Below are 144,179 nucleotides of genomic sequence, written 5' to 3'. Positions count from 1 at the left end.
CGAGTAGGCACCAACCTGTCAGTTATGTGCTACAACCCTTACAATTAAACATATTTTGTTGGAATGACTTTTATAGGGTTGAGAACATGAAAGACTTGTTTTAGACAGACTTGATATAAAACAAATGATCTGAACAAATATTGATGTAGTTTCAATATCTGTCTATCCCATGGATATAGCCAGTATGTTGCTGATATGGCAGTAAACCCAAACAAACAAACATCCAACAGACACAATTGGCTGTGCCCGAGGGAGGGAGGTCGCCGGGGTTTCTCGTTGCTGTATCAAATACGGTCTGATGGATGATTCACAAACAGCAGTGCTTAACTCTCGGTACTGTGAGATACCGCTCGTGGCGACTGCACGTGTGTCGGAGGGGGCACGTGATAGTCTGCAGCTCTTGGGGTGACGTGCGGCGGAGGTAGTTACGATAGAATTGGGGTTGACTAGATTATAAGGTAAAGGGGGAAATGCAGAAACATGGTCATCGTCATAATCTGTCTTTGATTTGTCACGTTTCAGTATCTCCTGAGGGTACAGTAAGGTGTTCCAGGAGTACTCTCGGTCTATCGGCCAGCTGTACCCGGACATCCGAATCGAGGGAGAAAACTACCCCCCCAAACTCCTCAACAAGTAAGTTTACGACCACAGAATGGTATTATTCTAGATCTTCACTCCAGGACGTACCCTTCGATCCCAAACCAGCCAACACTGAACGTTTTGTGACCGGTTCTTGTTTGTGTGTGTTTTTGTCCCCTCTCTCTGAATCCGCAGATACATCGCAAATTTCATTTCCTACTTCAAACTGCTCACGATCGCCCTGATCGTCACCGGACAGAATCCATTTCAGATGCTCGGGATGAACACGCCACGAGTTTGGTCCTGGGGTCAAGAAAATAAGGTACGACTTTTATTTTCTTTTTTTCCCCCTGGAATGTACCTGCAGCCATTAAAACAGATGCACTCCAAGAAAAGATGCTGATTTTTCCCAGTTTCTGTGGTCTATGGTTTACTGGTAACAGACCGCTGATAGCGACCTTGTAAATATCAAACACATTCATGCGTTTTTAGTAAATACGGCTTCAGGCTTCGTTTGGTTGAGCTTACTTTAAATCTGAATAATTGGGTAAAAATAAGCTGTATTTAAATAATCTTGTTTGGGTCACATCTGCCCATTGTTGGCGCTTTCGGTCGACAGGGGTCAGCATGGGCACCCTGACAGGTCTGCGGCTATGCAGCCCTGTATGCAGCCCTATCAGAACCAGCATGAACTTCTTCAGCAGTTTGAGCTACAGTAGCTCGTCTGCTGGATCGGACCACACGGGCCAGCCTTCGCTCCCCACGTGCATCGATGAGCCCGCCGCTGGTTTAACACTGTATACTGACCACTGCAGACCGGGAATACCCCACAAGAGCTGCAGTTTTGGAGATGCTCTGACCCGGTCGTCTAGCCATCACAGTTTGGCCCTCGTCAAACTCGTTCAAATCCTCACGCTCACCCAATTTCCCCCCCCTCAGTGTTATTCACTTCACCTGTCAGTGCTCATAATGTTATGCCTGGTCATGACAGCATGGCGTAAAAAAACCAAAAAACATTGTGTTATAAAACACAGCTTACTGTAGCGTCTGTAAAATAAATCAGGTACACGAACATAAGTAGCTCAGAAAGAAAACAATATGTGAGTGATGGTGTGTGATAACTTATTATTTATTGTAGTTCTTTTTTCTTTGCAGATTTTCTCATGTCTCATGGCGTTCTTTCTTAGTAACATGTTGGAGACTCAGTTGCTGTCTACAGGAGCGTTTGAGATAACGTTAAATGGTGAGGCATTTAAACATTTGAAATCCAAAATCCGGTCATTAAGAGGGCTGTCCACATACTTTTGACCATTATAGTGTATAGATAGATAGATACTTAATTTATCCAGAGGGAAATATAAATATAGAAATAAAGGAATTAAAGATATTGTTATAGGTATGAATATGTACAATATATTGGTTATAGGTATAATTATATACAATAGGAGCAATAATATACATTGTTTTATATACAGTGTATCACAAAAGTGAGTACACCCCTCACATTTCTGCAGATATTTAAGTATATCTTTTCATGGGACAACACTGACAAAATGACACTGACACAATGAAAAGTAGTCTGTGTGCAGCTTATATAACAGTGTAAATTTATTCTTCCCTCAAAATAACTCAATATACAGCCATTAATGTCTAAACCACCGGCAACAAAAGTGAGTACACCCCTTAGTGAAAGTTCCTGAAGTGTCAATATTTTGTGTGGCCACCATTATTTCCCAGAACTGCCTTAACTCTCCTGGGCATGGAGTTTACCAGAGCTTCACAGGTTGCCACTGGAATGCTTTTCCACTCCTCCATGACGACATCACGGAGCTGGCGGATATTTGAGACTTTGCGCTCCTCCACCTTCCGCTTGAGGATGCCCCAAAGATGTTCTATTGGGTTTAGGTCTGGAGACATGCTTGGCCAGTCCATCACCTTTACCCTCAGCCTCTTCAATAAAGCAGTGGTCGTCTTAGAGGTGTGTTTGGGGTCATTATCATGCTGGAACACTGCCCTGCGACCCAGTTTCCGGAGGGAGGGGATCATGCTCTGCTTCAGTATTTCACAGTACATATTGGAGTTCATGTGTCCCTCAATGAAATGTAACTCCCCAACACCTGCTGCACTCATGCAGCCCCAGACCATGGCATTCCCACCACCATGCTTGACTGTAGGCATGACACACTTATCTTTGTACTCCTCACCTGATTGCCGCCACACATGCTTGAGACCATCTGAACCAAACAAATTAATCTTGGTCTCATCAGACCATAGGACATGGTTCCAGTAATCCATGTCCTTTGTTGACATGTCTTCAGCAAACTGTTTGCGGGCTTTCTTGTGTAGAGACTTCAGAAGAGGCTTCCTTCTGGGGTGACGGCCATGCAGACCAATCTGATGTAGTGTGCGGCGTATGGTCTGAGCACTGACAGGCTGACCCCCCACCTTTTCAATCTCTGCAGCAATGCTGACAGCACTCCTGCGCCTATCTTTCAAAGACAGCAGTTGGATGTGACGCTGAGCACGTGCACTCAGCTTCTTTGGACGACCAACGCGAGGTCTGTTCTGAGTGGACCCTGCTCTTTTAAAACGCTGGATGATCTTGGCCACTGTGCTGCAGCTCAGTTTCAGGGTGTTGGCAATCTTCTTGTAGCCTTGGCCATCTTCATGTAGCGCAACAATTCGTCTTTTAAGATCCTCAGAGAGTTCTTTGCCATGAGGTGCCATGTTGGAACTTTCAGTGACCAGTATGAGAGAGTGTGAGAGCTGTACTACTAAATTGAACACACCTGCTCCCTATGCACACCTGAGACCTAGTAACACTAACAAATCACATGACATTTTGGAGGGAAAATGACAAGCAGTGCTCAATTTGGACATTTAGGGGTGTAGTCTCTTAGGGGTGTACTCACTTTTGTTGCCAGTGGTTTAGACATTAATGGCTGTATATTGAGTTATTTTGAGGGAAGAATAAATTTACACTGTTATATAAGCTGCACACAGACTACTTTTCATTGTGTCAAAGTGTCATTTTGTCAGTGTTGTCCCATGAAAAGATATACTTCAATATCTGCAGAAATGTGAGGGGTGTACTCACTTTTGTGATACACTGTATATATATAGGTATATATAGGGATAAATATTAAATATAAACAATATAATATTATATATACAGTACAGGCCAAAAGTTTGGACACACCTTCTCTTCAATGTTTTTTCTTGATTATTTTTATTTTCTACATTATAGATTAATACTGAAGACATCCAAACTATGAAGAATTATGTAGTGAACCAAAAAGTGTTAAACAAACCAGAATATGTTTTATATTTTACCAACTCTACCTCTGCACAACCAAACTGATGGTCTCAAACACATTAAAAAAGCAACAAATTCCAAAAATTCACTCTAGACAAGGCACAAACATTCATTGAAAACCATTCCAGGTGGAAACCTAATAAAGCTGGTTGAGAAAATTTCAAAGAGTGTGCAAATCTGTCATTAAAGCAAAAGATGGCTACTTTAAAGAATCTAAAATATAAAACATATTCTGGTTTGTTTAACACTTTTTTGTTTACTACATAATTCCATATGTGTTCCTTCATAGTTTGGACGTCTTTAGTATTAATCTACAATGTAGAAAATTTAAAAAAAAATTAAGAAAAACCACAGGAATGAGAAGGTGTGTCCAAACTTTTGGCCTGTACTGTAGGTATGAATAATAATATTAATATATACGTAGATGATAATATAGATTATAACGATATATACATATAGGTATAAACACATGAATGAAGGCTTGGATATGGCGATGAATAGTGAACATATTCACTATTGCATGTAATTCTGATCTTTTTCTTCTCACAGACGTTCCCATTTGGTCAAAGCTGCAGTCAGGGTACGTACCGAACATCCAGGAGCTCTTCCATATTCTGGATAACCACCTCAAGATGAATCAGGTCGACAACCTCAGATTCTCCTCGGCTTAGTGCTGCTGTTCAGCCCGAGAAGGAAGTAAGTGGTACAGACATTATTCAATACTGAAGACCAAACTAAAATGAAAACAATCCTTCATTTCTGGAAAGAAATTGGTATAAGAGTGCATTTAAACAACAACATAAGAGCAGCACATATAAGCAAGGCGTAAAACAACTACATAAACAAATAGTAGCAATATTCCTCTTACAGTGCTGATACTGAACCTCAGCAGACGGCCACAGACTTAGGGCGCGTTCACATGAGAAGCGGTAAAACCACTTTTGCGCCGTTGTTTCCTATGGAGTGTGGCGGTGCTGCTTAGCCCAGTTTGTCGCTGACCTTTTCAAAGCTCCTACAATGAGACATGACGTGGTAAAAGCGACTCGGGCCGTACAAACGAGGCTTACCGTGACTTATCGTAGTAAAACAGCGAGTGAGGAATGTGATTAGTGGAGGAACTTATGAGCAGTAATAATGAAGAGAAGTTTAGTGCTCCTGTCTCCTTCTTTTACTACATTAAACCACGTTAAGCTTTATTCTCAACCAGAAGCGTTTTAGACTCTGGGAGAAGCTGATTCTGATTCTCAGCATTTGTCAGAAGCTGGAGCTGTAACACAAGTTTAAAAGTGAAACAGGGAGGAGAATCCAGATCCACACTGATGCAGATTCAGCTCATATTCGCACTTTGATGACGTTTTAATGCAAAATTATTCTCATGTGAATGCGCCCTTAAATAATGTAAATGACTCCTGTGGGCTGCTTTGGTTGCGGGGCGTCTTAGCAGATCATTCATCCTCACAATTAATTTGGCACAGTTTTTACGTCAGATGCCCTTGTTGATGCAACCATCTTATTTATCTAGGCTTGGGACCTGCGCTAAGGGTGATATGATGTGTGTCCCCTTCAATGGTTAGGTTAATGTAATGCCATGTGTCCCCTGCCTGATATTCAAAGCCCCGGAACCCAGTGCCCTCTTGCCACTTTACAACATACATATCCAAATCTGGAACAGATCATGCCGTACCCAGTGTGTTATTCTACACTTTCAATTGAACGACGGGGCGGCACGGTGGCTCGGAGGGTAGCACTGTCGCCTCGCAGCAAGAAGGTCCTGGGTTCGATCCACAGGTGGAGCGGTTGAGGTCCTTTCTGTGTGGAGTTTGCATGTTCTCCCCGTGTCTGTCTGGGTTTCCTCCCACAGTCCATGACTGGACAACTAGGATTTTGTTGGGGTGTGACGCACCGGTGTTTCCTTTTATGTGCAGGTCTCTGGAGCTGCTTCTAGGGTGAGTGGGACTGTGGACCGTGGCTTCATGAAGGTCTGCACTGCAAACAGCTCGCTGTGGGTGCAGACTGGATCTCCCCGCCACTACACACACTTCCTCTGACCAGCGACGCATCTCTTCAGCCGGGCTTTCGTTTCTACTGAGCAGTGTGCAATATTCATCCAGAGCCGAGCTGTTTTCAGATGGTGACGCCATGAGATATGGTGGACGTAGGGTAGTCGGAAAAGTGTCATAAATGTTCCCTTATAGGTGCGATTGACCGCAGGCGTGGTGGTCGGTTGGCACAGGTGTAGAAGTGTACTGTATTTGATCAGGGTGAGACGTTTTTGCTATAATTTGCAGATCACACTCCGTTTTCGTTCCTGCAAATCGTCAACGTGTTCATCCTCTCTCGTAACGGTTTGCATATTTAGAATAATGCCAACCTAAAGTCTTAATGAGTGAAAAATCAGCATGTCAGGTCAGATATGGTGTGAATGGTACTGTTTTTTCTCTAACTGTCTTTATCTGTGTACTGATGAGAAATCCGTCTCTTTCATTTTAATCTTCACCGTGAATTTATGCTGGGATGCAGCATACGAGGGCAGAGTGAAACGTTTCAGCCCTGTTTCAAAGTCATGTAAAAATAAAAATAGACAACAATTATGGCTTGTGTCCTTTTATATACGTTTTTTATTATTCTGTCTTTATTCTTGATATTTTTGATGTTTCCGTTTGTGGAAGCTTTACAGATACAGATATAAGAGAAATGGAGTATCATGCTAGCCCACCACTGCTGAAATCCAGGTTCGAATCTCAGCTGTGCTATCGGCTGGCCGGGTAGTCAATTATACAAGGGATCTTCCACACTTTTATATTTAATATATTTTATAATATTTTATAAGCGGTGAGGGTGGGAGGAGGCGTAATCGGTCGTGTCTGAGAGACACTTATAGTCCAGATTTAGCTCCATCTGATTTCCACCTTTTTGGAAGCTCAAAGAAGCTTTAAGGGGAAGAAGATTTTCATGTGATGATGTGAAAGCAGTGCTGCATCAGTGGCTGTGCCACACAACCAAAAACAGTTTTGCTTACAGCATTAAAAAGTTGGTATGGCGCTGGAAAAATGCATCGGAAGGCGACGATGTAGAAAAGTGATGGAGTTTGTTTTTGAAATTCTTAATAAATAGAGTTAAAAACAAAAGTGTGGAAACTTTTTGAAGAACCCTCATATTAAGCTTGGTAGTCATTCATCAATCTTCACTCACCACTTCATCCTAAGTCGGGTTGCAGTGGGTCTGAAGTATTCCTAAAAATACTGGGTGATACGTTCAGTATTAATCTACCTACTGGAGTGTTTTAAAAGGGTAAGAAATAATAAACTCATTAATATTTCAGAGGATTCTATATGCATATAGACAGTTATGGACCTACAATGGCAGTTGTAGCCAAGCGGTTAAGGTACTGGACTAGTAATCAAAAGGTCACTGGTTCAAGCCCCACCACTGCTAGGTTGTCACAGTTGGGCCCTTGAGCAAGGCCCTTAACCCTTAATTGATTAGACAGTATACTGTCACAGTACTGTAAGCATTTACTGCTAAATGCTGTAAATGTAAATGATATAGTCATACCAGTACAGCGCACTGTCACGTTATTACAGTGTTAGTTTCATTGCAGCAGTGTCGAAAGTTTCCAACATTTCAATGTTCGTGCCGGAAGGAGAATCCAACCAAAAACATAAAATGAACAGCACCCAGCGATCAGAAATTGTCCACTGATAAAAGACTAGGAGGATTTTAACACGTGTTAAAAGAAAATAGCACTAGTCTCCAACTATCAGAACCAACAGGATGTGTTCCTTAAGTGCCCAGTATGTTTCAGCAGTATTTAAAAATCCCAACAACACTGCTGCACCTTATGGTGGCAATATGAGTGTATTAGATCCAGCACTGTTCTGTACAGGTGTATCTTTGGATTACTAACAAGTTTATTTACCACTGGGACAGTGGTGGCCTAGTGGGTAGAGCTTTGGGCTACCTAACTGAAAGGTTGAGGGTTTGAATCTTAGATCTGCCATGCAGCCACTGTTGGGCCCTTGAGCAAGGCCCTTAACCCTCTCTGTTCCAGGGGCGCTGTACAATAGCTGACCCAGCGTTCAAACAAGCTGGGATATGCGAAGAAAGAACTTCGTTGTACTGTATGTCTGTATATGTATATATGACGAATAAAGGCATTCTATCTGTCGATCAAGTTTGGTATGTTCTCCTTGGTCCATCAAAGTTTCCTTACAATTTTCAAAATCATGCACAGGTTTGTTAGCTTCTCAAAGAACAGCACACACTATCACGGTAGTACCATTGCAGGACTGGAAAAGATCCACCTTCACAATATTATCAGGTCATTTTTAGAAACCGAAAATACAAGTAGACTCTCTACCAACCTATGCTCATGTAAGCATGACTTTTCTCTTTACTTACAGGGGTGCGTCTCAAATTGCTTCTTATTCAGCATATAGTGCACTAACAAGGGGGCGTCATTCACTCTCTTGCACACTATCTAGGACACTTGTATAGTGTGTAAGGTGTTATTTGTAATTCAGCCTATTATTTTGAACAGGCTGATTTGACTCGGCGGATGGTTTAGCTCTACAGTATGTACGCGTTGAACTTCATCTTTATTGTGTTAAACGGTTCGATTTAACGAGTTTTTATTTCATTTTTAGAAAAATGGCAGTTTCTTATTGTTGATAAAACAGTATTTGCGTATAAAATGACATGCTAACACGTTAGCTTAGTGTTTACTTGGGGAAAGTGTACATTTTCTTTGTTGGTATGTTTTTAAATATATAAATATAAACTCGACAGTTCGTATTATATCTGAATTTCGGTTAGATCAGATCTAAGTATATTATTTAATTTATAACTTGATATAATAAAGGATTTGCGGTGTGCATCTTGGTTAGCTAGTTGCTAGCGAGACAGGTAGCCTGTTATGCTATCGAATAACGCAGCTAGTGTGTTCGCTAACGGCAAATAAAACATAACATTTTAATGTGATCAGAATTCAAACACGGCTGTATATGTGATTTTTTGGTGATTTACAATTGAACAGCTTGTATTAGCGTATTAAAACCACCTCCTTGTTTCTACACACACTTCATTTTATCAGCTCCACTTACCATATAGGAGCACTTTGTAGTTCTACAATTACTGACTGTAGTCCATCTGTTTCTCTGCATGCTTTTTTTAACCTGCTTTCACCCTGTTCTTCAATGGTCAGGACCACCACAGAGCAGGTATTATTTAGGTGGTGGATCATTCTCAGCACTGCAGTGACACTGACACGGTGGTGGTGTGTTAGTGTGTGTTCAGACACAGCAGCGCTGCTGGAGTTTTTAAACACCTCGGTGTCACTGCTGGACTGAGAATAAAGCACCAACCAAATATATCCAGCCGACAGCGCCCCGTGGGCAGCGTCCTGTGACCACTGATGAAGGTCTAGAAGATGACCGACTCAAACAGCAGCAATTGATGAGCGATCGTCTCTGACTTCACATCTACGAGGTGGACCGGCTAGGTAGGAGTGTCTAATAGAGTGGACATGGTATTTAAAAACTCCAGCAGCAGCGCTGCTGTGTCTGATCCACTCATACCAGCACAACACACACTAACACACCACCACCATGTCAGTGTCACTGCAGTGCTGAGAATCATCCACCACCTAAATAATACCTGCTCTGTGGTGGTCCTGACCATTGAAGAACAGGGTGAAAGCAGGTTAAAAAAGCATGCAGAGAAACAGATGGACTACAGTCAGTAATTGTAGAACTACAAAGTGCTTCTATATGGTAAGTGGAGCTGATAAAATTGACTGAGTGTAGAAACAAGGAGGTGGTTTTAATGTTATGGCTGATCGGTGTAGGTATGAATGAGTATAATGTATATATCGGTTATAATTGATGCCTGGGATCATGGTCTGACGTTTTTCTTTCATTTGGATTGCTTATTTACTTATTGAGAAAGCCAAGGGATACCTTAATTAATCTTTAAAGCTTTAATTAATGTAGTGGTGTTCATTAGGTCCAGTAACAAGCCAGCATTTTACAGGACCAGGTGCACCTTATGGCGCAGGCTTCATTTGTTGATAATGTTCCCATATTCAAATATTCAAAATAGGTTATGGGTGTGTAACACATCCGGATAAAGTCGTCAAAGCACCTCTTCTAACTTCTACAATCACCATATTTAGTCATTTATGAATTCTTCATGGTGCTCATGTGGCGCAGCAGTATTACGCCAGCCCACCACGGTTGAGATCCAGGTTCGAATCTCTTCAACGCTGCCGGCCGGGCGTCCACACGGTCATAGTGATGGATTGGCATCCTGTCCGGGATGTGTTACTGCATTGCACTCAGTGATCCTGTGGAAACTGGACCCACCACGATCATGACCAGGATACTGCAGTGGTAGAAAATGAACAAATGAAAAAACATGAGATTTATTCATCATAATTGTTTTGCTATTTGCTGTCAATGTTCCAATCCTACAGAATAATCGTGAGTATGATTAGCTCGTATCTCATGCCTTGTCGTGTCTTCCTCCCCTCCTAGTCGGTGCTACAAAACAGAATCCCCTGAGCGGTTCTGGTGTCTGGTGGTGAATCAACCTGAGATCAACGTTATAAATGACAACTTTCTTTTAAGTTGAACATGAATGGTGCGGTAGGTATTTTTTAAATATAGTTTCACCCAGGTGGTTTGGTCACATGACCCTAATTAGCCCCGATTAGGTTCACCTGAGCTTCCCCTCTGCCTCCCTCGGGTGGGTGTGTCAGTCGGTTCAGGTCTGACCTCCAGCGCTTTCTTTGTCGCCTCAGGCTCAGAGGAGAAGACGGTCGAGTTCCAATCCATGTTCCAGACGTAGCAGTAAGAGAAGCAGGATACAGATGTCTCAGCAGCCGGTGGAAACCATCGATATGGTAGAAAGCGACAGATTAAGCAGTGAGTAAATGTTCACTTCATCTGGGCATGTTCGTACCTGTGTGTAGCTAATTCAGATCTCTTTTATGGATGTATGTATGTAAAATATATGTGGTGACAGGTTTGTGGGTTGAATAATTTCCATATATATATATATATATATATATACACACCGATCAGGCATAACATTAAAACCACCTCCTTGTTTCTACACTCACTGTCCATTTTATCAGCTCCACTTACCATATAGAAGCACTTTGTAGTTCTACAATTACTGACTGTAGTCCATCTGTTTGTCTACATACTTTTTTTAACCTGCTTTCACCCTGTCCTTTAATGGTCAGGACCACCACACTCCTACCTAGTTGGTCCACCTTGTAGATGTAAAGTCATCTTCTAGACCTTCATCAGTGGTCACAGGACGCTGCCCACGGGGCGCTGTTGGCTGGATATATTTTTGGCTGGTGGACTATTCTCAGTCCAGCAGTGACAGTGAGGTGTTTAAAAACTCCATCAGCGCTGCTGTGTCTGATCCACTCATACCAGCACAACACACACTAACACACCACCACCACCATGTCAGTGTCACTGCAGTGCTGAGAATCATCCACCACCTAAATAATACCTGCTCTGTGGGGGTCCTGACTATTAAAAAGCAGGGTGAAAGCAGGTTAAAAAGGTATGTAGACTACAGTCAGTAATTGTAGAACTACAAAGTGCTTCTTTATGGTAAGTGGAGCTGATAAAATGGACAGTGAGTGTAGAAACAAGAAAAAACATTGAGGTTCCTCTGTATATAAGGTTTGTTGTGGTTTTTTGGAGTGTGGTCATGTGACACAGGTAAAATATACTAACCCTTCACTGCTGAGATCTGAGGCCAGTGCCGTGTTTGAGGGAGGGAAGGTCGGACAGGGTTTATTCCTTCTGTACCTGGTTAAGTGAGGTGGCTCTCTGTATGCAGTATGACTGACCGGTAACAAGAAGCGGTTGCAGATAAGGCACATGTGGTGATTCGGCTCTCCCGGATCAGATCAGGGGATTGTTCAGACGGCCGTGGATTGACGATCGGGAACCGGATCCCTCCTTTCTTATGTTTATATTTGTGTATATATATATATTTACCATACAGCTGAAGATGTGGTGGACCTAACCTGTGAAGCAGCGGATTCGGCGGTGGTTGATCTTACCAACAATGATTCGGTTGTGGTATGTTCTCATCTCTCGTCTTCATGGTTTGATATTTATTACTTGACCATTATTAATAACGAGCAGTCCATTTTCCATCTCCTAATTTTGGCTCGTTTCTTTTTTTCCCCCCCTTATCATTTTAATCGGTCTGTGGAAACCAGCTTGTGGACGATGGTAATGACTCTTTATCTATTTATTTATTAATGTATGTAGGTTTTAATGGAGGATTTTGAACAGAATACTATTTTTTTCAGTGTTCTAGGGAGTTTTTATTAACGTTTTAAATTATATATCCTAAATTTGCGCTTAGATAAATGTGCAGGACACTTTCCTCAGTTACAAAATGCATTTTAAAGTTAATTTGCATTTACATTTAAACATGAAATGTCCCGGGCACGGAAATGGCACCGATTCGGCGGAATGGCCCTTAAATGTCGGGGTCAGTGGTCAGTGTGTTGGTGTGTGTTGTATTGGTGTGTGTGTGTGTGTGTGTGTGGTAGGTACACAGAGCAGACGCGTTCAGGGCACGGAGAGTTACGTGGTGAGCAGTGACGACGATGAGCCAAGTCAGAGTCTCGATCCGGTTCTGCCGTCGTCTCTACGCGCCAGTAGTACAAACGCCAGGTAAACGTCACCCACCGCATCGGGGTCAGATCTGTGATACGGCTTTATCGAGTGAGCACGTTCTCTCGGGTTTATTTGATTCGCACCCTGGTAGAGATGCCCGATCGGTCGATGCCGTCACTGGACTCGAACGATAAAAGGTACTGATGTGAATTACTGTAATACATAGACTGAAATGTGTTTAGGGAACTAGATTTCAACCTGTGTGTGTCCCTAAACCTTTGTCCATATAGTGTGCATGATTATCATAAAATATGGATTTCCCCCCCCAATTTAGTCATAGCCAATTATTATTTTGCTGCTGGGGACCCCGATGGCATCTTAGGAGGGTGTATTTGCCTGACGCACGCTCCCTCTGGTCCATTGCGTGTGAGGACGGTCTCGCCCATGGAGAGTCACACGCTGATCTCCACGTTCTTTCACTTGCTGCTAATCGGCGTCCTTAACACGGCGTCGGAGACCCCGCCCACTTTTTAGTCCGTTTTTTTCCCAGCCAGCAGATTGTGCCCGGTTCACACTACACGACCGGTCGGCGCTAGATTTGCCGGCTCGGGAGCGACTCGGCGTTCGCTCGGCGATCAAAACTCGGCTCTCGATCGCTAAGTGTGAACTATCCAACAACTCGATCCGACCGGCTCGCCGAGCGCTCGGCGACCGGATCGAGATTTCTAGCATGTCAGATATCCGAATGGGTGTTTCCCGACTGGCAATGAGTGCTGTGTCGAACAGCCAATGAGAACGCAAGATACAGCGTGAGAAGAAACGCAGGGGAGGAGTGTAACAGGTTCTACAGGGGCTTAATATAGTTTATATCATAAAACACAGGTGTTACACACTAGTTTTACAGTATTTCTGACCTGATCGTTCTCTACAAATCACCCACGCTGCATTGCAAAAAGTATTTATTAACCTCCAACTCGCTACAGAACAATCCAAGCCAAATCCACCAAGATTCATTTATTTTTTCTCTTAGTTTTTACGTGCACAAACTTCGATCGCTCGCTACTTGTGCATTTTAGACGTGGTGTCATTAAACCCCTCGTCACATCTCGCGTGTGTTTTCGTAACAAAACGATATTTGTGAGAGCGGAGAAGCTCGCCTGCGATTCCAGTTGGTGATGGATGGTGTAGTGTGAGACCCCCCATCGCCGATCAGTCGTGTAGTGTGAAAGACTCCCGAGTTCAGGAGATCCAGTCGTGTAGTGTGAACCGTACAGCGACCCGGCAAATCAGAAAGTCGTGTAGTGTGAAATACACACGGACTGAAAGACTCCCGAGTTCAGGAGATCCAGTCGTGTAGTGTGAACTTGGTATTAGTGGCCAACTGAGATTCGAACTCTTGAGAGATCAGAATCCTTGCACAGGTGTGCTAGTGGAATATCACGCTGTGCCACATGGGCGCCTCAGGACTGGAAACTGGTGCATCCCTTTCCTGCTTAAATTGTTGGTGGTTTTTTGCCTTGTCATCAGTTTTCTTAAGACGTTTGTGGTTAAGATGAGTTATTGTGTTATGGTTTTGAAAACGTCACGTCTTTAACCCTTCATTGCATGATTTTTTTTTCTTTGTGGAAAATATATGTTGGTTGTTATAGCCACTGAATACACAGAAAAATAGTAAAAAAATATATATATATTTTCCAAGTTCCCTTGGTGTGTTTCTGGCTTTTTTTCCCCCCAATCTAGTAGGGCTGGGTATCGCCACTAATTTCCTGGATCGATTCGATTCCGATTCAACACAGTTAGGCATATTTGAGTTACATTAACAGGTTTTGTTTAAATATGTGCAGATGTTCAGAGAACGAATGTGATAATTGTACAAAGAACACTCATCATTAAAAATATTTGTGTATTTTGTTTACATAAATAATTAATCCAAAACAGAAAACGGTAACATTTATTTTTTATTATTATTTTATATGTCTGACACGCTACAACAGTGTAAATGTAAACATACACCTGGCTGTTGAACAGCTTATGCCAAGTTTACACTACACGACACTCTGATTTGCCGGGGGTGATGGGGGGTTTTACATCTACACCATCTATCACCGGGGGAATCACAGGCGAGCTTCTCTGCTCTCCAAAACTACGTTTTGTCACGAAAACAAACGTGAGAAGTGATGAAAGGTTTAATGATACCACGTCCAAACATGCACATCAACAAGTAGCGAGAGATCAGAGTTTGTGCGCTGATGTAGAAAAGAGGAGAAAAATAAATGAATCCGAGTGGATTTGGCAACACGAGCAGCATGGCTTGTTCTATAGTGAGTTGGAGGTTAATAAATATTTAGTTTTGTAGAGAACGATCAGGTCAGAAATACTGTAAAACTCGCGTGTGCTGATGTATTCTGATAGAAACTATATTACGCCCCTGTACCACCTGTTTACAACCTCGCCCCTGTGTTTCCCCTCGCTGTTCCTCACACTGATCGAGAGCCGAGTTTAGATAGCCGAGCGAACGCCGAGTTCCTCCCGAACCTAGCGCTGACCCTCGTGTAGTGTGAACCAGGCATGACCTGAGCTTCTGCCGTGCTGAACTGATGTGCAGGTCAGATCTCGTTGCGCAAAAAAACACTGGCCGGTCACGCGAGATTAAAGGGGGTAACAGATTTCCGTGTGCACCGTAAAAAGGGGCGTATTTAAAAGATCGATCTCGCGTTTATATGAATCGATATCGGATCGTTCAAATGAAGATCGATTTTAAAACCCACCCCTACAATCTAGTAACTTCCAATTCCCTCTTTGCAGTAAAAAGAGGTTTTTCATGCATTTGCAAAATATTCATATGTTTTATGTACTATGTAATATGAAAATCAGATACCCATCATTGTGAACAAGAAATTTCATTTGCTCATCTGTTGATGTGGTGTCGCTTGGGAGGTCCAAAAAAGCAGCTGTCGCACCATCTCCCGGTCGGACGAGTTCCCCTTTTTCGGCATGAGGAGCCGACCTCACCGCACGTTGTTGCAAATATGCAATATGCAATAACGTAACCGTAAGGACGCAGCGTACGATTATTGTGTACGGTTATGCGACTGATAACAACTACATACCTGTAGCTTCGCCTGGGATTTTTTCGGGAAGCTTACCTGCTAAATTTTTCACTCTTTCACGGCCTAATTCACTGAACAGCGTGGACGCGGCCGTTAGCCGGAACAAAAGGACGTAATCTCGATTCGTACGCCATCTGTGGTACAGATACATGAGCGAGACGTAAAGTACAGTAGTGTTAAAAAAAATAGCAGTGATTTTAAAAAAGTGAATAAAGCACAAAATCATTATAATAACTTTTATTTCCATAAATGCAAACGCACTGAAAATACTCCACTTTCAATTCTAAATCAAAACATTAACAAAAAATAGCAGTGTCAGCATTTTTCTTTAAAAACTCAAAAAAATGTATCTATAACATCTGTGTTGCATGGAGTCGATCAACTTCTGGCACCTCTGAACAGGTATTTCCAGTCCAGGATGATTAAACTACATTCCACAGTTCTTCTGCAATTTTGGGTTTTGCCTCAAAAAAACGTGTTTCAGACGTCAGCCCACAAGTTCTCTCTGGGATTGAGGTCAGGGGATTGTGCTGGTCACTCTATTACCTCAATCTTGTTTGTCTGTAACCAAGATGTTTTGGGTCATTGTCATGTTGAAACACCCATTTTAAGGACATTTCTTCTTCGACATAGGGCAACATGATCTCCTCAAGTATTCTGATATATTTAAACTGATCCATGATCCCTCGTATGTGATAAATAGGCGTAACACCACGGTATGAAAAACATCCCCATATCATCATTTTGTACCACCATGCTTTACTGTCTTCACAGTGTACTGTGGCTTGAATTCAGTGCTCAAGGGGCGTCAGACATACTGTCTATGGCCACTTGACCCAAAAAGAACAATTTTGCTTTCACCAGTCCACAAATGTTGAGCCGTTTCTCTTTGGACCAGTTAATGTGTTCCATGGCAAATTTGAACCCATTCAGGACGTCTTTTTCTTAACAACGGGACTTTGCAGGAGTTCTTGCTGGTAAATTGGCTTCACTTCTGTACTCACTGGTAACTTCAGATGTTCCTTGATCTTTCTGGAGGTGATCATTGGCTGAGTATTTGCCATTTTGGCTATTCTCTGATCCAATCGAACAGTAGTTCCACGCTTCCTTCTGCGTCTTTCAGGTTTTGGTCGTCACTTCAAGGCATTTTAGATCATTTTAGCTGAGCAGCCCATAATTTGCTGCACTTCTCTGTATGTTTTTTCCCTCTAAAATCAACTTTTTAATTAAAGTACACTGTTCATCAGAACAATGTCTGGAACAACCCATTTTACCCAATATTTCAGAAGGAAATGAGCTATGACCAACCTGTGCAACATTTGCCCCCCTCCTACCTTAAATAAGGGCCAAAATTGACACCCGTTCTTCTGCAGAATGAATTGAACTCCTCACTGCTATTATTTTGAACAAGCCCCTTTCAATCAATGCTTCGATTACTCGGCATGAGCGGCATGCATGTCCTAATTGTTGGGTTTGTTTTGTTTTCATTACTCTACTACACTTTCAAGTCAATTATTTGCTATGTAGAAATATCACTTCTACTAAAAACAGTGATTTATCAAGTTAATGGTGTTGGACTGCTATTTTTTTTAACACCACTGTACATGAGCGAGACGTAAAGTAGGTCGGCCAGCGATGCTGCTACACTCGCAGCTTCACAATCTTTAATTTGTTGCAAATTCGCTACACGATGCAGTGAAGGGTTAAAAAGCTTCTGATGCATCATGCTGACCGAAGTCTTGATGCTTTGCTGTAGTTACAGGTCCACACCCGGTGCGGTGAGCTGCCCTGTCTGCATGGATGTTTACACAGAGGTAAATAAACGTCTATTTCATTAAAGCGGTTTCTAACGTAGCCGATGTAGAGTAGGTGGTGTTACGCATGCTCACTGCACGAGAAGGCTTGCGCATCAGGAAAGCGATCTTCTCCTTTCTTCCACAGATCATCGAGAGTGGACGGCTCATGGTGTCCACCAAGTGCGGCCACCTGTTCTGCAGCCAGTGCATCCGCGACTCCCTCGCCCTCACGCACAGCTGCCCCACGTGCAGAAAGAAACTCACCCATAAACAGTATCACCCCATTTACATCTGACCCGCCCAGAGAGGGGACACCTCGCCTGACCCGCACACATCCATCACCAGTACGTTCGTCTCTGCCAAACGACTTCCTACAGCGCCGGTAACGTCAGCCGGATGGCGGGTTCATGCGCCAGTGGATTAGATGATGTACCAAATCCATCCGGATCCTTAACGAAGGATTTTCCACCGTCTGTACTCGCTCATGAAAGTGTTTATATGAAGGTTTCGAGGAGGAAAGGTGCTGCAGTCCGGCTCCGCTTTGATCCCGTCGTGTCCCGAGACGGACACGCAGCTCAGCCTTCTGTTTTTCAGACGTGAAATTGCAATTCTTATTTACCGTGGAAGCAGTTTGGTTTGTTATTCCTGCATTTATTCATTGTAAATATGTGTATGTATTATTTTACAAAGATCTAGTAACTTAAAAAATGTTGAATGGTGCAAGTTTCAATAAAAAAACTGAATGAAAACAGGATTCGTGTGTTAAATAAAAAACGATACAGATTTAGGAATCAGTCTGTGTATTTTCTGGCGACATTAGTGTCGTTATTAGAAGATCATGAGCAAATTAGTACCTTTATGCTGTGATACTTTATAGCACTGCTCCAGATTCAAACCCTGGATTGAAGCGCTAGCGTCCCCGATCCTCAGGTTTACTTTCGCAGTGGAAAAATACACTAGCACAACAGAGCTGGGATTTCGAATACATCGTATCGAATCTCGGCTCTGCCATCCGGCTGGGCTGGGCGGCCACATGAACGACGTTTGGTTGTTGTTCATCCAGGTAAGGGAGCCGGATAGGGAGCTCATAACTGATGCAATTACGACCTCTGCTGGCTGATTGATGGCGTCTGCACAGAGTCGGGGTGTGAATCTCCGTGCACAAAGCTGAACCGCACATGAACTCGCCTCGTGCAGGTGAAAAGATGCAGTCGGGTACTGCACACGTGTCGGAGGGGGCGTGTGTCAGTTCGATCTCTTCAATTAGAGGCGGGGGTCAGTACCAGTGGAGAGGAAGCGTAACGCAATCAGGTAAAAATTGGGCGTGCTAAAAATGGTGAGAAAGGGAAAAAAAATGCCAGTAGGTGGATTGTTTTTACCTAATTGCTTCTGGGAGTGAGCGTCTCACCATGATGTGGACTCAGCCCTGTCCGTGGTATGTTTTCGCCTCATGCCTTTTCTGGCAGCGACCGACCCCCTGCGTCCCAGACCAGGACTGAGCATTTCATGGCAAAAAATAAACGAAGGACGTTACGGATCCGACTTTTCCATCAGGCCTGTTAATACAACAGCAAATCATATTACACCGATCAGCCATAACATTAAAACCACCTCCCTGTTTCTACACTCACTGTCCATTTTATCAGCTCCACTTACCATATAGAAGCACTTTGTAGTTCTACAATTACTGACTGTAGTCCATCTGTCTTTCACCCTGTTCTTCAATGTTCAGGACCACCACAGAGCAGGTATTATTTAGGTGGTGGATCATTCTCAGCACTGCAGTGATACTGACATGGTGGTGGTGTGTTCGTGTGTGTTGTGCTGGTATGAGTGGATCAGACACAGCAGCGCTGCTGGAGTTTTTAAACACCTCACTGTCACTGCTGGAATGAGAATAGTCCACCAAAAAAAAAATTCCAGCCAACAGCGCCCTGTGGGCAGCGTCTTGTGACCACTGATGAAGGTCTAGAAGATGACCGACTCAAACAGCAGCAATAGATGAGCGATCGTCTCTGACTTTACATCTACAAGGTGGACCGACTAGGTAGGAGTGTCTAACTGAGTGGACACGGTATTTAAAAACTCCAGCAGCGCTGCTGTGTGATCCACTCATACCAGCACAACACACACTAACACACCACCACCATGTCAGTGTCACTGCAGTGCTGAGAATGATCCACCACCTAAATAATACCTGCTCTGTGGGGGTCCTCTGGGGGTCCTGACCATTGAAGAACAGGGTGAACGCAGATTAAAAAGTTATGTAGAGAAACAGATGGACTACAGTCAGTAATTGTAGAACTAAATAAGAATAAAGAAACAGAAGCGCTGTAAAAGATTTATTGTAACTGGACTTTTTATACAGGTGAAACGCTGTTTTGGTTTATAAACACTTAAATAATTTTATAGATGTTTATGAATGTGATTGAAACGATGCTTAATGAGATTGGTGTACTTGCTTGTTTCTACCACATGGTGGCGGTGTGCACTTCACAATCACAAAAGAATCGCTGAAATAACTTTATTTATATTGGGATTTTTATACAGATTAAACGTTGTTTTGGTTTATAAACACTTTAATAATTTTATAGATGTTTAATAATGGGATTTAAAAGAAGTTAATCACGGTTGATTGTAGTCTGGAGCTTTAATGAGATTGGTGTACTTGCTTGTTTCTACCACATGGTGGCGGTGTGCACTTGAGAATCACAAGAGAATAGCTGTAATAACTTTATTTATATTGGGCTTTTTATACAGATTAAATGTTGTTTTGGTTTATAAACCCTTAAATAATTGTACATATGTTTATTATTGGGATTTAAAAGAAGCGAATCACGGTTGATCGTAGTCTGGTGCTTTAATGAGATTTGGTGTACTTGCTTGTTTCTACCACATGGTGGCGGTGTGCATCTCAAAAAATCCGAGGTACTTTAACGTTTGAAAAGCTTTATGGAATCACATGTGCAAGTTTAAAAAACCTGTATAAAGCCCATCGGTCTCTTGTTGTAGTTCTTCTAAATGCTTACATGCACATAAATTACATTACATTACATTACATTACATAAATAAATAAATTAATTAATTAATTAATTAATTAATTAATTAATTAATTAATTAATTAAATAAATAAATAGTAAAAGAAAAATTAAACTTCTGGTACCCCGCATGTCAGGCCCTGATCACAAGATTCAAAATCGCTGTAATAATTTTATATATGTTGGGATTTTTTACAGATTGAATGTTGTTTTGGTTTATTAACTCTTAAATAAATTTATAGACGTTTATTATTGGGATTTAAAAGAAGCTAATTACGGTTGATCGTGGTCTGGTGCTTTAATGAGATTTGGTGTACTTGCTTGTTTCTACCACATGGTGGCGGTGTACACTTCAAAAAATCCGAGGTACTTTAAAATTTGAAAAGCTTTATGGAATCACATGTGCAAGTTTCAAAAACCAGAGTAAAGCCCAGAAGTTCTGTTCCATCTGTTCTAGTTTTTCTAAACGTTTGAGTGCAGATTTTGGATGTTTGTGCTTTTTTAAGCATGTGTGCTTTGTGTAGCTGTTGTTTCTGCTGCTTTCATGTCATTCTGCAATTCTTTCTGAGTGTCAGCTGGTTCCTCTCTTACTGTCCTCGTCATTAGATAGATAGATAGATAGATAGATAGATAGATAGATAGATAGATAGATAGATAGATAGATAGATAGATAGATAGATAGATAGATAGATAGATAGATAGATAGATAGATAGATAGATAGATAGATAGATAGATAGATAGATCCTGCTGCTTTCATGTCATTCTGCAACTCTTTCTGAACTACCGCTGGTATCATTAGTCTGGAAGGATGTAGTAAAATCATGAGCAAACTTTTGTTCTGATGGGGATGTTTGAGGTGCTTTGACTCTCTGTTTTTATGGGCAAGTGGTTAGAAATACATTCATCAGGTCAATATACGGGGCAGCACACCAGCAAGAAGGGTCTGGGTTCGATTCCCCTGCCGGCCAGCCAGGGTTCTTTCTGTTTGGAGTTTGCATGTTCTCCCTGTGTCCCTGTGGGTTTACTCCGGGTGCTCCGGTTTCCTCCCACGGTGGCTCAGTGGGTAGCACTGTCGCCTCACAGCAAGAAGGTCCTGGGTTCGATCCCCTAGGCGGAGCGGTCTGGGTCCTTTCTGTGTGGTTTGCATGTTCTCTCCGTGTCTGTGTGGGTTTCCTCCAGGAGCTCCGGTTTCCTCCCACAGTCCAAAAACATGCAGTCAGGTTAATTGGAGACTGAATTGCTCTATAGCTGAATGTGTGTGTGTGTGTGTGTGTGTGTGTGTGTATGTGTGTGTCTGCCTTGCGATGGACTGGCGCCCCCTCCAGGGTGTTGCTGTGTGCCTTGCGCCCATTGAAAAGCTGGGATAGGCTCCAATACCCCCCAGCGACCCTGATTGGATAAGCGGTTAAGAAAGTGAGTGAGTAAGTGACCGATGCAATTACTATTATACAGCAGTATGACAGTTACAACCATATAGGAAAACATTATATACACTATATATAAATATATACGTATATACAGTATAAAGAAGACAAGTGATTGAATACAAATTAAATTAAATAATAAATGGAATAAAATAATAATTAAACAAATAACAATAAATAAGTACATTTAAAAAACAGCAAATAAATAACAATAAAATAGGCGTAGACACAGATATAATTGGCTGTGTCTGAGGGGGGGAGGGCCAAAGCTTTGTAATGGATTGACGCCCTGTGCCCTTGCGTCCAGTGTTTCCCAGTGAAACCTGACCCGCCAGGACCCTGACCTGGATTAAGCGGTTGCTGAAGAGGAAAAATAAGAACATGAATGAATCCTAATTTCTTTTGTACTGTATAGAACACACATGTTTAAGGACCTGGTTTTGGGTTTTGAAGTGGTGGGTCGAGCGCAGCAGCTTTTTATTCTGCTTTTGTCCGTATATTTGAGGCAGGGGTGCTCAAACGTTTTGGCTGAGGTTCCTCCACATCTGGTGCATTTCAAAACACGCCCGAACAAACAGCACCTTTCCTGAACAATACGGAATATAAGAACTCACAACCTTGTGTGTGTGTGTGTGTGTGTGTGTGTGTGTGTGTGTGTGTTCTTTGTTTGTAGACATAAAGCCCATTCACTTTGGTATGTTAAATAACACTGACATTATGATGTTTACATATTTTCTTTTATTCATTCATCTTCAGTAACCACTTCCCTGGTCAAATTTGTGGTGGGTTCAGAACCTATCTCAGAAACAATCAGTGTAAAGGTAGAAATACCACTTGAATAGGGTGGAAATTCATTACAGCACACACAATGTAGAATGTAGAACAATGTAGTGCACTATTTTATTTATGGTGTACGATGTATATGATTAAATTATTTATAGGGTACAATGTAGTGCACTATTTTATTTATGGTGTACGATGTATATCATTAAATTATTTATAGTGTTCAATGTAGTGCACTATTTTATTTATGGTGTACGATGTATATCATTACGTTATTTATAGGGTACAATGTAGTGCACTATTTTATTTATGGTGTACGATGCATATCATTAAATTATTTATAGGGTACAATGTAGTGCACTATTTTATTTATGGTGTACGATGTATATGATTAAATTATTTATAGGGTACAATGTAGTGCACTATTTTATTTATGGTGTACGATGTATATGATTAAATTATTTATAGGGTACAATGTAGTGCACTATTTTATTTATGGTGTACGATGTATATGATTAAATTATTTATAGGGTACAATGTAGTGCACTATTTTATTTATGGTGTACGATGTATATCATTAAATTATTTATAGTGTTCAATGTAGTGCACTATTTTATTTATGGTGTACAATGTATATCATTACGTTATTTATAGGGTACAATGTAGTGCACTATTTTATTTATGGTGTACAATGTATATCATTAAATTATTTATAGGGTACAATGTAGTGCACTATTTTATTTATGGTGTACAATGTATATCATTACGTTATTTATAGGGTACAATGTAGTGCACTATTTTATTTATGGTGTACGATGTATATCATTAAATTATTTATAGTGTTCAATGTAGTGCACTATTTTATTTATGGTGTACAATGTATATCATTACGTTATTTATAGGGTACAATTTAGTGCACTATTTTATTTATGGTGTACAATGTATATCATTAAATTATTTATAAGGTACAATGTAGTGCACTATTTTATTTATGGTGTACAATGTATATCATTACGTTATTTATAGGGTACAATGTAGTGCACTATTTTATTTATGGTGTACGATGTATATCATTAAGTTATTTATAGGGTACAATGTAGTGCACTATTTTATTTATGGTGTACAATGTATATCATTACGTTATTTATAGGGTACAATGTAGTGCACTATTTTATTTATGGTGTACGATGTATATCATTAAATTATTTATAGGGTACAATGTAGTGCACTATTTTATTTATGGTGTACAATGTATATCATTAAGTTATTTATAGGGTACAATGTAATGCACTATTTTATTTATGGTGTACGATGTATATCATTAAATTATTTATAGGGTACAATGTAGTGCACTATTTTATTTATGGTGTACGATGTATATCATTAAATTATTTATAGGGTACAATGTAGTGCACTATTTTATTTATGGTGTACGATGTATATCATTAAATTATTTATAGTGTTCAATGTAGTGCACTATTTTATTTATGGTGTACAATGTATATCATTACGTTATTTATAGGGTACAATGTAGTGCACTATTTTATTTATGGTGTACAATGTATATCATTAAATTATTTATAAGGTACAATGTAGTGCACTATTTTATTTATGGTGTACAATGTATATCATTACGTTATTTATAGGGTACAATGTAGTGCACTATTTTATTTATGGTGTACGATGTATATCATTAAGTTATTTATAGGGTACAATGTAGTGCACTATTTTATTTATGGTGTACAATGTATATCATTACGTTATTTATAGGGTACAATGTAGTGCACTATTTTATTTATGGTGTACGATGTATATCATTAAATTATTTATAGGGTACAATGTAGTGCACTATTTTATTTATGGTGTACAATGTATATCATTAAGTTATTTATAGGGTACAATGTAATGCACTATTTTATTTATGGTGTACGATGTATATCATTAAATTATTTATAGGGTACAATGTAGTGCACTATTTTATTTATGGTGTACGATGTATATCATTAAATTATTTATAGGGTACAATGTAGTGCACTATTTTATTTATGGTGTACGATGTATATCATTAAATTATTTATAGGGTACAATGTAGAGCACTATTTTATTTATGGTGTACAATGTATATCATTACGTTATTTATAGGGTACAATGTAGTGCACTATTTTATTTATGGTGTACGATGTATATCATTAAGTTATTTATAGGGTACAATGTAGAGCACTATTTTATTTATGGTGTACGATGTATGTCATTACGTTATTTATAGGGTACAATGTAGAGCACTATTTTATTTATGGTGTACGATGTATATCATTAAGTTATTTATAGGGTACAATGTAGAGCACTATTTTATTTATGGTGTACGATGTATGTCATTACGTTATTTATAGGGTACAATGTAGAGCACTATTTTATTTATGGTGTACGATGTATATCATTAAGTTATTTATAGGGTACAATGTAGAGCACTATTTTATTTATGGTGTACGATGTATATCATTACGTTATTTATAGGGTACAATGTAGTGCACTATTTTATTTATGGTGTACGATGTATATCATTAAGTTATTTATAGGGTACAATGTAGAGCACTATTTTATTTATGGTGTACGATGTATATCATTACGTTATTTATAGGGTACAATGTAGTGCACTATTTTATTTATGGTGTACAATGTATATCATTAAATTATTTATAGGGTACAATGTAGAGCACTATTTTATTTATGGTGTACGATGTATATCATTAAATTATTTATAGGGTACAATGTAGAGCACTATTTTATTTATGGTATACGATGTATGTCATTACGTTATTTATAGGGTACAATGTAGAGCACTATTTTATTTATGGTGTACGATGTATATCATTAAATTATTTATAGGGTACAATGTAGAGCACTATTTTATTTATGGTGTACGATGTATATCATTACGTTATTTATAGGGTACAATGTAGAGCACTATTTTATTTATGGTGTACGATGTATATCATTAAATTATTTATAGGGTACAATGTAGAGCACTATTTTATTTATGGTATACGATGTATGTCATTACGTTATTTATAGGGTACAATGTAGAGCACTATTTTATTTATGGTGTACGATGTACTGTATATCATTAAGTTATTTATAGGGTACAATGTAGAGCACTATTTTATTTATGGTGTACGATGTATATCATTAAGTTATTTATAGGGTACAATGTAGAGCACTATTTTATTTATGGTATACGATGTATGTCATTACGTTATTTATAGGGTACAATGTAGAGCACTATTTTATTTATGGTGTACGATGTATATCATTAAGTTATTTATAGGGTACAATGTAGTGCACTATTTTATTTATGGTATACGATGTATATCATTAAGTTATTTATAGGGTACAATGTAGAGCACTATTTTATTTATGGTATACGATGTATATCATTAAGTTATTTATAGGGTACAATGTAGAGCACTATTTTATTTATGGTGTACGATGTATATCATTAAGTCATTTATAGGGTACAATGTAGTGCACTATTTTATTTATGGTATACGATGTATATCATTAAGTTATTTATAGGGTACAATGTAGAGCACTATTTTATTTATGGTATACGATGTATATCATTAAGTTATTTATAGGGTACAATGTAGAGCACTATTTTATTTATGGTATACGAGGTATATCATTAAGTTATTTATAGGGTACAATGTAGAGCACTATTTTATTTATGGTGTACGATGTATATCATTACGTTATTTATAGGGTACAATGTAGAGCACTATTTTATTGATGGTGTACGATGTATATCATTACGTTATTGATAGGGTACAATGTAGAGCACTATTTTATTTATGGTATACGATGTATATCATTAAGTTATTTATAGGGTACAATGTAGAGCACTATTTTATTTATGGTATACGATGTATATCATTAAGTTATTTATAGGGTACAATGTAGAGCACTATTTTATTTATGGTGTACGATGTATATCATTAAGTTATTTGTAGGGTACAATGTAGAGCACTATTTTATTTATGGTGTACGATGTATATCATTAAGTTATTTATAGGGTACAATGTAGAGCACTATTTTATTTATGGTGTACGATGTATATCATTAAGTTATTTATAGGGTACAATGTAGTGCACTATTTTATTTATGGTATACGATGTATATCATTAAGTTATTTATAGGGTACAATGTAGAGCACTATTTTATTTATGGTATACAATGTATATCATTAAGTTATTTATAGGGTACAATGTAGAGCACTATTTTATTTATGGTATACGATGTATATCATTAAGTTATTTATAGGGTACAATGTAGAGCACTATTTTATGTATAGTATACATATGCTGGTAAATGCACACAGAAATATAGGTCCTGAGTATCTGGGTTTGATTCTTTCTTCCCATCACTGTCTGTAAAGAGTTTGGTATGTTCTCATGTCTCAGAGTACTTTCCTCCTATAGGGCACTCCAGTATATAGTGAAGGGTTTTTCAATCATGGCCTGATAGGATAGCTGTAGGTGTGGGTGCTGCACTGCAACATGGAAGCGGGGATTGATTTTCTCTGGGTACTATTTCTGAGAAGTTTGCTATGTTCTCCCTGTGTCCATTTGGTGGTACTATGGGTGCAGTTGCCACACAGTCACATTAGTTCTGAGGACTTGAGGTTGATCCTTACCATTGGTTATAGAAGCTTATAGAAGTTTGGCATGTTGACATGGAGGTACTCAAGATACGAACCTAAACATAGACCCACCGTCACCCTAAACAGGATAAGCGATTAGAGATACACTATATGGCCAAAAGTATGTGAACACCCCACTTTTTATTCAGTTGTAGTGTTTCAGCCACACCCATTGCTATCAGGTGTATAAAATGAATGACATAAAATAAATACTATGCCTCCAACCTGCACAGAGCTCTCGTCTCGTCCTCGTTGGTTTAAATTGGCACAAATCCCCATAGGTGCGTTTCAAAATGCTGTAGAAAGTGGAGGCTGTTGCTGTTCCTCATTTAATTTTTCATGGTTTTGGAATAGTCAATTACATTTACAGCATTACAGCATTTAGCATTGTGACCTGATACAATCTGAGCGTTTGCGGGTTAGGGGTCTTGCTTAAGGGCCCAACAGTGGCAACCTTCTGATTACTAGTCCAGTACCCTAAGTATGTATATATACACTGATCAGCCATAACATTAAAACCACCTCCTTGTTTCTACACTCACTGTCCATTTTATCAGCTCCACTTACCATATAGAAGCACTTTGTAGTTCTACAATTACTGACTGTAGTCCATCTGTTTCTCTACATACTTTTTTTCTTCAATGGTCAGGACCCCCACAGGACCACCACAGAGCAGGTATTATTTAGGTGGTGGATCATTCTCAGCACTGCAGTGACACTGACATGGTGGTGGTGTGTTAGTGTGCGTTGTGCTGGTATGAGTGGGTCAGACACAGCAGCGCTGCTGGAGTTTTTAAATACCGTGTCCACTCACTGTCCACTCTATTAGACACTCCTACCTAGTTGGTCCACCTTGTAGATGTAAAGTCAGAGACGATCGCTCATCTATCGCTGCTGTTTGAGTCGGTCATCTTCTAGACCTTCATCAGTGGTCACAGGACGCTGCCCACGGGGCGCTGTTGGCTGGATATTTTTGGTTGGTGGACTACTCTCAGTCCAGCAGTAACAGTGAGGTGTTTAAAAACTCCAGCAGCGCTGCTGTGTCTGATCCACTCATACCAGCACAACACACACTAACACACCACCACCATGTCAGTGTCACTGCAGTGCTGAGAATGATCCACCACCCAAATAATACCTGCTCTGTGGTGGTCCTGTGGTGGTCCTGACCATTGAAGAACAGGGTCAAAGGGGGCTAACAAAGCATGCAGAGAAACAGATGGACTACAGTCAGTAATTGTAGAACTACAAAGTGCTTCTATATGGTAAGTGGAGCTGATAAAATGGACTGTGAGTGTAGAAACAGGGAAGTGGTTTTAATGTTATGGCTGATCGGTATAGTGTATGTAGTGCTCTGCTTTCCACAAGGGGTGCGATTTGGGACAGGACCCTACTCTACTATGGACTATAAATAAATTGTGTCCCGAGTTCTGTGCTCTGATTGGTTGGAAGTTGGAGTAAGGCTGGACTGAACAATGTGGATTCGCAGGAGTGTGTGTGTGTGTGTGTGTGTGTGTGTGTGTGTGTTGCTTCAATAATCAGTTAACGGAGAGCTCAGTTACGGTGAGTCCGGCTGTGGTGCACCCGGAGCTTTTGATTCGCAGTTTAATAGACTTTCTGCACATTAAGAGGGATTTAATAGCGGATTCGTGGATTCAAGCCGAACTTTCCCGAATGGAACCGAACTGACCCGAAGTGAAGTGAAGGGGATTGGAGCGATTTATAGCGCAGCGGTTACGGTCCGAACTCTGTATTCTGTCAGGCGAATAAAATCTGCACTTTTTACACTTAGAAACCACTTTAAGACAGAATTAGTTACAGGACGGAGTGATTTTGGATGTGTATTCTTTACCGTGTGGATTTTGGATTCCGTTTTCAATCCCAACACTGGCTGAACTTTATTTCCATGGAAAGATGTGAGCCCTGAAGTTCTCAGCACTGAGAATCAGATCACAAATTCCCACAGTGTCGGTGAGTCTTAAATCTGAGCTTTCGTTTATATTATTATTATTATTATTTGTAATATTAAGCTGGATCAGACCTGCACATGCATGGCAGCACTAAGAGCTTTTCTACTTTCACCTTGTTTTACCTGCTGGAGTTTCTTCATTCGCTGCTTCATTAAATTTTTGCATATTTTTATTGATTTAAAATGTTCAGACAAATAAAAAAGTGTATTAAACAGTATTATTAAACATACAGACTGTAGGCTACATGCATGGCATCATGGACCTGTCCTGTGCTTAATTCTATTATATCTTATAAATTGAATAAAGTGACATAAATCTAATCAATAAAAGCATGTGATTCAGTATTTATTATAATGTTTTCGGTTTTAACATGATTAGTATGAATAAAAGATTTAATTTCATTACATTTCACGTACTGGGAACCCCAGTGACACAAACTTTACCTTCTAAAGTGTCTTGATTATGTGGGTTCATAACATTTATTCTTCTTATTATTATTCTTATTATTCTTATTATTCTTATTCTTATTATTATTAATTATTATATATTTGTTATTTGTTATATATATATATATATATATATATATATATATATATATATATGTATGTATATATATATGTATATATAAAAACCTTACATTTTACCTTTTCTATCTATCTATCTATCTATCTATCTATCTATCTATCTATATATATATATATATATATATATATATATATATATATGTATAATATAAAACGTTACAGTATAATATATATATATATATTATATACTTTGTATTTATGTGTTTAGATTTTTGTACTTAGACATTAGATTCTATATAACTGAGATTTACAATATGTATATGCATATATATTTATATATTATATGTGTACACATATAACAAAAATTAACATTTGTATATAGATTCTATATAACTCAGATTATATATATATATATATATATATATATATGTGTGTGTGTGTGTGTGTGTGTGTGTGTGTGTGTGTGTGTGTGTGTGTATATACAGTATATATTGTGATGTATTTAAACCTTTATTGGTTACACTGTGATTATGATATGATTTACTTACTTAATTCCATACCTGTTTACTTACTGGGCACCCAAATAATACAAACTTTATACTTATTTTGAATTAATTGAACAATTATTATGATTATTTAATTGTTAGGGGAAAAAGCAGCTTTTTTCATTTATACCTTCTCTTTTTTCTGTTGTTTATGGAGATAAGGACGTAATCACTCCACATACAGGCTCTGTAGCATGAGAAGGGCACGTGGAAATCTGGCTCCCAAACCTTTTTACTGGCTCCTTATATACACACACATACTTTTCTAAATTGGCCCCCATGGTTCATGAGTAGATCCAGTAATTCAACATCAGGCTTAAATGGATAAATTATGTTATCACGTATTATACGTTTAATACGCTGATGTTGACGTTGTAAGAGCTCCCTTACTGTTTTACTCTCATGCCTATGGGAGCCGGGTTATGGCACCATGTGAAATATTCTCAAATATTTGAAATATTCCCATTAATATACTTACATCTCTGTATCACTCTGTGTACGGAAAGATTGTAGATGATGATAAAATTATTTATTATCGCTGCATTTTACTGATTAAAATTTTTCCAAAACATAGAATTATCTTTCTTATAATTCATAAAACTCATAAAAAGATCTTCACCTCTTGAACATTCATATTTTTAATCTTTAATATCACTAATGGAACAAATAAAATCTCACTGTTGTGTAATATTCTGTGTAAATGTGTAATACTCTGAATCCCCAGCGGTGCTATCGGCCATTCTGGCGTGTACAAACAGACATGGTTGGCTATGTCTTAGGCCCCGTGATGGACTGGTGTCCTGTTCAGGGGGTGTTACTGCATTGTGCCTGGCGATTCTGGGTAACCGGACTCACCGCAACCCTGACCTGGTTAAAGCGGCGTTAAAACGTGATACAATAGCATGAAATGACGAACAGCCACCAAACAAAACAAGCCTGGAAGAAGTTAGAATAAACGTACACTGATGAGCCACAACATCAGACATCTAACTGTGAAAGGTTAAGGGCCTCGCTCAAGGGTTCAAGAGTTGCAAGCTGGCAGTGGTGCAGCTTGAACCATGGATCTTCTGATTATCTAAACCGCTGAGCTTCCACTGCCCACTCTTTAGAACCATCCTGGTACCTGGTACAGGCCATTATTATTACTGTCACATTATTAAAGCTTTTCTTTTCTTAATTCGTTCACAGACTGAAGAAACCAGACGCCGTTTTTGCCATCATGGAACTTCTGTGGATTGTTCTCGTGGTTTTTAATATTGTCTTTCTGACAGAAGCTGCTCGAGGTGAGTGAAGCGCTTGATAATCCTAATCTTAATCCATGTGTTATACATTTGTACAGTTGATTTGTTAACCTATAGATGTTTTTACTTGGTATTTAGTGACCCCATGTGTACAGTTTTGTTTGAATACTGTATAGTGTGAGCTGATGACCCAGCTTTAAAATACTTAAACAATTACTGACAGGCCAAAGACAAAATGTGGCCAAAACAAGAAATCACAGATACAAGATTTAGTTTTGCTGGTTGTTGTAAAAACAGTCCAACAGTTTGAAAAGGAAACAAATAAAATATGTCTAACAAATCTTAGAAGTCTAGTTTAATGTTGTTTACTTAAAAGAACCAGTAGAAATGTACTCCGAGCTCATTTTAGATGTGGACGATTTGCATTTCTTGCCTGTATTTTAGCACTTTAAGCTATTTTATGTGCTTTTTGACCACTAGAGGCACTGTAGAGGCACTCTGTAAAACCGATGCTTTGTACATAGTGGTGCTGTAAACACATTCTTTCTCAATATGAATGGTTAAGTAACAAAAGCATGACGTTCTGTGTAGGTTTTAATGAAACGTTGTGATATAGACGATGTATTTAATATTCCAAGTCTTAAAAAAACTACTTTAAGTAAAATATACAGATACACAGTTCTTGTAATGTTCAGATATTTTAAACCATGAAGCTGCCAACTAGCGATTCCGCTTAGGTTCCTTCCTTTATAGCAGCGTTTCCCAACCTTTTTTGCACCACGGACCGGTTTCATATAAGATATAATTTCACGGGCCGGCGGTGAAGGGAGGATTTAATAATACTGCTCACAAATGATGTAAAATGAGCTTTTTTCGCTGCAACAAGACGCTGCTCCTACCCGGGGGTGACAATAAGACAATAACACCCGAAATGGAAGCGGTGAAAACTGCTTTTTTAGCGTCTCTAATTATTCATTCTTTCTGTTCGGCCCGGCACCGCTCCGCTGCCCGGTGATTGGGGTCCACTGCTTTATAGTACCATTTCTGTTAGCTGCCATTTTATTTATTTATTTATTTATTTGGATTTTAATGTCATGTTTTACACACTTTGGTTACATTCATGACAGAAATCTTTAATTCACCTGACTGCATGTTTCCGGAGCTCAGGAAGGAAACTCACACAGACACTGGGAGAACATGCAAACTCCACACAGAAAGGACCCAGGGCCAAGAACCATTTTCATGTCCAGGAAGAACTATTCATTGTTTTTTACTGCACAATTTTACATTTACATTTTCGGCATTTATCAGACGCTTTTATCCAAAGCGACTTACAGTTATGACTGAACACGATTTTTGAGCAATAGAGGGTTAAGGGCCTTGCTCAGGGGCCCAATAGTGGCAGCTTGGCGGTAGTGGGCCTTGAACCGGCAACCTTCTGATTATTAGTCCAGTACCTTAACCACTAAGCTACAACTGCCCTCTCAACTGCCCTCCCATAAAGTGGTTCTTTATAATCGATCCCTAACTGGCTTCTTCCAAAGACTGGTGTGGTTCTTGAATAGATTTATCATGGGGGGATGGGGGGGGGGGGGGGGGGGGGGGGGGGGGGGGGGGTTACCTGGTCTGTGCCAGCTAGCCACAGAGCAAAATATACAGATACACAGTTCCTGTAATGTTCAGATATTTTAAATCTACGTCCGATCCTTAAACATAAAGCTGCCAACTAACAATTCCGCTTAGGTTCCTTCCTTTATAGTACTGTTTTTGTTAGCTGCCAAAAAGAACCATTTTATTTATTTATTAAGATTTTAACGTCATGTTTTACACACATTCATGACAGGAACGGTAGCTACTTGTTACACAAGATTCATCATTTCACAAGTTTTACGTCAAACACAGTCATTGATGATTTTTTTTTGTATCTTTAATTCACCTGACTGCATGTTTTTGGACTGTGGGAGGAAACCCACACAGACACGGGGAGAACGTGCAAACTCCACACAGAAAGGACCCAGGACCTTCTTGCTGTGAGGCGACAGTGCCACCCAAGAACCATTTTCATGTTCAGGAAGAACTATTCATTGTTTTTCACAGCATGATTTTAAAAGAGGTTCTTTATAATCGATCCTTTACTGGGTTCTCCAAGGGTGGTGTGGTTCTTGAATAGATTTAGAATGTGTGTGTGTGTGTGGGGGGGGGGGGGGGGGGGGGGGGGTCACCTGGTCTGTCCCAGCTAGCCACAGGTTTTGAGTAAAATATACAGATACACAGTTCCTGTCCAGTCCGATCCTTAAACATAAAGCTGCCAACTAGCAATTCTGCGTAGGTTTCTTCCTTTATAGTACCGTTTCTATTAGCTGCTGAAAAGAACCATTTTAATGTCCAGGAAGAACTATTCATGGTTTTCACAGCAGGATTTTAAAAGAGGTTCTTTATAATCGATCCCTAACTGGGTTCTCCAAGACTGGTGTGGTTCCTGAATGGTTTTAGAATGTAGGGAAGCATCACCTGGTCTGTGCCAGCTAGTCACATTATTAAAAAAGTTAATAAGTATCTTTATTTCTGCTCACTAACTCACATCTCTGTGCAATCGAGAGCAGCCAATTCACCTTTGGCATATATTTGGAAGGTAGGGGGTAATCAGACTACCTGTAGGAAACCCACACAGACGCAAGGAGAATGTATTAAATCCAGGTACACAGGACACACATTGATATGTGCCACCCACTAATCTGACTTTATTACCGCACTTAACCGCCAGCTAACTAGATCATCAAACATTTGGATAAAATGGTCCTGGCGTCCACTCCTGATCGATCACATAGACCAGAACGGTCATTTATTTCCAGCCCTCGTTTCTCTGAATCCGCTGCATTGAATTTCCAAACCCGGAACGTTTTGTTGAACCCGCCTCCGGCGTTCCAAACCAGGTCTGGAGCTGCGAGACGTTCAAAGGCCGTGACTGGCTTTGTTTTCCAGAACGCGATCCTCCGGCATTAGACGGCATCCGGACGTTCCTTGTGTGTTTTTTTTTCTTCTCCCGACTGGAGCGAGCCGGAGCGAGCCATGGTTTCCATTCAGACCCAAGTGAATTCAGGTCTGATGGGGGAGCGATAGCACAGCTCAGTGACTTCAGTCCATCGGGGCTGCAGGTGAAGCGTGAGCCTCTCTTTTATTCCTCAACAGCCCGTCGCCGGACGCCGGAGGAGGAAGGACGGTGGGACGGGGAGGAGGAGGAGGGTGAGGTCAGGGGAAAGGGGCGGAAAGAATCCCAGAATCCCAGAGAGCCAGAGGATCCGAGCAGATCCGATCTCCAGTCCCAGAACAATGTAGCATTCACGGTCGCCGAGGCACGGCCCGGGCAGAAATGCATGGTCTAAAGTAAACAAAACGCTCGGGAGAAATGCGATTAGATTGGACGATTATGTTGGCTTGGCGTGTGAAGCAGCAGACTGGCTGGCAGGATGGTATCTGTGCTTGTACCTGTGGGCTTGTTTGATATTTTACACTTGATATGGTGAAAGGAAACAGACCAAATTCTGCTTGTTTATCTCATGAAGGACTGAGATGCTGGCGCTGTGATCCTGGCATCAGATACCACACGCTGCAGGTTCTCTTGTTTACGTGATTTGTCTTTTCTTTATCGTTTTGATTGTTGTTGTCAATATCACAACTCATTCTAAAGGCACGTTCACATGAGAAGAGGCAAAACTGCTTTTGCACCGGCTGTGTCGTTGTTTCCGATGGAGTGTGACGGTGCTGCTTTATTCAAAGCTCCTCCAATGAGACAAACTGTTTGTTTTTTAATGTTTTTCCCCCCTTCTTTCTTTCTTTCTTTCTTTCTTTCTTTCTTTCTTTCTTTCTTTCTTTCTTTCTTTCTTTCTTTCTTTCTTGCTTGCTTGCTTGCTTGCTTGCTTGCTTGCTTGCTTGCTTGCTTTCCTTTTTCTTTCTTACTTCCTTTGCTTTCCTTAATGGTGCTTTCTTTCTTTCTTACTTTTTTCTGTTTTATTAATTGTTCTTTCTTTCTTTCTTTCTTTCTTTCTTTCTTTCTTTCTTTCTTTCTTTCTTTCTTTCTTTCTTACTTTTTTCTGTTTTATTAATTGTTCTTTCTTTCTTTCTTTCTTTCTTTCTTTCTTTCTTTCTTTCTTTCTTTCTTTCTTTCTTTCTTACTTTTTTCTGTTTTATTAATTGTTCTTTCTTTCTTTCTTTCTTTCTTTCTTTCTTTCTTTCTTTCTTTCTTTCTTCCTTTTTCTTTTCTTAATTGTTCTTTATTTCTTTCTTTCTTTCTTTTTTTCTTTTGCGCCGGCTGTGCCGTTGTTTCCGATGGAGTGTGGCGGTGCTGCTTTATTCAAATATTCTATACGGCGTTGGACATCCCATTTAAAAAACGAACGGTATTAGAACGGCAGCCGCTCTTCTGAGAAGTGCTTTTCACAAGATTTTGCAGTATGTCAGTGGGAATTTCTGCCTGTTAAGCCAATAGAAGGATGTTTGTATGGCTGGGCACTGATGTTGGTCATTTCAGAGCTGTTTAGTTCTGTCCACGCTACACGGGTCCTGCAACACATCACGCCAGATGACTAATTTTTTCCGTCCGCCTGCGGAAGTGCGGTTTGCTCCTGCCTACAGCTCACGCGCCGCTTCCTAACCTCCAGCGTGTTCCAGCAGACGGATGGACGGCTATTCCTGCTAACATTAGCTCGGATTGTGGATCCAAATCCCAACTGAGTCACTTCTTGGCGGCCGAGCCAAACATGCCAGAAGCGGCGTTTAAAAGTCCCACGTGGAATCGTAACAATTTGTTCGCACAACAATAAACTGAGCGTATTTTTATTTTTTTTGAGGCGGGATGTGATTAACCACGATATTTTCCATCTAACGTCAAGCCAAGCGTGGATTGATGAAGCTATTTTGGGCAGAAATGGAGTTTTGAACGCCGGTGTGTTTGGAGCCGCCTGCGGTTTTGTTTATCCAGATCTCGACCACCCTCTGAGAAGTTTCTCGCAGATCGCGGGGTTAGCAGAGCGCTCGGTCGAATAAATAAACCTTCAGAGTCACACAGAGCGCTCAGACGTCCAGGACAAAACAAACCAACGATGCAAACTAGTGATGGATCACGGAACTGTAAAGAAAAAAAAGTCTGACGGGGCTAAGTACACATTTGTTCCCCTTCCACCCCACCCCCAACCTCTCACTTTCCCCCCTCTTCCGCCGCCCTCTCGCCCCCGCCGGAGAAGCCAGGGGAAGTTCATTCAGACGTGTTAAGGGAACACGGGCTCACAGTTGGTAGCCCTCATTTATCCTCCCAGCTTTACTTTAAGGACTCAGGGTTTGTCAAAACAGTGTAAAATAAACGCTCGGCTATTAGAGCCTGACGTTCTTCACTGAGCAGGAACACCAGCGACGTTCTGCAGTCAGAACCTCAGCCGCCGTGATTCCACAGATCTGCTGCTATTAATAATAAAGCACATCAGATCCTGATTCTTTCACTTAAGGTAATACTGGATTAGTACTGGACTGGACAGATTGTCTCGGACTGGTCAGGATCGTTGTGCGGAAGGGCAACAAGCACTCATTTATTAACTCAAATATATGAAAACTAATGAAAATAGTCAGTCTTGCTTTTGCTTGTAGTTTCTGAGGTCTAAGAAAACCCATTCAAACTAAGTGAGAACATGCAAAACTCCCAGACTCTCCTATTTTTCTGTTTTTTTATTATTAGCCCTTTTTGTTATTATTTACTTTGTTATAATTTTTCTTTATTTTGTTTCTAATGTTTTTCTGTTTTTTTATATCTTGCATTATTTCTTTCCTTATAATCATTATTCTCCTTTTTTCTTTTTTCTTTATTTATTTCATTAACTGTTTTGTTTCTTTCTTTCTTTATTGTTTTATTTTGTTTGTTTAATTGTTTTTTTCTTTCTTCAATTATTTGTCTTGCTTTTCTTTCTTTCTTTCGTTCTTTCTTATTCTCTTTCTTTTTTCAATTATTTGTCTTTCTTTCTTTATTTCATAATTGTTTTATTTCTTTCTTTATTGCTTATTTTTTATTTAATTGTTTTTTCTTTCTTCAATTACTTTTCTTTCTTTCATTAATTATATTATTTGTTTCTTTATTGTTATTATTTTTTTGTTTGTTTTTTCTTTCTTTATTTTTCTTAATTTTTTCATTAAATTAAATTTCTTTCTTTCTTTCTTTCTTTCTTTCTTTCTTTCTTTCTTTCTTTCTTTCTTTCTTTCTTTCTTTCTTTCTTTCTTTCTTTCTTTCTTTCTTTCTTTCTTTCTTTCTTTCTTTCTTTATCCTTCCATTATTTTCATGTTGATTCTATTCATCGTGGTTTTTAGTCTCTAAAATATCTTTTTCTTTCTTTTCAATTAAAAATTTAATGATTTGATGTGAAAGATCTTTTTCGACTCCTTGTGATCATTATGTGCTTTGTTCAGAAAGTTTTGTTTTATTGATTTGAATGTGATGAAAGACGTGTTGATGTAATAAGATGTAATATTGCATCTCTGAGGAAGAGGTGAGCGTGGTGGGTGTGGAGAACCTGACGAGCGTGGAGAAGTGCTGAGCTTCCTCAGGATCTGAGCAAATTGTGAGAAAACTGTGAAGTTCAGTGAAGCCGAGGGAGCCAATAGGAAGAGCTCCAGTTAAATGGACCCAATAAAGTCGTAACTGCGAGGACAAATGCTGTTTATATAGCGCCGGTTCCTCCGTCACCTCCTCTCATTAGCCACAGACCGCAAGTGCCGTTCTCTTCTAATGAGGCGGTAACGAGGCGGCGGATATAAACGTGCTCCGCTACGACGACCTACAAACCAGGTTCCTGTGAGAGAACCAATCAGATAAGATCAGCTTGTTACGGCTTTAGCCGTGTGCTTTTATTAGCCTTTAAAGTTTGATAGATAGGAAGTGGTGGACGGGGGCAAATGGTGGCTCTTTTGATGACTGATGGAGGTCCATTAGTTCTTTGGAAGACATGCCTGGTTCCTCGACTGATCTTGGTGTCTGTTGGAGATACTGGTACTAGATCTGGTTGCTTTATGGAAGGATATGAAACGTTGACGCTCTGCATCATCTCTGCTCCCTCAGAAATATCTGGACGTCTTTGTTTTTCACCCTCCATGTTAGCAGACCAGCTAGCTACCAATAATTACAGGAGTCTAAGGATGATAGCTCATAGATCCTGAGGACCTGAGTGAGAAGCTTCACATATCTAAACGCTTGTGAAGCATCTCTTTAGTGTCCAGTCTTTCCTACGTGTGTGTTTGTAAAATTTCGGAAGTTCTCGACCCGAAGAGAATCATAAAGCAATCTTTCAGTCGACCCCCTGCCCACAGATACCCCCCCCCCCCCCCCCACCCCCGTCCTGCAGTATACAGCAGTTCCTGTCGAGCCACGTCCCATCAATGCCTCATTGTTGTGGGCTGGTGGTCTGTGTTTGGCCAGTCCTCAGGCGAATAGGTCAGAGGTCACAGGAGACAACCAGAGACCAGGCCAGGTTAGGTCACATGCCTGACCCCTCACCAGAGGTCTTACAATAACATGTCAGGTCTCCCCCAGCGTACGCCCGCTCGTCCAGTCACGGACCGTTTTGTTTTCGGAACGCGGAGCTTTCCTTTCCTTCCGGCGCTCTCTCTCGCTCTCTCTCTCTCTCGCTCTCTCTCTCTCTCTCCCCGGCTCCCGGGGCTCGTCCTCCCGCCCCCGTGTTCCCAGCTGTTCTTCTGGGCGCGATACAAATGAGATGTTGAAAAGCCGTGGCTCTGACTGGAGACAGCTTTTCTTGTTTTCTTTGGGATTTGGCGTGTCGGGTTTGTGTCGGGGCCTGCTCCCTTCCAGCAGCTGTGTGTGTGTCATGTGCCGCTGAAGCGCTCGGCGGAGGGAGAGAACGCCACGCCAGGTTTAAACAAAACAGAGAGAAGGTGATTGATGGCCCGCACCTCTCGTTCCTGCTTCACTTTAGCGCGGATCGCTCTCCTGTCTCTTCACCAAAAGGAATGAAATTTAAAAAGGTACAAAAGGACGGGCTGGGCGGCAAAGTTTGGAAGCCTGTTTACTGGAACGCGGACGTGTTTACCCCTTGATGCAGGTTCCTTTTAGTCCAGGTGTAAAGTGCACTATGTAAGCCATCAGCTAAGTAAGTGATCAGCACTGAGATGAACCAGCTGCAAGCAGTAGCTCGTTAGGTAAAGTACTGGACTGCCAAGTAGCAACTGTTGGGCCCCTGAGCAAGGCCCTTAACCCTCATTTGCTCAAATTGTACTGGTAGGGAGGCAATTGTCCAGCTAACTAACCATCATTACGTTGGTGAACAAGGTTATGGTTAACCAACAACACATCACTGAAGGCTTTGGACGTTGGGCTACTTAACAGAGTCACATCACGTCATTCTGCCATCATCATTTCTATATATACATATATACACTGCACTTAACACCGATCAGCCATAACATTAAAACCACCTCCTTGTTTCTACACTCACTGTCCATTTTATTAGCTCCACTTACCATATAGAAGCACTTTGCAGTTCTACAATTACTGACTGTAGTCCATCTGTTTCTCTGCATGCTTTGTTACCCCCCTTTCACCCTGTTCTTCAATGGTCAGGACCCCCACAGGACCACCACAGAGCAGGTATTATTTAGGTGGGGGATCATTCTCAGCACTTCAGTGACACTGACATGGTGGTGGTGTGTTAGTGTGTGTTGTGCTGGTATGAGCGGATCAGACACAGCAGCGCTGCTGGAGTTTTTAAATACCGTGTCCACTCACTGTCCACTCTATTAGACATTCCTACCTAGTTGGTCCACCTTGTAGATGTGAAGTCAGAGACGATCGCTCATCTATTGCTGCTGTTTGAGTCGGTCATCTTCTAGACCTTCATCAGTGGTCACAGGACGCTGCCCACTGGGTGCTGTTGGCTGGGTGTTGTTGGTTGGTGGACTATTCTCAGTCCAGCAGTGACAGTGATGTGTTTAAAAACTCCAGCAGCGCTGCTGTGTCTGATCCACTCATACCAGCACAACACACACTAACACACCACCACCATGTCAGTGTCACTGCAGTGCTGAGAATGATCCACCACCCAAATAATTCCTGCTCTGTGGGGCTCCTGTGGGGGTCCTGACCTTTGAAGAACAGCGTGAAAGCAGGCTAAAAAGGTATGTAGAGAAACAGATGGACTACAGTCGGTAATTGTAGAACTACAAAGTGCTTCTATATGGTAAGTGGAGCTGATAAAATGGACAGTGAGTGTAGAAACAAGGAGGTGGTTTTACAGGACAGTGTGGTCAGGATTCAACTTCATCGGCACAGGCGCAAAAGTGTATTTACAGCACCAGTGTTATGCCAAATTCTGCAACCCTGCACTCAAATGCATCGTCATGAGCATGTTTAAATGTTTAAGTTGAGACGCTGCATGTATAGTGGGGACCAAAAGTCTAAAGCCACTAGAGAAAAGTGTTATATACTCTTCCCGTTGGCTGTTTGCACTCGGAAGCTCCGTCTGACTCTGGTGGAGGGTAACCAGACGGCGTTTCACCTTCCAGGCAGTGTTTACTACGACCGCCTTACATTACGTTATCTGAGAATAACAAGAGGAAGGTCATTAGCAGGTCACCGAGCACTCCTAATTCAGGACTGTCATTAAGTCCACTACATCTGCTGTCGTTATTTAAGAATCCGGCCCGCAGTACTCGGATATCTTCTACCATATCTCCTTTAACTCTAGAGAGACCTTACTTTACTTAGCTGAAAGTAAGTGGACATGTCTTCTAATGATTGAGTTTGGGAGAATCTCATGGAGAAGGTGGACGATGATCACCACCGAGCGAGTGTACGAGACGGCCAGAACAAAAACTACATTAAATTAGGGCTGCCGCGATTGGTCGACCTAGTCGACGAGGTCGACGCAAAAAATGCGCCAGCGTCAGTATTTTAAGTCGATGCATCGATTTTAAAACTATGTTTATGAATGATCCTGTTTAATTTCTACAACGTTTTTATTCATATAAGCGTTCGTATGATTCCCTCAGCATTAATTGCTGTGTGCGTGACCTAAGTCGTGTTTAGTCCGGTCACTGGTTGGTGGCATTAAGCGCAGTCTTAAAAAACACCGTCTGCAGCAGTCAGAGGCCGATTGTAGAGAGTTTTCAAAGAAGAGCTCAAATTTTTCCAAGATCCAAATCATCAAAAGTTTGGGAATATCTAAAACTGGCACAAAACAAAAATGTGGTTTGTACACTGATGGTACCACAGCAGCACCAGCGCCATGTTGCACGTCTTGTTTCTTTAAACTTCTTAATCGCGGCGATCTTGGAATACCGTATTCCTTAGCGAGTGCAGTTAGGGCGCATTTTTACTTCTATAATGTTTCATTAAGCTTCTTAATCACGGAGATCTTGGAATACCGTAATTCTTAGCGAGTTCAGTTAGGGCACATTCACACGCGCCGCACACTTTGCTGTGTTGGGCTCACGATTTTTGCGGTTGGCGCAAAAAGCTTCTCATGTGAATGTGCCTTAACGCTTACCACTGTGTTTACATGGTTTAGAATGTGAAGTAAGTTTTGAATGAATGTGCAGGTTAGAATCTGGGCTCATTCTGTCGTTACTGTATGTTGGACTTAATGAGACGCGGCTACATCTAACTATTTTATTTCTGCTATAAGTTTAAGCACTTTGCTTTGTGTACGGAACACCGTAAACACGTGCTGCACTCTGTTTAATATGGAGAATGTGATAATATGGACATAAACCCTGTTTACATTTAGTTTTGTGTTATATTATTATGCCGTACAGTTTGTTGTTAAAATAAAAGAAGCGTAAATTAGATTCTGAAGTACATTTTTATAGGAAAATTAATCGTTAGATTAATCGACTAATCGATAAAATAGTCTATAGATTAATCGATAGAAAAATAGTCGTTAGTGGCAGCCCTACGTTAAATCCCTTGAGTTACGCTGGAATAAGCTGGATCACATTAGCGAGGGCCAACCGCCCAATCCGCCTCCTCTGCCACACCATGAAGATCTTTGAGCGAGTTATCGACGCACGGCTCCGGAGCATCGCCTCTGTGTCACCGAACCAGTGTGGTTTTGTGCAAGGCTGTGGCACCACGGATGCAATCCATGCCACCCACCCGTCTTCTCTTGGAGAAGCACCGTGAGAAGAACAAGCCGGTGCACATGGCGTTCCTTGACCTGGAGAAGGCCTTCGACAGGGTGCCCCACAACCTCATTTGGCATGCCCTCCGGTCACATGGTATACCTGAGGCCTACGTGGCTTGGATCAAGCTCCTCTATACCGATACCACCAGCTCTGTACGCTGTCCAGCTGGAACCTCACCGCCCTTCCCCACCACTGTCGGTGTTCACCAAGGCTCTGCCCTCTCGCCACTCCTGTTTATCCTTTGTATGGACACGGTCACCGCCGATCTGCAAGCGCCCCACCCATGGTCACTCCTCTATGCTGACGACGTCTTCCTTGCAAGTGAGACCCGTGAGGATGTGCAATGTCAAATCCAGCAATGGAAGACCCGTCTGGATGATTACGGCATGCGTCTCAACACCAAGAAGACAGAATACATGGAATGCGGCACCCAGACCAATGGTACCATCAGCATCGGCGACGAAGACTTGGAGAAGACTACAAAATTTAAATACCTTGGCTCCATCATCAGTAGCGATGGCAACACCCTTCCTGATGCCCGAGCCCGGGTCAACGCGGCATGGCTGAAGTGGCGCCAAGTCACAGGAGTGCTTTGCGACCGCCATATGCCTGACCATCTCAAAGCCAAAATATATAAGACCGTCGTCCGCCCAGTGGCCTTCTACGGCACCGAGTGCTGGCCGGCATCGGTAAAACACGAGCAAGCCCTCCATGTCATGGAGATGCGGCTGCTCAGGTGGAGTCTGGGGCTAACACGGCGGGATCACATCACCAACGAGGACGTCCGGAAACATCTGAGCATTGCCCCTATCCAAGAAAAGATGAGAGAGGCGAGGCTGCGTTGGTATGGACACGTCATGCGGAGCAATGCAGATTCAGTGGCCCGAACAGCCCTGCAACTGAACCCTCAAGGGCGCCGCCCAAGGGGGCGACCAAAGATGCGTTGGCTGGATCGTATCAATGTAGACATGAAGATTGTCAACGCAGCGCCAGAAGACATCTTAGATCGCGCCAAATGGAGAAGACTGTGCACAAGAGCGGACCCTGCACTGCGGGATTAACGCCAGGACAGAGACATTAGCGAGGGCCACGAGACAGAGGGCGTCTGTGCAGCCGACCATCACAAAGCAATGGTGTAGTGGCATGACATGGCATTTTCTGTGCAATACTTTGGGGAAGTTCCTTTCCCTGTCCAGCTTCACTTCACCTTTGTGAACAAATCAAGGTCCATAAAGACGTGCTTGAAGATTTTGGTGTGGTGGAACTTCATCCAATGGTCAAGGTACTGGACTAGTAATCGAAAGGTCATCGGTTCAAGCCCCACCACTGCCAGGTTGGCACTGTTGGGCTCTCAAGCAAGGCCCTTAAACCTCAATTGTTAGACAATAAACTGTCACAGTACTGTAAGTCGCTTTGGATAATGTAAACATAATCCTGCACATGTCCTACTAACCATCTTTGGGATGAATTGGAATGCCTATTACGAGCGTTTGTGTTACAAGCCTGTAACGAATGCATCGTTGTGTCCCGCGGCACCGTTCCTGACAGCGTTTGATGAATGCACACATCTCTTTCACAGCATTTTTGTTTACTCGTTATACATGTGTCATATTTTCCATCACAGTAAAATTCGGCTTGCTCCTCGGGGGTTCTCCGTACCTCTTTAAGAGGTGATTCAGCTCCGTTTAATAGCTAATCACGTTTTATAGGGGCCGCGGACGCTTGTTTACCCGCCCCTCGCTTTAAAAAACAGAAACTGACGTCATTATTCCAAAATACGAGGGGCGATACGGCAACGGTCATCAATGTACAATGAGCCAAAACATTAGGACCACACTATATGGCCAGAACTATTTGGTCACTCCTGACCTTGTTCCTCAGGGGTTCGGACGCTTGTTTACTCGCCCCTCGCTTTAAAAGACATGAACCAACCGTCTTTATTCCAAAGTTAATGACGGGTGATAAGGCAACGGTCATCAATGTATGATGAGCCAAAACATTAGGACCGCACGCCTAACACACTGCATGGCCAGAAGTATTTGGACGCCCATTCTAAAAACAAACCTCACCCCCCAACTTGCTTCCTGGGGGTTCGCTGCACCTTTTTAAGAGACAGAAACCAGCTTCATTATTCCAAAGTCAACGCCAGGCGATACGATCAATTGTGAGATGAAAGTATTTGGACACCCATTCCAGAAACAAGCCTCTATGTGACTTCTTACATTATTTTGAAGAATGTCTGTGGGAATTTGTGTCCATTTAGTAGTCTAGAAAGTCTCAAATAAGGTTCCGGTTCATTCCAAAGCTGTTCAGCGGCACTGTGGTCAGGACTTTTATGTCTTTATAGAGCTTGCTTTGTGCACAAGGACCTTCCCTAAAGTGTTTCCTTCATGTAATTGATTTAATACACCTGTTAGTGACTTCTGGCTGAAACACATTAGCTGAATTAAAAAATTAGAAGAGGCGTCCCAATACTTCTGTTCGTATGTGATGCTTGAATCATTTCTTGTGAGCTGTTTGGGACGGTTTAGCACAGCTGTCACGCTACCCAGCGCACGCAGAACACGCTATGCTAAGCATGCTAACGCGCGCCGCTCTCCCGGCTATTTGCGGCGTGTTTTCGGGTCTGTCGGGAATGTCACCTTCCGCCCCTGATAACGCAGCGCTGTGATGTTGTGGTGTGAACGTGCTGATGTATTTATTCTTCTCCTCAAGGTCGTACCATCGCCGTTCCAGCTCGTGTAGCGGCGCTAACTCTTATTAAACGCCTGCCGCGGGTTTCCACGCCACGTGTTCCATGTTTTGTGGTCTGCAGGTGTGTTTTTACATGCGTGTGTGTGTGTGTGTTTTCACCTGTTAGTGATTGTTTTAATGGGGTCTCAGATGTTCTAATGACGTTCACTCATCAGTTTGGAATCCGAGCTGGCATTCAGCACGAGATCGGGATTCTGTAGCACTCGTGGTGTTGCACAACTTCACAGTTCCTGAAATCTGGGTTTGATCCTTAACTCCAGTGACTGTTCCTTACCTGATACCCCTGGTTCCTCATACCCTACGAAAACATGCCAGTAGATGTAATAGCGGGTGAATTCATGCTAGTCGAGCCCTTATCAAGCTTCTAAAAGGGCGGCAGCACACACTCACCCATTAAGTCTGTTTTTTTGGAGGTGGAAGGAAACTGTAGTACTGGGAGGACTGGTACTGTTTGATCCTTAACTCCAGTATCTGTTTCTTACCCAATACCCCTGGTTCCTCATACCCTTCGAAAACATGCCGGTAGATGGAATTAGGGTTGGGCGATATTGGCGATTTTCATACCGTCATACCGTCTTCAGGAAATACCGCGGTATACGGTATTACCGTGGGGGGGGGGATGTCACGGACAAACTTTACAGTGTACACACGAGTGTAATTACAATATTTCAATGTTTTATTATAAAAAGATTTAACAATCTGAACGTCAAACATTGCTTATCTTGTCTGATCTATAATAAATACGCGTAAGTATAAATGCACGTGTATCAATTACACTTTAACACAAACATTAACACATAACATTTTGGCATTGTAATCTCTCTCTGCCCACACAAAACAGAATAATAGCAGCTACACACTTCAATATATTTCAAAAGTTAACTGCTTAGTTTATAGTTACAGATATTTCTTAAAAGTGTATGAACGTGTACGATTAGTTATGCCTGTAATCCAGAATTAAGTTCTATACCGTAACAAAAAATATGAATGTAAATGTTCATGTTGCGATGACGGTGATGTAAAGTAATGTTAAAATAATTCAAAGTCCAAACATTTGAGTGGTTAACGAGAACGCTACTTTACATGTCACACAAGCTCAGTGCAAAACTCGAGCACAGAAACGGTACAAATCCGATCTCTTCCCTACACACTCGCTCCCTACGCCCTATAGTGCGCTTAACATTCTTAAAGAGCCAGACAATATATTTTATAATTCACATTACACGACAAGTGAGACGTTCTTTTTTCTTAATATAGCGCTTTTATTTAGGAAAAAATAGTTCTTACATAGGCAGGAAAATCTATGGCAGACAAGAGTCAGAACAGCGGATTGGGCGTAACGTTATTATTACTGTTTGCTCCTTTTTCTCAACACTTGTGCTCGATTTACACTGAAGATATATTTAGTAAATAAGTACACGTCCGCGCATGCACGCGCTCGTGTTCATTTCCGGTTGAACTGATAAAAAATGTTGATTTTGAAGAATTAAAAGACGAGCCGTTTTTCAGTTTCTGCTTGTTAGCTCACAGCTAACGCTAGCCAGTGTGGCTCTTCACTCGTCTCTCTGTGTTATCACCAGTGAGCACCCCACAGCCAATCAGCGAGCTCCAACCGCCTACCCCTCCCACCCCTCCCTCACTGTGGATGCGCACATGTCCTAAAGTCTCAGTTTTCAAGGTAAACCTGAAGCAGAAATTTGGCGCTTCACATTTAAAAATTACCGTCACCATTTTTGAATACCGTCACCATTTTTGAATACCGTCACCATTTTTAAATACCGCGGTATACGGTAATATCGTCATACCGCCCAACCCTAGATGGAATAGCTGGTGAATTCATGCTAGTCGAGCCCTTATCAAGCTTCTAAAAGGGCGGCAGCACACACTCACCCATTAAGTCTGTTTTTTGGGAGGTGGGAGGAAACTGTAGTACTGGGAGGACTGGTACTGTTTGATCCTTAACTCCAGTATCTGTTTCTTACCCAATACCCCTGGTTCCTCATACCCTTCGAAAACATGCCGGTAGATGGAATAGCGGGTGAATTCATGCTAGTCGAGCCCTCAAACACACACTCACCCATTAAGTCATCCCATTGTTTTTTGGGAGGTGGGAGGAAACCGTAGTACTGGGAGGACTGGTACTGTAAAACAGACAGTGACTGTTTTATCTGGGTTTGATCCTTAACTCCAGTCTCTGTTCCTCATACTCTTCGAAAACATGCCAGTAGATGTAATAGCTGGTGAATTCATGCTAGTCGAGCCCTTATCAAGATTCTAAAAGGACGGCAACACACACTCACCCATTAATTCTGCTTTTTTGGGAGGTGGGAGGAAACCGTAGTACTGGGAGGACTGGTACTGTTTGATCCTTAACTCCAGTCTCTGTTTCTTACCTGATACCCCTGGTTCCTCATACCCTTCGAAAACATGCCAGTAGATGGAACAGTTGGTGAATTCATGCTAATTGAGCCCTTATCAGGCTTGTATAATAGGACGGCAGCACACACTCACTCATTAAGTCTGTTTTTTGGGAGGTGGGAGGAAACCGTAGTACTGGGTGGACTGGTACTGTAAAACAGAAAGTGACTGGAGACGAGGATTGAACCCGAGTTCCCAGGACCCATGTTGTGTGGCACCCACACTGTACCTTAGACCATCCCGAGTACGCCAATGTCTAAAAAGTTCAATAAATACTGCCCCCTGTTTTTACTTTTTAATTGTAGTGTATCATGGGAAGGTACAGTATAGCGCCAAAATTATTTGGACGCCTGATCGTGAGCTTTCTGGACGTCCAATTTCTCAGCCAGAACAACAGCCGCTCTTCTGAGAAGGCTTCTCACATTATTTTGAAGGATATCTGTGGGAATTTGTGCCTGTTCTGTAAACATATGACAACATTTGGCTGGGCCCTGATGCTGGGCCTTGATGTTGGTCAATAAAGCTTCGTCTGCGCTGTTTCTGTTCTGTATTCTTTAAACCAAGATTTTTTCATGTCTTTATAGAGCTTGTTTCACTCTGGAATAGGAATGGACCTTCCCTTAACTGTTGCTGCAAATTTAAAAGCAAGTATTCATAAGTACTGGTACTCTCGTGAGCCTAGGCTGTCGGTGCGGTCAGTTTTTTCGACTGTCGTCCCTGTGAGAAGCCCGGGCAGCTGTTGATTTAGGAGTCCAGCAGCTGGAATGTATGAAGTGTGTGAGAGTTGTGGGCGTGGCCGGAGCTGCCGGGACTCTGGTGACCGGGTACGAGTGTAACACTGGGTTTACAGTTCGGCCATGGGAAGCGCACGGCTCACAGATGGCGTCCGTGTAATCGCCCGGTGGGGTCCTGTTGTGTGCCAGTGCCCGGCGTGGTCGAGCTTGCACCTGTGGAAGTCCTCACCCCCCACTGGACGGTGATGAGATAATAAAAAGCTCATATCCCAGGGTCTGTCTTTATATGGCGCCTCTGGAGTCGAGAGTGTTAAGGTCCATTTTATCAGCTCCACTTACCATATAGAAGCACTTTGCAGTTCTACAATTACTGACTGTAGTCCATCTGTTTCTCTACATTCTTTTTTAATCTGCTTTCATCCTGTTCTTCAATGGTCAGGACCCCCACAGAGCAGGTATTATTTAGGTGGTGGTATGAGTGGATCAGACACAGCAGCGCTGCTGGAGTTTTTAAATACCGTGTCCACTCACTGTCCACTCTATTAGACACTCCTACCTAGTCGGTCCACCTTGTAGATGTAAAGTCAGAGACGATCGCTCATCTATTGCTGCTGTTTGAGTCGGTCATCTTCTAGACCTTCATCAGTGGTCACAGGACGCTGCCCACGGGGCGCTGTTGGCTGGATGTTTTTGGTTGGTGTACTATTCTCAGTCCAGCAGTGACAGTGAGGTGTTTAAAAACTCCAGCAGCGCTGCTGTGTCTGATCCACTCACACCAGCACAACACACACTAACACACCACCACCATGTCAGTTTCACTGCAGTGCTGAGAATGATCCACCACCTAAATAATACCTGCTCTGTGGTGGTCCTGTGGGGGTCCTGACCATTGAAGAACAGCATAAAAGGGGGCTAACAAAACATGTAGAGAAACAGATAGACTACAGTCAGTAATTGTAGAACTACAAAGTGCTTCTATATGGTAAGTGGAGCTGATAAAATGGACAGTGAGTGTAGAAACAACGAGGTGGTTTTAATGTTATGGCTGATCAGTGTATGTCAGAATATGGCTATGGGAATCTGATACGTTCTGCTTTTTAAAATGGAATTCTCTTCTATTGACACAGATCTAGCTTACTTCAATATAAACAATTCCCCCGCCTCCTTGGCTTGGCGCGCCGTTACCGAAAGAGTAATGGCATCTGTGGCACAGCGTTCCCGTCCCCGTATGAGTCGGCTTCTAAATATAAACCCCGGACGATTCCGGGCTCGCTCCCCTGCGCTCATGGGTTTTATTTGCAGAGGGAAGGGAGGTGGAGGTGATGAAGACGGCTCTGTGGATGTAGAAGTCGGTGAAAGAGTGACCCGTCAAGTGACGGCCTCGGACAGGAAAATAACCGCGAGGGCGGACGGCGGATCAGAGCGGCAAGCGTCGGGCGTGCACTGACAGGTACAAGTGCCCCGACGACGGATTCATTTGAGACGATCTCGCAGGATCGCCGGCCACGTGAGCGCCGCGACTTTGAATGGACACTTTGTAGGGGCCCGTTCGGGCGCTCCGGTCGGGGTATTCTTCTCCCGTGGCGCCAGGATGAATGCGAGGGGATGGGGAGTCGGGCGGGGCCGGGTTGGAAGTGCTACGTTTGTAATTTAATCCAGGTACTTCAAGTGGAGCTCTGAAAGGAAACTTGGCCGCGTTGCATCACTCGTGCATTTTCAGTTGCCGTGTTTGTTTTTTTTTAACCTGAAATAAAAACCGTGCGCTTTTTGAACCATCTTTGTGATGCGCGTTTAAAAAAAATTATATATAAATATAATATAATACTGGGAGCACAATGCCTGGCACAGCGCCCGAGGGTCAAACTCGACAAGCAGCTGCCAAATTTAATTTCAAGAGCTTACTGAGGAATGTTCTCGGGTTCTTTTTCTTCAATGGGCTTAATAACGTTCCTCGCAGCTCCGACCAAACGTCCAGGTCATCGTATCGCTCGTATTAAATATCGATTTGTTTTCCTTGGGCCTGGCTGTGGTGCTGGCTGGCAGCGGTCGCCCGTCGAGCCCCTGCGCACCAAATCTTTTCTGACGGAGACCTGTGCAGAGCAAATTGAGTTAGTCATGGCTGAGGCACGGCGTGGAATGCGGGAGGCTGGAGGAGCGATGCAGGAGTGGGACGAGGCCAAAAGAACGGAAGGAGAAAGACTCGGTTCGGTGCGGCTTTGAAAGCTGAGGCTCGTTGTATTGAATTAAGATGTCGAGATCTTATTGGGTATCTAGAGCAATTTGTAATATATAGAGATATACATAAACGGTACAATAAAACTGAGTGTGTGTGTGTGTTCAGGTCTATATTCCATGCCTGTTTGAGCTTATTGTGTGTGTAGTATAACTGTGTGTGTGTGTCTGTGTGTTTTGTTTGTGTGTGTAGTTTGACTGTGTGTGTGTTTTGTTTGTGTGTGTGTTTTGTGCGTGTGTTTAAGTGCTTTGTGTGTGTGTGTGTGTTCAGGTCTATATTCCATGCCAGTTTGAGCTTATTGTGTGTGTAGTATAACTGTGTGTGTTTGTGTGCCTGTGTGTTTTGTTTGTGTGTGTAGTTTGACTGTGTGTGTTTTGTTTGTGTGTGTATTTTGTGTGTGTGTTTTGTGCGTGTTTAAGTGCTTTGTTTGTGTGTGTGTGTGTGTGTTTTGTGTATGTGTGTATTTTGTGTGTGTGTGTGTGAGTGTGCAGCTCTATGTTCCATGCCTGTTTAAGCTTATTGTGTGTGTGTGTAGTATGACTGTGTGTGTGTTTTGTTTTTGAGTGTATTTTGTGTGTGTTTTGTTTGTGTGTGTGTGTGTGTGCAGGTCCATGTTCCATGCCTGTTTGAGCCTATTGTGTGTGTAGTTTGTGTGTGTGTGTTTTGTGCGTGTGTTTAAGTGCTTTGTTTGTGTGTGTGTGTTTTGTGTATGTGTGTATTTTGTGTGTGTGTGCGAGTGTGCAGCTCTATGTTCCATGCCTGTTTAAGCTTATTGTGTGTGTAGTGTGACTGTGTGTGTTTTGTTTGTGAGTGTATTTTGTGTGTGTGTGTGTGTGTGCAGGTCTATGTTCCATGCCTGTTTTAGGTTATTGTGTGTGTAGTATAATTGTGTGTGTGTGTTTTGTTTGTGTGTGTGTGTGTGTGTGTGTGTGTGTGCAGGTCTATGCTCCGTGTCTGTTTGAGCTATGTGTGTGTGTATTGTGTGTGTGTGTGTGTGTGTGTGTGTGTGTGTAGGTCTATGTTCTGTGCTTGTTTGAGCTTATTGTGTGTGTAGTATGTGTGTGTGTGTTTTGTTTGTGAGTGTGTTTTGTTTGTGAGTGTATTTTGTGTGTGTGTGTTTATGTGTTTTGTTTGTGTGTGTGTGTATTTTGTGTGTGTTTGTGTGTGTGTGTGTGTGTTTAGTTGTGTGTGCATGCAGGTCTACATTTAATGCCTGTTTATGCATATTGTGTGTGTAGTGTGACTGTGTGTGTTTTGTTAGTGAGTGTATTTTGTGTGTGTGTATGTGTGTGTGTGTGTTTAAGTGCGTTGTGTGTGTGCAGGTCTATGTTCTGTGTCTGTTTGAGGTGTGTGTGTGTATTTTGTCTGTGTATTGTGTGTGTATTTTGTGTGTGTGTGTCTGTGTGCAGGTCTATGTTCAGTGTCTGTTTGCGCTGTTTGTGTGTGAATTTTGTGCACTCAACCCAACTCAACACTTCAGGCCTTTTCTTAGTGTCCAACATCACTGAGTCTATTGAGTGAACGGGCACAAATCCCCACAGACAGACTCCAAAGTCTTTCTGAGAAAGGCTTTCTAGAGGAGTGGAATGAAAGAGGGAGCAACGCTCAGGTGTCCAAAAGTATGTAGACATATAGTGTATCTGTTTTTATACTGAGTGAGTTTAGGGCACTCAGGTGGCACAGCAATCTAGTCCAGCACCTCTGAGACCTGGGTTTAAATTTCAGCGGTGCTGTCGGCCGACAGGGCGCCTACGCAGGCGTAATTGGGTACGTCTAAGGGACCCAACACGACCCTGACTGGGATGAAGCGCTTGATGAAAATGGAACGAATGAAACCAAACCTTTCCGCCCCTGTTTAGGTTTGCAGATCACATCCCAGAACACTTCCGCTTTGACTTCGATTAGCACGAACTCCTCCAGATCTCCTCCAGAATTTGCTCCGAACACGCACCGTTGTTCAGCTCAAGGTCGGGACCGACGGATCGGCCTCCCCCGCCGCGGGTTCCGCTCGGCCTCCCGCCGAACGCACGCTCCGTCTGCTGCGCGGTTAATCCAATATTGACAGTTGATTAGAGAGGGGCTATTGCAGGTGCCGGGTGCCTATCAGGAGTAGACGGAGTTCCTGTGTGTTGGTGATAAGGGCACAGAGGAGCGCGAGAGGCCGAACTAACGCCGGGTTATCAGCTAACTGGAGGCAGCCGCGGTTAAACATTAGCTACAGAGATACGACCTGCAACAGGCACTGATCACGGTTCGTCTTGTTTAATTCTCTCTCTCTCTCTCTCTCTCTCTCTCTCTCTCTCTCTCTCTCTCTCTCTCTCTCTCTCTCTTTTCTCGTACGGACGTGACCCGGTCTGAAATGCGAGTGCGCTCGTGTACACATGGCATCCACTCTCCAAAGCTTTTTTCCATTAGCACAGCAGCACACGGCGTCCGCTCAGATTCTTCTTCTTCCTCCAAACCGCCTGTCATCGCTCCCGCCTTCCTACCATTTATCCTAATCCTTACCTTGACCTCTGTCCCGACCCCAAACCTCAATCCGAACCGAAGTCGCGCCTCTCGCAACCGCAGGACTCGCGAGAGAATCATAAACGCCTGTTTTAATCTCCCTGGCTGCGCCGGACAGTCCCCTGTAACGGGTCGTTTGTGATGCTAATGAGCTGAGCTAAAGTTTCAAGGGTGAAATGCACAATTTACTGTTATTGGTGAAGTTTGGTATGTTCTCCTGGCTGCTCTTGGACAGATATTAATGAAGGCGGAGTGACGCCAGTAGTTGCTGAAAAACAATTGCAGGACGACCTGAGTGTGTGTGTGTGCAGGTCTACATTCCGTGCCTATTTGAGCTGCACACAAATGTGTGTGTGTGTTTAAGTGTTTTGTTTGTGTGTGTATTTTGTGTGTTTTGTTTGTATTTTGTTTGAGTGTGTGTGTGTAGGTCTACTTTCCATGCCTGTTTGAGCCATGAGTGTGTGTGTGTGTGTGTGTGTGTGTGTGTGTATGATAGTGTGTGCAGGTCTATGTTCTGTGCCTGTTTGAGCCATGAGTGTGTGTGTGTGTGTGTGTGTGTGTGTGTGTGTGTGTGTGTATGATAGTGTGTGCAGGTCTATGTTCTGTGCCTGTTTGAGCCATGAGTGTGTGTGTGTGTGTGTGTGTATGATAGTGTGTGCAGGTCTATGTTCTGTGCCTGTTTGAGCCATGAGTGTGTGTGTGTGTGTGTGTGTGTGTGTGTATGATAGTGTGTGCAGGTCTATGTTCTGTGCCTGTTTGAGCCATGTGTGTGTGTGTGTGTGTGTGTGTGTGTGTATGATAGTGTGTGCAGGTCTATGTTCTGTGCCTGTTTGAGCCATGTGTGTGTGTGTGTGTGTGTGTGTGTGTGTGTGTATGATAGTGTGTGCAGGTCTATGTTCTGTGCCGGTTTGAGCCATGAGTGTGTGTGTGTGTGTGTGTATGATAGTGTGTGCAGGTCTATGTTCTGTGCCTGTTTGAGCCATGAGTGTGTGTGTGTGTGTGTGTGTGTGTGTATGATAGTGTGTGCAGGTCTATGTTCTGTGCCTGTTTGAGCCATGAGTGTGTGTGTGTGTGTGTGTGTGTGTGTGTGTGTGTGTGTATGATAGTGTGTGCAGGTCTATGTTCTGTGCCTGTTTGAGCTCTTTGTGTGTGTAGTATGTCTGTGTATGTGTGTGTTTAAGTGTTTTGTGTGTGTGTGTGTGTGTGTGTGTGTGTGTGTAGTATGTCTGCGTATGTATGTTTAAGAGTGTGTGTGCATGTGTGTGTGTGTGTGTGTGTGTGTGTGTGTAGGTCTACGTTCCATGCCTGTTTGAGCTGTTTGTGTGTGTGTAGTGTGTCTGTGTGCAGGACTTTCTGTGTCTGTTTGTGTGTGTAGTATATCTGTATAAGTGTGTGTTTAAGTGTTTCATTTGTGCATATTTTGTGTGTGTGTGTGTATAGGTCTACATTCTGTGCCTGTCTGAGCTGTTTGTGCGTGTAGTATGTCTGTGTATGTGTGTATTTTGTCTGTGTTTAAGTGTGTGTGTGCAGGTCCACTTTCTATTTCTGTTTAAGCTGTTTGTGTGTAGTGTTTGTGTGTGTGTGTGTGTGTTTTGTTTGTGTGTGTGTATTTTGTGTGTGTATGTGTATTTTGTGTGAGTGTGTATGTGAGTGTCTGTGAGCTGTGCGTATGTGTGTATTTTTCGTGCCTGTTTAAGCTGTGTGTTTATGTGTGTGTGTGTGTGTGTGTGTAGGTACATTATATGTCTGTGTCTACATTCCATGCGTTTAAGCTGTGTGTGTGTGTGTGTGTGTTTGTGTGTGTGCATGTGTGTGTGTCTACGTTCCATACCTGTTTGAGCTGTGTGTTTGCGAGCTGTGAGTGTGTGTGTGTGTTTTGTTTGTTTGTGCAGCGTGTGAGGGAGAGAGCTGGATGTGAATGTGTGTATTTGTGTGTGTGTGTGTGTGTGCATGTGTGTGTCTACAGTCCATGCCTGTTTGAGCTGTGTGTGTGTGTGTAGGATGACCGTGTATGTGTGTTTGAATATTTTGTTTGTGTATCTTGTGTGTGTGTGTGTGTGTGTGTGTGTGCAGGTCCACTTTCTGTGCCTGTTTGAGCTGTGTGTTTATATGTGTGTGTGTCTACATTCCATGCCTGTTTGAGCTGTGTGTGTGTGTGTGTGTGTGTGTGTATGTATAAGAGCTGTGTGTGTGTATGTGTGTGTATGTATAAGAGCTGTGTGTGTGTGTGTGTGTGTGTAGGATGACCGTGTATGTGTGTTTAAATATTTTGTTTGTGTATCTTGTGTGTGTGTGTGTGTGTGTCTACATTCCATGCCTGTTTGAGCTGTGTGTGTGTGTATATGTGTGTGTGTGTGTGTAAGAGCTGTGTGTGTGTATGTGTTTGTAGGATGACCATGTATGTGTGTTTGAATATTTTGTTTGTGTATCTTGTGTGTGTGTGTGTGTGTGTGTGCAGGTCCACTTTCTGTGCCTGTTTGAGCTGTGTGTGTATATGTGTGTGTGTGTCTACATTCCATGCCTGTTTGAGCTGTGTGTGTGTGTGTGTGTGTGTGTGTGTGTGTGTATGTATAAGAGCTGTGTGTGTGTGTATGTGTGTGTAGGATGACAGTGTATGTGTGTTTGAATATTTTGTTTGTGTATCTTGTGTGTGTGTGCAGGTCCTCTTTCTGTGCCTGTTTGAGCTGTGTGTGTGTGTGTGTGTGTGTGTGTGTGTGTGTGTATAAGAGCTGTGTGTGTGTGTGTGTGTGTGTGTGTGTGTGTGTGTGTGTGTGTGTATAAGAGCTGTGTGTGTGTGTGTGTGTGTGTGTGTGTGTGTGTATAAGAGCTGTGTGTGTGAGCCGTTGGGTGGAATTAAAGCTGCTCACACACTGGCCGGCCGCACACGTGCTTTACTGGATTTATTTCCATGTATCAGATAATCGTCTCTCCGCTGAACTTTCTGTCCCTTCGTCCACGGTTTGGTCCAGCGCTGGTGGTCGCTCTACTAAGAAGGTCTGTGGGAATTTGTGCCCATTCACAAAAGCACAAACCAGCATTTGTATAACTGGGCACTGATGTCGGTCAAGAAAGCTTCGGTTGACGTTCCGGTTCATTCCAGAGCTGTTGAGTGGGGCTGAGGTCAGACACACTGAGCTTTTCTTCATGTCTTTATAGAGCTGGCCTTCCCTAAACTGTTGCTGCAAAGTTGGAAGCATATCATTTCCAACTGTTCACAATTCAGTAATTAGAAGGGGTGTCCCAATACTTTTGTCCATACAGGATCAGCTAAGCTTTTCTAGGCCCTTTTTCATTTTCCTTTAAACACACGCATCCTCTCTCTCACACACACACACACACACACACACACACACTTTTATTATTATGGAACAGGAACTTGTTCTTGTACTTGTTTTTCACACTGCTTGTGGATTTTGGAATTCACTGCTCGCGCTCTTTTTTTTCTTCTTCCGACACATCTGGATAATTATCACACAGGTCCAAGTTTTCCTCTTTATAATCTCTCAACGATGTTGTCCATTAAAAAACGCTCCAGGCTCCAAAAAACGGCACCTTTGAAACTCTGAGACGTTTCTGCTTCCCAAAACATCGATTCACACCCTTACTGAAAGCGGCAGGTGGCATCCAGGGCGCTGGCGGTCGGGGTTAATTCGGAGGGACAGATCGTTCTTTGTTTCCAGTGAACCCCGGACGGCTGTACGAGGCGGAACAGCGGTTCACGTCTTTCAGCGCGGAGCGGGTCTGGACTCAGTCAGGTCGGTAGCTTAACGACGTTAGGCCCGAATGTTTCGTTTGCGTGACGTGTCTCATTATTCTGACGGACAGCAGAACACTGTTCCTGCAGGACCGATCGCTGAGTCGGACTTCAGTCGCTGATTTATCTCAAATAAATGCGTCCCGCTGCAGCTGATCGGAACAGTAATGAATATCCACGCAATAACAATTGTGTTTCTTGGATTCGCTTGGATATAAACGACGTTCTGCGTGAGAAACAGTTACGTGAATCAAAGGAACGATTTTAATGGGATCTTTCTGTAACCGAACGCACTTTGAAATCAAAATAAGCCGGTTTGTTTTGGAACCCGCGCTGCTCCGGTTCCGAGCCGTTAATGATAGACGTCATATCCATCACTGGCTGAAAGATCACGTCCCGTGAGACTAACCATTTACGCGACTGGCTCTTGACGTCGATGAATGAATGATTCTTTTCAGCTGCCCCTGTTTTTTTTTTTTCCCTCCTGTTTATCCGGGCTTGGGACCAGCACTGAGGGTGCACTGATGCGTCCCCACAATGACTAGGTTCACCCGGGATTCAAACCCAGCATCATGGCTCTCTTCCATCACGCCACTCAATCTCACGGTCTGTTCCAGCATAAAACCAAATGCACAATTTTAAAATCGTCACTTTAAAGACTCTGTGAAGAAGCAAATCGTTTTCAATCTAAGATTTCAGTTTTAATTCTGATCGGGGTGGGAATTTTGAAGTATGCTGGTGGTAGCATCATGTCATAGAAGTGGTTTTCTGAAAATGAATGGAGCAAAGTATCTTAGATCTTAGAAAATACAGTCTGCAGAAAGCTTATACAGCAATAGATATGAAAAAAAAGTTATATATACAGTGCCATCAGAAAGTATTCACACCCCTTCACTTTTTCCACATTTTGTTACGTTACAGACATATTTGAAATCCAATTTGAGTATAGTTTTCTTTTAAAAAATCTACATGAAATAGCCCATAATGACAAAGTGGAAACATATTTTCAGACATTTTTGTAAATTTATTAAAAATGTAAACATTTAAACATAATAGGTACATAAGTATTCACACCCATGGCTTAACATTTTGTTGAAGCAATCACAGCCTCAAGTCTTCACCATGCTTGACAGTAGGGATGGTGTTAGCCAGGCGATGAGCAGTGCCTGTTTTTCTCCAGACATGACGCTTGTAGTTCAGGCCAAAAAGTTCTATTTTGGTTTCATCAGACCAGAGAATTTTGATTCCTCTGGTCTGAGAATCCTTAAGGTGCTTTTTGGCAAACTCCAAGTGGGCTTCCATGTGCCTTTTAGTGAGGAGTGGCTTCCATCTGACCACTCTACCATAAAGGCCTGATTGGTGGAGTGTGTTAGCAATGGTTGACCTACTGGATGGTTGTCCTATCTCCACAAGGGAACACTGGAGCTCTGCCTTAGTGACCATTGGGTTCTTGGTCACCTCTCTGACCAAGGCCCTTCTTCCCCGATTACTCAGTTTGGTCGGGCGGCCAGATCTAGGGAGGGTTCTGGTGGTTCCAAACTTCTTCCATTTCCGAATAATGGAGACCACAGTGCTTTTCGGGACCTTCGATGCTGCCGAAATTTTTTTGTATCCTTCCCCAGATTTGTGTCTTGACACAATCCGGTCTCGGAGGTCTAAAGACAATTCCTTTGACCTCATTGCTTGGTTTGTGCTCTGATATGCACTGTCAACTGTGAGACCTTTTATAGACAAGTGTGTGCCATTCCAAATTATGTTCAATCAACTGAATTTACCACAGGTGGTGTCTAATCAAGTTGTAGAAGCATCTCGAGGATGATCAGTGTAAACTGGATGCACCTGAGCTCAATTTTGAGCGTCATAGCAAAGGGTGTGAATACTTATGTACCTATTATGTTTAAATGTTTACATTTTTAAAAGATTTACAAAAATGTCTGAAAACATGTTTTCACTTTGTCATTATGGGTTATTTCATGTAGATTTTTTAAAAGAAAACTAATATGTCTGTAACGTAACAAAATGTGGAAAAAGTGAAGGGGTGTGAATACTTTATATATATATATATATATATATATACACACACAAATGAGGCATAACATTATGACCACCTTCCTAATATTGTGTTGGCCCCCCCTTTTGCTGCCAAAACAGCCCTAACCCGTCGAGGCATGGACTCCACTAGACCCCTGAAGGTGTGCTGTGGTATCTGGCACCAAGCTGTCAGAAGCAGATCCTTTAACTCCTGTAAGTTGTGAGGTGGGGCCTCCATGGATCGTACTTGTTTGTCCAGCACATCCCACAGATGACCACACAGCGACCAAGTTCACGTAGTGTCCTGCACCCTAGCAGGTGGATTTAGGATTCGTCCACCCCTGTGTGTAGACTCCAGTGACCTTGAAGGTTTTGAGATTGTGAGAACGTCTAAGTGCCAGAATCAGTTAGTGTGTGTGTGAATTCTTTTCTCCAGGCATCTGTCAGTCCTGGTTTCCATCACCGGTATATTACAGAGTCGTGAACTTTCCTGCTGGACAGAAGGTTGTTTTTAATAAAAAAAAAATCTTTTGAACACGTTACATACATCCAGATGGGACTGTTAATGAGAACCATAGCGCCGTTTATCAGGTATACGTGCAATATGGAACCACTCTGATTCTGATCCGGCCGGGCGTCTACACAGACGTGATTGGCTGTGTCTGAGGTGGGGATGGACATCCTGCCCTGCTCCTGGCTTGACATGGTTTGATGAGTTTGGTGTGGAGGAACACCAGTGACCCTGTTTAACACATTTGGGATTAATTGGAATGCCTCCTGCAACTCAGGCCTTTCAGCCCGACCACACTGCCAAGCTTATAAATGCTCCTTTGGTTAAATAGGCATAATGCAGGCGTGGTCTGTCTATATAAACCCCTCTGATGAAGGCGTGGCCTGTTCATATAAACTTTTATGATGGAGGCGTGACATACTCCAAAATCTTGAGGAAAGCCTCTCCAAATGATCTGTTGGCCACAAGGGCGCCTTCCATGGCGGGGCTTTGGCCACCCCCCCTTCAGACACAGCCACACAGCCGATAGAACCTCTGAGATTTGAACCTGAATCTCTGAGGTGGTGGAATGACGTGATAGACCGCTGTGCCACCCAAGCGCCTCGTAAAGAAGAGTGCAAAACAAATAAAAAAGGCTTTAAGAGGCCTCGCTTCACCATAATCTTTACTGCTTACAAATAAAAACATGGCGCACTTCCTCGCTAAGTGGCGTGCATACAATACCCCGTGCACCTCTGAGGGCCCTTGAGGTGGCGGCGTGTCTGTTACTTCCTCCAACTGCTGGAAAATACTGCCAGTATTGTCGCCGCTTCTGCGATCGTAGCACTACACCGAATTCCAAACAATACTGGAGCACTTGAACACAGAATGAGGCTCCGTACAACCCCCCCCCCCCCCCCCCCCCCCCCTCCCCCGAAAAGCTAAAAAGCAACTGCGACCGTAAAGACTCCGCGGAATTCGCTGACTGGCCAGCGTGGCAACCTGATCCGCTCAGAGCCCAACACCCAACCGGCTTCTGGTCCCCACATTCCCAGAGGAGTGCGGTGCGAGTGTAGAGTGGCAGAGCGAGTCACGAGCCAAACCGCACTTTTCCCACCAGTCTGTCACCTTCAGTTATAACACCAGCCTGCTGATCCGGCTGAACTCTCTGCTCCAGCGCCGTGAGAAGTTTAGCGTTCAGCTGCAGCCGCTTTTAAACTGTTTATTTCTACTTTTGTGTTGATTTTTTACTTCTTAAACTGCAGTATTTAAAGTTAAAGAGTTTCAAACATCACAGTTTGTGTTCCAGTCTCAATTTTCAATCGTGGAAACTGGAAGTATGATGGAGGCATTGCCTGTTAATATAAAATTTATGATGAAGGTGTGGCCTGTTTATATAAACCTTTATGATGGAGGCGTGGCCTGTTTATATAAACCTCTCTGATGGAGGCGTGGCCTGTCTATATAAACTCCTATGATTGAGACACTATGTTTATATAAACCTCTCTGATGGAGGCGTGGCCTGTCTATATAAACTCCTATGATTGAGACATTATGTTTATATAAACCTTTATGATGAAGGCGTGGCCTGTCTATATAAACTCCTATGATAAAGGTGTGGCCTGTTCGTACAAACCTCTATGATGGAGGCGTGGCCTATTGATTGAAACTCTTATTATGTAGGCGTAGCCTGTCTATATAAACCCCTCTGATGGAGGCGTGGCCTGTCTGTGTAAACCCCTCTGATGTAGGTGTGACCTGTCCAAATAACTCCTATGATGAAGGCGTGGCCTGTCTCTATAAACCCCCCTGATTGAGGTGTGGTATTTCCCTATTTGCTTGGCATTTGTCCCTGTTAGCTCTAGTGAAGACGGCTGCTTTTCCCCCATTTAACAGAGTAAACAAGGCGTGGCCTGTGGGCCCATCAGCCATATGGAAGGAGACCAGACCTTTATCTTTATCACCCTCAGTAAAAAAGGTGTTACCTCTGTCTCAGTCCCTCTTACAGTCAGTTGTAGTGAATTGGGGAGGTCCTTTACCTGTCATGAGATCCTAAATATGTATCGGTTTACCCTGCATAACCTCCTGTGCTACCAGTTTTGGTTGAAATTTGAGGGCGTATTTAAACACTGCGTATTTAAAGCTTGATTACATGAGCCCGAACGTCGCTAGCCTGAAGCCGCGGGGCGGTGTTAACTGTCGTGCTCCAGCAATTGGTAGCAATTGACCTACTGACAGGAGGGGAGCTGGTGCTCTTTACCTGTTTTGGCTGAGTGAAGTGTGGCTGGTGTAAACAGAGTGTAGTCATTATTCTGGCCTGTCACCTCGGGCCATGATGGAAACATTAGCAGCGCAGGATAGAAAGGATGAGAGGAAACGATCCCGCCGCAGACCGCCGACGCACCTTTCAACCTGCCGTCCGAGATTCAGATTCATATTTACTGCATAAGAAATGTATCAGTGGGACAGTTTACATACCCAAATTCAAGAAACAACTTTAATATTAGTTTTTTTTTTTATATTAGCTACTGCTTCCATACACATGAGAAGTTTAAGATGGCTAATGCTTACTCACTCACTTTAACCACTTATCCAACCAGGGGCGAGCGTGCGGGAGCCTATACCAGCTTTTCAATGGGCGCAAGGCACACAGTAACACCCTGGACGGGACACCATTCTATTGCAGGGCACACACACACACACACAAATTCACATATAGGGCAATTCAGTGTCTCCAATTAACCTGACTGCATGTTTTTGGACTGTGGGAGGAAACCGGAGCTCCAGGAGGAAACCCATACAGACACGGGGAGAACATGCAAACTCCATACAGAAAGGACCTGGACCGCTTCGCCTGGGGATCGAACCCAGGACCTTCTTGCTGTGAGGCAACAGCGCTACCCACCGAGCCACCCATGGCCAATGCTGTTTAGATTATTAGCACACACACAGAGCAGAGCAAATTATGCTCTTTTGGACTCCTGGCCACAGATTATATGCTCAAATTTATGATCTCTGGATCAGTCCAGCTTTATTGTGCCTAATCACGTGATGCTCACCTACAAAGCCAAAATGGACCGGCCCCAAGCTACCTTCGACGTCTAATAAAACCCCTAATAAAACCTCGCTCTGTACCACGCGACCTGTACGTTTCTGCGTGGATATTCTGAGAGCAAATTACGTGTGTATGTAAACTTCAGATCTAAAATAGACATCAGATCCATTCTGATATTTAAGCAGTTGTTTTAGGACCAACGTTCAGCCCCAAAAGTGCATCTATTACACCAACAGAGGAACAGTCACCTCATTATGAAGTGCTTTTGTTGTTGGGAGTCCTAGAGAGCATAATAAGCCCCGTTCTCTAAGTATCATTTCACATATGGCCAGTAGTAGTTTAGTGGTTAAGGTCCTGGACGAGAGATTATCATTGGTCATTGGTTCAAGCCCCAACACCACCAAGTTGTTACAGTCGGACTCTTGAGCAAGACTCTTAACCCTTAATTACTCACGACTGTGGGTCACTTGGGATAAAAAAAGTGAAGTGCAGTGAATGTAAATATTTATTAGATTGGTGCTAGCCGATATTGGGCATTTATACACTCACTGGTATGTAAGGGGCAGTTTTGCCCTCTTGTCCTGGAGGAAGCATGTGTTAGCCTGTACTGACTTAATGTACTTTTTTCTCCGTACTGGAATGTCAAGCCAGTCACCTCATATTGAGTAGCTTTTATGACTGGGAGTGCTAGAGAACATAATCAGCCCTGCTCTCTTATTATAGATGGGTTCTTATTTCATATATGGGGTGTAGTAGTTTAGTGGTTAAGGTCCTGGACGAGAGATCGTCGTTGGTCGTTGGTTCAAGCCCCAACACCACCAAGTTGCCATTGTTGGACCCTTGAGCAAGACTCTTAACCCATAATTACTCACATTTACATTTTCGGTATTTAGCAGACGCCTTTATCCAAAGCGACTTACAGTACTGTGACAGTATACAGTCTGAGCAATTGAGGGTTAAGGGCCTTGCTCAAGGGCCCAACAGCAGCAGCCTGGCAGTGGTGGGGCTTGAACCAGCCACCACTGGGCTACAGCTTGCCCTACTCACAATTGTAAGTCACTTGGGATAAAAAAAAAGTAGATTGGTGCTAGCCAGTATTGGACACTTTTACACACATTGGTATGTATGTATGTATGTCCTGGAGGAAGCACGTGTTAGCCAGTACTGACTCAATGTACTGTTTTCTTTGGTAGAGTTGATGTTTTTCAGCTGATCCAGAGTTCGTACTGCAAAGTCAACCCAGTAAAAATTCTTTCTATTCTATAACCGGATCAGAAAAATACCAGCGATGCCGTTTAACGCCGTTGCGTTTGTTTGCGTTCCACTCTGGCCGCGGGTGATTTTCGTTTTGTGCGTGCTGTGCATTTTTTGATGTCAGATTAATAGACGTCTTAATTCCTCTATAAACAATAACTGTTCCCGCTCGTTGTAATAACCAGCCTCGCTCTGCAGAGTATTTATTTGAGATGAAGTGTGTATAAAAGACTCCATCAGTCCTACCCGGAGGGAGGTGGATAAATACCCAAAGTGCACCGTGGTGGTCCGTTTGGGGTTCGCTGTGTAGCTTTTGGCCTGCGGAACCTTGGCAATACGAGTCGTTCCACAGACCTCTGGTTTCAACACTTTCCGAAAGGTGTCCGCACCCTCTACCAAATACTTGTCCTTGTGCCCAGTTTATGGCACCCGTCCACCTTTGGTCTGCTTGGTGAGCCAGTCAGTGTTCAAAGCTTTGAACCAAATATTAATAAATAAAAATAATAATAATAGTAAATAAAAACAGGTCACTGTTTATTGGCTGGAAATTCTTCTGAGCAGATTTGAGTGTTGAGGAACTCTAGTAGCCATTCATGAAGTCCTGTATAATATTAACAAAAAAAATTTTTTTTGATAATAATAATAATATAATATTAATAAAAATGATAATAATAATAATAAAATAATAATAATAATATCAATAATAATAAAAATAATAATATTAATAGAGATAATATTAATAAAAAATTATATTAATAAAAATTATAAAAATTATAATAATAATATCGTTAATAGTAATAATAATAATAAAATTAATAGTAATACTAAAACAATAATAACAATATTAATAAAAAAAATTAAAAATATTAATAATAATAATATTAATAAAAATATTAATAATAATAATAATTAATAATATTAATGCAAATAATAATAATAATAATAATAATAAAATAATTATGAATAATAATAAAATAATAATAATAAAAATAATAATAATAACAATAATAATAATAGTAATAATAATAATAATAATATTAATAAAAATAACTAAAATAATAATAATAATAATTATAAATCGTCACTGTTTATTGGCTGGAAATTCTTCTGAGCAGATTTACCTGAGTGTTGAGGAACTCTAGTAGCCATTCATGGAGTCCTGTTAGACTGAGGTATAAATCTGAGACGACACAGACACAAATTTCTTCAGTCCTGCGTTATCAAAAGCAAGATCAAAGCAAACACAAATGAAATGAGACTGACCTTGTGTTGACCTTCATACGTCCAGCATTGGCTATAAAGATAGATAGGATAACCAAAGACGAACCCGCCTGGTAGGGGTCGCCCGTTTTGTTCCAGTACACAGTGAGGAGGACGGTTAGAGTGGCAAACATTTCCAAGGATCACCAGGTCTCAAGATGTGGACTTGAACCAGCGACCATCTGATTACTAGTCCAGTACCTTAACCACAGGGCTACGTCTGCCATTTTCTCCCAGTCCTTTATCCTGTGCCCAAAGAAATGACCTCAGCCCCACTGAGCAGCTCTGGAATGGACCGGAACATCAACATCAGTGCTCAGCCGTACAAATGCTCTTGACTGAATGGGCACAAATTCTCACAGACATACTTCTAAGTCTTGTGAGAAGCTTTCTCGGAATAATGGCTTTTGTTCAACCTGAAAAGATCACATTTTTTCATTTTTTTGCATTTAGCAGACACTTTTATGCAAAGCGACTTACCGTACTGTGACAGTATATTGTCTGAGCAATTGAGACTTAAGGGCCTTGCTCAGGGGCCCAACAGTGGCAGCCTGGCAGTGGTGGGGCTTGAACCAGCGACTTTTGGATTACTAGTCCAGTACCTTAAACACTAGGCAACAACTGCCCATTGCACAGAGGTCACTCTATTTTAATAGCATTTGTTTTTGAAACTGAATGTCCAGCAAGCTCATGGTCAGGCGTCCAAATACTTTTGACCACACAGTGTAGGATTGACGACATGAGAGGACGCCTAAGAAAGTGAAACACAGTGAAGGATTTCCTCTTTAGCCAAAACATATGCAGCTTAAGGAAACTTTAATCAAACGTATTCACGCACTCGAGTGTCTCCGGTGATCTGCAGCGTCCAACAAAAATATTTAGCGCTGGACGTCTTTAGGAACAAACGGTCCTATCTCTGTGCTCATGTGGATTTCGGGCTTTTCCCGGAAACCGTTGGGGCAGATAGGGCCGCCGAAGGGAATCGGTCGCTCTGCTTCTCTAAAGTCAGCCTATGGAGGAATGCGGCTAGCTGAGTCCGGGCCACTCGTGGACATTCCTGACGTGCGTGTTCGGCTACCTTGAGCCAGCAGGCCGTAAAAGGCGAGGCGAGATACGGGAGGCTGCGTCTTCAAGGCTGATCCTCAGCGCAGATGGAAAGATCCGCCCGCGTCGTCTGGGTTTAGCTCGAATGGATAAAACAGACTGAATTTTAAAGGACTCGAGCGTACGGACACGCACACAGAATTATTTTCAGTCCACCTGGGAATTCTAGGCTCCCTTGATAAAGCCATTTTCCAAAAAATATTAATAAAATAATATTAATAAAAAAAATAATAATAATTATATTAATAATAATAATAATAAATATTAATAAAAATAATAATAATAATAATAAAATAATAATTATAATATTAATAATAATAATAATGATGATAATTATTATAAATCGTCACTGTTTATTGGCTGGAAATTCTTCTGAGCAGATTTACCTGAGTGTTGAGGAACTCTAGTAGCCATTCATGGAGTCCTGTTAGACTGAGGTATAAATCTGAGACGACACAGACACAAATTTCTTCAGTCCTGCGTCATCAAAAGCAAGATCAATGCAAATACAAATGAAATGAGAATGACCTTGTGTTGACCTTCATACGTCCAGCACCGGCTATAAAGATAGATAGAATAACCAGACATACCCGCCTGGTAGAGGTCGCCTGTTTTGTCCCAGTACACAGTGAGGAGGACGGTTAGAGTGGTAAACATTTCCAAGGATCACGACTTAGGATCACCAAGTCTCAAGATGTGGACTTGAACCAGCAACCCTCTGATTACTAGTCCAGTACCTTAACCACAGAGCTATGTCTGCCAGTGTGTCCCAGTACGCAGTGAGGAGAACGGTAAGAGTGGCAAACATTTCTCTAAGAAACACAATTTAAGATCACCAAGTCTGAAGATGTGGACTAGAACCAGCGACCTTCTGATTACTAGTCCAGTACCTTAACCACAGAGCTACGCCTGTCTGGCATAACATACACTATATGGTAGAAAGTATGTGGACACCTGAGCATGAGCTTGTCTTGTAAAATAGAGTGAGCTTTATGACTTCTGAGGCGGCTTCTAACAAGACTTTAAAGTATGTCTGTGGGAATTTGTGTCTTTATAGAGCTTGCTTTGTGGAACAGGACATTTAGGGCCTTCCCTAAACTGTTGCGGCAAAGTCGGAAGCATATCATTTAATTTATATAACTGATTTATTCCACCTGTTAGCAATTGACATGTTAGCATTAGACATTAATTCTAATTAATAATTAGAAAGGGGCGTTCTGATACTTTTGTCCATATAGTGTACTTGAACTAGGGCTGGGCGATATATCGAGATTTTATAAAATATCGATATATTTTCATACGCGATATAAGATAAGACAATATCGCATATATCGATATAGATGTTGCGTTCCAGTTAGATCAGACAGTTCGTCTTTCTCTTCTCCCAGTTTGTCTCTGCACATGTTCACCTGCCCCCTCTCCCTCACTGAACACAACTCGCCCCTCCCCACCGCTTCACCAGTAATTCCTGCAGGCAGCGATAGCATGGAGACGGATAAAGACACGACAGAAGCTATCGAAGAGGAGCTGTTTACTAAAAAGAAAAATAATGACTCTTTTTGGAATTATTTGGAGATGGTTCGAATTCAAAGTGTCAGATGAGCAGCAGAATAATGTATTCTGTAGAGAACGCCGAAAACAAGTCCAGACAAAAGGTTCCAGCTCCGTGTACCTTCATTCGTTTTTCACTTCAAATCCCAAAGTTAAAAAACAAGAAAACGAGTCGTTATTTGTTTTAAAAACCAACACAAGCGCATGCACGCGCTGACATGCACGTATTTACTTCACATTAAGTGTTGAGAAAGTAATAATAACGTAGCGGTGCGTCTCCTGTTGTTCTGACTCTTGTGTTTGTATATGTGATGTGCAGATATTTGCTCTATCTGTAAAAACAAACATTATGGGGAGTGATTTCTGTACTGGACCTTGTACGTGGTCGTGTTAGTTTATACTGGACGATCGCCCGACGTCCGACACGTCATTTATTTATTTATCTTCTATTATAGTATTACTTGTTGTCGGCCAGTAAACAACCAAACATTATTAAATTGCATGAACTAACTCTGCAGTAAACAAGGAGCAAACAGCAATTAAACAACAAATAAAGCTGTTAAATAATAATAAAGTGCATGAAGAAGAACGCTGATTAAAATGCATGAAATGTTGTAATAGTTACACAGTAACAATAATGATTAGTTCTGCCTGGATTACAGAACTGAGTTCTATACAGTAAAAGAAAATATTAATGTAAATGTTAATGTTGTGGCGACATATACATAAAATAATGTATAAAGTCCAAACATGTGGGGGTGGGGGGTTAACGAGGGGTTTACTTTAACGGGGTTTTACTTTTAATGTTACACAAGCTCAGCCGGAAACCGTGTCATTCCAACATCTTCCCTACACACTCGCTCCCTGCGCCCTATAGTACACTTAACATTATTAAAGGGCCAGACAATATATTTGTAATTCACATTAGACGACAGGAGATGCCTTAGAAAACAACTTTTTTTCTTCTTAGAATAGCTCTTTTTTTTTTTTTTTAAGGAAAAATAATTCTTGTGTGAAGCTTCCCCAGCATGAATACTAATAAAAGTGCCTGTAAAAAAAATTGGAACATGTAGATTTGTCTCAGAAGTGTCTTTTTGTTATTACCTTATGGGATAAAAAAATATCGAGATATATATCGTATATCGCCGTTCAGAAAAAAATATCGAGATATAATTTTTTATCCATATCGCCCAGCCCTAACTTGAACCCTTTGTGATGGTTGCCTTTCTATATTTGAGTGATTAAATAGGGAAAAAACAGAAGCAGCAGGCCAGTGGAACTCAAATATTTTCCTTATTTATTATGAAACTAAACTCACATTCCATTCAGACAAAAAACCCAGTTAGTCGGACTGGTTTCTCCATTAACCATCGCGGCTGGAGAACTGAAAGTAGCTGGAGATTGTGTGTGTGTGTGTGTTTGTACACCCCCGTGCACCTCTGATCTGTAAAACTCTGCATGTTGGGGCAGGGGGGGCCGAAGCCTGGGGTCTGACCCGTCCCTCTAACAGAAGACCAGGAGCAGACCGCTAATAAATCTGCCTGAAGAGTGGGCGTCCGGCCGTCCAGGGCTGAATGAGAATTCAGTCTGTAGGATCGGCTCACCGGGACGGTTTCTCTGCACCCCGGCGTCTGATGAGAAAGCCATTTGCTGAGAGAAAGCGAGAGGAGGGTTTCGGCGAATCCACGCCTGTGACTAATTTCTCTTTCACACTTCAAGCCTCCATCTGTCAGAATGTCGACTAGTTCGCTTCCCCCTCCGAGAAACGGTCGGGTGATACCTTTACCTTTAGCGACCCTTTTCTCACCTCACTGAGGGTCCTACAGTCCCCAAAATTCACACGAGGGCACTTACATTCCTACAATGTCTGTTTTACTACAGCTTTATCCAGATCAGGGTCGCAGTGGGTTCAATTTATTGGGCGAAAGACAGGAAACGTCACGGACAGGTCACCAGTCCATCACAGGATACACACACACACACACGGGTCCATTTTAGCAGCTCCAATTGTTAACATTTATAATAAGTGACTTACAGTATACAATCTAAGCAATTGAGGGTTAAGGGCCTTGCTCAAGGGCCCAACAGTGGCAACCTGGCAGTTTGAACCAGCAACCTTATGCTTACTAGTCCAGTACTTTAACCATTAGGCTGAATGAATACAGTTGTCCTGGCTGAATGTCTTTGGACTTGTAGAGGAAACTGGGAGAACATGCAAACTCCACACAGGTCCTTCTTGTTGTGAGGCTACAGCGCTACCCAGTGATCCACCATCCAAAAATCTGCACACTAATAACCCAACAAGTACAGGATTTACATCTACACACAGGAGGGTTCGAATCTCAGCTGTGCTGTCGGCCAGTCGAGCATCTACAAAGACATGATTGGCTATGTCTTGCTTCTCCGGATAGATTATAGACAGAGAGACAGACAGACAGACAGACAGTTAGATAGATAGATAGACAGACAGATAGCTAGATAGACAGACAGACAGACAGACAGTTATATAGATTATTCATGCCACGCACCCAGTGTTTGGCAGAGGAACCAGACCTGCCACGACCCTGACCAGGATAAAGCGGTTGTGGAAATGATGGATGGATGGATGGATGGATGGATGGATGATAGATGTCCATGTACGTACATAGTACTATTTACATAACAGTAATAATTAATATTAATAATAAGCATATAAATAAGATTGGGATTGGTTAGGTATGTATTATAATAATTACAGTAATAATAATAATAAATAAGATGTGTGAAATAAATAACTATACAGCTGTAACTATAGCTATATAAAGACGCTGCTAAATAATGTAAAAATAAAAGTCATTGTTTTGAGACATTTGTAGATTATTATTGTGCATCTCTGACTTACTTTGGGAACCTGGAACCCGGAGATTGGTCAGAATCTGGCTAGTGCTGAACCTGAGATGCTGACGTTATTTTAACGTAATGGTGAACGTAACATGTTGACGTTAGTTTAGAATGAATTCGATTGTGATGTTTACTTTCCAGCTCTTTATTTAATATTGTATAATTAAGAATGATGAAGTAGTGGATTTGGCTCTGATGAATCGATGAAGCGATACGTCCGGTCTGATCTCAGTTCTGCTTTCAGTAATGCACTTATTAAAAGACAGAAATGCGTATAAATCGGTTCTCCACGCTCGTTTCCTGTGCACACTCACGACCCGGGATCGATTCCGTCTGCCTTCGCTCTCTCTAAAAGCCGACGGTGTTTACAGGTTCTGACCTTCCCGACGGCCGGCCCGCCCGCTCTGACGGGCGCCGGCGTAGCGCCGCGAGCCAGCGAGACGTGGCAGCCTGACAGGGGACTGTGGTTACAATTTCCCTGCAGACATAAACAGTGACACTATCAATTTCCTGTCTTAACGGAGAGTAAGCAAGGCTGTGCGTGGGCCGGGGAAGCCTCTCCTCGCTCAGCCCGGCCAAGGCTGCGCCAGACTGAGCCAAGCGCGACACCTTCTCAAGCGGGCGGGGTTTGTGTGTGTATGTGTGGGGGCTGTTTGGTAGAAAATGGAAACCATGATTAAGTGAAGGTTTAAATGACTGATTAAATGTTCAGTCTGACCTTTCATTTCACCAAAATAACATGTTATACAATGTTCATGCTGTTTGGGTTGTATTATGTAATAATTCCATATAATTATTGTTATTTGTGGCTTTTCTTTTTCCCTTTCTTGTATACAGTGCAATTTTTAAGTCAAGTACAGGACAGTAGTTTTTTCCAGTATTTCCAGTATTTAGGGGTCGCCACGGTGGATCTGGTCCGCACACTTGGCACAGTTTTTACACTGAATGCTCTTTTTATTTCTGTGTTTGGGACCAGCGCTGAGAGCGCACTGACAAGTGTTCCTCACAATAGCTAGGCCACACCTGGGCATTGTACGCTCCCCGGGCCATATCCGGCCTGTGGGTGTCTTTCTCAGAAATCTGGCCTACGTTGAGCTTGATCCCTGATCACAGAGGGTTTACCGTTTTATTCCAGCGCGGCCTCGTGGGATGATCCGAATAAGCCGTTTTCAGCCTTTTATACACATAAAGCTGCTCTACAATCTTGTAGTTAGTGTCTGGGACCCGGGGCCGGACCGTCTTCGTGGTGGAGTCGACGGTGGTGATAGGATTTGGCATTTCCGTGGCTGAGAGCGCACTGACAAGTGTTCCTCACAATGGCTAGGCCACACCTGGGCATTGTACGCCCCCCCGGGCCGGGACATGAGGTCAGTGGTGGTTAGAAATAAGGCGTAAATAAGTGTACATCATACATACAATACAAAAGCATTGTTTTTATTTTGAAGGGACTGTTATTTCTCCAGTTTACCTAAATGTGTACGTTCGTGCATGTGTGAGTGTATCCAGCTTCACCGTAACGTGTTGGCGAACAGAACTGAGTGCGATTGATGCAAAATAAAGGAGTTTTTAACAAGACAAGAACTTCTAAGTATGTATTTATTTAAGTCAGATGTAAAGCTGTGTGTTTAGTTTGTGGCGACCAGATTGCTGTGTTTAATACTTATAATTTAATTCGACATTACGGTACTAAACACACAGAGAAACACGAAACTTGAACTCTTGAATGCAGAACGCTCACATTTTTGCTCACATTTTATATAAAGCAAGCAGCCGGACTGCGTCCCAAACCATTTACTGAACATAAATTAGAACACCACCAGTAGTGTCTTTATTGCTTTATTGTCATTGTTTTGTAGTGTTTTTGCATCAATACCCTTTATCTAAAGCAAGCAGTCGGACTGCGTCCCAAACCATTTACAGTACGTAAATTAGAACACCGTCAGTCGTGTCTTTATTGCTTTGACACACCACAGCAGCGGGCCCCAACCATTTTTGCACCACAGACCGGTTTCATATAAGATACAATAATCACGGACAGGCGAGGGCGGGAGGATTTAAGATAAAATCATATGACTGGCATAGTAAAAAACACAGAGTGTATAGTAATGCTACTCAGCAATGATGGAAAATCAGTGGGAACCCTTGTACTTAGCGTCTGGCACCCGGAGTCGGATCATCTTTGTGGTGGAGTCAGCGGCGGTGATAGGATTTAGCATTTCACACCACAGCAGCGGTCCCCAACCTTTTTTGCACCACGGACCGGTTTCATATAAGATATAATAATCACAGACCGGCGAGGGCGGGAGGATTTAAAATGAAATCATGTGACGAGCATAATAAAAAACACAAAGTGTATAGCAATGCTACTCAGCAATGATGGAAAATCCGTGGGAACCCTGAGCTTTTTTTTGCTCATTTTAGCGGCTTGTGGGCTTCATTTTTGGTATCACATGACTAAAATAGGTGTCAAACGTGTCAAGAGAAACAGACGGATGTTATTAAAAGAGAATCCGGTTTTTCAGAGGGTGATTGTCAATAAAACAGAAAAAAATTAAATAGTTTATTCTTCCTGTGCAGCTCGGTAATAAATGACCGGTCCGTGTCCCGGTGGTTGGGGACCACTGCGCTACATGCCGGAGAGCGCCGATTCATTCCCGCTACCTTCTGTCCGCAGGTCCGCCGCGCGTCTCGGAGAAGGTGGTGCACAGACAGACGGTACGGATCGGACGCACCATGAAGCTGCCGTGTCCGGTGGAGGGCGACCCGCCGCCTCTCATCATGTGGACCAAAGACGGGCGCAACATCCACAGCGGCTGGATGCGTTTCAGGGTCCAGCAGCACGCCCTGCGCATCAAAGAGGTGGAGGCGGAGGACGCCGGGACGTTCGTCTGCAAGGCCACCAACGGCTTCGGCAGCGTCAACATCAACTACACCCTCATCGTCATCGGTGAGTCCAGTCAAACGTCTCTGTGTACGCGGGGTGGCTGAAAGTAAATGGACACCTGATTGTGAGCTTGTCATATAGAGCTGGATCCTTTTTGCAGCTATAACAGCCTCCACTTCTCTTAAAGCTTTCCACAAGCTTTCCACAAGCTTTTGAAGTGTGTCTATGGCAATTTGTGCCCATTTTTTTAAAACAGCGTTTGTAATTTCAGGGATTGATGTTGAACAGGGAGGTTCGGCCCACAGTCTGTGTTCCAATTCATTGTCCAAACCATATATTTATGAACCAATGCTCAGGGCCGCATATACCCCGGACTGCAGGAATATACTCCAGTTGGCCAGACTGCAGGAAGAACATGCAAACCACACAGGATCGAACCCAGGCGCTTCTTGCTGTGAGGTGAATGCGCTACCCAATGCGCCACCTTGCCGTCTAGGGGAAAAATGAGCTTTTTTATAATTCAGTCAGTTTAATGCTTAGTAAAGTCACTTGGACCAAAAGACAGCCTGCAATGTTGTTTATCAGATTGTAAAACGTTATTGTCTTTGACAGCACCGTGTTTTTAAGCGACCCAGAACTGTTTTAATCCTGCAAGTGTGCTCAGTTAACTTGAAAAGGCTTCATGCACATCTCTCTAATCATTCCAGGCACTTCGATGCACTTTAGCCAGACGTAACATTCACTTTCTCTCTCTCTCTCTTTTTGTTTTTAAGTAAAGCTAAAGCCGCACTGGCTGCCTGCCCAATTAATCAAGCCCTAATTTGGCCAGGTTCCCTGCGGAGCGCTGGGCAAGTCTCATGATCCCATGAGCCCTTTCTCAGAAATCCGGCCTACGTGGAGCTTGATCCCTGATCACAGAGGGTCTCGGGAGATGATCCGAATAAGCCGTTTTCAGCCTTTTATACACGTAAAGCTGCTCCAGAATCTTGTAGTTTGTAGAATCTAGTGTCTGGGACCCGGGGAGTCGGCGGCGGTGACTCCACCACAGGGTGCCGTTCAGTGTTAGCCTACACTACTCCAAGGGTGGCTGTGTAGCACTGTTGCCTCACAGCAAAAAGGTTGTGGGTTCGATCCCCAAGCGGGGCGGTCCGGGTCCTTTCTGTGTGGAGTTTGCATGTTCTCCCAGTGTCTGCGTGGGTTTCCTCCGGGAGCTCCGGTTTCCTCCCACAGTCCAAAAACATTGGTCAGGTTATTTGGAGACACTGAATTGCCATATAGGTGAATGGGTGTGTGTGTGCGCGTGTGTGTGTGTGTCTGCCCTGCGATGGACTGGCGCCCCGTCCAGGGTGTTACTGTGTGCCTTGCGCCCATTGAAAAGCCAGGATAGGCTCCAGCAATCCCCCCCGCGACCCTGATTGGATAAGTGGTTAAGAAAGTGAGTGAGTGCCTGGGGGTTAAGGGCCTTGCTCAAGGGCCCAACAGTGGCTGCATGAGGCATGTCACTTCAGATCCAGGTTCGAATCTCAGCGGTGCTGTCAGATGGCCGGGTGTCTACACAGACGTGATTGACTAGATGGATTAACGCGCTATATAGGGTATTCCCAGTGGAACCGGAGCCTCTGTGACCCTGACCGGGATAAAGTGGTTAATGAAAATGAAATGAAATGCAATCTGGGACTGAATGAGCTGTAATCAGAGACCGAAGTCTAACCGGGGAGCCGCGCCGGGGCCGCGTCCGGGTCAGTTTTACATTAGACAGGCTTAGTTAATTATCCTTTTATTTTCCTCTCAGATGAGCTGGTGTGACGCCAGACTGAATGGACCGTTTGTGTCGATCACCGGTCATTATTTCACTGGCCTTTGTAGTTACTGTCCATGTGCTGTGACAAAAGTATTGGGACGCCCCCTCTGAGTTAAATTCATGTGTTTCAGCCACAGCAATTACAAACAGGTGGAATATATCATGATATAAAGGAAATGATATGCTTCTAACTGTGCAGCAATCGTTTATGGAAGGACCTTTCTTGCACAAAGCAAGATCTATAAAGACGTGAAGGAAAAACTGGGCACAGAAGAGCGGCTGTTGTGATCTAGCCGAAAAGATCACACGGAGGTCGCTCTATTTTAAACAGAACGGGTGTCCAAATACTTTTGGCTATTTATTATATATGACATTTTAACACCTTCTGTAACATCAAGTTGGAATTAAAGACCCCTCCTCTGTGGAGCTCTTATAGTTTAAGGATTTTAATCGCCCCTTACCCCCCCATCTCCACATGCCCGCGCGTGATCTAAGGTTTTGGGGTGCAGCTGCCATGATGACTTCACTCAGGCAGCTGCACCCGCTGTGCCAGGGCGCCCGGGTTGCGCCAGGGAGGCTTTGACGCGCCGTGACTATCTCCGCCACGCTGGTTAGTCGAGGTCCTTGAACTCGTCTTCTTCCATCTCACCGCCGTGGTGCCGAGCTCCTCTGGTTTTAGAAATGCCAGTGGTGTTGGACAGGGGGGCAACTGTTTTAAGGGAATAAATATTTGGACACCACAGTTGTTTTTATATTAATATAAGGATCTGTGATTTATTTATTCTCTTGGGGATGATTTATGTTTTTTTATTTATGATCTAGGGTTTCCCTTGTGAATTATTAAACCACTTGCACTTACTGGTGTGTTTAAGGTGTTTATTGGGGCTCTGTAGGTGTTGCACACTACATGTAGCACTGAAATACAACCTGTGAAACATGGTGAAGGAAGTATCGGAATGATTTGTATCAGGACATTTCAAGATGCCTTGCTGCCTACTACTTACCTGATCAGCTGCCTCAGTAAAGAGGATTCTAATAAGACCTGAACTCATAAAGCAGATTATTTAGACGCACTACTTATAGAGCGATTACGTCACAGCAGTTTTAGCTTACTAAGCTAACACAGTTAGCCTCAGGCCGTTCAAACTGACGGCACACCAGCTAACGCCACCCTCCGTGTACCAAAAACCGTCCCTGATGAGCCTGAATTTACAAATAAACGACACTCGTATAATTACACCTTTATACAAATTAAACATCAACGAGAATTTATTTACATTTGAAAAGAACTCCGCATTCGTGTGGCATGTCATATTTTGTGCCGCACTGAATGCTGGGATTGCCTTCAGCGCTGAGTAGGCGTCAGATCATCACTCAGAATTAAGGCGCCTCACTAGTAATCTTAAGGGATCTAAGAAGAATTTAGACACGCCCTCGTCTCGGGAGTGTAGGATGATGTAAAATCCTCATCCGCATCCAGGTGCTGTCGACCTGTCGGGCGTGCACAGAAATGACCGGCTATGCCGAAGCTCAGCGATGGATTGGCGTCCCGTCCGTGGTGGGTTCGTGCATTGTGAGAAGTGATTCCTACTGGGAAATCAGTCCCACTGCAACCCTGACCAGAATAGAGAGGCGGTTATTTAAAGCTTCCTCCAGGTCACCCAAGAAGGACGGGGGTCCCTGCTGAGTCTGGTTCCTCTCAAGGTTTCTCCCTGTAATTTTAAGGGAGTTTTTCCTTGCCACTGTCGCCCTCGGCTTGCTCAGTAGGGGTTTTTGGTCTGTTGGTCCTGGATTCTGTAAAGTTGCTTTGAGACAATGTCTTTTGTAAAAATCGCTATATAAAAAATTTTTATTTGACTTTAAACGTGAAAACGAATGAATGAAATGCTGCACCCTGAATGCATCACTAAAATACAGCCTGTGAAACATGGTGAAGGTAGGATCAGAATGACTTGGTGAAGACGTCACACAGTCGAAGCTCTGACGGTTTGTTCCATTAAAAATAAAAATGTAGAGTCTCTACCAGCAGCCAATCAGAGCAATAACTAGGCTTTGTTTGGGTGGTGCACAGCAGTGTGGTCCTAAAGACCTTGGTTTAATTCTGACCTCATATCCAGGGTGTCTGTGATTATGTTTTCTTCCTGGTTCTGGTTGTGTACAAGTCCTGGAGGGCGGGCAGGGCAGCACCGATTATGGATTGTTTATATCAGACCCAGACGAGCGAGTGCCACGTCCAGCCCGGCATCTCTGGAGGTTCTGCGTCCGGTTAGACGCGCAGCAATCAGAAGTAAAGTGCTAGCACATTTTCTCTTGAAGTGTTGAAGCGTTCGGAGTGAAATAAACCCTGAACGCGGTGCTGTAACGTGATCCGTGTTTTCTCCCGCGCGCTGTGTGTGGTCTCGCTAATCAGTCCAGACCGCACCTAAACCTTCAGCTCTTTGTTCTCCGGTATTTGCAGGTTCTCCAAGAACTTATTACAGCTTTCTTTCCTCAGCATTAAATCTGGGTCACAATGTGACCCCACTAAAGCTTTTCGGTTCGAATCCGGGCTGGGTTACGTCAATCATTCATTCATGTACTAACAGCTTCATTCTGTCCGGGTCGCAGTAGGTCCGGTGCCACCTGACAAAACACAAACCCTTACCCGCCTGTCATCATTTAATGATTAGCGCTAACCAACAAGCGTATAACACAAAGCTTGTCATCAACATATAAAAGACATCACAGAGTTTTGTTTTATATCGACACGTCCGTTACGATTCACTTCATGATAAACGGCCGAGCAGCGAACATGGGAGTAAAATTGACGTAAACACAGTGAACATGACCAGTTTGTAAAAAGAGAGCTCAAACACACGTTAGCTAGCGCTGTTACAGGGTTTTTAATTCACGAAACATATAAATGACAAAATATTACACGTGCACTGAGCGACGGCGAACAGATAAGACGCCACGCTAGTGTTCTGTGTAATAGTGCTCAACTCTACAGCTGTATAAAGTGTTCTGACTAATGTAATGATGAATGCTAAGTGCTAATGCTAATCGCTAACATGCTAATGCTAACTGATAACATGCTGAAGGAGCAAACTAGAGTGTGTTTTTGCGCTAATTCTCAAAAATGCTCAATCTCAAATACAACTCCAAATCAGAAAAAGTTGGGACAGTATGGAAAATGCTAATAAAATAAAAACACAGAGTTTCTTACATTTACTTTGACTTTTATTTGATGTCAGACAGGATGAACCTGAGATATTTCATCTTTTATCTGTTCAACTTCATTTCATTTATTAATACACATCCATTCCTGCATTTCAGGCCTGCAACACATTCCATAAAAAGTTGGGACGGTAAAGCATTTACCACTTTGTAATGTTGCCGTTTCTTTTCACCACTTAAAACAGGTTTCGGCACCGAGGAGACCGAGTGATTTAGTGTTTCAGCTTTTATTTTGTCTCGTTCTTCCTGCAAACACGTCTTAAGATGTGCAGCAGTACGGGGGGTCGTTGTTGCATTTTTCATTTCAAAATTCAAGTCAAGTCAAATTTATTTATATAGCGCTTTTTACCACAGACATTGTCTCAAAGCAACTTTACAGAATCCAGGACCAACAGACCAAAAAACCCTATTGAGCAAGCCAAGGGTGACGGGGCAGGAAAAACTCCCTTAAAATTACAGGAAGAAACCTTGAGAGGAACCAGACTCAGCAGGGACCCCGTCCTTCTTGGGTGGTCTGGAGGAAACTTTAAATAAATAGAATTTACACTAATCATACAAACACAAAATTAAATTGAACTGAAAATTATAACTAGCCAAAAAATAATGTAAGTTCTTCATTGTTCAGTCCAGTCTGTGATAAAGTCCGTTGTAAGTTCTGGACATTTCTGGTGCAAACACGCCAGGTCTCCGTCACATCTAGTAGGAGCAGCATTGTTGTCACTGCAGTCTCAACTTGCAGTCTTTAACCTCGAGAGGGTAAACAGGTTTCCGTCAGAACCACCTCGCGGTAAAACAACAGAAGATGTAGTTACAATGTGAAATCCTCAAGAGTAAAATATCAGTTTTACAGAGAGAAGCTTTAGACCCCGGCACCCCTAATTATTACAGCAGAACTAAGTGCTTGTTTAGTTTGAAAAGACTAATCAAAAGCCTGAGTAAATAAATCTGTTTTCAATCTAGACTTGAACACTGAGACGTGTCCGAGTCCCGGACAGAGGCAGGGAGATTATTCCAAAGTTGTGGAGCTTTGTAAGAAAATTTTCCACCAGCCGTGATCTTTTTAATTCTAGAAACTATAACTATAAAATTCTCCACATGTTCTCTATTGGGGACAGGTCAGGACTGCAGGCAGGCCAGTCCAGCACCCGTACTCTCTTCTTCCTTAGTCATGCCTTTGTAATGTGTGCAGCAGGTGGTTTTGCATCGACTTGTTGTAAAATGCTGGACGTCCCTGGAAAAGACGACGTCTTGAAGGCAGCACATGTTGCTCTAAGATCTCGTTGTACTTTTCTGCATTAATGCTGCATCACAGATGTTTAGTTTTTTTCCACGTCATTTGCAATCGCTGCAACAATTAAATATCCTAATGCAGTTGTAATGTATGAAGCTTCATACTCAATGACGTGTTCGTTTCCACCCTAACGACCGCTTATCATATAGATTCACCACAAAACTACCAAAACTCTGTGGTGCTCTTTGTAATCCCGGCGCTGCACGTGTTGCTGATTAAACGTCCCAGTGAGGACTGAGGACCGGCGCTGATAGGACTCATTAGTAGCTCTGCCCTCTTTGAAACCAGATGGGAAAGACATTAGCATCCATCCATCAGTGGCAGCGGCAGCTCTGAGAATCGCTCGTTCCCTTTATGGGTTTTAACTACACCCTGCCGCCCGTCCTCCATCACTGATCTGTTTCTCTTTCCATCCTCCTGTTCTCTCCGTCTGATGACAGATCTATTATCTGGCATTTATCTAAAGCGTCTTACGTTTGTAGCCGTAAACAATCTTTGTGTTTGAGGGTTGAGGGCTCATGAGTCCAACAGTGCCAACCTGGCAGATGTGAGTCTAGAAACAAGACCAGTACCTTAATCATTCAGCATTTAGCACATTTTAACCCAAAGTGACTGAAAACAAGCAAGTATTGAGAGTCAAGAACCTTGCTCAGGGGTCCAACAGTGGCAACCTGGCAGATGTGAGGCTAGAAACAAGACCAGTACCTTGACCGCTGAGCTACCGCTACCTGATAATGGACGTTTAGGGGCCCAACAGTGGTAACTTGCCATTAGTGGAGCTAGAAGCATCAACCTTATGATTATTGGATCAGTTATTTAACCACTGAGCTGCCTGATAATGAAGGTTTGTGGCATTTTTACCACTTTTTACCCAAAGTGACTTACAATTGTGACTGAATACAATCAATTCAAGTGGATTAAGGGTTAAGAACCTTGCTCAGGGGTCCAACAGTGGCAACCTGGCAGATGTGAGGCTAGAAGCAAGAACCGTTGAGCAACCTTTAGATTATTAGACCAGTACTTTTTACCACTGAGCTACCGCTGCCCCGATGATGGATGTTTATGTTATTTTTAGCACATTTTTATCCATAGTGACTTACAATTGTGACTGAATACAAGCAATTCAAGTGGGTAGAGGGTCAAGAACCTTGCTCAGGGGTCCAACAGTGGTAGCTTTGGTGGTAGTGGGGCCAGAAGCAAGACCAGTACCTTAACCGTTGCCAGATAATGGACATTTAGGGGCCCAGCAGTGGTAACTTTGGCAGTCATGGGGCTAGAAGCAGCAACTTTTGCTTATTAAACCGATACCTCAACCGTTGAGCTTCCGCTGCCCTGATAATGGACATTTATGGCATTTAGCAGACCTTTTTACCCGGCTCCGGGGCCCAACAGTGGTAACTTGGCTCCCATCGCCTGTGTCCAGTACTGCTACATTTTTATAGTCCGTTATGGTCTCTGGTTTTTCAGCTAAGCGGTGATCCGTGGGTGTGTCACTGCCGAAACTAATGACAGGAAAGGTAGCGCTGAGAGGGGCCAGCAGCAGGAGCAGCAGCAGGACCAGGAGCAGGTCTGGGTCCACGGCTATACGATTATACGATGCAGGTCTGGTACAGTTTCATGTTGCCAGCGTTGACTGACTACTGTAAGAGAACCGAGCCAAACCGGATCGGGTTTCGGCTCGGGCGTGGAGAAAGTGCAGACGTGATGTGTGGTGATTGCAGGATTGAGACGTGGAGGAAGCTACGGGGACGTCTCTGTTGATTTATAGTGATTCGTGAAGCTGCCTGGGCCTTAAATGCTGCCGTTCAGCCAACATCTGGTAGTGATCTTCATCCAGGAAAAGCCGAGCTTGAGATATCTAGTGATCTGCATGCCGGCTTTCCCCTCTGGATTTAAAGAAGCCCTGAGGTGCTCAGCCTGGTGCTGCGTGTTCTTTAGTCTCTAAGCTTGTAAAAGCTACAGACATTAGGATGAAGCTTCTCTGAGAATCTTCTCCAGGTTACTGGAAACCTCGGCTCATATTTACAATATTCCTCTACACTCACTGACCACTTTTGTTCGGAATACCATCCTAATATTAGCTGTTAGCCCTTTGCTCCAAGAACAGCCTTAATTTATTGTGGGAAGGATTTAGGAACATTCCTCTGGGTTTGTGGTTAGCATGATTGCATCTTAATTGCAGTGCATCTACCAGATCCCCAAAAGTGCTCCAATAAATTCAGATCTGGTGACCAGGAAGGCCATTGAAGTTCAACTTACTGTCATGTTCATGTTCACGGAGCAGATTCAGCATTCAGATTTTGAATGCACAAACAGTTCATTACAGGAGGTGGCACAGCGGGATATTCCACTAGCACACCAGCGCCGAGATTCTGAGCTCCCGGTTTTGAATATCAGATCTGCTACCAGTTGGCTGGGCACCCTCTGGCAGGCTCAATTGGCTAAATTGGCTTCCAGTCTGCTGGGTGGGAAAGACCGGACTAAGAAATGGGGTTGTTAAAGCCGTGTAACCTTGGTTGCCTGTACAGAAAGTAGAGGAGCACAGAGATCGGGGCGTGGCTCTCTGTACGTGAAGCTGACTTCACGCACATGTGAGGTCACGCACACGTCGAAGGGAGTGTGTGTCAGGCGAGTATACGCCCTCCTTGGACGCCGTCGGGGTCCCCAGCAGTGGATTGGCTACTCTAAATTGGGAGAAAAACGAGGGTAAAATCTGTTTCTCTTTCCATCCTCGTGTTCTCTCCATCTGATGACAGATCTGTTATACACGTTTCATTTTCTGGCATTTAGTGGACGCCTTTATCTGTCTTGCATTTGTAGTCGTAAACAATCCTTGCTCATGAGCCCAACAGTGCCAACCTGGCAGATGTGAGGCTAGAAACAAGACCAGTACCTTAACCGTTCAGTATTTAGCACATTTTTACCCGAAGTGACCTACGATTGTAAATTAATACAAGCAATTCCAGTGGATTGAGGGTTAAGAACCTTGCTCAGGGGTCCAACGGTAGTAACTTGGCGGTGGTAGGGCTAGAGCAGCAACTTTCCAATTATTAGACCAGTACCTCATGTAATAATGGACATTTAAAGCATTTAGCAGACATTTTTACCTTGCTCAGGGGTCCAACAGTGGCAGCCTGGCAGATGTTAGGCTAGAAACAAGACCAGTACCTTAACCGCTGAGCTTACCGCTGCCTGATAATGGATGTTTAAGGGCCCAACAGTGGTAGCAGAGGATTGGCTACGCTAAATTGGGAGAAAAGGGGGTAAAATGCATAAAAAGATGTTAAAAATAATAAAGATGTGGTCGGTGTATTAAAACTCTTCCTGACGACATTAGTGTCGTTATTATAAGATGATGAGCAGATTCGTACTTATAGAACTGCTGGGGTTTCAAACCCTGGATCCAAGCACTAGTGCCCCTGGTCCTCAAGTTTACTTTCAACGTGTGATAAAAATACCAGTAGGTGGATTGTTTTTACCTAACTGCTTCTGGGTGTGAGTGTATCACCATGAAATGGATTGTTTCCATTTCTAGTCGCCTTTTCTAGGCGGGCCGGACCCCCAGCCCTAGTTTCACTAACAGACTTTCCCGTAAAAGGATTTGGATTTGTGGACGTCCTCGGTGGAGGAACGTTCTCGTCTTTCATCATTGGACGCTTTCAAAATCAAACAGTTATAAAAGGTGATACGAGCTGATAAATGCGCATGTTCTGAATTCTTTTCAGCCCTGAGGGGAACGAAAGCTCTTATCAATACCCAGTTCCTCTGCTCGAATACAGCCGTTATCTGCTTTTCCGTCTCGAGCACGGCTGTGGCTGGGTTCGAATCCTTTAAGAGAGATCGAGGAATGTTTTCCGTGTTTCGTTTGGCCCGAATGCTCGGATTGGAACTCGGATCTGTGGATATTTATCCAAAAACATGATGAGACCTTTACACGAAGCTTAAAACCATTCAGGACTGACTTTAAGGTTTATTTTCAGGGGATTCTGACACACCGCTCTGTGCAGGTCGCGTGATCCGCACCAGCCACCCAGCCAGGTCCGTACTCACAGAAAGATTGAGTTTCACGGCATCCATCACGGAACTCTTTAAAGCAGGACTTAAAAGAAAGCGGTCCTCCTGCACGGCCGGGCGGGTGAACGTGACGGGAATGAGAAAGGCCGTCTAATCTCTCTTCCCCCCGTGCGCTCGGCCGTGCGAGTGTCAGATTCCACAGCTGTCCCGGGGCAGAACCTGAGAAAACAGATCGCATGGCAGCGCAATCTGGTGACCCTCGCCGGCTTCCTATAAAATTTCCTTTCAGATATTAAATGAAACGCGGAGACTCGGCGGATCGGATGGACGAAATCGGTGCAGAGCAGAAGTCAGAGCTCAGGAATGAAGTTTTGCACGCCTCGTCCTAATTGCAGAAAAATGAGAGTGTTTTTTTACAGCATTGTTCAAACTAAGGTCAGCAGAGTACTTTTTACATTTACATTTTTGATCCAAAGCGACTTACTACAGTACTGTGACAGTATATTGTCTGAGCAATTGAAGGTTAAGGGCCTTGCTCAAGGGCCCAACAGTGGCAACCTGGCAGTGGTGGGGCTTGAACCAGCGACCTTTGATTACTAGTCCAGTACCTTAACCACTAGGCTACAACTGCCCTGAGTAGATGTTAATGCTGTAGCATAAAAAAAGATGAAATGAAAGTCGTCCTATTAATTGATAATATATACACCGATCAGCCATAACATTAAAACCACCTCCTTATTTCTACACTCACTGTCCATTTTATCAGCTCCACTTACCACACAGAAGCACTTTGTAGTTCTACAATTACTGACTGTAGTCCATCTGTTTCTCTACATGCATTGTTACCCCCTTTCATGCTGTTCTTCAATGGTCAGGACCCCCACAGGACCACCACAGAGCAGGTATTATTTAGGTGGTGGATGATTCTCAGCACTGCAGTAACACTGCTAGTGTGTGTTGTGCTGGTATGAGTGGATCAGACACTGTGTCCACTCACTGTCCACTCTATTAGACACGCCTACCTAGTTGGTCCACCTTGTAGATGTAAAGTCAGAGACGATCGCTCATCTATTGCTGCTGTTTGAGTCGGTCATCTTCTAGACCTTCATCAGTGGTCACAGGACGCTGCCCACGGGGCGCTGTTGACTGTATTGTTTTGGTTGGTGGACTATTCTCAGTCCAGCAGGGACAGTGAGGTGTTTAAAAACTCTTAACAGCGCTGCTTGGTTCTGGAAGTAGTGTCGACGTTGAATTATAAGGTATTTTTGCCCATAAGGATGTTTGGGAAACCTGTTAATGCGTCCATGGTCCCGTGGAGCTGCAGATATTTTAGGCTCATGTAAAATAATGAAGTTGTTTTTGACACTTATACACTGAAAATAACACAAATATAATTTAAAAAAGTTAAAAATCAATAAAAATCAATAAAACCTGCACTTTAGCTTTACTTCTTTATTGTTTCCTTATGCTTCTTAATCATGGAGGAACTTATGAGCAGTAATAATGAAGAGAAGTTTAGTGCTCCTGTCTTCTTCTTTTACTACATTAAACCACGTTAAGCTTTATTTTGAAGCAGAAGCGTTTTAGACTCTGGGAGAAGCTGATTCTGATTCTCACCATTTCTCAGAAGCTGGAGCTGTAACACAAGTTTAAAAGTGAAACAGGGAGGAAAATCCAGATAAACACAGATACATGTGGAGCTGTAACCCTGGATCTGACGCTTATTCCACACTAATGCACATTCAGCTAATGGTGGAAACGTTTAGTGTAAGGGTACAAATTTCTCGACAAATGCCGTTAAGTTTAGAAGATTTTAAGTTTAGGAGACGTTGAGTTACAAGGTACCGATGTATGTAAAATAAAAAATATATACAATTTTAATTACCCCTGTGCATGAACAAAAAGAAAAGCCCTGAGCTCGACCCTACTGAACAGCCAGAGTGAACTGGAACACCAGTCAGCGCCCAGCCTTACAAATGTTGTCATCTTTTGACCGAATGGGCACAAATTCCTACAGACAAACCTTAAAGTCTTGTGAGAAGCCTACTCAGAGGAGCGGCTGTTATTCTAGCTGGAAAGACACTCTATTTTAATACCTTTTGTTTTTGAACTAGGATGTACAACAAGCTCATGGTCAGTAATCTAATGCAAAAATAAGATATAAAAATCTAAAAAATATATAATAATATAAAAAATAAGAATATAAGAACATCTAACACAGAACAGAACACTAAATGGGGTGATTTTAAAATACTTTTTTAATCGTTTAGTCCCAAAACAGGTGTAGAAATCATTAAAACCCCCAAACTGGCGGGACGTTCATGTGCCGTCCACGTGTCTGTAATCCGTCGTTTTGAACCTTGAGTGATTATAATAGCGACAGAACCGGGAAGAAAAGAGGAAATGGGCGTAAAAAGGGACACGAAGCCCCCCTTTCTGCCCCCTTTCATGTGCTAACCAGCCTTTTGTGTTGGGCTCTTCGGTGGATTTGTCTTGGCTTGTACTTCGCTCGGCTTCAGCGGTCACGTGCACCGTCGGGCCTGCGGGCATCGGGGCGGTCAGCGGTCAGCGCCACGCTCGGCCATCGGCCCGGCCCGTTCCAGACCTGGATTTTGTTTTGTTTTTTACAGGAAAATGAGAACGCTCCGGGTTTTTATTAGCGAAAGGTAAATTCGGGGTGAGCCGAGGGGCGAGAGAAAGGAGCTTTCGGATCCGGAGAGGAATCTGGCTGACCTTCAGATTCATTCATGTATGAATATTACGATAAAGACGACGATTGAATTACGACGTCTGATTCTGGCTCGGCTTATCGCAAATAAACTCTCCCAACCTTTCACTCCCACCAACCACGGGGCGAGAGATTTACCCCGTATTTGTTCTGTAGGCACGTCATCCGAACCCTCATGCATCATGAATCAACATTTCATTCGTCATGTGGAAGTCAGGAAAGACTCGGGCATGAACCGCGAGCGTTCTTCTCTGTCTCGCATTGTTACCGTCCTGCTCATCCGGAAACGGGGTGGAGGAAATGAAGGTGGCGTTTTAGGCGCCCGGTAATGTAAGCATGGCGCTGGTCCACAGGTGTACAGGTGGGGGCGAGCTTGAGTTTCAAAGTCGTTTGCAAAAAGCAGCCACTCAGAAACCCGGATGAGGGGGAAAAAACGCAAACAAAGCGGGCGGCGGCACAAGGTTCGGGATTACATTTCACACCTGCCTGTTTATGTAGGTTGTGATGGAGGGGGGGGTGGATTTAGGGGGAAGGGGGTGGACAGGGCACTCAGCAGTACCCGTATCTCCGCTTTGCATGGTTTCAGGTCTCAGGAGGAGGAAAACAACAGGAATGGGGTACAGTCGAAAATAAACAGAGTTAAGGTTCAACCTGCTGCAACTAATAGAAGCTTAGTCATATCCGACTCCCTGATCGTATTTCACCTCCACTCCCATACGTGTCCAGTAGCCGACCACTTCTTTTCACCTGCATGACTCGGGTTCATATGGAGATCCGTATCGCGCACTACATTATTCCCCATCTTTGTGCAGCACCATCGATCAGCCAGCAGAGGTCGTAATAGCAGCAGTTATGATGAATCCATAAATTCTACAGCCCTCCCTAACCCAGACAAGCTAATTATGTCTGTCTTGGCGCCCAGCTGGTTGATAGCACAGCTTTTATTCAAACTCGCAAACTGAAATGCCAGCACTGGTGGGCTAGTGTGATTTACCGTGGTGCCACCCGGGCACCGGAAGCGCCGTTGCTCGTTTTGTTCCGGGAACTTTGGGAAGCTCCTTGAAAAGCGACCAATAACAACGTCTGTTCAGACGTAACCTCCTACACGCATCGCACACCCTCTTCCACTACATGCGCCACTTCTTTTCCCCCGTCTCACAGAGAGACTTGCTTTGCTGTACCGTGAGCTTCGATCTGCCAGCAGAGGTCGCATCTACAGCAGCTCTTTCAGACAAAACCAGTTGTGCCTGCTGGATGCCTGGCCAGGTTGACAGCACAGCATTATTCGAGCGCCTCAGCATGATTTCTGCTGTAGCTTTGACATACGTACAGTAAAACATGGTGACTCAAGTCAATTTAGCTTCTAACGTTTCTTGGTCTGGGTTTATAAATACTACTTCTGTAGAAATGTGCCCCCCCTCCTCGGCGATTGTGTTTTATAATGCATAATTGCCTCTGGTTTTCCGTTCGTATCATCTGTCAGGGATCCGCGTTCACCAGCGGGAGCGGAACGGAGCTTCGGTTTCTGAACTCCTTTATTGGCCAGACCGCAGCACATTAAGCAGATGAAATGTTGATTAAACGCTGATTGCTCGCGCGACCTCGGCGTTTCGGCCAGAGGAAAATTAGGACAGTATTACACGGCTCGTCTGCACGCGGCTCTCCGGCTTCTGCGAGTCGTCCTTTGTGAGACCGTGAAGCTACGTTACGCTTTCAGGCGACGCCTCGAGATCTGCGCTCGGCGTGAGTGAGCTCACCTTATTTACGTCACCAAAAAAAAGCAGCGAATCCGATAATGTGTGTTTAGAGGAAACCTGAACCGCTTTCGATCTCGATTGGCGTGAAAATTCCCAACGTTTGACTAGAAAGTAAAAGCTATTGTTGAAATGTGAAAATGCGGAGCTGAAGAAGCTCGTACGTGTCCACTCGAGACCAGGAGCCTCAACAAGAGCACTTGAACGTAAAGCTTTTACGCCGTCACGTTCCGGGACGTTCTCACGAACCCGGAGCCTCTCTCCCGTTCACCCTAACACACTCGAAATCCGAACAAGAGAGATGAAAGCCGCTGCGCTGGAATGAGGATTGTTTGAGTTGAAAAGCGCGGGGGCATTTGTCCTGATTAGCGAGAGCATTTTTGCGCTGAAAGGAAAGCTTACAGCTCATTATGAGCCGTCACGGATTAAGCTTGTTCCTCTATTGTTCCCTGAGGAGGAACCGAGAAGGAACCGAGGGGGGGCACACAGAGGGTGGCGGCGCTCGCTTTTCAAGCCCAGCGTCTACGAACGTACCGCGAGTTTTTTAGCGAGGTATAATAGCTTTCTTTGGCTGCTCGGGGTGACTGGTACGGCGGAGGAATCCTCTCTCATTAGAGCTGCGCTTTGTTCGGGTTTTCTTTCTCCGGCCGGCTGCTGATTGTCGCCGCCGGTGGAACCTGGAAGAAAGAAACGAGTGGAGTGTGGTCAGAGAAAAAAGGACGCACCAATTAGTCGGGATGCGCGGCCCCCTCACCAAACCGCCTTTGAAGTCTCTGCGCTTTGTTGATCACACCCGTTCTCGGTTTTGAAGTTCAGGGGTTCTTTTTTTGTAGTTGTTGGACTTTTGAAACAGTTAGGAATCATTTATGTGTTTTCCACAGTTCAGCTCCCACATGTGTGCAGTCGCAGACCGCTTCTTTTCCCCCGTCTCACAGAGAGACGTGTCCTTTACACATCTGCCAGCAGTTCTTTTAGACCAGGCAAGTTTTGCCTGCTGGACGCCTGGCTAGGTTGATAGCACAGCACTACTCGAGCGCCTCAAGCGTGATTTTTGCGTGGTGTCCCGGTGGGTTCGGTTTCTTCGGGATCACTTGTCATGGTGCAATAACACGCCCAGTCTATCATAGAACCCTTCCCAGGCACGCCCAATCATGTCTGTATGTAGACGCCCAATCGTCTTTGAATGGATAGCGCTGTTGTGGATTCGAACCCTGGATCCCAGCTGTAGTGAGTTAGCGTACTTTACCGGCGCGTGATTTTACAGGCGGGACCGAGTGTCAGCTAACACACACCTAGGGTCAATTCAGTGCAGCCAATCCACCTACAGCATGTGGTAGAAACCTGGACACACACGAACATGCAAAACTCCTAACAGGCAGCGAACGGATTCCTGATGGAACCCAGAATCTCAGGAACTGTACCACATTTACCTGTTTACCACTGCTTTATCCTGGTCAGGGTCACGGTGGGTCCGGTTCATTGAGCGAAAGGCAGGAAACACCCCGGACAGGTCGCCAGTCCATCACAGTAGCCAAACTGCTTGTGTTTGGACTTAGGGGAGGAAACCCACACAGACACAAGGAGAACATGCAAACTCCACACAGAAAGGATCGAGACCTCCTGGATGGGGAATCGAACCCAGGCCCTTCTTGCTATAAGGCGATATGTTTTTTTCTATTCACACCACCTGACATTGGAAAACCAGGATCAAACCAAGAGCCTCAGGAACTGTACAACACCCACTAGTCAACCACTGTTTTATCCTGGTCAGGGTCACGGTGGGTCTGATTTATTGAGCGAAAGGCAGGAAACACCCTGGACAGGTCGCCAGTCCATCACAGGGCAGAAACACACACACACACACACACACTCACATTTAGGATAATTTAAGTAGCTAAAATTGACCTGACTGCATGTGTTTGGACTTGAGGGAGGAAACCCAGACACAGAAAGAACAGGAATCGAACCCAGACCCTTCTTGCTGTAAGGCGACTGCACTACTCACTGCGCCACGTGTCGCCCCTGTGCAAATATAATAATATTTACTCAATATAACATTTCAAAACCAGCACAGTGTAATAAAAACACATGGTTTAGGTTTTTTTTTATTCACACCACCTGACATGGAAAACCAGGATTCGAACCAGGAGCCCGAGGAACGGCTCTATAACGAAAAGCAGGCCCCGCCGGTCGGGAATAAAGGCCACAGTGTGAGTAATTGTTTGATCGGTACGCGGCGGAACGTTTTTTCCGCGCTCGTTTTGATTGCGGACTATAAGCGGCACAAGGAGTCGCTTTATTTCCAGGATTCCCGCTGTGGGTTTCTGCAGGATGATCATTACTGACCGCTGTGGTGGAACCAGAGCAGCCGAAATTTCCTTAAGGTGTGCTTTGATGTGGTCTCCACCCGTCTGCTCGGTATTCCGTTCAGACGACGCATAAGGTCTGTGGTACGTACGGCATGGCGGCGTGAGTCAGCGGTGATTTGGCACCGGCTCCGGGTCTCTCGACTCCTCCTGTCATCTTCAGACGTGAGAGTACGTGTTGATGGACTACACGAGGCGTTACGGGTTTTGGGTTGTAAACGCCCGAGGCACAGAGGTTCTCTAAAAGCTCTCGGTGTCGTGGGTACGACCTCCATCAGCTAATTCAATTTGTTAGTGTTTATTTAGTTGATTTGGAGAGGCTCAAACGTAAACGCTCTCAAGATTTCAGTCCATCAATCACAATCCTGTCTGTGCCAAGCTGCAAAATCAGACAGAACGATCAGAAATTAGGTACAGGACGTCCGAACAGCGGATTAGAAGATGCTGCAGGTTTTAAATGCGGCAGATTTTTACATAAAATGATAATTTTTTTATGTTTTGTGTCTCACACTAAGAAGTGTTTATTTTTCTACATTCATTCATTCATCTGAGTAAAGTCACAGTGGGTCCAGCAGAAAGCATGGCAGAAAGCATGGACACGCCCTGGACACACCCTGGACACGCCCTGGACAGGCTGCCATTCCATTCCAGCCATCACAGACTTTCTTACTGGTTCCCACCAACGTGGATAATAGCAATAAAATAATTCAGGAGAACATGCTAAACTCTGTAAAAACAGTAATCAGACTGGGGAATTAATGACAGTTCCCAAAGACCATGGAGCTGTGCACAACCCACACATCTTGTTTTTATAATTAATTGCTGATTTGAAGAGTCCAAAAAGTTTTTTTCTGTGGGTCTTTGTACCGAATTTGTTCGTTTTCCAGAAGTAAGGTGGCAGAGTCAAAAGTTTGAACATGTGAAGCTGATAATCATTCAGACTGACAGTGTAGTGAAACAGCACTGATGAACACGTTGCTTTATTTTAACATTAATTATTCTTTGTTTTATTTTTATTGTTTTATCAGTTTATTTATTCATTGCTATTATTATCTTTATTATTATTTTACTATTAGTATTTAGTATTATATTACTATTATTAGTAGTAGTATTATATTACTATTATTAGTAGTAGTATTATATAATTATTATTGTTGTTATTTTACTATTATTATTATTATTATTATTACTATTATTATTATTATTAGTAGTAGTATTATTATATTACTACTATTGTTATTATTATTTTATCTTTATTATTATTATATTACTATTTATATTATTATTATTGTTTTTGTTATTATATTATTATTAATTATTATTATTATTTATATTTTTATTATCACTATTTATATTGTTATTATTATTATTTTTGTTATTATTGCTGTTACTATTTATATTATTATTATTAATATTATATTACTATTATTATATTATTATTACAATTTATATTATTATAAATATTATCAATGTAATTATTATTATTATTATTACTCCTATTATTAATTTTATTATTACTATGTTATTATAATTACTAATATAATAACATTGTATTATTATATTATCATTAATTATATTATAATATTATTATTATTATACATTTGTATGTGAGTTTACAGAATCAGAATTATTTTTATAGCACTTACACACTTAATGTGAAGTCAAAAGAATATTGAATTATTTAAACAGTTGATTAAATAATGAATATTTTATTTGGTAAAAAAAAATATATTAGCATGAATGTAGTTTTATTTATTTTTTGTGTGATAAATTTCAAGCTTTATGTCTTTGGGACTCTGGAACGTTTACAGCTTACAGGAAGTTTTTTTATTCCTAAGAATTTTGGAAGTGAAATATTAAAAACATTCCCAGTCACTTAATCACACTTTACTCAGTTTATAGGGATTTTAAGGTAGAAAAATCAGCGCCCTTGTTTAGTTTTTGACGTTCAGTTTCAGCGTGAACAGAACGAGCGCGGCTTCGGCGGACGAGGTGTTCGTTTCAAAGGCTCTCCGGAGCGAGACGTGAGATGTGAGAAATGTTAATTCGGTAAAGCTCCGTTCTGGCCTTGATGTTTGCTAGAGTTACAGTGGGCAGCTGGGACCAGCGGGTGAGGGGGGAAAAGGGGGGCAGTAAAAGCAGGTGGGTACTGATGTGCCTCTTTCAAAACACACTGCCAACACGGTTTCCTTCCACCTTCACACGCGTGTGGAAACGTGTAAAGCTGAGATTCATTCATTCTGCACGTGTGAATTTTTAACTGTGTTTGGAATAAATCTGATCATAATTTTACTCCTAAATCAGATACTGGAGTGTGATGTGTGTCAATCCACTTGCTCAACTTATTGAATTTGATTTTAGGGTCCCTTTATTACCCCATTTTATAAAAAAAAGAACATTTGAGCCTTTATGCTTCTGTATTTTGTTACACACACACACACACACTCATCTTCAGAAATGGCTCGGCTTTCAAACTCCGGCGTGTAGAATGAAGTGTGAACATGATATAAACCAGTGGACAAACGAAGGCATGAAGAAAATGTGCTTCCCGAGCGCGGCTGCGTGCCGAACTCCGCGACCAGCGCCGGTCCAGGACTTTTACTGCCGATATGTGCAGAACATGATACTCAGCTTACCCAGCGTAAACCTCCAAAATATATCAGCGTCGACTTTTACTGCCCAATTTCCACGTGTACGCCTGCCGTGCCGTTGAAACTGAACCGGGCCATGGGAGAACCGAGTAACTGTGTTATAAATAAAGAGAACCGAGTAACTGTGTTATAAATAAAGAGAACCGAGTAACTGTGTTATAAATAAAGAGAACCGAGTAACTGTGTTATAAATAAAGAGAACCGAGTAACTGTGTTATAAATAAAGAGAACCGAGTAACTGTGTTATAAATAAAGAGAACCGAGTAACTGTGTTATAAATAAAGAGAACCGAGTAACTGTGTTATAAATAAAGAGAACCGAGTAACTGTGTTATAAATAAAGAGAACCGAGTAACTGTGTTATAAATAAAGAGAACCGAGTAACTGTGTTATAAATAAAGAGAACCGAGTAACTGTGTTATAAATAAAGAGAACCGAGTAACCGAGTGGAATGGTTCAGAGAGAGATATATGAAGGTGATTGTAAGAAAAATAATTCTGTCTGTCTGATCTGTCTTGTAGTTTTGCATTGTCATGTTCTTTAAAAACTGCTATGAAAACAGTAGCATGTGCCTAGCTATTACTTTTAAAACGCTTGTCAGAGGGAATTTAAAGGCAGTTGTAGCCTAGTGGTTAAGAAGAAGAAGAAGAAGAAGAAGAACCTTTATTGTCATTATACTTGCGTACAACGAAATTTAGTTTGACACTCTCCGAAAGATAAAAAGAAGAAGCAAAGTATTTACATAAGCATGTGGATATTTACACAGAATAACCAGTACAATTTAAAGTGTGGATTTCAAGATAAATAATAAAATAAATGATGGGTGAATATGAATATATGAAGTGACTATGAGGTGTTGAGAGGGGTGATGGAGACCACAGCTCTTGGGAAGAAGCTGTTCGTCAGTCTGTTCGTGTGTGCACGAATAGCCCTGTACCGCCTTCCAGATGTAAAGTACTGGTCTACTAAAGTACTGGACTAGTAATCAGAAGGTTTCTGGTTCAAGCCCCACCTCTGCCAGGTTGCCACTGTTGGGCCCTTGAGCAAGGCCCTTAACCCTCAGTTGCTAACAGTGTATACTCTCACAGTACTGTAAGTCGATTTGGATAAAAGCGTCTGCTAAATGCTGAAAATGTAAATGAATGTCATTATTAAAAAGGAGTGCCACAAGGCTCGGTTTTGGGGCCTTTTTGATTCCATACATATTCAGTGCATCTGCATAATGTTAGTGTTTGAAAGTTTATATGCAGATGCCACCCTCACCCACTGTTCTGCTCTATTTTCATCAATTAACAACAATCCCAACTCTCTTTTACTCAAAGTCGACACAAACATGCAAACCCACTACTGCTGAGATCCGGGGTTTGAACCCTGGCGCTGCTATCGACCGCTCGGGTGTCACTGCGACACAGACATGATTGGCTGTGACTGGGGGAGGGGAGTGGCCAGAGAGCCTAGCCATTGGGAGGTGAACTTATCGGTGCGCTCTTAAGTGCCAGTCCCAAACCTGACTAAAATAAGCAGGGTGCATCAGGAAGGGCATCCGGTGTAAAACTGTGCCGAAAGTCAGCGCTGAGGTGGCGCAGCGGTAAAACACACTAGCACACCAGAGCTGACATTTTGAACACGTCATTTTGAAACTCATCTCTGCCATCTGGCAGGTTGGGCGCCTACATGAACGATTGGCTGTTGTTCATACAGGTGGGAGCCAGATAGGGGATTCCTCATAACTGATGCAGTTACGACCTCTGTTGGCTGATTGATGGCGCCTGCACAGAGTCGAGGGATAATGCCTTGATCAGGGTGTGGCTCTCCGTACACAAAGCTGATCCGCATATGAACTTGCCTCGTGCAGGTGAAAAGACGGAGTCGGTACTGCACACGTGTTGGAGGGACTTGTGTCAGTCACGGCTCTCCTCAATCGGGGTGGAGGGTAGTATCGGTATAGGAAGCGTAATGCAATCAGGGTAATTGGACAAGACTAGATTAGGGAGAAAATTGGGGGGGGGATTGCAAAAAAATTACATTAAATAAAAAAAAAGACTGTGCCAAGTCTGTGCCAAGTGGACTTTGTAGAGTCCTGAAGCGCATTATGTAATGGTTTATTGGTTAAACTGACAGGATCGTACATGTATTTCATCACTGTTATTTCATCATCATCATTATTAAAGCCGGTCATCTCGTCCAGCATCAGTGTCCGACCTCACGAGCGCTCTTATCAATAAACCAGCCCGATTTTTCACAGACGAACCCTCCCAGATTAGCGGAGACTCTCCGACCTGCTCTGAGGAGATTTAATTCCTTATAAAGGAAACGCTGGAAAGTATTTTCCTTCATATTTCTCTTGGCAAAACCTCGGAGGCTGTTATGTAAGGACTAGATGTCGTCCAAACTGGCGGGCGGGCGTGCAGGGCGAGGTATCCACGTTCCTCTTTATCCCTCACAGGTGGGCGTAATTATCACCCATGGCATGTGATCAAACCCCTGCCAGCGTGAGGGAACCGACTCAGAGCGGGCGTACAGACTTACAGATCTAACAAAGCTGTACATACACACACATGCAGGTTTAGTTACCTCAAATCTCCACCCACACTGCACTTCACCACACCCCCAACCTCCCATCCCCTAAATCCCTGGGTAAAGTCATCACAGGAGAACATGTCTCTAAATCCAGGGTGTTTAGTGAAAGGATTCTGTGGCTTTTGCTTTATGTAGGAGGGCGGAGGTGTTTGTTTTTCGGTCTCTGTTAGCACTGAAGTGTTTGAGCACACTACTGCAAATCTTATCTGTGCTATCGGCCGGTCAGGCACCTGAATGGACATGGCTAAAGTCCGAAATGTCCAAGAGGGGTGGTCGAATCAGCCTAGCTATTGTGAGGTGCACTTGTCAGTGCTCTCAATGCAGGTCCCAAGCCCGGATAGAAATAGGAGGGAAGAACATCAGGAAGGGTATACAGTGTAAAAGCTGTGCCATAACTGGTTTTCGGTGGACCAGACACCTAAATATGGGAGCAGCCGTAATAAAAAAATGAAAATAAATATACAAATAAATAAATAAATTAATTAAAATAAATAAATAATAAAATAAATAATAATAATTAAATAATAATAAACAATAATAAATAAATAAACAAATAATTGAATTAATTAAAATAATAAATAAATAAATAATAAATATACAAATAAACAAATTAATTAAAATAAATAAATAAAAAATAAATATACAAATAAATTAATTAATTAAAATAAATAAATAAATATACAAATAAATGAATTAATTAAAATAAATAATAATAATATATAAATAAATATACAAATAAATGAATTAATTAAAATAAATAATAAAAATAAATAAATAAATATACAAATAAATGAATTAATATACAAATAAATAACTTAATTAAAATTAATAATAATAATAATAATACATAAAATAATACTAATAAATAAAGCCAGAGCTTTGTCTGCGATCCCTGTTCCGTGATGACATCTTGCAAGCCAGTCATGCACGTGTTCATCCAATCATTCATTCATTTATTTATGCTCATCTATTTATTCATATTCAATAACTGCCTGATCAGGGCTGTGGTGGGTCCGGGACACATCTTGAAACGCTAGCTACAAAGCAGCTATACACCCTAAACAGGGCACAAGTTTGTTTATTCCATGGCATTGCTCACTTATCATTTAGCTACTCACTTAATTCTATGAGCAGTTTTGAGCAGCCAATCCACCTTTTGCATGTTTATTTGTGTGGTAGACGTAGGGAGAACATGCAAAACTCTATCGATTGACATACTCAAGCCAGAATATTGTCTGACACGATCCCTGTTTCATGCTGACTTTGCAGACCAGTCATCCATGTGTTCATCCAATCATTTATTCATTTATTTACGCTCATCTATTTATTTATATTCAATAACTGCCTGATCAGGGCTGTGGTGAGTCCAGGGTATATCTGTAAACACTAGCTACAAAGCAGCTATGTCCATCTCGTGGCATCGCTCCTATATCATCCAGCTACTTGCTTAATCCTAGGGGCAGTTTGGAGCAGCTAATCCACCTTTTGCATGTTTATTTGTGTGGTAGACATAGGGAGAACATGCAAAACTTAATTGGACTGGAGTTTCTCAGGACCCATGCCGTTCTGCAGCACCTACTCCTGTCATGTGACTGAATGCATGTTGTATATTTTTGACTCTGCAGACTTGTTTAAACTCATTTTCTACAGATGTATGTAAACTTTAGATTTCTCTTGTATGTACCGATCGTCAGTTCCGACACGCGAGTGATTTTTTTTAGCTCTGCTGTGTTTATAATTCTAAAACACCACAATCAGCTCCCCTAATTATAACAATCACAAAAGCGTAAAAGTTGGAGCTGTACTTTAATCTGCGGGTGGTTATAGTCCCGGAACGAGTCTGTTATTACAAGGAAACTGTGGTTTGAGATGTTTTTAGTCAAACGTGTAGTTAGATTAGCGCTCTGTGCTTAAAAAAGCATTTCTCTTCATTCATGTTAGAACAGGTTTAAGAATAAAAGGTGGGTGGAAAAAATGAGATATATTAAGAATGAAAAGTTTGTGACCCTTTTTTTTTTTTTTTTTAGAACATTTTAAGAAAATATCTACTCTAGATTGTCCTTGATGGGCTGAGCTGGTTGTTCTTTCACCCTTTGCTGCGATTATTAAAATTTTGACTGTTAAGTTTGCATTGGGCAACATATTGTGCATTGCTTTAGCTGCGACTGTCCTCTTCCTTTTTTATTTATGTATTTATTTATTTTATTTAACTTATTTATTTAACTTATGTATTTATATAACTTGTTTATTTATTTATTTTATTTAACTTGTTTATTTATTTGTGTATTTAACTTATTTATTAATTAAACTTGTTTATTTATTTTATTTAACTTATTTATTTATTTATTTATTTATTTTTATTTAACTTATTTATTTATTTATTTATTTTTATTTAACTTATTTATTGAACTTATTTATTTTGTTTACTTGTCTATTTATTTTACTTAACTTGTTTATTTATTTAACATATTTATTTATTTTAATTAATTAATTTGTATATTTATTTGTTTATTGAACTTATTTGTTTCTATTATTTAATTAATTTATTTCTTTTTTAACTTATTTATTTATTTATCTTGTTTGATTTTTTATTTATTTTATTTAACTTCTTTTTTATTTATTTATTTATTTATTTATTTTTTGGTACTTTAATATGCATAATGTTTTGTTGAATTGTTTTGAAATTTAAGTAAAAAACAAAAAGATAAAAAAATAAATAAATAGAAGGTCAGGACCCTGTTAATTCAGCTCCGTTATAAAAAGGCTCGTTCGCTCTCATCCTATCATTTTCTAACACATCTGTGGTTCCAGGTGCCTCAGAAACGCAGGTCCTGAAAGGTCCGTCCGTCCGGCGGGACGTAAATACGCCCGACAGGTAGTTAATCTGCCAGCTTGTCAGCGTTATTCATTTTCAGCTGGGACTGCAGTCTGTAATGTAGCAGTGTCTCCACCGTGACTACGCCTCATAAATTTTCACCATTTGGAACCGGGGCTGTTAATACGAGCCCGTGTAGCGGCGGAATCGCTAATGCTTTCCATAAGCTGCATGCTGTAACTCTGTACGCGAGAGCCAAGCTAACGGCTAACGCTAGCTGGCCTCGCCTCCTGAGAGCTGCGAAAAATAGATGACCTACGTGACGCTCATTTATCATCGTACGCTCCAGCGAGACCTGCAAGATGACAGCGTGGTTAGCACGCTGAGCTCGCGACGCCTCAATTTAGCGCTGACCAGAAGGACCCGAGTATTACATGCCAGCGCTGGAACTAGCGAAACCTGGACCGACGGATTATTTTTTTAACTCCGCGTAGCCAAACGTTCATGCTAGAAGAGGGATGTGGCTCATTAGCCCCGATAGAGGCGCTTGGCACAGCCGGGCTGGAGCTCACAGAGTATTAAAATCTGACAGACACAATCCTGGAGGAAAGCGGAGCTTAGCCTAGCGGGCCACGGCGCTCAGGTTTCCTGTGGAACCGGGCCCGTTTTCTGCAGCCGTCTCCCAAAAAAAGCAAACACGCGTAGAGGTTATCCAAACAGCTCTGTCATTCTGAACCCGCCAGGAACCAGCGAGCGCGCCAGCGGGTCGGCGTGTGAAGCGTAGCCCCCGCCGCTGCGTCGCTGCTACTTAATTACGGTTTATTTCATTAAGGAACCCGAGGAGCCTCCAGCTTCAGAACGATGTTTATTTATCCTGAATCAGAACCGGGCTGAGCTCGGCCAAGCACATGATCAGTGCCTTAAAATCAAGTATTCATCCCAGAAAGTATTCATCCCCACCTTTCACTGTAGAACACGAGTAAATGTAACGGTTCTGGATATTAATTCTACAATTTAAAATAAAAACACAAAGTTCTGGTGAATATCGGGCTCGTATTGGTCTGGAGGATTAAGAAAACAATCATGATGAAGTTGAAGGATCTTCCGATAGTTCCTACCCTTCAGACCTACGAGACACAGTAGCAACAACAGGAAGTTGATTTTTCTGTAACCCTCTGGATTCTTTTCTGCATTTTTCCTCTTTAGTCATGTCCAACTCCCATTGATTCCCAACAATCAAGGGGAGCCTGATCACCACACTAATCTGCGCCCGCTTCTTATCACCTGCCAGTGTTGGGTTCCCACACAGGGCCTTTATTTATTTAACTTATTTATTTATTTAACTTATTTATTTATTTAACTTATTTATTTTATTTAACTTGTTTATGTGTTTTATTTTTATTATATTTATTTATTTAATTTATTTATTTAACTTGTTTATTTATTGTTTTATTTTATTTATTTATTTTATTTAACTTATTTATTTATTTAACTTATTTATTTGTTTTATTTTATTTATTTTATTTATTTAACTTATTTATTTATTTATTTAACTTATTTATTTATTTAACTTGTTTATTTATTGTTTTATTTTATTTATTTTATTTAACATATTTATTTTATTTAACTTATTTATTTAACTTATTTATTTGTTTTATTTTATTTATTTATTTTATTTATTTAACTTATTTATTTATTTATTTATCCTATTTATGTTTATCAAGGAGAGCCTGATCACCACACTAATCTGCAGCCGCTTCTTACCACCTGCCATTGTTGGATTCCCACACAGAGCCTTATCACGTGCAGAGTCGCACTAAGCTCTATGTACTTTACCAAACTCATGTATTCACTAACTGACTACTGACTTATTACTGTCTAAATGGGCACAAATTCTCACAGACATTTGCATGTTTGCATGTTCTCCTTAGGTCTGTGTGGGTTTCCTTCGGGTGCTCTGGTTTCCTCCCACAGTCCAAAGATGGAAAGTCAGGTGAACTGGCGATACAAAAAAAATTGTGTGTGTACTGGTGCCCAGTCCAGGGTATTTCTGTGTGATTTGCGCCCATAGAGAGCTGGAACAGGCTCCAGCACCCCCTGTGACCCTGATTAGGATGAGCGCTTTAGAGACTATGTGAGTGAGAGTGAGTTTTTAAGACCTTGAGTGGATTTGAACACTGTAAATAAAGAAGTTGAGACGTGGCTCCTGTCGGGCCTCCGAACGGCGGTTTTGGACGTAAACAAACTGAGAGCAAAACAAACCTCATGTATATTGTTATCCATCCAATAAAAATATCCATATCATGGTTCCACTGAGCATAAAAACCAAAACATACGAGCAATGTGAGCGCTGGTTTGTACCGACGGGCCTCCTGAAGGGGGAGAGCAGGTTTTGAAGCTGGAGGTTGGACTGGACTCTCTTCTTTACTGGTTTGGTACTGGTTAGGCCTGAGCCACTTCTCCAGGAGTGTTAAACTGCTCTCCGATCAAAGCGGCCTGCCGACGCCTTCAAAGAGCTGACAGCTCCGAAAATGCCAGTCATGTGGCACACGGGTAAGCAGTCAGGAGGGGCAGGGGGGTGTAACTGGAGCAAAAAGGTCCCGACTTTCCACCCGGGCGGTTCTCCTGCGTGTCAGAGCTTCACTCACTCAGAGAAGCTGAAGAAGCAGCTGAAGAATGAAGCTCTGTTCAAAGCTTTTAACTCGCCGCACTTTCATCACACACCTCAGAGTCCTTCTGTTCACGGCGGAGGCGGCACCGCGCGGCAGCTGGTAACGATATATTCAACATTTCCCTCAGGTCATGGTGTGGGAGGAGTTTTGTATGTTCTCCCAATGTCAGCATGAGTTTACTCTGGCTACTTCAGGTTCCTTGTACTTCCCAAAGACCAGCAGAATGTGGATTGGCTTCCCTGAATGTGAATGAATGTGTGGGTGTGAATTGATCTTTGATGGACCGGCACCTCGTTCAGGGAGATTTTCTGCTTTACGTTCAGTGTTACACTGGACATACTGTGACCCTGACCAGGATTAAGCATCATCATCAGATAATAATCATCATCATCATGATAATAATAAAGTAATAATAATAATAACAACAATAATAATAATATAGTTAAAATAATAATTTAATAATGATACATTAGTAATAATAATAATAATTGTATAAATAATAATAATTGTATAAATAATAATAATAATAATTGTATAAATAATAATAATAATATTAATACTACTACTACTAATATTAATAATAATAGTAATTATAACCATAATAATAATAATAATAAGAATATTAATAGCAATAATAATAATAATAACAAATATAATAATAATAATAATAATAATAATCAATATAATAATAATAATTATTATGAATAATAATAGTAATAATAATAATAACAATAGTAATGATAAAGTTATAGTAATAATAACAACAATAATAATAATAATAACAATAATAATAACCAATATAATAATAATAATAATAATAATGATAATAATAATAATAATAGTAATAATAATAATAACCAATGTAATAATAACCAATATAATAATTATTTTTATTAATGATGATAATAATACTAATAATAATGATGATAATAATAATAATAATAACCAATATAATGATAATAATGTCTGGTGACATTGTACCACACTTATTTATTCACTTACTCACTTCTGACTTATTACAGATTTTTGACTAAATGGGCACAAATTCCCACAGACATACTTCAAAGTCTTGTGAGAAGACTTGCTGAATGAGAGGTCTGACAAGCTCATGATCAGGTGTCCAAATACTTTTGGCCATATCGTGTGTATTTCGTTTCTTGTTTATATGCCTTACACACACTCACAATCATTATAGCATGATGATGATGATGATGATGATGATGATGATGGACGATGTTTGTCAGTGTGGTGATTCCTCTTCAGCTTGATGGGTTTGTATTGATGCTGGTGCACCAGCTCCGCCTGTACGCTGGAATGAACGAAATGCCGAGTCGCTCTTTGATATGTAATCTTCAAAGCCTGTATGTTCCTCTCTGTCCAGATGACTCGAGTTCAGGGAGGGACGGTGCCAGAGCAGCGGGGGACGCCGACTTCTCCACTGACCTGTCAGGAAAACTGGGTAAGGTGCTAGCGCCCCCCCATCCCCTTTTGATCTCCGTCAGTCCTATTAGCTCTAATTGCTTCCCGAGATGAAGGAGGAATTCGGTTTTATCTGCCGGCGTGTTTCATAAGCGGATTACAGAGCTCACGGCGCTCTGGCACGACTCCGCCTCCTGCAGAGCTTTTTATTTAAACACCTGCCGGCTTCCTTCTTCATGATCTGGTCCTGCGTGCAGCTTCACATGTGGATGGAGGTCGGCAGTTCTGTTAGATGTTCCATTAAATCCTGACCTGAAAGCTGCTGTTATTAATAATAAATATTATATTTAAATGAAATACAGCGAAACGCTGCGGTTTTCATTTCATACTGTATGGACAAAAGTATCTGGACGCCCCGTCTACAATTTAAATTCAAGTGTTTCAGCCACAACAGTCACTAACAGGTGGAATAAATCGATAATATAAATTAAATTATACGCTTCCAACTTGGCAGCAACAGTTTAGGGAAGGCCCTTTTCTGTTCCAGCATGAACAAAACCCTGACCTCAGTTTAACTCACCAGCTTTGGAATGAACCGGAACATCAACTGAGGCTTTCTTGCCCGACATCAGTGCCCAGTTATAGTATGTACAAATGCTCTTTTGTACTACAGAATGGGCACAAATTCCCACAGATATACTTCAAAGTCTTGGAAGAAACCTTCTCAGAAGAGTGGAGTGAAGTTGTTCTAGCTACAAAGGTTACTAGAGGTCACTCTCTATTTGTTTTTAGAAATGGGACGTCCAGCAAGCTCATGGTCAGGTGTCCAAATACTTTTGGCCATATAGTGTAGTGTACATTTTGTTTCCTCACGTGGGACGCCTTTAAAACCTTTATAACATTAAAACCACCTCCTTGTTTCTACACTCACTGTCCAGTTTATCAGCTCCACTTACCATATAGAAGCACTTTGTAGTTCTACAATTACTGACTGTAGTCCATCTGTTCCTCTGTATGCTCTGTTAGCCCCCTTTCATGCTGTTCTTGAATAGTCAGGACCCCCACAGGACCACCACAGAGCAGGTATTATTTAGGTGGTGGATCATTCTCAGCACTGCAGTGACACTGACATGGTGCTGGTGTGTTAGTGTGTGTTGTGCTGGTATGAGTGGATCAGACACAGCAGCGCTGCTGTTCTAGCTTGTTTGGTAAATAGGGTTGGCTGCCCACAACCTTTCGTTCCATAGCTCAAAGCTCTACCCACTAGGCTACCCACTGTCCCTGGTACCACCAGCTATACACTGGGTCTGTCTGAAAACCTAGTGAGCTGCCTCGCTGCCTACTACCTACCTGATCAGCTGCCTCGGTAGAGAGGATTCTAATAAGACATCAAACTTGTAAGACAGATTATTTAGACACACTTATTAGACAGAGATTACATCACCGCAGTTTTAGCTTACTAAGATAACACAGTTAGCCTCGGGCCGTTAAAACCGACGGGCTGAGGCGACACAACCCGCTAGCACGCCAGCTAACGTCTCCCTCCGTGTACCAAAAACGCTTAAACTGTCCCTGACGAGCCCCAATTTACAGATAAACGACACTTATATAATTACACCTTTATACAGATTAAACATCAATGAGAATTTATTTACATTTGAAAAGAACTCTGTTGGTTGCGTCGCTTTGCATTCATCCGCCACATTTGTAGTTTTTTGGTGAGAAAAGTCGTGCCGCACTGAATGCTGGGATTGCCTCCAGTGCTGAGGAGGCGTCGGACGCTCCCTCGTCATTCAGTCAGATCATCACTCAGCATTAAGGCGCCTCAGTAGGACACGCCCTCTACTCGGGAGTGTAGGATGATGTATAATGCATCTGTGTAGAGAGAGCTAGGTTTTCAGACAGAACACACACACACACACACATTGTGTTTTCTTTGCTGCTGTTTGTTGGAGCTCCTCTGTGAGTGTAAACATGCGGTGATGAACGGCTGATAAACGGGTGATGAATGGGTGAGGACGGCCCGACGCGCCTCCGCCGAGACTCTGTGTCAACTCTATTGTGGCAGAGTTTCATCGTAACGTTATAAATTACACGGCGATTACAGACGGTCTGTAACCACAGACAGGAACTCTGTCCCCTTACTCCCTGCCGATTTTTATTAAACTGGCACTTCACATCAATTTCACAATGTAATTTAGAGACGTCACAGTCCGTATAACAGTCAAAAAGTCTGATTAGATTAGATTTTCGTTTTATTATTTCTATAAATGCCGCACAATTTATTAAGGCTGCATAACTGATCACATTTTGATCCTAATTACGGCCGGCCGGGGGCCTACACGTACAATGATTGGCTCGTCTGAGGGAGGGAGGGCCGTAGGGATTCTAATAATTGCTGCAGTTACGACCTCTGCTGGCCGATCGATGTCGCTGCACAGAGACGGGGAATAATGGAGATCAGTGCGCGATACAGATCTCCGTATGAACCCGGCTGGTGCGGGTGAAAAGAAGTGGTTGGTTCTGCACACGTGTCGGAGGGGGCGTGTGTTAGTCACGGCCCTCCTCGGTCAGGGGTAGTAGACGTGTAGAGGTAAAATATGTTTGGGGAATTGGATACGACTAGATTGGTGGGACAATTACGTTAACATTTACATTTTCAGCATTTAACAGACACTTTTATCCAAAGTGACTTACAGCACTGTGACAATATACTGTCTAAGCATTTGAGGGTTAAGGGCCTTGCTCAAGGGCCCAACCGTGGCAGCCTGGCAGTGGTGGGGCTTTAAACAGTGATCTTTCGATTATTAGTCCAGTAAGATGTTAAGATGCATTTAAAAAATCCTGTAATGATCAAATCCGTCGTCTCCCTCTGCAGTGCGTCCCCGCTTCACCCAGCCGGCCAAGATGAGGAAGCGGGTGATAGCTCGGCCCGTGGGCAGTTCGGTGAGGCTGAAGTGCACGGCCAGCGGGAACCCCAGACCCGACATCGTGTGGCTGAAGGACAGCAGGCCGCTCCCGCCCGAGCAGGTGGGCGAGGGGCGCAAGAAGAAGTGGACGCTGAGCTTGAGGAACCTCACGCCCGAGCACAGCGGGAAGTACACCTGTCACGTCTCGAACCGAGCCGGAGAGATCAACGCCACCTACAAAGTGGAAGTGATCCGTAAGTCACGTGCTCGGTGCTCGTTTGCTTTTTATTTATTCACGTTGGCTCCGACACAAAGAGATCGAAGTTTTGTCTTTACCAGAAGCTAAATTAGGGAACAATAGGGGGAGATTCGGGGGGGGGGGGGAGTTTAGGGAGAGTTTGTAGGATGTCAGTAATGTTTTGTAAACACGTCGTACAGCGGATGAATCTGTACTGGATTAGGAGGAATAAAAGAAGCTGATGTGGGTAATTATTTGGATTTGGTGGTTGTTCAGGGGCGAGTTGGTGCTTAGTGGTTCTGCCCACTGCAGGATTAGTGGTTAAACTGGTTGGGTGTGCAGTGACATCACAGGGTTTGACTGTTTGCTGGTAAATGTTGTAAAAAGCTGGTAAAAAGAAACGTTTCTGTTTTTCTCATTTGCTGTCTGGTCTAGATTACCGTCCCAGCTGTGCTCACTGATTTTACATACACATACACCCTCCATGGTCTAAGGAGGGGGGGGCGGGGTAAGGGTTAAAGGTTTGGGTGAAGTACACTGGTGAAATATTGGTATATACACCGATCAGCCATAACATTAAAACCACCTCGTTTCTACACTCACTGTCCATTTTATCAGCTCCACTTACCATATAGAAGCACTTTGTAGTTCTACAATTACTGACTGTAGTCCATCTGTTTCTCTGCATGCTTTTTTAACCTGCTTTCATTCTGTTCTTCAATGGTCAGGACCCCCACAGGACCCCCACAGAGCAGGTATTATTTAGGTGGTGGATCATTCTCAGCACTGCAGTGACACTGACATGGTGGTGGTGTGTTAGTGTGTGTTGTGCTGGTATGAGTGGATCAGACACAGCAGCGCTGCTGGAGTTTTTAAATACCGTGTCCACTCACTGTCCACTCTATTAGACACTCCTACCTAGTTGCTCCACCTTGTAGATGTAAAGTCAGAGACGATCGCTCATCTACTGCTGTTTGAGTCGGTCATCTTCTAGACCTTCATCAGTGGTCACAGGACGCTGCCCACGGGGCGCTGTTGGCTGGATATTTTTGGTTGGTGGACTATTCTCAGTCCAGCAGTGACAGTGAGGTGTTTTAAAAATCTGATCCACTCATACCAGCACAACACACACTAACACACCAGCACCATGTCAGTGTCACTGCAGTGCTGAGAATCATTCACCACCTAAATAATACCTGCTCTGTGGGGGTCCTGACCATTGAAGAACAGCATGAAAGGGGGCAAACAGAGCATGTAGAGAAACAGATGCACTACAGTCAGTAATTGTAGAACTACAAAGTGCTTCTATATGGTAAGTGGAGCTGATAAAATGGACAGTGAGTGTAGAAACAAGGAGGTGGTTTTAATGTTATGGCTGATCAGTGTATTGATAATATTGGTGGTAGGACTGCTTTTGGACTTAGGGAGGATGGCTAAAGCTTTTAGATAGTTTGGTGCCCTGTACAGGGTGTTCGTGCCTTTTCGCCCAGTGCTTCCAGTACTTCCCGGTGGAATAAGTCTCACCTCAGCCCTGACCAGGATAAAGCTGGTAATGAGCTTGGCAGAGTCCAGAGCACTAACCCCTAAGCTACCACTGCCCATTAGGTCAGGTGTCCACTTACTTATGCCACTGCCCTTTAGGAGGGGTGTCCACTTATGTCATGCATGCCTTAATAAACTCACAAAAGCCGTGTCCAAATTGGCACTCTTCTCTATTTGGGGCAAGACTTCAAAGTGCCCACACAGAGGCACAGCAGAACGTCTCTGTTGACCAGTCGCCACGACCTTCTCTCTAAATGTCTTAAGTTTCCATCTGAGATCTATTTTTTTTTTATTTCTATATCTATTTATATTTATATCCTCAGAGCGCACCAACTCGAAGCCCATCCTGACTGGCACCCATCCAGTAAACACCACCGTGGATTACGGTGGCACCACGTCCTTCCAGTGCAAAGTGCGCAGCGACGTCAAACCCGTCATCCAGTGGCTGAAGCGGGTGGAGCCGGGCGACGAGAGCAAGTACAACTCCACCATCGAGGTGGGCGAACACCGCTTCGTCGTGCTGCCCACCGGGGAGGTGTGGTCCCGACCCGACGGCTCCTACCTCAACAAGCTGCTCATCACCCGCGCCAAGGAGGAGGATGCCGGCATGTACATCTGCCTGGGTGCCAACACCATGGGGTACAGCTTCCGCAGTGCCTTCCTCACCGTCCTGCCTGGTCCGTATCACCCGCTCGTCTCTTAAATACAGAATAAATGAAGGTCTAGACTTCAATCTAAATCTATTAAATCTCTTCTGATTTCAGACACCAAGCCTCAGTACCCCGCGATCGCCACCGCCTCGTCCCCCGCCCTCCCCTGGCCCGTCATCATCGGCATTCCCGCCGGCGTGATCTTCATCCTGGGCACCATCCTCCTGTGGTTCTGCCAGTCTAAAAAGCACTGTTCGTCAGGAGCCATGGTCTCCGCCCAGGCTCTGCCCAACGGACACCGCCCGCCCCCGAGGGACCGCTCCCTGCCGGGGCCGGATAAGGACTGCTCCACGGGCTCCATGAGCTACGAGGAGTACCTGAGCCAGCAACAGCAGCAGCAGCAGCTCCTTCTGGGTCCCAAGGTATACCCGAAAATCTTCACGGACATTCACACGCACACCCACTCGCACGTGGACGGCAAAGTTCACCAGCACCAGCACATCCACTACCAGTGTTAGTGTTAGCCTCGCCAGTGCCAGCTCACAGAACTTGACCTGTTAAGCGGAAAATGAGCGCTCGTGCCAGGCGCTGCCACATTTCTACCATTGATACGAACACTTCAACGAGTCCAAGTCTTCGTCCAGGCTACTATTTTTTACGTGTGCTGTTGCTAAGCAATAACGAACTAAAAACAGATTGATGCAGTCGTTTCACACCACAGCACCAAAAACCAGCTTTTTTTAAACAATGCACCGGAGAAATGAATGTACTGTGAACCACCGGTTTGTTCATCCAGCTTTAACGCTTCACGTGGACGTGGCCGAAAAGAAGGAGCCTCATTTGCACCAAATCTCAGTCGTATTTAAGTCTGCATATTTTAACCCTCGTAACTCGTCGCATGGGAGTCTATACGTACACGTACTTCTGTACTATATTTTGCATTTCAAAGAACAATGAATGGACTTTTGTATTCGGTACATGGATGTCGCCATATCTATGGATGTCTGGCTAGTAGTCTGAAAATCCCAGGTTGGACTCTTGAGCAAACCCTTAATTGCTTGGATTGTACGCAGTTGCTTCGACTAAAAGCGTCCGCTACAGATGTTGCAGATGTAAACATTAAACGTTAATGTACTGCTCAGACAGGGCCAGACATGATCTTGTAATGAGAATCGTTTTGAACTGTTACGACTTCACGTTTCTAGTTTGATCCCAAAAGCAGGCCCCTCAGGTAGTGGCAAAATACGCTAGCACACCAGAGCTGGGATTTTGAATACGTTTCGAATACAGACAGCTAACTGGGCTGGGCAGCCACATGAACAACGTAAAATTGCCGGACCAGGGTTTCTCAGACCTCTGCTGGCTGATTGATCAGAGTTGAGGAATAATGCTGATCAGGGTGTGGCTCTCCGTGCACAAGGCTGATCCGCATGAACTCGCCTTTTGCAGGTGAAGAGAGTCAGTCGGTACTGCACACGTGTCGGAGGGGGCGTGTCACTTGCGAAGCTCCTCAGTCAGCAGTGCAGGGATGTATCAGTACAGGTGAAGCGTAACGCAATCAGGGGAACTGGATATGACCGGATTAGGGGAGAAATTGGGGGAAAAAATATGATTTACCATTTAACTAAATTTCCTTAAAATCTACATTACAGTCCAGTTCATCTATACAAATCTGCCCTTTGGATTTTATATATACCTGTATATATATTATTATATATATACATATATTTTATATACATATTATGCATTTTTCTCCCATTTTCTCCCAATTTAGTGTAGTCAATTTGTCTTCCGCTGCTGGAGGATCCCCGATATTTTGAAGTTGAGGAGGGTATATTGCTGCTCACGCCTCCTCCGACCCACATGCAGCCCTTAACGGAACTTTTTTCCACCCATGCACTATGCACAGGCACCTCTATCCGCCAATCAGAGTTCTTACGCAGGGTTTGAAGACCCCGCATATTCCGGTCATCCCTACCGGCCGTAGCACTGTCACTTCACAGCAAGAAGGTCCTGGGTTCGATCCTCAGGTGTCTGTATGGGTTTCCTTCAGGAGCTCCGGTTTCCTCCCACAGTCCAAAGACGTGCAAGTGAGGTGAATTGGAGATACAAAATCATCCATGACTGTGTTCGACCGAGTTAAAAGCTTGATCTGATGAATCTTGTGTTAGCAGTAACTACCGTTCCTGTCATGAATGGAGCCAAAGTGTAAAACATGACGTTAAAATCCTAGTGAATAAATATTGATTTACTTATTTTATTTTTATGCCACTTAATATAGTACGCAGACACGGGAAGAACATGCAAACTCTGCACAGAAAAAGGACCCGGACTGCCCCGCCTGGGGATCGAACCCAGGACCTTCTCGCTGTGAGGCGACAGTGCTACCCACCAAGCCACCGTGCCGCCCTATGCTTAAGTCCCTAATAAATAAATAAATAACATTGCATTGGATTGGATCATAAACTGACTGTTCCGACGCTAATCATTCATCGTTCTCGCTCGCTTTCCAGCCGGATTCCTCAGATATTATTCTGTTTTCATTACGAGATCATGTCTGACTCATTTGCAGAATCTAGTATCGACTTCAATAACACCAAAAAAAGTCAACAAGTGAGAGCTATGAAAGGCGCCGGTCCCTGAGTGACTTTGAATCTCACTCAGGGAGTCCACACAAATATAATTAGCCGTGCTATAATGATTTGATCCCACTGTTGCTGCGATGTGCGATCTCCAAGACTGATCTAGATGTCTGCGTGGGGGTGGAGGGTCACATAGGGTTTAGCGTGGCTCTCCATATGCGATACAGCTCTGTGAGGGAACCCAACGCTGGCAGGTGATTAAAAAGCTGAAAGGCGCCGGTCCCAATTTCCTGCCTCTCTCAGACGGTTCTTATTCTTTTGCCTTTTCGCCTCTGGGCGGACGTGTTTATCTTGACCACTAATAATGGAGACTGTGTGAATGCCTTCGACTGCTCGATACCAGCGGCTCTTCTGCTCCTGAATGGATCTTTGGTACCTGGACTGAAATTGTGAGGTGTGAGAACACAGAACTCAGCCCGGCATCTTCTGTGATTAACCAAACCGTCTCGGTAACGTGCTTCAACACTGCCAAGCTTCCGATCCGTAAGAATGCACTTAGCCCTAGTGAGAATTTGTAGGATGAAGGTCATGTTAGCATGTTAGCAATAACCCAGACTGCAAAACTTAGCGTTTCTATAAGTAGTTTATTTATTTAATAGCAATATTTCCACCCTGAATTGGGCCTTACGTTAAATGTTTTAAAACCAAAAGATAATATTACTTTTGAATATTGTTTTCTAGCCTCGTTGTAAGCTATGTAGCATATTATGATATCACGTGTAAAATATTTATGTGTGCAGGTTTAAGAAGTTAGTAATTAGTTATCTTCATCCTTGTACGGACAATCTTGTACAGTCTGGCCTCATTTCTACGTTCGGTTCATTTTGTTCGCCGCGTTGAAACATTTAAAATCATTTTATCGTCGCTAATAAAATGAGAAATCGTATTTTGTGGTTGATATTTGTGTTTGCTAGCATGTTGAATTATAATTTGTGATATGAAATAATTATGATCAATAAATATGTTATTTTGAGTACAAAACCAAGGAGGAAAATGTTTTTGTCTGATCGAAACGTGAATGAAAGTGTTTATTTGTGGTCCTTCAGTTCTTTTCACCTGAATGAGCCACGTTTGGATTAGATTAGATTAGATTAGATTAGATTAGATTAGATTAGATTAGATTCAACTTTTTTGTCACTATGCAGAGTACAAGTACAGAGCCAGCGAAATGCAGTAGCATCTACAAGGTGGACCAACTAGGTAGGAGTGTCTAATAGAGTGGACAGTGAGTGGACACGGTATTTAAAAACTCCAGCAGCACTGCTGTGTCTGATCCACTCATACCAGCACAACACACACTAACACACCACCACCATGTCAGTGTCACTGCAGTGCTGAGAATCATCCACCACCTAAATAATACCTGCTCTGTGGTGGTCCTGTGGGGGTCCTGACCATTGAAGAACAGGGTGAAAGCAGGTTAAAAAGCATGCAGAGAAACAGATGAACTACAGTCAGTGATTGTAGAACTACAAAGTGCTTCTATATGGTAAGTGGAGCTGATAAACTGGACAGTGAGTGTAGAAACAAGGAGGTGGTTTTAATGTTATGGCTGATCAGTGTAAGTACAGCAGATAATATACTGTACAATATATACATTATTGTTGTGCTGGTGTGATTAGTGCAATAGTGCCATGTACACAGATGAGATGAAACACTACAAAAGTTCAGTGCGATCCAGGGTGCAGCGATATATGTGGTGTGGTAGAGTTTAGCAGGGTTACAGCCTATGGGAAAAAGCTCTTCCTGATCCTGCTGGTGCGAGAGCGGAGGCTCCTGTAACGCCTGCCAGACGGAAGTAAGGTGAAAAGTCCACGGTTAGGATGAGCAACATCCTTGATAATGTTCCTCGCTTTGCCCACGCACCATCTGTAATAGATGTCCTGTATCGTGGGTAACTGGGTTATGATGCGTTGGGCGGTTTTAACCACCCGCTGGAGAGCCTTCCGGTCAGCTGAGGAGCAATTACCGTACCACGCAGAGATGCAGTTTGTAAGAATGCTCTCAGGGGTACAGCAGTAAAAGTCCACATGTATTCTGGAGCACGAGTATTCTTGAGTCTCCGTAGAAAGTAAAGGCGCTGTTGTGCCTTTCTGACCAGGACTGATGTGTTGAGGGACCAAGAGAGATTGTCTGAGATGTGGACGCAGAGGAATTTGAAGCTGGGCACCCGTTCTACTACAGCACCGTTGGCGCACGGGTGGTGCAGCGGTCTAACACGCTCACTCTCCTGCACAGGGTTCGAACCTATGACTTTGAATCTCACTCAGGGTGTCCACACAAATACAGTTAGCAGTGTTGGAGGGATTAAAGATCTCCCTCTGCAGCAGGAACAACAAGGCAGACGTGCAGTCCACTGATCTGTAGCTGGACTGATCTAGATGTCTGCGTGGGGGTGGAGGGTCACATAGGGCGTAGCGTGGCTCTCCATAAACGCACGATACAGCTCTGTACATATTTGGGATGAATTGGAACAAGGTTTGTTAGCCAGGCTCACAAATGCTGTTTCTGTTTTGTCTGAATGGGTGCAAATTTTTACAGACACTCCCAAGATCTTCCTAAAAGAGGCTGCAGGGGGTTTTAAAGCAACTTCATATAAAAACTTGTGGTTTTAAAATGGGATGGCAGGGTGTCCACATAACTTTGGCCATGTAGTGTTTTCAACTTCTCTAAAAGCAGAGATGTTCACAAGTCACAAAAATACGAGTCAGAGTCAAGTCACGAGTCAATATAATCTACACAAAACATATATTGGAAATGTAGTGTAGAAATAAACAAATAATCGGTAAGTTCAGATAAAAAACAACAACAGATTAGCGAGTGTATTTAGCCGTTTTACTTCGTGTCTTTACTTTCCTCCTCATTGTGTAAATGAATGTAATTTCCGTAACAAGAAGGTTCCAGTTAAAAGCTTCAACTGATACGTTTTGTTTTCATTACTAAACAAAAGCGCTCGATAAATCACGGCACAGCGGCCAAAATCCCAAACACAGAAAAAACAATCATAACCGCTGCTTACCTGAGCTTCTGTTCTTCCAGATGCTATTACATTTATAAGCGTGTGTCCCATTAGGAATAGAATCTGTTATTTTGTAAATGTGCTTATAATTAAAAACCTCCAAACTTTTCCCGGTGGTGAAGTAAAACAGGAAGTGGTTAGAAAGCCGATCGAGCGTTTCATTACCACGTCATCTGTGTGACGCAAACTGAATAAATGCAAATAACAGCATTTCTTACTAACAATTACAATCAGAAGCTCTGATTGGTTCAGAAAGCGGTTCTTACAACCATTAGCGCCAATTCTGTAGGAGCGTTCCATTCACCCCGGTTGTTCCTGTGAAGTGCACTACGTAGGGTATTCCACCATTTTAAGTGAGATTACACAGGTTGGGAGCGACGCTTCATCACTACGCCGGAAGCTGGCTGGAATATTTACCCATTGCGTGCGTTGTGGGTTAAAACGGCCGGAGCGTTATTAGAGAGCAGAAAATGACACGATAAGAATATAATATATAATTAATTGTCACAGGTAACTAATGTTAACACATGCTGCTGACTTTTGTTGTCTACAAGTCATTTTTTGCGAGTCACTAGTCATGTCCGAGTCGAGTCTGAAGTGTGTGTGTGAACTGTGTGTGCGACTTACATGCGACTCGTACTCAAGTCCCCATCTCTGTCTAAAAGTAACTGTAAGTGCTTTTTAACATTGTTGGCCACTTTGCATTGCTCTACCTTCTTTTTTTATTGAACCAAGCAAACGCTCGTAGTGGCGAGCGAGCATCTTCATGGAATTCCAGCGAAACGGAAATTCTACGCGTCCGCGGAGGCAACACCTGGGAATACCTGCTCGTTCCTTTGAAAGAATGAGTCCTCTGTTTGCCTCCTTTCAAGCCGGCAGAATAGTCCGTTCCGCAACAAAGCTGCTGTTTGAAAGGTTGAAAAAATAAAAACACCCGCCTGCCTTAATAATGAGCACAGGCAGTTCCTTCCTAAATGTTTACCTTGCTCGTATAAAAGGGAGCGATGCACAACAAACAGAATGAGAAAGAAGAGAAAGAAAAAAGAGAACAAGAGGGCAAAAGGGGAGTAGGGTATAAAAAAAAAGAGAAGAAGAATTTGGGAGATGGGAGCGGAGCCAAGGCCTTTAAAGTCTGCCACAGAACCGTGACAAAAGCAGCCTAATCTCGGTGTTGTCTTTCGGTCCTTTCTTTACACATCCTGCCAAGGCTGACTGAAAGGAAAGGAATCTCTCAGCGGCCGCGCTGACATCACTCAAGCGCCGGGTCATCAAAGGCATGCGCGTTCAGGACATCTGCATCTGCATCTGCTGAAGAAAGACGAGGCCTCGGCACGTCCGAATCTACCGGCTCCCTCAGTCAGCTCCCCCTTCTTACAGACGAGCCCTGTACCAGGCTCATGAAGGTGTTGGATCCACAACGTCACACGTCCGGTCACTAAACCTGGACATTCCCTTTTATAATGTGGGATTTTGGAGTGTGTCTGTAGTAATTGGTGGCCATTTAGTTAAAAAAAACCATCGCAGGATCAGGCACTGGTGTTGCATAAAAGGGCCCCGTGTTGAGGTCGGGGTTTGTGCAGGCCACTTAGGTTTCCTTCCGTACTTCCATACAAGGCGGACGTGCAGTCCACTGATCTGCAGCTGTTGTAATGCAAAAACTCCCTCTGCAGCAGTAACAAGGCAGACGTGCAGTCCACTGATCTGAAGCCGTTGTGATGCAAGAACTCCCTCTGCAGCAGTAACAACGCAGACGTGCAGTAAACTCATCTCCAGCTGTTGTGATGCAATAACTCCCTCTGCAGCAGTGACAAGAAGGCAGATGTGCAGTCCACTCATCTGCAGCTGTTGTGATGCAATAACTCTCTCTGCAGCAGTGACAACAAGGCAGACGTGCAGTCCACTCATACTGTCCACATACTTTCTGGTCAATAAGAGTAGATTAGAAAGAACATGGAACAGTGGTCTGTATTCCAAGGTTGAGCGAAAAAGCTACTGATACCTGATGAGGAAAAAAATGGCCAGAACAAACAAGTCCACTATAGTAAAGTGCCATGAATCCTTAAATATGAAGACATGGGGATAGGTATTTACTTAATACCAGTTTTATTCTGGTCAGAGTCGCAGTGGGTCCAGAGCAAACTAACACGATATGGACAAAAGTATTGCATTTACATTTTTGGCATTTAGCAGACACTTTTATCCAAAACGACTTACAGCACTGTGACTATATACAGTATATAGTCAAAGCAATTGAAGGTTAAGAACCTTGCTTAAGGGCCCAACAGTGGCAACCTGGCAGTGGTGGGGCTTGAACCAGCAACCTTTTGATTATTAGTCCGGTACTTTAACCACTAGGCTTCAACTGTCTTTAGTTAATGAGTGTGTTCGAAAAGCTAGTGATCTCTCTACATAGACGCATTTTACATCATCCTACACGCTCCCGAGAAGGAGGCTGTTCGAAATCCTAGACGCCTTCATATCCTCACTACTGAGGCATCTTAACATTTCAATGTTATATTGACCCAAGAACGAGTGAGCATCGGAAGCGTCCTTAGTGATCAAGGCAATCCCAGCATTCAGTGCGGCAGCTCTTCTCCCACAGAAAAATAATAAAAACATGGCTGACAGGGCGGAGAAACGAACGGCGTTATTTTCAAACGTAAATGAAATAATTATTATTGATTTTTAACTTGTATAAACTTCCACAAGTGTTTCTATTTGCAAGTTCGGGCTTGTCAGCGAACGTAACCGTTTTCGGTACACGTAGGGAAATAGGGAGATGTTAGTTGACAGCTTGCGTGCTGTGCCACTCCATCCCACTGGTTTGGATGACGATGCTAAATGCTAAATGCGAAACCCGATGGAATCGCCGTCTAAGTAGCGCGTTCGAGTAACCTGACTAATAAGTCATTGACTTATTAGAATCCTCTCTACTGAGGCAGCTGCCTGTGTAGGCAGTAAGACAGCAAAGCAGCTCACTAGGTTTTCGAACACACCCAGTGTGTTTCAGCTGCAACAAACTGGTGTAATAAATCAATTATATAAAAGAAACTTACATGCATTCAACTTTGCAGCAACAGTTTAGGGAAGGTCCTTTTCCGTTTGAGCATGACTGTGCGCCTGTGCACAAAAGACATGAGGAAAAGCTCGTTTTAAGAAAACCCTTCATACGAATGATGTCATCTTTTGACTGAATGGGCACAAATTCCCACAGACATACATCAAAGTCTTGTGAGAAGCCTCGTCAGAAATGGTATTAAAACTCTTTTTTAATACTGTTTGTTTTCGAAATGGGACGTCCAACAAGCTGATGGTCAGGTGTCCAAATACTTTCGATGATATAGCATTATTATTATTATTTATTTTTATTAATTTTCTATTTTCCCCCCCACATTTTCTCCCCCTAATCTAGTCGTGTCCAATTCCCCTGATTGCGTCCTCTATACTGATTCGACCCTTCACCGCTGACTGAGGACGCCTCTCAACTGACATACTCCCCCTCCGGCACGTACAGTCAGTACAGACTGCATTTTTCACCTGCACGAGTCGAGTTCATACACTTGACGGGCACTGTGTACGGAGGGCCACACCCCCATCAGCATTATTCCTCAGCCCTGTGCAGGCGCCATCGGTCAGCCAGCAGGGGCCGCAGTCGCACCAGTTATGAGGACCTATGATCCGACTCTCTACCCGCTAACCCTGAACAACAGCCAATCGTTGTTCGTGCAGCCTCCCAGCCCAGTTGGAAAGGCAGAGCTGAGATTCGATACGATGCATTCGAAACCCCAACTCTGGTGCGCTAGCGTACTTTACCGCTGCACCACCTGAGCGGATGATATAGCATTATTTACATAAAACATTTACACAAAGCAGTGGGGACAATGGTAGCCTAATGGGTGGAGCTTTGGGCTATCGACTGAACGGTTGAGAGTTCGAATCCCAGCTCTGCCATCAAAAGCAAGACAAACATCCTCAAAAAATGCTCAACAAACAAGCTGGGATATAATCGTTGTACTGTACGTCTGTATATGTATATATGACAAATAAAAGCGTTCTATTCTATTCTATTTAAAAACACAGACTAAAGTACATTCAGTAGTTTAATAAGAGCCGTTCAGAGTTTCCTGAAGGAGCAGGGTGAGGATGATGAGGGTCAGAACGATGAGCTGCATCATGTCTTCCTGTACAAACGCCACTCAGCAGCGTGTTGACACAAATCAGATCCCACGGAGGAAACACTCATATCGCAGTCGACAGCTCGTACAACACACCGCTTGTATTAAATCCCCAGCCTGGTGTCCTTATACTTCAGCTCATTTCCTGTCATTACTCTGAGGAGTGCAGGTCAAGGCCACATGTATTGTCTTCTGCTGGCGTAATTACGCCTCGTTAGCTGAACTGTTTGTGTACAGTACAGGGCTCTGGGTGATACGGGAAAAATGATTCCATCTGCTGACAGGCTTGGTTTAAGGACCAGAGCTGCAGATGAAACAGCCTGAAGGTTTCTGAAGAGCCAGCAAGGAAGAACTGAGCACGTCCATGCAAACCACGGCGATGAACTCTGCAGCTCTACATGAACTTCTACATGAACTTCAGACCTTCAGCCTGTAGAATTGTCTCCACATCAGAAGTATGTGTGGATCAGAAACCAAACACGGCATTCATGCATCCACAGGCTGTTAAAAATAACATTAATATATCATTAATTTATTATATTATCAATGGCAAATTCTGAAGTTACATGATCCTCTACAGGATGCAAACTTCTCACAAAACATAACATATATATTATATGTTATATTCATTACATTTTTATATGATATATTTAGCAAATAAAAACGAGATGCTGACTAGAATCGAAATAATACACAATATGTTGTTACATACACCGACCTATCAGTTTCTACACTCACTGTCCATTTTATCAGCTCCACTTACCATATAGAAGCACTTTGTAGTTCTACAATTACTGACAGTAGTCCATCTATTTCTCTACATCTCACAGGACCACCACAGAGCAGGTATTATTTAGGTGGTGGATCATTCTCAGCACTGCAGTGACACTGACATGGTGGTGGTGTGTTAGTGTGTGTTGTGCTGGTATGAGTGGATCAGACACAGCAGCGCTGCTGTAGTTTTTAAACACCTCACTGTCACTGCTGGACTGAGAATAGTCCATCAAACAAACAAAAAAATATCCAGCCAACAGCGCCCCGTGGGCAGCGTCCTGTGACCACTGATGAAGGTCTAGAAGATGACCGACTCAAACAGCAGCAATAGATGAGCGATCGTCTCTGACTTTACATCTACAAGGTGAACCAACTAGGTAGGAGTGTCTAGTAGAGTGGACAGTGAGTGGACACGGTATTTAAAAACTCCAGCAGCGCTGCTGTGTCTGATCCACTCATACCAGTACAACACACACTAACACACCACCACCATGTCAGTGTCACTGCAGTGCTGAGAATGATCCACCACCTAAATAATACCTGCTCTGTGGTGGTCCTGTGGGGTCCTGACCATTGAAGAACAGGGTGAAAGTAGTCTAAAAAGGTATGTAGAGAAACAGATGGACTACAGTCAGTAATTGTAGAACTACAAAGTGCTTCTATATGGTAAGTGGAGCTGATAAAATGGACAGTGAGTGTAGAAACAAGGAGGTGGTTTTAATGTTATAACTGATCAGTGTATAAGTTTATAGGTTATGTTTACATTGTTATATGTTATGTTCTCTTAAACATAATACGTCACTGTGGTAATTTGCGCTGCTTTAACACAGCAACATTGTGTTTATACTGTATAACAATAATACGGCTCTTTTTCCAGTTTGCGGTCGTTTACTCGAGCTGCTGCTACTACATATTGCGAAATATAATTTTTGTTTACAAAAGCGTGAGAAATCATCACTAGACCAAATTACAGTTATTCATTGATGCTTAAATATCATCTTTGGTCAAAGCACGCCTTCGTCTCGTCAGGCATCTGCGCACACGGATACGCATTACAGGCAAAATGAGCTCAGACAACTTTATTTTAGATGAATTTGGATGGAAAGCCCATGGACTGTACACGTTCTCCTTAGTGGTCAGTGTTTCAGGGTGCCTGACCCACCACAGCATTGATCAGGATGAAGCAGTTACTGGAGATGAATAAAAATGACTTTCTTATTCATGCTTATTCATACTTTCCTTTTATACTGGAAGTTCCTGTGAGCACGAGCGGCTCGATCTGATTTATTATGATTCTAAACGCAGGCCCTCATGATTATGGTAGGAAAATGTTAGCCAGTTTCCTTTGAGCTTTCCTGACAGCGAAAACAAAAACATCAGTTCAACATTGTGCGAAACAAAAAAAAGAGGAGAAAAAAAACCTTCTACCTGCTGGAGGATAAGTGATTCAAGATGTTGTGGTCAGAAAGTTGGTGTGTAAATCATTTCATTACTGTTGCTGCACAAAGACTCTCTGTTTCATCAAAAGCAGCCAAACTTTGTGAATAATGACTTTCGGAGGTGCTCGCTTTGTCTCTCCGAGGTGGCACTTCTCGTTCGTACGACCCGTGGCCCTACAAAAGGAAGAGCTCTGATTTAGATTCTTCACCTGCCTGCCGATACAATGACGGCTCGCCCGAGGCCACGAGGTTCGCCCCGGAGGGCCTGGGTGCAGGAAATTACCCCAAATCCCCGCAGAGACCGAGAGTTCATGCACGATTCACGTGCACAATAGATTCTGTTCACACCTCGTTCCTTTCAGAGCCGGGCGTTCGCAGGAACTACCGGCGTGCCTCCAGTCAACACGGTGAGCAACACAAAGGAAGCGCGGGCGAGCGAGTCTGACGTACCCAAAGCCCGGGCAGATCGGGACACGTACGCCGGTGATTATCGCTTTCTATTCACACGCTCCCTTTATCTGTCGTGCTCTGCACACAGCATGAAATCCTTCCAGGCACAAATACCGAGCGAGAGCGGCTCTGAGGTAAATGACATCACTGATGGGCGCAGGATTTCGGCGGGTGGATTAACCTGGCTAGCTCTGGTGGTTAAACCGTGTACAGACGGGTGACGTGAGGGAAAAAACACGCAAAGCATTAGCAAGCCAATTAGCCGCCACAAGCTACAAACTATACTGCACCTTGGCATCAATGGCATCAACAGTTAGCAGACTAACCCTACGTTCAGACCAGCAGCAATGTTTTTTTCTATTTATTGATGCATTTTCTCCCCTTTTCTCCAAATTTAGCAGAGTCAATCTGTCTTCCTAAGCTGTGGATCCCCGATTGCGTTCGAGGAGGGTTTATTGCTGCTCACGCACCCTCCGACGCGTGCGCAGACCTTTTTTTATACACCCGTGCTTCGGTGGATTTGCACATGAGGCTCATCCACTGTCTGCACAGGCGCCTCGGTCGATGACCAGGGTCCTTGCACAGCATTTACATTTACATTTTCGGCATTTAGCAGACGCTTTTATCTATATCGACTTACAGTACTGTGACGGTATACAGTCTAAGCAATTGAAGGTTAAGGGCCTTGCTCAAGGGTCCAACAGTGGCAACCTGGCAGTGGTGAGGCTTGAACCGGCAACCTTCTGATTATTGGACCGTTTGAAGACCTCACCCATTTGGTCCGGTCATTTTCCCCACCCAGCAGACACCGTGGCCAATTTTTGTCTGCTGCAGGCGCTGCCCATTGTGCCCGCTAGATGGCGCCCAGCCGTAGCAGAGCCGAGATTCGAACCACGATAGCGACAGGAGGAAGAGTGGCGATGCAAAAAAGTTCAACAAATTTTAACTTTTTTTCGCAAATTAGCAGAGCAATACGTGCATTATCTCAACCACCGTAAAACGTACACATTGTTTTTGGTTCCTAGATAATCATTCCTACAAAAGATGGAAGAGAAACTAACTGTCATGGTGTAAAACCTGCACACAGTTATCATAAAACAGAGGAGTATGTTCAGTGATAGACTGCTGTCACTGAGCTGCTCCATCGACAGACTAAAAAGGTATTTTGTCCCCAGATCCATTAGCATTCCAGCATTCAAGGACAGCAGGTGACAGTCAGAGGTGGAAAGTAACGAATTAAATTTACTCGCGTTACTTGAGTAGTTTTTTTTTTGTTCTTGTACTTTTTAAAGTAGATTTTACAACCAGTAATTTTACTTTTACTTAAGTATGTTTTGTATTAAGAATTGTAATTCGCTACATTTTAAATAACATCCGTTACTGAGTAAAAAAAATGCTAAAAAAATCACGTCTGGGAAACTGCTGCAGTGAATTCTGCGATGGAAAATAAACTGGTGCTAAAATAAAGGAGCTGTAATCTAGGTATAGAGGAGGGAGGGAAGGGTGATGTTAAAAGTTTAACATGTTTGGAGTTTGATGTTTCGTTATTTGACAACATAGTCGGATGTCAAAGAATGGCATTACATCAATGGAATGTCTTACATCCTGAAGGTTTTCTTTGGGTCATTTAGTGAAAGTCACAACACTTGTAACCTTGACGTGTTTTGAGTTATGGATTTGCAGGATGGCTGTTGTTTGGTATTTGTTGGTGATGAAAAGAAGGCTGGTCTATAGAATCCACAATTAATGCCAACTTCAGTGGTTATACAGTTTGAAAAAGTGTTATGGGATGGTCTGTACTAAAATGACACTTTACACATCCCTAAATGTTTTAAATGTTGTATTAACATGTTTTTTTCTATTATATGTTAATTAAAAACAACTATTGTGAGATATATTCTCTTGTCCTGTTTGCATTACACAGAAGAGACGCCCTCCTGTTAAAAAAGTAACTAAGTAAAGTTTACTCTGAGTACATTTTAATTGTTACTTTTTATTTGAGTAGGTTTTTAGACTAGTAATTTTACTCATACGTAAGTAAAGATTCATTAATGTAATAGTACTTTTACTTGAGTACAATATTTTAGTACTCTTTCCACCTCTGGTGATAGCTAAGGACTGAGGCTTTACATGTAGCCATGTATATACATGTATATATGCGTACTTAAGTATATTCATACACGTGTATGTATGTTAATGTATATATAGATAAAGCTATATTGGCCCAATTCAATGTGCAATACTCGTCACTCTATCACTCTACTATTTAATATTTAATCTATATTTAATCTATACCATATACTGTATACTAGGAACTGCACCTCCCTGCACTTTTACTTCATATATGTAAAACTCAGGTTACCTTTAATCTTGGTTGTTATGTTTGTGCTGTTTTCACGAATGTATATTTTTCTAGTGTGTATTGGATGTATCGTGCTACTGGGACTTTAATTTCCTTTGGGATCAATAAAGTATCTATCTATCTAATCTATCTATCTAATCTACAGTATCTATCTATCTATCTAATCTATCTATCTAATCTATCTATCTATTCTAATCTAATCTAATCTAATCTATCTATCTATCTATCTATCTATCTATCTATCTATCTATCTATCTATCTATCTATCTATCCATCCATCCATCCATCCATCCATCCATCCATCCATCTATCTAATCTATCTATCTATTCTAATCTAATCTAATCTAATCTATCTATCTATCTATCTATCTATCTATCTATCTATCTATCTATCTATCTATCTATCTATCTATCTATCTATCTATCTATCTATCTGTCTAATCTATCTATCTAATCTATCTATCTAATCTATCTGTCTAATCTATCTATCTAATCTATCTATCTAATCTATCTATCTAATCTATCTATTCTAATCTAATCTAATCTAATCTATCTATCTATCTATCTATCTATCTATCTATCTATCTATCTATCTATCTATCTATCTATCTGTCTGGAGGGAAAAGCATTTTCCCTCCAGGATTTTAATTTTTAGTGGGAACACGTCTGATTTGTCAATGGACAATGATGACGCTGCTGGTGTGAACACCAGGGAGATGAGCGATCAGCAATTGGGGCAACAAGAGGCAAAATAATCGCTGCCGGTCTGAACCTTGGGTTACAGTAGTGCTCTGTGTTCTCCTCAGGACAAATGAGCATCAGTCTAAACACAAAGGAAGTACAGAAGAGGTTTATTCCACAACCCCGGTGCCAGTACAGAGAAGAACCCTCATGCTTGTTTTCATTGAGTCCTGACGGTGAATGCAGGTGAAACCAGGCTTGTGGCTTGAAGGGTTCAAGGGACAAAACAAGTGTTTAGATGTAGGACTTTAATGTTATGTTTTACACACTTTGGTTCCATTCCTGACAGGACAGGTAGTTACTGCTTACACAAGATTCATCAGTTCAAGTTTAAAGTCAAACAGTCATCTCTCTTTGGACTGTGGGAGGAAATCGGAGCTTCCAGAGGAAACCCATACAGACACGGGGAGAACATGAAAACTCCACGCAGAAAGAACCCAGACCACTCCACCTAGGAATCAAACCCAGGACCTCCTTGCTGTGAGGCGACAGCGCTACCCACCGAGCCACCGTGCCGCCCGTTTACATGCTTAAGGTAAGTGGAAGCAGGTCACGGCTTTGTAGGAAGGCCATTACAGGAAGTGTTGTGTTGGTACTTGGACTGATTAAAAACCAGGTCTGCAGCTGCATGTGAATTCATCTGCAGGACTCTGATGGTGCACATGGGAAGAGCTGCCAGATGTGAGCATCAGTATTCAAACAGAGAAACACCCAAGTGGCTTTCATTAGGTAAAAACCGTTACATGGTCTGGTCAGAACCATTAGCAGAAAACAATAACTGCTTATCCAGAACTAATCCAGATCCAAATGTTCCTCAGGGTGATGACAAGATGTTGAATATATTCATTTTGTTGGGGTTAAGCTTCTCAGATCCATGAGAAGATGTCTGCCAAGCATTCCTCAAGTGTTTGGGGCTGTACTAAAAAGACTGGATGTTGTTTTGAAGGACCTTTCTTCCTTCCTTTCCTCCTTCAGTTGGTGTTTTAATGACTGTAGTGGAGAACTCTCTAAAACTCAACGGTCCAAAATCTTCCAAAGATATGCAGGTTTGATTCCTGAGTCAAGAAAAACTCATGGGTTCAAATCCCAGCCCTGCCAGAGCACCTCCGCTGGCCCCTAAATCAAGACCCTCAAGCGTTTAGCTCCATGCTCTGATTGTGTTCCTCCTCCCTTTGGATAAGGCGATCGGCCAAAAAGAACGAATGTAAATGTATTCAGATGTTTATTGTCCGTTTTCATGCCAAGGTTTGATAGATTCGGTGTTAATGAAGCTTGGCACTTCCTTTTCTGGTGCTATTGTTGGCAGGGCCGCTGTAATCTCTGTTTGAAAGTCGTACCTGCGCTCGGCGGCCAAGTCCGACTTCCATCTCATCTGAATGACCTTGGGGCCGCCTGGCCGCTGCGCAAACAACCTCATATTGCTCTCATTTCCATCCTGAAGTGAGCTTTCAGATGAGGTTCATAACTGCTGGAACCTTCGTCGTACGATAATAATGTGTAGCATTATGTGGCGTGATATGGACGATTACATGCGCTACAGAAACAGACCGTGTGTGTATGTGTGTGTGTGTGTGTGTGTGTGTGTATTGTGCGTGTATGTTCATTGCCTGTGTGTGATCGATTGAAGTGGTTCTGCAGTCCAGTGTTTGCTTTACGTTACTTTGATAAAGTTCTTTTGTGGTAGTGAATTGTTTCTTTCTTTGTTCACTTTCTATAGTGCTCACCACGTCTGATGTGGTCTGGTTGGTATTTACCCTTGACATTCTATTATGCTGTTGTATAATTATTCATCTTCTTCCTTCCTAATTATTAATAAAAACACCGATCAGCCATAACATTAAAACCACCTCCTTGTTTCTACACTCACTCTCTATTTTATCAGCTCCACTTACCATATAGAAGCAATTTGTAGTTCTACAATTACTGACTGTAGCCCATCTGTTTCTCTGCATGCTTTGTTACCCCCCTTTCATGCTGTTCTTCAATGGTCAGGACCCCCACAGGGGGTACCTGCTCTGTACAGAGTAGGTATTATTTAGGTGGTGGATCATTCTCAGCTCTGCAGTGACACTGACATCGTGGTGGTGTGTTAGTGTGTGTTGTGCTGGTATGAGTGTTTAAACACCTCACTGTCCCTGCTGGACTGAGAACAGTCCACCAACCAAAAATATCCAGCCAACAGCACCCCATGGGCAGCGTCCTGTGACCATTGACGAAGGTCTAGAAGATGACCGACTCAAACAGCAGCAATAGATGAGCGATCGTCTCTGACTTTACATCTACGAGGTGGACCAACTAGGTATTATTATTTGTTTATTATTTATTAATAATGTATTATTTATTTATTTATTAATGTATAACATTAATAATATATTAATTTATTTTCACTACCCCTTTACCCTGGTCAGGATGGTGGCTGGTCCACTGCCACCTAAAAACACTGGGCTCAAAAGAGAACAGGGCACCAACCCATAACAGAGATTCCTTCATTGTCTGTTTTCCTCACTGCTTTATCCTGGTCAGGGTGGGTCTGATTCATTGAGAAAGGTAGGAAACACCCCAGACAGGTTTGCCAGGCTGTAAAGCATCCAACTGTACACATACAACCGTTTGCTTCAAGCTGAACTCAATACAACTAATAACATTGTTATACTTTATTTATGTCATTATAGGTACATACGGATCAGGGTCCAATGTCAACCAGAAACACTGAATATGGGGCAGAAATACACTCTGGACAGGGCATCGGTCCATTACAGGGCATTTCAGTCTTTATTTCATATTTACTTACTCATCCCATGGGGAAATACAGGAGTGCCAATTGACTTTAAACACAATTTTGGAAGTTTTTATTGAAATGTGTGTGGCGCCCAGTTACATCCAGCTGTTTCCACCACCGTGCCGCCAAAAACACACACAAAAACAATGTAGTTATAGACTAGAGGGTAAAGTACTAGACTAGTAATCAAAAGATTACTAGTTCAAGCCCCACCACTGCCAGGTTTCCCCTTTAACCCTCAATTGCTTAGACAATAAACTGTCACAGTACTGTAAGTCACTTAAAAGATAAAAAAGCGTCTATTAATCGCAATGACAACATCAATAATACATTCATTTATTTTCACTACCCCTTTACCCTGGTCATGATGGTGGAAGGGGCACCAAACCCATAACAGAGATTCGTTTGTTCATTCATTCATTGTCTGTTTTCCTCACTGCTTTATCCTGGTCAGGGTGGGTCTGATTCAATGAGAAAGGCAGGAAACACCCCAGACAGGCTGCCAGTCCATCACAGGGCAAACACACACACACACACACACACACACATTTATACTCAGAGCAATTTTTAGTAGCTCTAATTTATAAGGATTTATAGTCTAGTGATTTAGGTACCGGACTAGTAATCAAAATGTCACTGGTTCAAGACCTGTTGGGTCACTGTTGAGCAAGGCCCTCACTTGCTTAGACAATATACTGTCACAGTACTGTAAGTTTCTTTGGATAATAAAAGCACCCTGGTCATGATGGTGACTGGTCTGACACTGGGCTCAAAACAGAACGGGGCACCAAACCCATAACAGAGATTAATTCATTCATTGTCTGTTTTCCTCACTGCTTTATAGCCTAGAGATTAAGGTACCGGACTAGTAATCAAAAGATCACTGGTTCACTGGTAATCCTCACTTGCTTAGACAATATACACCAACCAGGCATAACATTACAACCACCTTTCTAATATTGTGTTGGTTCCCCTTTTGCTGCCAAAACAGCCCTGTAACTGTGATGCTCTGTGTATTCTGACACCTTTCTATCAGAACCAGCATTAACTTCCTCAGCAGTTTGAGCTACAGCAGCTCGTCTGTTGGATCGGACCACACGGGCCAGCCTTCGCTCCCCACGAGCATCAATGAGCCTTGGCCGCCCATGACCCTGTCGCAGGTTTACTATTGTTCCTTCCTTGGACCACTACAGACCGGGAACACCCAACAAGAGCTGCAGTTTTGGAGATGCTCTGACCCAGTCGTCTAGCCATCACAATTTGGCCCTCAGATCCTCACGCTCACCCATTTTTCCTGCTTCTAACATCAACTTTGAGGATAAAATGTTCACTTGCTGCCTAATATATCCCCCCCACTAACAGGTGCCGTGATGAAGAGATAATCAGTGTTATTCACTTCACCTGTCAGTGGTCGTAATGTTATGCCTGGTCGGTGTACTTTCACAGTACTGTAAGTCGCTTTGGATAGAAGCGTCTGCTAAATGCTGAATATGTCAATTTACCCGACTGTATGTCTTTAGACTTGTGGGAGGAAGCCCACATGGACACAGGGAGAACATGCAAGAAGAACCCCACACAGAAGGAGAATTGAACCCAGACCCTTGTTGCTGTTAAGTGTCAGCACTACCCACTGTGCCACTGTTCCGCCCCATAACAGAGATGCCGGAGTAAATTCCAGAATTATAAATATTTTCTTGGTTTTACTGGTGATATTGTTCTACTTTCTAATGATGTTAATACTGAACATCAGTCATGTTAATAAATCTTATTGATTGATTTCTCAGCAGTAAAAAGCATCCAATAATTTACTGTGTGAACCAAAGTCTGAAAAGAAAAAGACAAACAAGCTTTAACGTTCAATAAACAAGTCATGTTTGCTTTTAGAATTCTAGACTGAACCGACTCCATGTTTAAACACAACCACGTGTCCAAATTCAGCCATCCTCACCAAGCCGGCGTGAAAGGAAGCCGTCGGAGTTCTTGTTCTGTTAACCGCATTTTCATGCTCTGGAATAATGGATGCTCGGTCCGTTCTGAAGCCATGAGGCTTTGAAGGGGACTGAAGGGGGGAAACACAAACAGCAGCCATTTGTAGGGTCATTTTAATTGGAAGTGTTGAAAAACAATTACTTCAAAGGGTCCGTCTGAGCGGCCATTACTGAAGAAACCAGCTGTAACGCACTTTGATCCTGAGATTGAGATTCTTTACCGGGATTCTTTACTGGGAACAGACAAAAGGTGGTGGTGGTGGTGGTGGGGAAGGGCAGGGGATTGGTTGACAGTCTAAGGATTGGAGCCAGGTTTACATTTCACTTCATTTCACTAACCCATGACATTAAAACCACCTCCTTGTTTCTACACACACTGTCTATTTGATCAGCTCCACATACCATATAGAAGCACTTTGTAGTTCTACAATTACTGACTGTAGTCCATCTGTTTCTCTACATACTTTGTTACCCACTTTCATGCTGTTCTTCAATGGTCAGGACCCCCACAGAGCAGGTATTATTTAGGTGGTGGATCATTCTCAGCACTGCAGTGACACTGACATGGTGGTGGTGTGTTAGTGTGTGTTGTGCTGGTATGAGTGGATCACCTCACTGTCACTGCTGGACTGAGAATAGTCCACCAACCAAAAGTATCCAGCCAACAGCGCCTCGTGGGCAGCATCCTGTGACCACTGATGAAGGTCTAGAAGATGGCCGACTCAAACAGCAGCAATAGATGAGCGATCGTCTCTGACTTTACATCTACAAGGTGGACCAACTAGGTAGGAGTGTCCAATAGAGTGGAAAGTGAGTGGAGTATTTAAAAACTCCAGCAGCGCTGCTGTGTCTGATCCACTCATACCAGCACAACACACACTAACACACCACCACCATGTCAGTGTCACTGCAGTGCTGAGACCACCACCTACCATCACCTACCCCTTTCCTATTCATAGTCAATCAAGTCTGTGCAGCTGCCCGACCGGCCGATAGCACCACGGAGATTTGAAGCAAGCTAGCATCTTTATCGAAGTGCCGCCCAAGCAAATGAATTTGATCAATGAAGACATAAAACTTCATTTGGCACACTAAAGATCAGTTAACGATAACACAGTTTGAAGTTTGGCTTGTAAAGTCAACAGCAAAGCGTATAAAAATGTACCAGCATTACGTCTGGTGACAGACTGCAAAAAAAGCTCAGAATAATCGCTCTCCATGATGCAGCCAATAATAAAAGTTACTTTAGAACCAAACGTTTTATTCCAGCATCATGTCCAGGCTGATTTTTTCTCCCTATTTGGATAAAGGTAGAACTCCTGTTTGTATCTCTGTTTGTATCTGGGTTTGGGACTGGCCAGGGTTAGAATTACTGGTGGGATTCAGGGGGGTCTGACCCTCCTATCTAATACCTGGACCCTCCAAAAGAGGGGAAGAGGTTGTTAGTTAGCTAAACTGCAACCAGGCAAAATTTAGAAACTAGTTAACACCCCAGTTTTCACTGTATAATTCACACTCTAGGACCGGCACTGAGAGCGCACTGACAAGTGCACCTACCACCACCTACCCCTTTCCCAGTCTGTATAGATGCCTGACTAGTAAGTAGCACTGCTGAGATTCGAAGCAGGGTAGCGTCTTTTACTAGTGGTTAAGGTTTTGGACCAGTAATCAAAAAGTTGCTGGATCAAGCCTCGCAGCTGCCAGGTTGCCACCTTGGTTGCCACTGTTGGGCCCTTGAGCAAGGCCCTTAACTCTCAATTGCTTAGATAATATACTGTCACAGTACTGTAAATCGCTCTGGTTAAAAGTGTCAGCTAAATGCTGAAAATGTAAACGTAATTGTGATCAAGTCTTCGGGGACAGTACAGCACACTAGAGATCAGTAACAACACACTGCTGCCAAATTTATGATAATAATTTTTGAAGTTTGGCTTGTAAAGTCAACAGCAAAGCGTATAAAAATGTACCAGCATTACATCTGGTGACAGACTGCAAAAAAAAACTCAGAATAATCGCTCTCCATGATGCAGCCAATAATAAAAGTTACTTTAGAACCAAACGTTTTATTCCAGCATCATGTCCAGGCTGATTTTTTCTCTGGCCTTGATTAGAATTACTGGTGGGATTCAGGGGGGGTCTGACCCTCCTATCTAATACTCGAACCCCCTTAAAGGGGGGAAGAGGTTGTTAGTTAGCTAAACTGAAACCAGGCAAAATCGAATCAATATGAAGTTAACACCCCAGTTTTCACTGTATAATTCACACTCTAGGACCGGCACTGAGAGCGCACTGACAAGTGCACCTACCACCACCTACCCCTTTTCCAGATTTAGCCAATCAAGAGATTTGGGGGGTCTGACCCTCCTATTTAATACCGAGTCGCACGTTAGTCGGACACACAGCAACTTCAGACTTGTGACTCGTACACACGAGTCCCTTGTTGTGTTAACAATAGTTACGTGTGACAATTATATATATATTATTATTATTATAAATATTCTGCTCTCGACTTGGACTCTAGTCTAAAGACTCGTGACTTGATTCGGACTCTAGCCTAAAGACTCGTGACTTGACTCGGACTCTAGCCTAAAGACTCGTGGCTTGACTCGGACTCTAGCCTAAAGACTTGTGACTTGACTCGGACTCTATCCTAAAGACTCGAGACTTGACTCAGACTCTAGCCTAAAGACTTGTGACTTGACTCGGACTCTAGCCTAAAGACTCGTGACTTCACTCGGACTCTAGCCTAAAGACTCGAGACTTGACTCTGACTCTAGCCTAAAGACTCGTGACGACTCAGACTCGTATTTTGTTACTTGTGAACAGGGTAGCGTCTTTTATCGCAGTGCGCCCATTTGAGCGATAATTGTGATCAAGTCTTCGGGGACAGTACAGCAGACTAGAGATCAGTAACAACATACTGCTGCCAAATTTATGATAATATTTTTTGAAGTTTGGCTTGTAAATTCAACAGCAAAGCGTATAAAAATGTACCAGCATTACATCTGGTGACAGACGTAAAAAAGTTCTGAATAATCGCTCTCCATGATGCAGCCAATAATAAAAGTTACTTCAGAACCAAACGTTTTATTCCAGCATCATGTCCAGGCTGATTTTTTCCCCTCTTGGATAAAGGTAAGGGTTTGTTCCTGCATGGCGCCGTACACATGAAGCTTTTTGGTTTCAGAGTCTGCCGCTCACATCTAATCTGCTTCACCTTGATTCTGTCACGAAGAGCTTTATCCTAATAGCGGCGGTACTCCATCACTCGCCTCTCCATCTGTACAACACAATTAAGCCTTTGTTCGATCCCAGCGCGCTCCGTAAGCCCAACATATGTAACCTTATGTTCAATTACCGGCATCCGAGTGGCTCGTCGGGCTGCCTGTAGACACGTGTAACTTAATGCCAGGTCGTGTCTTGATTTGTAGAAGTGCCATAAAACACTGCAGCGCCGTGCCAACTTCGGAGGAGACGTTTTGTTTTTGGATTGGATTACCTATTCTTGCTTTATTCAGACTTTGGACTAAAATTGACTGTTTAAGATGTGTGTTTGAACTCCAAAGCCAGAGGCAGGTTGGACCATATTGCAGCGGTCTGTTTTTCGACATGAGGACGGGGTAACAAGCACCAGGTGCTGGTGTGTTTCATGTGTTCATCTGTATGCCTGAGCTCCCTCTAAAGGGTTCAGAGTGCAAACACCCCACAGAGTCACTGTAATGGACTTCAGCACCACCAGAATAAACAATCTTTGTTACCGGCCCATCATGTGCCAACCATTCGGTCACAGAATGCCACACTATAAACTCTTGACCTCAACTGAATCTTATTGATCAGTAACTTGCAAAACAGTCCAATCAAATGGTGAACAAATACAAAGGACAGTTAGTTTCAGGGACGACCCCAGACAAGCACACTCCACAGTCCTACACCAACACGTGGAGACGTTGGGTTCTTCTTTTCACCAGCCAGTAGCAGAAGATTCTTTCTACAACTTGTGCAGTCACATTGACCAGACAGCACATTTCGATGTGCTATATTTCACGGCCGTCATTAAATTACACTCATATATTGAATCATAGAATAAATAGAAACTACAACATACAGCACAGCTACCTTAATGGTTGAATGTAAACCTGGAACATCCACTGACAGTGTAAAAATTCTTGCCTGTGTTTTGACCCCCCACAGAATTGGTCTGGAGTTTTCCAAACTCAGTTACCAGAGTCGTGTTTTTAGCTGCTTTAGACTTCGATTTCTAACTGAATTGCCGTAGGATTGCTAGGACGCCTCATAGCCAGTAAACGTGAGGCACTTGAACACAGCAAATTGCTTATTACACGGGAACCGGCTCATTTCACGATTTGTGACGCGATTTTTACAGCCGTGAATTAGGTACAGCCTTACCTATCAGGCCTTCTCCTCCCTCAAACACGGCCGACTGAGTCTGTAAAGCCCCCGACCAGGACGGTGGTGGCACTGCTGAGAAAGTGCGCTAGCTTAATGACTAAATTAGTTATTTTTACAACCTAGTATTAATGAAAATGTGTAATTAAATATTTAAATTTTATTGTATTAATACAATGTTTATATTAGGGCTGCCACTGATTTGATACTGTATCAGTATCGGTCCGATATTGGCCCAAATCACTGTATCGGATATCGGAAGGAAAAAAACGTGTAATCAGATCCGATACTGTTGCTTAATGTAAATAACACCTAATGTATATAACACTTAATGTAAATAACACCTAATGTACAGTGTATCACAAAAGTGAGTACACCCCTCACATTTCTGCAAATATTTCATTATATCTTTTCATGGGACAACACTATAGACATGAAACTTGGATATAACTTAGAGTAGTCAGTGTACAGCTTGTATAGCAGTGTAGATTTACTGTCTTCTGAAAATAACTCAACACACAGCCATTAATGTCTAAATAGCTGGCAACATAAGTGAGTACACCCCACAGTGAACATGTCCAAATTGTGCCCAAATGTGTCGTTGTCCCTCCCTGGTGTCATGTGTCAAGGTCCAAGGTGTAAATGGGGAGCAGGGCTGTTAAATTTGGTGTTTTGGGTACAATTCTCTCATACTGGCCACTGGATATTCAACATGGCACCTCATGGCAAAGAACTCTTTGAGGATGTGAGAAATAGAATTGTTGCTCTCCACAAAGATGGCCTGGGCTATAAGAAGATTGCTAACACCCTGAAACTGAGCTGCAGCATGGTGGCCAAGGTCATACAGCGGTTTTCCAGGACAGGTTCCACTCGGAACAGGCTTCGCCAGGGTCGACCAAAGAAGTCGAGTCCACGTGTTCGGCGTCATATCCAGAGGTTGGCTTTAAAAAATAGACACATGAGTGCTGCCAGCATTGCTGCAGAGGTTGAAGACGTGGGAGGTCAGCCTGTCAGTGCTCAGACCATACGCCGCACACTGCATCAACTCGGTCTGCATGGTCGTCATCCCAGAAGGAAGCTGATGCACAAGAAAGCCCGCAAACAGTTTGCTGAAGACAAGCAGTCCAAGAACATGGATTACTGGAATGCCCTGTGGTCTGACGAGACCAAGATAAACTTGTTTGGCTCAGATGGTGTCCAGCATGTGTGGCGGCGCCCTGGTGAGAAGTACCAAGACAACTGTATCTTGCCTACAGTCAAGCATGGTGGTGGTAGCATCATGGTCTTGGGCTGCATGAGTGTTGCTGGCACTGGGGAGCTGCGGTTCATTGAGGGAAACATGAATTCCAACATGTACTGTGACATTCTGAAACAGAGCATGATCCCCTCCCTTCGAAAACTGGGCCTCATGGCAGTTTTCCAACAGGATAACGACCCTAAACACAACCTCCAAGATGACCAGCTTCCTCAGCAAGGCAGTTAAGGTAAAGGTGATGGACTACACTCAATTGAGCACATGTGGCGCATCCTCAAGTGGAAGGTGGAGGAGTTCAAGGTGTCTAACATCCACCAGCTCCGTGATGTCATCATGGAGGAGTGGAAGAGGATTCCAGTAGCAACCTGTGCAGCTCTGGTGAATTCCGTGCCCAGGAGGGTTAAGGCAGTGCTGGATAATAATGGTGGTCACACAAAATATTGACACTTTGGGCACAATTTGGACATGTTCACTGTGGGGTGTACTCACTTATGTTGCCAGCCATTTACACATTAATGGCTGTGTGTTGAGTTATTTTCAGAAGACAGTAAATCTACACTGCTATACAAGTTGTACACTGACTACTCTAAGTTATATCCAAGTTTCATGTCTATAGTGTTGTCCCATGAAAAGATATAATGAAATATTTGCAGAAATGTGAGGGGTGTACTCACTTTTGTGATACACTGTATATAACACAATGTAAATAACACCTAACGTAAATAAGACCATTCAGAAATGAAAACACACTGATCTACTTAAACTTTAAGCATTTAAAAAAATAATCTACTACTGCCACATCTAAACACTGTTTAAACACAATAAAAATCACTTTATAAATGATAAATCGCTCACCTGATCTTGTCTTGGCGATCTCTCACATCCTCAACGATGAATCCATTAGTGTTATGAAATAAAACAAACTACACCGTTTCCTGTTTAGCCACAGACGTCCACTTTAAAATCCAGCAGGTTTTAATCATCTAAACACGTGACAGAACTTTAACGGAAAATCTCAACCAAACTCTGCGTCAATTCTAATTGGTCCATCACGTTTGATTGACATCCACATCTTCCAATTGTAGACACTTTGGACGACACGCCGTGAAGCGAGATGCGTCACGTGAACGACAGCTGGAACGTGTGAACGTGGAAGTGTGATGTTGTAGCTTCTGTATTTATTCCTTTAGAATATCTGTTACACAGTCTGAGCATCGTTATTTAGATAGCTAGTTTAACCATGGTGCATTGAGACGTGTATTATTACTGCTTAGTTGTTTGAGAGGAGAAATGACGGTGTTGGATTGGTATCGCTATCGGCAGATACTTAATTTGCAGTATCGGTATCGGACATAAAAAAGTGGTATCGAGCCAGCCCTAATTTATATAACATACACGATATTGCCAAAAGTATTCGCTCGTCTGCCTTCACACGCATATGAACTTGAGTGACGTCGCATTCTTAATCCATAGGGTTTAATATGATGTTGACCCACCCCCTGCAGCTATAACAGCTTCAACTCTTCTGGGAAGGCTTTCCACAAGGTTTAGGAGTGTGTTTATGGGAATTTTTGCTTCCAGAAGCGCATTTGTGAGGTCAGACACTGATGTTGGATGAGAAGGCCTGGCTCCAAGTCTCCACTCTAATTCATCCCAAAGGTGTTCTATCAGGTTGAGGTCAGAACTCTGTGCAGGCCAGTCAGGTTCTTCCACACCAGACTCGCTCATCCACGTCTTTATGGACCTCACTTTGTGCACTGGAACACCTGAGTTCAATGATTTGGTAGGGTGAGTGAATACTTTTGGCAATATAGTGTATGTTTATTTAATACTTTAATATTTTTTTTAATTTAAGAATGCTAAGGTGGGTGGCACAGCAGTCTTTAGCCAACCATGGGTTTTGAATCTCAGGAAAAGCCCCACAATGGCGCCCTGTAAGGGTGTGTTCCTGCTTTACACCCACTGTAACCCTGACCGGAACAAAGCGGTGGTAAAACCCAATAAATAAATACATCTTCTTAATTTACAAGACTGAGACTTTCCAAGACTGGAATGTGATTTCTCAGCATTTAAAAAAAAAAATGTGTCACACATAATCACCCTACCCGGTTCTCTCAGGCACATTTCTGACTGCACAGACGTTACAGTTTCTTAATGGCGCAAACCGACACGCAAACGTTTGACAAGCGATTTAGATTTCAGTTCCACCATGGCCAGGTTCCTGCTAAATTTTGCATTCCATGGAGGTGAGCAGCTTGGAAATTTAACTGCCTGCAGAGGTTTTTTTCCCTGTTCTAGTAATTGTGGGAAGTGATTATTGTACATACACACTCTTAGTCAAACACACACACACACACACACACACATGCACCGAAGTATACCACAACGTCAGGGGAAAACAGCAACCAGATGTGGCATGAGCGGAGGAAAGCGTACATGTGCTGGGACAGAGAGACATTGTTAAGAGTGATTTGTAACAAAGTGTGATGTGAGATCAATTCCCAGATCACACGATCTTTCTGCTGCATTAGCTTCCACTTACCGACGTGAATGTTTCCTTTTATTTGCGCCCTTTTACAAACATGCAACAGTTTGCATAAAATCAACCCAGCACTATAAACACCCACGTCTTGTTCCGTAGTGTAATTATAACTGGGTAACTGGTGTGTTGGTGGGATTTTGGATTTTTTTATTTTGGATTAAATGAGTCTTAACACTTTTGCTATGAAAGGTCTGAATACATAAACGTTCAAAAGTTTGCACACAATTAAACAACACGCCCCAAAACTATACAGACTTGTGGTAAACAATCTGGGATTAGTTCCCTTTGAAGACTTCCAACAAGATTTGTTTACATTAAGACACAGGAGCATGTGGCGCTCAGGTGGCGCAGCGGTAAAACACACTAGCACACCAGAGCTGGGATTTCGACTGCATCGTATCGGATCTCAGCTCTGATAAGGTAGGATAAAACCAGATAGGGATTTTCTCATGGCTGATGTGCAAACAACATTTTTACATAATCCATCTTCACACTGACATGCAGCCCCAGTTCTGGACTTCGTTGCTTAGGGGGGCAGTGAGAAAATCTGGGGTGGGGGGGGGGGGGGAGGGGGGGGGGGAGGGGGGGGGGGGGGGAAATTAAAATTAGCACTTTAATTTCGCCCTAAGCCGGATTCGAACCTAGGGCGGAAAAACATGCGGGATGCGCTCTGCCCAATGCGCTACTCAAACAGCCGGGCATTAAACAGCACATGGTGTTACTAAGACTAAAAGTGAACACTACCTTCCTTCTGTTTCATACATATCGCCCTGTCTCAGATCTCAAAAGCTTTGCGAGGTCGAGCTCGGTCAGAACTTAAGATAGGATAGGAGACCCCCGGGAATAAATACTCACTTCAAGCTACAAGTCTGGCACGTCTTGATCCACCAATCAGAACTCGAGGAAGACTGGACTAACCCTGTCTCTTAATACCTTCAAAAGATGACTAAAGATCTATACTACAACTTTACTAAAAGAAAGATATGGAACCTAAGCTTGTACTTACTAGTCTAACTATATATTAAAAAAATAAGACTGGTGTCTATTTATACGTACTACTTATATGTTCGTTCAGGGAGAAGTGCATCTGATAAATGCTGTAAATGCAAATGCTATGCACCTACTGGCAATGGGTGTGGCTGAGATAGCAAAATGCACTAGATCAGAAATAGTGTCCATGTACTTTCGCTCATGTAACATATCTCTCAACAGCTTAAACTGTTTAAGTGCAGGCTTGTAATTATACACCTTCAAAAACAATCCGTATAAAATAATGGCTACGCAGCCCTTCACGCTTGCCATCCCGCGCCGTAAATCCTAAGTGCGGTCGTGACAGGATGAGCGAAGCGCCGTAAGAAAAACCGCCCGTACCTCGAGGCTGTCAGGAGATCAAACGGAGACGGCCGAGGTTGTTCCACGTCAGATGTGCCATGTAACACAAACCATTTAGAGTGATGACACAATTACACTCGGCGTGTCTCTCTTCACACCGCGCTCGGATTCACCGCGTGCTTCACAGGGGCTACCGGGGTGACTCATGTTGTTGGCTCAGAACCTGGTCGTATGTAACCGGGTGCAGATACCCTCAAGCCAAATGCGCTACTTTTTAGCGTCACCTTAAACGTCAGGTAGAAGCAAAAGTTAAAATGTTGTTCAGACTCGTGGCGAGCAACATGAACCAGAAACGAATTGGTGCTGTCAGCTCTCACAAACCAGCACCGAACATCTACTCACGCCGAAAACCTTTCAAAATAAATAAGAGAGCGCTGGGCGGCACGGTGTCGCCTCACAGCGAGAAGCACCTGGGTTCGATTACCCAACCGGGTGGCCTGAGTACTTTCTGTGTGAAGTTTGCATGTTCTCTCAGTCCAAAAACATGCAGCCAGGCCAACCGGAGCTACTACACTTGTTCTAAGTGTGAGTGTGTGTGTCTGTCTGTCTGTGATGGACTGGTGACCGGTTCGGGTGTTTCTTTGCCTTTGCCCAATTAATCAGACCCACCACGACCCTGACCAGGATTTAGATATGGTTATCTGTTGCTCTGTACATTTTGTACCTTATTTATCATTTAAAAGGGACCCCCATAGAACCCAGAAGGATCTTTTGTATGGTAAGTGTACCTTATACACCGATCAGCCATAACATTCAAACCACCTCCTTGTTTCTACACTCACTGTCCATTTTATCAGCTCCACTTACCATATAGAAGCACTTTGTAGTTCTACAATTACTGACTGTAGTCCATCTGTTTCTCTGCATGCTTTGTTACCCCCTTTCACTCAGTTCTTCAATGGTCAGGACCCCCACAGGACCACCAGAGCAGGTATTATTTAGGTGGTGGATCATTCTCAGCACTGCAGTGACACTGACATGGTGGTGGTGTGTTAGTGTGTGTTGTGCTATGTGACAGTGTTGTGTTTTTAAACACCTCACTGTCACTGCTGGACTGAGAATAGTCCACCAACCAAAAATATCCAGCCAACAGCGCCCCGTGGGCAGCGTCCTGCGACCACTGATGAAGGTCTAGAAGATGACCGACTCAAACAGCAGCAATAGGTGAGCGATCGTCTCTGACTTTACATCTACAAGGTGGACCGACTAGGTAGGAGTGTCTAATAGAGTGGACGGTGAGTGGACACTGTATTTAAAAACTCCAGCAGCGCTGCTGTGTCTGATCCACTCATACCAGAACAACACACACTAACACACCACCACCATGTCAGTCACTGCAGTGCTGAGAAACAGATGGACTACAGTCAGTAATTGTAGAACTACAAAGTGCTTCCATATGGTAAGTGGAGCTGGCTGATCAGTGTATAGTCCCAATGGACTAAGAAATCATTTTTTAAACATAATTTTCTTGGTGAGATGATTATTGTAAATAAATGTAGATTCTTGCACATAAAAGAAACTTACTGGAATCAAAGCAACTTCATAAAACGGCTTTAATTTATCAGATGAATAATGAGTGACCAGGTTTAAATGATTCATTGATGGTATTCGTGTGTTGGAGGAATCTGTCTGCGTAGACGCTCAGGTGCTGCTGACACACCGAATCACATGACGGCGCATTAATATCCATTCAGAGCTCACTCACGCTGGTCTGTAATTAATTACTGCGAACACGAAGACGTTAAAAGAAAAGAAAACATTAGAGCTATTATTTCATACCCCGAAGTGCTGGGTTAACTAAAGTACGGGGGCATCCGCTGAGGGGAAGTTAGAGATCTGTAAATATGCATGAATGTGCGTTCTCTGGTGTTCCTGCAGATGGTTTAGCTTTAACTTGACCTTGTATTACAGTGAATCTGTTGTGTTTCCAGGGTAGCGGTCAGTGTAAGAATGACCCTCTTGTTCTGCGGCCACTGCTGATATTTTAAGATCGTGCTTGAATATGTCATGGCGGGGGTCCCAGAGAGGACATGGAAGGATATCTGAAAGTCGGAGGCACTTTGAATACCGGCGTTTCCCACGCTGCCTCTCTGCGATATGGCGCAATGCTGGGCGAGGTCAGCGCCGGTTCCTTCAGGCTACTGGAGAGTCCTCTGCTGCCAGCAGACGAAACACACACACTCACATATCAAATCATCTGTAATAAGTGTGTTCAACTGTTAGACTTTCAATATTGGGGCCCAAATACCTGACAGGGGTGCCTCGCACCAAGTGGCTGCCCATGGCGTTCTGGCCTGCTATTCTGTAAGGTACCGTACCTAAGAACAACATTTAAAAACATGAAATATCTTAAATATAAACGTATTTATCCTTTTCATTTCATTTTCACGGTCTACTACATTCTGTCCCTAATTTTTACGCGACACAAGCAATGCGTCTTATGCCAAGTTCACACTACATTCCAAGTGGTCAGGTCGCTGTACAGTTCACACTACACGACCGATCGGTGATAGGGGGTCTCACACTACACCATCCATCACCAACTGGAGTCGCAGACGAGCTTCTCTGGTCTCCCGAACTACGTTTTGCCATGAAAACAAACGCGAGAAGTGACGAGGGGTTTAATGATACCACGTCCAAAAATGCACGTCAACAAGTAGCGAGCGATCAAAGTTTGTGCGCTGAAAAACATAAATGAATCGGAGTGGATTCGGCTACGCGAACAGCTTGGAGGTTAATAAATATAGAACGATCAGGTCAGAAATACTGTAAAGCTTGTGTGTGTACTGATGTATTCTGATATAAACTATATTACATTGGCTGTACGACACCGCACTCATTGCCAGTCGGGCATCTCAGATCCAGATATCTGACGAGCTAGAAATCTCGCTTCGGTCGCTCGGATGGGGTTGTTGGGTAGTTCACACATAGCGATCGAGAGCCGAGTTTCGATCACAGAGCGAACGCCGATTTGCTCCTGAGCCGGCAAATCTAGCGCTGACCGGTCGGCGAGCGAAAATCAGGGCAAAAATCGTGTAGTGTGAACCAGGCATAACTCACTGTAATTTACAAGATATAACATAAAGCCTCCACTAGGGGGCATTCTCATACAAGTTCACCTAATTATTATTATTATTTTTTTTCAGCTTACGACCCTTAGGGTTTGAAAAAAACCTGTACTGCTGAATTATCTTGGTCAGGGTCACGGTGGGTTTGGTTTCCCTGGAATCTGGTTACAATGCACTAACAAACCCAGAACAGAACGACCCCCCCCCCCCCCCCCCCTTCCTACCAGTCTTAGACATAGCCAATCATGTCTGTATGTAGACATCCAACTGGCTGATAGCGCTGCTGGGGATTCAAGCCCTGGATCCCAGTGGTAGGAGGTTTATTTGTTATAAAATTATGATTATGATTTAACCAATTTGTTTTTTACTAGGGATGTAACCACTGATGGTCTGTAACGCGTTACTTAGTAACGCGTTACTCTAATCTGACCACATTTTTCAGTAACGAGTAATCTAACGCGTTACTTTTTCCAATCCAGTAATCAGATTAAAGTTACTTTTGTCATTTTCCTTAGTGAAAAGATATTTTTGCTTTCTTCTTGGCAGGGCCGGAGCCAGGGGGTGGCCAGTGGTTGCCATGGCCTTCCAGTGTTGCCAGATTGGGCGATTATCCGCCAAATTGGGCGGATTTTGTTGGAAAACAATTTAATAGCAGGTAAATAACACTTCTATTTAAAAGAATATATTCTGTTTTAGGAAGCTCCAGCATTGTAGAAGGCTATTAAAAGTAAAGTCAATTTTCAATGCTGATTTAGCGTAATAGTGTTGGTCAGTCTGTATCATATTCTTGAAAGAAAATAAAAATTTGTTTTCCATGCATTCACACTAGCATGTTCTGGGATTCAATTGAGTCTCATCAGTACACACAAGTTGGCAGCCAAATGATAAAGTATTGCAAAGGAATATCTTTGAAATATTCCGCATTATATAACTAATAAAGTAACTTGTAATCTAACTTAGTTACTTTTAAAATCAAGTAATCCATAAAGTAACTAAGTTACTTTTTAAAGGAGTAATCAGTAATCAGTAATCAGATTACTTTTTCAAGGTAACTATGCCATCACTGGATGTAACGATGCACCACAAGACAGTTAAAAATCGATTCACATGTGTACCGATTCAAATCGGTTTACATGTATAATGAATCAATATTCACTTTAAACAGCAGAGGGCACTGGCACTATTCATCTCGCCTGGTTGACGTCACTACAGGGTTGCCAGGTTCGGAATTTTCCAAATCTATTTATGTGAGGATACTTCCTTAATTTGTATTATTCATTTATTTAATGTGGGATTTATTTCACTTCAGTTTTTTTTTTTACACAAAAAGGGAAATGTGCAGCATTGTTTTGCACAGTTTGTACCTTCCTCAGAAATAAAAGGATATTCATTATTTAAATAAATAAAAGATAAGCACAAAAACAGTATTTAATTTTCTTTTAAAGGGAAATAATCAAAGGAAACTTTGTCATAATTTGTCTTCAATTTAATTTTGTTTTAAATTATCGTGAATCGCATCGCATTGTGGGTTGAGTGTATCGTTACATCCCTATTTTTACTAATTACATGATCTTTTTAGGTGGATATTTGCATTGTTATCATTTCTTCACTGTGTGTAAGATCTTTTTCATTACAGACGTTGGTCTCGGTCTGTAAACACAAATCTGTAGAATTTAATGAATAACATTTATTGTATCATAAGGATTTTACTCCTCCGTTGTTTCTTTAAAAATAAATGCTGCCCTTTATTAAAGCGCCTATAATATCTCCAGCACATCAGAACCGAATTCCTTTTTGCAAATAAAAGTGTAAAGTGAAAGCTGGACAGAAAGAAAGGCTTGGAAGGCAGAGAAGACAAACAAATAAATCCTCAAACAAATCAGCCCTGACATCTCACTCAAAGCCCAGATAACCAAACTGTAGCTCTTTTATATTGGAAATAATAATTATTCTTGGAAGAGTGGAAGGTAAAAAAGGAAGAGAACAGCCAGCAAAAAGATGGATGGACACAATTATAGGAACATTAAACGAGCAATTAAGAAGCCTGTTCTGGAGAAACACCAGTCATGTGGTCACCAGAGTCAGAATTGACTGCACGGCACTTAATAATAATAATAATAATATAATAATATTAATAATAATAGACATTTTACTACACGTAGCAGCTTTAAAACCTTTCCCATCACTAAAAAGCCTTTAGTTTTAAATTTCTAACATAAAGTGGCACATTTTACAACGAAGAACATCCGAGTGTGGTTCAGTGTGGTTTTAATAAACAGAGGATAGAAGAAAACCTCAGCTGACCTTTGTGGTGTAGATACAAGGTCAGTGGTCTCCTCCACAACATAACTGTTATCTTTAAGTCATGCTTGAACAAATTTGTAACATCCAGCAGGAACTGAGTATATAAATGTGCCTATAAAAGCAAACAGATTTCATCTCGGATTATTCAGACTAACCTATCCGGCCATCTTGTGGTGGGCTGATGACACAGAGTCTGGGAACGCTTCCAGACATTGATGGCTATGTAGAGAGAGAGGGGGGGGGGGGGGGGGGGGAGGGGGGGATTTATGCTACACATGTTCAATATTCAGACATCAGATATTTTACACTGGAGGAATCAAAACAAAGAAAGATTTAATACACCGATGAGCCATAACATTAAAACCACCTCCTTGTTTCTACACTCACTGTCCATTTTTATTTGTAGTTGATCAGACAGAGCAGCGCTGCTGGAGT

The 144,179-nt window shown here is 42.6% G+C and overlaps 4 protein-coding genes across 10 annotated transcripts in view; 3 read left to right on the top strand and 1 right to left on the bottom strand.

Moving 5' to 3' along the window:
* selenot2 (selenoprotein T, 2) overlaps nucleotides 1-6,483 on the top strand; it is an 8,378-nt gene extending 1,895 nt beyond the window's left edge. Inside the window, exons 2-6 of the mRNA XM_063000876.1 lie at nucleotides 523-633; nucleotides 775-901; nucleotides 1,735-1,822; nucleotides 4,445-4,591; nucleotides 5,821-6,483. Of these exons, the coding sequence (XP_062856946.1) occupies nucleotides 523-633; nucleotides 775-901; nucleotides 1,735-1,822; nucleotides 4,445-4,566 (448 nt within the window). The 3' untranslated portion in view covers nucleotides 4,567-4,591; nucleotides 5,821-6,483. The remainder of the gene's footprint in view (nucleotides 1-522; nucleotides 634-774; nucleotides 902-1,734; nucleotides 1,823-4,444; nucleotides 4,592-5,820) is intronic.
* Nucleotides 6,484-8,407: 1,924 nt separating this feature from the next.
* On the top strand, nucleotides 8,408-18,207 carry rnf4 (ring finger protein 4). Its single transcript, XM_063000875.1, has 8 exons — nucleotides 8,408-8,469; nucleotides 10,429-10,539; nucleotides 10,695-10,818; nucleotides 11,927-12,003; nucleotides 12,147-12,159; nucleotides 12,486-12,609; nucleotides 17,419-17,476; nucleotides 17,604-18,207. Exons 2-8 carry the CDS (start codon nucleotides 10,528-10,530, stop codon nucleotides 17,751-17,753), a joined length of 558 nt encoding a protein of 185 aa, XP_062856945.1. The 5' UTR covers nucleotides 8,408-8,469; nucleotides 10,429-10,527; the 3' UTR covers nucleotides 17,754-18,207.
* Nucleotides 18,208-29,299: 11,092 nt separating this feature from the next.
* On the top strand, nucleotides 29,300-111,935 carry fgfrl1a (fibroblast growth factor receptor like 1a). Of its 2 annotated transcripts, XM_063000183.1 has the most exons (7): nucleotides 29,300-29,371; nucleotides 31,628-31,722; nucleotides 73,553-73,825; nucleotides 103,031-103,108; nucleotides 105,947-106,231; nucleotides 108,081-108,434; nucleotides 108,522-111,935. In XM_063000183.1, the coding sequence occupies exons 2-7, from the start codon at nucleotides 31,659-31,661 to the stop codon at nucleotides 108,923-108,925; spliced, it is 1,458 nt and encodes a 485-aa protein (XP_062856253.1). In that variant the 5' UTR covers nucleotides 29,300-29,371; nucleotides 31,628-31,658; the 3' UTR covers nucleotides 108,926-111,935. The 2 variants fall into 2 exon arrangements, with proteins under 2 accessions (XP_062856253.1, XP_062856254.1); XM_063000184.1 differs by lacking the exons at nucleotides 29,300-29,371; nucleotides 31,628-31,722 and adding an exon at nucleotides 72,199-72,245.
* Nucleotides 111,936-139,907: 27,972 nt separating this feature from the next.
* The window catches only part of LOC134319158 (probable E3 SUMO-protein ligase RNF212), a 12,247-nt gene continuing 7,975 nt past the window's right edge, over nucleotides 139,908-144,179 (bottom strand). For 5 of the 6 annotated variants that reach the window (XM_063000178.1, XM_063000179.1, XM_063000181.1 and 2 more), the window contains exons 11-13: nucleotides 143,900-143,963; nucleotides 140,621-140,690; nucleotides 139,908-140,528 (exon numbers count right to left, since the gene is read on the bottom strand). In XM_063000178.1, the coding sequence (XP_062856248.1) occupies nucleotides 140,378-140,528; nucleotides 140,621-140,690; nucleotides 143,900-143,963 (285 nt within the window). In that variant the 3' untranslated portion in view covers nucleotides 139,908-140,377. The remainder of the gene's footprint in view (nucleotides 140,529-140,620; nucleotides 140,691-143,899; nucleotides 143,964-144,179) is intronic. The other variant, XM_063000177.1, reaches the window with a different exon arrangement.

Source organism: Trichomycterus rosablanca, chromosome 8, assembly GCF_030014385.1.
Source record: "Trichomycterus rosablanca isolate fTriRos1 chromosome 8, fTriRos1.hap1, whole genome shotgun sequence".
NCBI lineage: Eukaryota > Metazoa > Chordata > Actinopteri > Siluriformes > Trichomycteridae > Trichomycterus > Trichomycterus rosablanca.
This window is presented reverse-complemented; position numbering and strand designations above follow the sequence as displayed.

Bases quoted from the DNA above. Each gene is read 5' to 3' on its own strand.
- rnf4 (XM_063000875.1), top strand. The intron at 12,610-17,418 runs GTAAACGTCACC...GCTTTGCTGTAG, and splicing joins GCCAGTAGTACAAACGCCAG to TTACAGGTCCACACCCGGTG. The intron at 17,477-17,603 runs GTAAATAAACGT...TTTCTTCCACAG, and splicing joins GCATGGATGTTTACACAGAG to ATCATCGAGAGTGGACGGCT.
- fgfrl1a (XM_063000183.1), top strand. From the start codon at position 31,659: ATGGAACTTCTGTGGATTGTTCTCGTGGTTTTTAATATTGTCTTTCTG. The intron at 73,826-103,030 runs GTGAGTCCAGTC...CTCTCTGTCCAG, and splicing joins CTACACCCTCATCGTCATCG to ATGACTCGAGTTCAGGGAGG. The intron at 108,435-108,521 runs GTCCGTATCACC...TTCTGATTTCAG, and splicing joins CTTCCTCACCGTCCTGCCTG to ACACCAAGCCTCAGTACCCC.